The sequence below is a fragment of the Paramisgurnus dabryanus genome, chromosome 4 (genome assembly GCF_030506205.2).
Source record: "Paramisgurnus dabryanus chromosome 4, PD_genome_1.1, whole genome shotgun sequence".
In the NCBI taxonomy this organism is placed as follows: domain Eukaryota; kingdom Metazoa; phylum Chordata; class Actinopteri; order Cypriniformes; family Cobitidae; genus Paramisgurnus; species Paramisgurnus dabryanus.
This window is the reverse complement of record NC_133340.1, coordinates 33,349,119-33,476,792: the sequence shown is the minus strand read 5'-3', so window position 1 is coordinate 33,476,792 and position 127,674 is coordinate 33,349,119. Positions and strand designations below refer to the sequence as shown.

Here is a 127,674-nt window from a genome sequence, read left to right as displayed (position 1 = left end):
TTGACCTTTCATTGAAAATCTATGTATGGTATACTGTCCATGTCCAGAAAAGTAATAAAAAAATCATCAAAGTAATCCATGTGACATCAGTGGGTCAGTTAGAATGTGTTGAAGCATTGAAAATAAATTTTGGTCCAAAAATAACAAAAATTACGACTTTATTCAGCATTGTCTTTCTTCCACGTCTGTTGTGAAGCGCATGTGCAAAACTAAAGTCACGTGACTGCAGTGACACGGCTGACGTGTTATCCTCAGTAGGGATGTCCCAATCCGATATGCTGGATTGGATCGAGGGCCGACAACATGACCGATCCAATTCCGATATGTTCGTTAGCCGTAGTTGTTACTGACAAGCTATTAAAAGGACAACGTATTATAAAATCACCTTAAACGTTTTATGCACTATACTCAAAGTCTTTTAATACACTCAATAGCTTCATGTGAAGGAACAAACGCACATTTAAAGATATTTTAGTTCACAGAAACATTAACTTACTCGCAAACTGGGTTTATCCACTGGTGAAGCGGACAGATGAAACGCATCATTAACACACGCACACACAATTTAACTGTATGCTTTATTAAAGATCTGATTTTATAAAGTCTCAGTTAGCCGTTAGATGGATGCAATTCACTATGTGCTGAGCTTGTAAATCATTTTAAACTATTGATTTTAACATTAAAAATAATACTAGATGTAGAAGAAAGCACTTTACACATGTAAGTACAGTAGTATCGGACAGATATCGGTATCGGCTGATATATGGATTTCTGGTATCAGAATCGAAACGGAAATGAAAAAGTGAGATCGGGACATCCCTAATCCTCAGACATGTTTGCAAAGTTTTTTTTTTCAATTTCATGTGTCTCCCTCAGACTGTAAACGAAGTTCACAAAAAAAACAGCTCGGGCGCACCATATAACACGTCAGCCGTGTGTACGTCATCTGCATCACTGCAGTCACGTGACTTTAGTCTCGCGCATGCGCTTCACAACAGATGCGGAAGAGAAGACAATGCTGAATAAAGTCGTACATTTTGGACCAAAATGTATTTTCGATGCTTCAACACATTCTAACTGACCCACTTTGATCATGTTTTTATTACATTTCTTGACATAGACAGTATACCGTTCATAGATTTTCAATGAAAGGTCAACAAGCTCTCGGACTAAATCTAAAACATCTTAAACTGTGTGCCGAAGATGAACGGAGGTCTTACGGGTTTGGGACGACATGAGGGTGAGTTATTGATGACATTATTTTCATTTTTGGGTGAACTAATATTCATAATGCCCAGACTTTTAATTGAATGGGATCTCTGTATAGCTGAAGCTGTCAGCCACGACCTCTCGCAAAAATAGAAATCATTTCTAAAATAAAAATGGCACGGCATCGCCTCACAGGTCCTACTGTAGGTCTGGGAACCATGGCAGCTTTGAATGGGCAAGGACCACCCAAGAGGCCATATGACTGACACAAAAGCAACCAATCATGTTTCACTTTGTGTTTTGGAGCTTGGAGATGTTGCCACAATAACAGACCGATGTGCAGCCATCATTCACGAACGTATCTAAAGTTTATAACAACAGTAGCAAACACGTTACAATACCTTGCATAACAGAGGACGACTTCGAAATCTGCTGAAGTGTTTTCAAATAAGTGTTTTATATGCATCAAACGTTCACCCAACGGTCTGTGGGTGAGAATATTCTTGTGTTTATATATATAGAGTACTGAAATATACATACTATAAAGTGAGTCCTAGAGTTTTACTATTTTGGAGTTTTTGGATCAAAAAAGCTACTAACAAATCGAGGGACTTCCTATATCTCTTTGCAATCCATGTATTCTGTTGCAAAGGCTCTTGATGTAGTGATTCATGGTGTAAAGATCAAGGAACGGACCTTATTATTGAATTTTTAGTTTTCGACAAAAAATGTTGACGTTAAGCAGTTGATTATTGGCTTTAGCTGTCAGATACATTTACGTTGTTAGGCAGATTATCAATGCACAGTCTTTTCATTGACAGTGTATTGCACGCTAAACTAGAAAGCACTTTCTCAAACTGGCAAGTTGTAATCTAATCTGAGTTTTCACAACATCAGGAAGTTTAAAAAAAAAACAAAGTCCACAGACACAATGTGGTAAGAAGATACTGTAGCTGGTTGATGCAATGAGTTTGAAAACAGTTGAAATAATTACTGGATTTGCCAATGTTTTTTAGGTAAACATCAAGTCTTTGAGATGTATTTTTAGTTTTTTTTTAAGGCACATGTACTTTCCTAGCACATTGTAGTTGTTCCTAGCTACTGTAGTTGGTACAGCATGGCACCGTCAATGATAAGATTATGGGTTCAATTCCTAGGTAGCACACTATGTGCTTGTACAATCTGAACAATCTTAAATCACCCAAACGATACGTAAAAACAAAATGAATTGTGTCTTTTCCTGTGCACACGCACGGCATGGACTACATCATTTCCCATTCAGCCGAATGTTAGGCTACATGAGTTGAGTGGAAGGAATTTGTCTGGCAAACAATTAGGAGCAATGGTTTCAAGATGTAGATTTATAAGTAGGCACGTGGAAGTGAAAACCCTGACCTGTGAATTGCTTGTACCATAAGTTCAGCTACAGGAACTTCTAAAGGATCCCCAAGGGGGAAGTGTAGTCAAATTTTAAAAATGGTATGGTATGTCACAATACTGTTGTACAAAGCAAAAGGCGGTAACATTGTTTGTGGTCGAAAATAAATGTATTGATATTTTGGGACCTCCTTTATCTTTTGGATAAGTATATTGATTCAATTTCATTGTTTTTCAAAAAACTAAAAGTCTAAACTAAACTTTTTTGTCACTAAAAAAGTCTAAACTAAGGAGTCATTTTCCTCAGTTTCACACACTAGTGAGTTATGGTCTTTTGACTTTGTTGGGCAAAATAAATGCAAAATGAAACCACACTAGAATACGTTTGTCATAATGTGTTTATTGATTTTTTTTTATATTATCACAGCTTTAAGTTTGTATGCAAAGTCAAAATGGAGACTTGAGTAAATGTGGGTGTGATTTAAGAACTACACTGCAAAAAAAAAGACTTTCTTAGTTAGTATTTTTGTCTTGTTTCAGTAGAAATATCTAACAGTTCTTAAATTAAGATGCTTTTTCTTAATGGGCAAAATGACGAAAATAATTCTAGTTTTTAGACAAAAAATATACAATTTAAGTGAATTTGTGCTTAAAACAAGCAAAAATAACTGCCAATGGGGTGAAAAAAAATTGAAATAAGATTTCTTTATTTCTTAAACACTTAACTCAAGCTAAATTTTCTCACCCCATTGGCAGATATTTTTTCTTGTTTTAAGCACAAATTCCCTTAAATTGTCTTTTTTAAATAGATTTACTTTCTTAGGTCATTTTGAGAATTTTTAGATATTTATAATCTAAGTTAAAATAATTTTTTGCAGTGTTAACAATACCATAAACCAAATATAAATCCAAAATTTTCTATTACAAAATGTATTTTAACTAAAGCTACACATAAAATGTAGGGATGCTTAACGATTAATTGTGATTAATCTATAGCAGAATAAAAATAACATGCATGTATAATTGTAAGATTTTTTTTATATTAAGTATTTACATTTATATATAATATAAATTATACATAAATATACACATGTAAACATTTCTTAAATATATACATGAATGTGTGTGCATTTATTTATACAAAGTTATTATACACAGTTCACACACATATATGATGTAAACAAAAACTTTTATTCTGCTATAGATTAATCGCGATTAATCGTTAAGCATCCCTAAAATGTATAAGGTTCCCAGCATTTTATTTCTGTAGCTTCTTATCCTTACAAAAAGTAATATCACAAGCATTTACATTTATGCATATGGTAGGCGCTTTTAATCCAAAGTAACCCACAGTTTAATTTACGGAAAACATTTTATCGTGTGCGCCCTGTTGTTGAAACGATCACCTTTGCGTTGCTAATGCAATGCATAACCAATTGATTTACTCAGAGAAACCATATACATGCATATATTTTGGACATCTCCCAAATCAAACACACTGGGTTATTAAAGTAATTAAAACTTTATAGAGTACTCAAAGACCTGAAATGGGTGTCAACAGCTTAATATTGCATTCGTCTACTTAATTGTTCTTATAGGGCAACCTTCCTAATACTTTACATTTACATCAGACAGATGCTTTTATCTACAGCAATATGTTTTATCATGTGTGTGAGAATCGAAACCCATGACCTTTGCGCTGCTAACACAATTCTCTACCAACTAATCTACATTGCTCTAATCTGCTATTAGTAAAGGAGTTCAAAACTATGCGAAAAAGGCAGATAAGGGATCTTTGTTATCTTAAAGGAATACTTCACCCGAAAATGGAAATTCTGTCACTATTTACTCACTCATGTTGTTACCTGTATAAATTTCTTTGTTCTGATAAACACGAAGATATTTTGAGAAATGTTTATAACCAAAACAATCAGAAGCCCCATTGACTTCCATAGTATTCTTTTTTCTTTCTATGGAAGTCAATGGGGCTTCTGATCGAATTGGTTACATAAAAGTGACCACAAGGGTCCATATCTGAACCCTAAACAACACCTAAAAATGCATTTTATTGCATACAAACAAAAATTCAAACCAAGCAGCACCTGTAAAGAAGGTTATTTTGATTTATCTTCACTTTTTTGAGCCATCTGTTGTTGCCTTTAACCAGCCGTTTGCAGGGCAATTTTTAGTAGATGTATGACATCTCAAATTCAAACAGGTGTCTGAGCTGACAAAGCACAGATATAGTTTATAAGATTCATGTTTTACTTGGGGTTAAATTATATTTGTATTGTATTGTTTCTTATCTGTATATAACTGATAACTTCATTTTTTGCATAAAGTATGATTTGCTAAATAAGCAATAAGTTGGTTTGTGCCCATTTTAAAATTTTGTAGTAATAGCGTCTGGCCTTTAACAGTATTATTCATCTTTCTTTCTCATCCAGTGTGCTGTTTCGTGGTCCACAAACGCTGCCATGAGTTTGTTACGTTCTCCTGCCCAGGAGCTGACAAAGGCCCTGCATCAGATGTAAGTAAACAATGCGAACTCGCCAGGAAGCAAGCAAACATCTGCCCCACCTTCTGCATTCTTGCGCCATCTTTTCCGATAGTGAAATACCCTTTCTTGTGAGTTGACATCTGACATCACAATTTGTGCATAGAGAGCAGTTTAAATATTTATTTTGTGGTAACTGATTAAGTAGTGTTAAATCGCGTGTGTAGGCATAAGTTCACATCCACCCAACATACAGGCACGAATAGGGAGGGACATCGAATTTCTTCTCTCTTAACTCTATTTTAATAAGCACGCTTCCTCCTAATATGTGTAAATCAGACAGACACATGCACTTCCTGTGTGGCACATTATCTTTGCAATGCAGCCGAGTAAATGACTTTCATCACCAGTGGGGTTGCATTAGGTCATATTAACCTTGAAAATATGAAAATACAACTTGTTGTAAAACCAATAAACAAACTCCAACAATAATTTTGCATTGTTCGCGTACGACAATGCTGATGGTGTTAGCAGGTTCAGCTCAAAGCATGATGAAAAATAATTTGACGACTGGCAGTTTTTTACTTGCTGACATTTGTTGGATGAAAACAATAAGGGAAGTAAGCAATGGGAAAGCAATGACTCCTGACAGAGCTATATTTCATTTTTGCTGCACTTTAGCCTGTTGCTTTCTCTCTACTGGTGCGCCCCCTAGTGTCAGAATTGAATATTATGTTCCTGGTAGTGATGTGCAATATTTACAGCATACTTTTTTGTCATTTTATTTTACTCTGAATTAGCCTTTTTAGTAAGTGGAGATAAACTTGGTTAGGGTTTAGCTCCAAAAATTAGTCTATCAAATAGCCCACATGAAAAACTAATGTAGTATACTTTAGTATTTACACACACTGAAAAGGCTAATTCATAGTTTTAAAAAATTACAAAAAGGTTGCTGTAAATATTGCACAGTATTAACCCAGGCTTTCTCAATTTACAAAAAAATGACAAAGTCTATCAACATTAAAAAATACTGTAGTGTACTTTAGTATTTACTGTAGACTAAAATTATTGTTTTTGACCCTTACCATAGTAAATATTAAAGTATACTACAGTGTTTACTAAAGCTTATAAGTTTTTTATAGTCTCTACTACAGCCCACTACAGCTGTCTATCTTATAGCCCACATTAAAAAATACTGTAGTATACTTTAGAATCTAGTGTGCACTAAAATTACTGTTTTTGATCCTTACCATCATAAATATGAAAGTATACTACAGTGTTTGCTACAGCTTATCAGTTCTTTATAGTCAATACTACAAAATAATATAGGTAAACTGAGAAAGCCTGGGTTAGGGTTTAGCTCCAAAAATTAAACAAAATCTATCAAACACCCCACATGAAAAATACTTTAGTATACTTTAGTATCTAGTGTGCACTAAAATTTGTTGTTTGGACCTTTACCATAGTAAATATTGAAGTATACTCCACTGTTTACTACAGCTTATCAGTTCTTTATAGTCAATACTACAGTAAACTATAGGGAAACCGAGAAAGCTTTGTTAGGGTTTAGCTCCGAAATTAGACTAAGTCTATCAAACAGCCCACATGAAAAATACTGTAGTATACTTTAGTGTCCAGTGTGCACTAAAATTAGTGTTTTTGATCCTTACCATCATAAATATTAAAGTATACTACAGTGTTTACTACAGCTTATGAGTTCTTTATAGTCAATACTACAAAATAATATAGGTAAACTGAGAAAGCCTGGGTTAGGGTTTAGCTCCAAAAATTAAACAAAGTCTATCAAACACCCCACATGAAAAATACTTTAGTATACTTTAGTATCTAGTGTGCACTAAAATTTGTGTTTTGGACCTTTACCATAGTAAATATTGAAATATACTCCACTGTTTACTACAGCTTATCAGTTCTTTATAGTCAATACTACAGTAAACTATAGGGAAACCGAGAAAGCTTTGTTAGGGTTTAGCTCCGAAATTAAACAAAGTCTATCAAACAGCCCACATGAAAAATACTGCAGTATACTTTAGTATCCAGTGTGCACTAAAATTTGTGTTTTTGACCCTTACCATAGTAAATATTAAGGTATACTGCAGTGTTTAGTACAGCTTATCAGTTCTTTATAATCAATACTTCAAAATACTATAGGTAAACCCAAGAAAGCCTGGGTTAGGGTTTAGCTCCAAAAATGTGACAAAGTTTATCATACAGCCGACTTGAAAAAAAAACTGCATTATACTTTAGTATTTACTGTACATTAAAATTTGTGTTTTGACCCTTATTATAAGTAAGGAATAATTGACGACAGGCCATTGAATTATAAGAAATAATGCACACCCAAGGTGCAATCACGGAGTGCCATTACACAGCGGGTGTGCATTATTTTCAAATAATTCAAAGGACCGGAGTCAACTATTCCTCTTATACCACGGTTATCACAAACATTGCTCTGGTTTTTATTTTTAAGACATTTGACAAGTTAGGTGTGCGGTTATCAGAAATTAATGCATACCCACGGAACATTTCTCAGCCAATCAGAATATAGCATTCAACAGACCCGTGGTATAATAAATATTAACGTATACTACAGTGTTTACTACAACTTGTCAGTTCTTTATAGTCAGTGGCAGTGCTACAAAATACTATTGGTAAACCAAGAAAGCCTGGGTTAGGGTATAGCGTCAAAAATTAGACAAAGTCTATCTTACAGCCAACAAGAAAAAAATACTGTAGTATACTTTAGTATCTAATGTATACTAAAATTTGTGTTTTTGACCCTTACCATAGTAAATATTAAAGTATACTACAGTGTTTACTACAGCTTATCAGTTTTTTATAATCAATACTTCAGAATACTATAGAATACATGAACTAAGTGTATCTTTTGTGTCACTTAAGTCGCTATAAACTTCAAAGCAGTGCATCCCCACCGTTTTCCTGGAGAAACTCCAGCGTTTCATATTTTGGATGTCTTCCTAAGTTAATGCAAATAAACTCATTAGCTCAATACGTGAAATGGGTGTGACAGATAAGAGAGACCTACATTTTAGCTATTGTTTGCTACCTGCAGTATAACTACATACAGTAGGCTTCTGCTTTATTGTATTTAAGGCAATTTTAGTAATATGTTTAAAATGTTAGCTTTAGTAATAATTATTGTGTGTTTTGTGTCACAGGACCCTCGTAGTAAACATAGGTTTAAGGTACACACGTACTCCAGCCCCACGTTCTGTGACCACTGTGGATCTCTGCTGTACGGACTCCTACATCAAGGGATGAAATGTGACAGTGAGTACATAAGCACTTATTTTGACCCACCGAATTCCCATAGGGCAGGGATTTTCAAACTTTATAATGCCAAGGACCCCCAAATATGATTTACCTTTTGTGAGGGACCCCCAACCTAAAATGATATATCATTTAATATATTTTTATGAATTGGCTATACTTAGAGTAATGCTGAATGTATAAACATGAAAACATATATGTTTTTATTTAGATTTATTTGTACTACAGATGCTTTAATAATAATTTTTAGCAGCTTACTTTCTTACAAACCCCAGCGTGTGATATGAGACACAATTTAATTAAAAAAGCACACTAGAAAGACACAAAGCAAATACAGTATACATTTTTTTTTAGGCATAAAGCAAGAAACCTAACAAATAAAAGCACGTAATGAATACAAACTTCCTTGGAATGTTTTGGGGACTCCCTAGAACCTCATGGACCCCCTAGAACTGCCCTAGAGTCCATACTGTTTATTGCACAACATTAATAATAGCCCGGTTGGATGTAGACTCTGCTGCACAACGGCCTTCCAGTAGCGACACCCCTGATATAGTCTATTCTTAACCCTGTTCACCAAAGTAAAGTATTGCATTGTTTTTGCACACTTGGCTTTTGCATCTTTAACTATAAGGACATCCCATGATACCGGTTTTGTCAGATTAAGATACTTTATGTGAACTTTTTTGGCACCAAAGTTAAGTGTAGGCAATAAATACTAACACAGAGACAAAAGTGTCACCGCATAATGAAAGCCCCCCCGAGCGGTTCCCTCTACTGGATATATGGATGTATTATATTACTGCATGTACTCTTATCTAAAAAAAAAATTGTCATTTATAAATCATGTAATTACTGCAAAATCATTACGAATCGAATTATGAAACTATTGTTTAAACATGCTTATTTTTTCTATTAACCAAATCATGTTCATACAGATCAATATGTGACACTTCCTGTGAAAACCCAGCTAAAGTCATTTTTTTTTTGTAATTTGCTGTTTTCTACATAAAATTGTGCAAAATATTGTAAAGTACATTCTGTGAAAAATAACTTTGATATTTTTAATATTGACCCAGTAAGGTCATGACTCATGTCAAAGATTGAAATCAATGAAGTGAAACTTTGAGTCACATATATTAAAATGAATGTCAGTTTGATTTGTGCATATTTAAAAATGTGTTGCTATTGAATCAGTTGTTTAGTGTGTGTGTGTGTGTGTGTGTGTGTGTGTGTGTGTGTGTGTGTGTGTGTGTGTGTGTGTGTGTGTGTGTGTGTGTGTGTGTGTGTGTGTGTTGCATACAGCTGCTTTAAATGGAGCTATTTATTAGTTAACCTGATAAGGAACACTGTGCCGTACACGGCACACCCCCTCCCTTGCACGTGAGGCTGCATTACGTCATTGTAACTTTGAAGCATTAAACCTTCAAAATATACGGTCATGCGGCACATCGTTGTAAAGCTTAGACTTTCGGTATTCCATTAAGCGCACACACAAAGCATAATATGATTTTTAGCAGTCATAAAACTGTAATCTATTTGTTAGTTACCTGAACCGGGCGGCGCCGATTTAGGATATTTATTTACCTTCAAAATCTTCCCATTATCCACTTCGGTGAAATTGTCCAAAACAAATTGTTCATAAATCCCCAAAAGTCCAATGAAATGGAATATCCAAGCCTTTTAATCCAAAGCGATTTGTTCATCTCACAATCTTGACATTTCTGACCGAATTACGATATAAATAGTGTATACAATTAGTTCAATAACGGACATTCGTTCGAATCTCACTTTCCAGTCACGATTTATAATGAATATATTCAGATGTCACGTTTATTGTGCAACGTCTGAGGAACAAATACGCCCCCTTGTGGAATTTCTGCCGTTCCATAAGGGGCTACGGTGTACTTTAGATGGCGTGGGTGTGATCATCTGTGTTTATATGTGACTGTGTGTGGTTTTTTCGTGTGTGGGCTTGTCCTAGTATGTCGCTAAAGAGCGTGAAGCCAACGCTGCATGTGTGATGCTGTCAATCTAACTTTGTGTGTTTTTCATGCAGACTGCATGATAAATGTTCATAAGCGATGTGTGGAGAACGTCCCCAGTCTGTGTGGAACAGACCATACGGAGAGAAGAGGACGTCTGAATCTCAGTGCTCATATCAAAGATCAAGTGCTTACAGTGAGCGGTGAGTTCACACACAGATTAACATTTACTTTATATAATCCTCCCATTAATTGCTGTTATTCCCATTTAAAGGAATAGTTCACCCAATATGAAAATGTACTTATTCCAGATGTGTATATCTTGAACACAAATTAAAATACCATCATGTTACCTTCTTATATGGGGGTCAACCTGGCGAAACTCCAAGAAGCACATCCATCATTAAAATAATGAGAGACAATGATATTAATAAGAGCTTATTTAGTGACTGTTATGTCAAAGTTATGACTAGTTGTCGTATGTGTGTTTGTCATGAGTAAGATTTAAAGTGGACATTTCGCAAGACTTTTTTTAAAATGTAAAATAAATCTTTGTTGTCCCCAGAGTACAATATGAAGTTTTAGCTCAAAATACCCCACAGATAATTTATTATAGCATGTTAAAATTGCCACTTACGTGTGCGTGTGAGCAAAAATGTGCCGTTTTGCAAATGCAAATGAGCTGATCTTTGCACTAAATGGCAATGCCATGGTTGGGTAGTGCAGAATAAGGTGCAGTATTATCATTATAAGATCCCCTTCTGACATCACAAGGGGAGCCAAATTTCAATGACCTATTTTTTCACATGCTTGTAAAGAATGGTTTACCAAAGTTACTGGGTTGTTCTTTTTCACAATTTCTAGGTTAATAGAAGTATTGGGGACCAAATTATAGCACTTAAACATGGAAAAGTCATATATGTCCCCTTTGAAGGTATTGACTTATTTAAATGTAACATGCTAATCTGAATGTTTCCTTGAAAACGTCACATATTGAATTTGAGCTAAATAAGCTCAAAATAAGATATTATTACTTGATCTGATACTTTAAATAGCTGTCACTGGTGTTATCCAATTCAGGTGACTTAAAGGGCACCTATTATGCAAAATTTGGACATAATGGGCCCTATTTTAACGATCTAAGCGCATTGTCTAAAGCGCACAGCGCAACGTCTAAATGGGAGTGTCCAAATCCACTTTTGCTAATTTAACGACGGGAAAAATGGTTTGTGCGCCGAGCGTATGGTCGAAAAGGGTTGATCCTATTTTTTTAATGATTAATGGGAGTATTTTGGGCGTAACTTGCAATAAACCAATGAGAGTCTCAGCTCTCATCCCCTTTAAAAAGCCAGTTGCGCTGCCGCTATGTCTAATCCCTATTTAGATGACGGACTTTATAAACTGAAAAACTAAGCGGAGGAAGAAGATCCCCAGTTTAAGATTAATGTTAAATAATTGTGTTGTTTTTCACTTGCATTGAAATTGTTATTTCTTCATTAAAACCTTTAAAACTCGTTTTCTTTTAGTCATAGAAGTAAAAAAGCAGGCTTTTAATTGCTTTAAATGTACGGCTATCCAATATCATCAAAAAATAATTTACAAGTATGTAAGAAAAGGTTTGTACTCTAAAAATACTTTATTTGTTACAAACAGGAGATAAAGAATTTACAAACGTCTCTCCGCAAGGTTTAGCACTTAGACAGCGTCAGTTTTTTTAAGCATTACTTAAAAATGTTTCTCATCTCACCATATCCACAGGTACAGAGTTATCATATACAATAAATCCGTGAGTTAGCATAAAAAAAACATTTAAAAACAGATGCATTTATTTAAAGCAAAGCATTTATTTACTTACCAGGCTACAGGTGATGCAGCTCTTTGTGTCTTCTAACGTCTCATAATTATTCCTCATTTATGTCCAAGAGACTCAATAATAATCTTTTACATTCAATCCTTTAATCTTTCATATTTAAAAGCGTTTTTGTGCTGCTGCGCATTCATGTATCTGTTAAGCAAACCCACATTGTCGTCCCGTTTAGGCGCATATTACTAATGCGGTCTTTAAATAACAATAAAACATATTGTTGGTCAATGGCGTAGTCTATTTTAGTTGCCTCAAAATAGCAACGCGCCAACAATGCGCCTGACACACCTCGTTTTCAGACCAGAACGCCCATGGGCACAAAAGGGGGCGCAAATGCATTTGCTATTCAAACAACGTGGCGCTAAACGTGAAAATTATAATTGCGCAGGGTGGAAACTAGCAAAAGACACTTGCGTCGCGCATTGCGCTGCATTCATCGGGTGTAAGATAGAGCCCAATGTGTGTTGGCAGTGTGTGAACACAACCACCCTACAATGGAAAAAATCCACCCGCTCCTTGTTTTTTAATCCCCGTTAAACCAAAGCAGTCTCATTAGACATGCCGTTTTGATTCTCTTATCAATGTGAGGTCACATGATTAAGCCCCGCCCACTCACAGTCCTGCATTACCATAGTTTCCACCCTTAGCGAGTTGTACTCTGTTTACTAAATACTGTTATTGTCTCAGACCTATTTTAACTATATTAATCAGATTTATTTTAATTAAAAAGTGCTCACTGTCTGTTTGTCAGGAAGTGAGGAGCTGTAGCTCATTTGCATTTAAAGGTACAGACCTTAAAACAGCGTTGTTTTGCTCACACCCAAATAGGAGCATTTTGAACATGCTATTATAAATATCTGTGGTGTATTTTGAGCTGAAACTTCACAGACACATTCTGGGCACACCTGAGACTTATATATTACATCTTGTAAAAAAGCTATCATAGGTGCCCTTTAACACTAGAGACACCCTTATATCAGCCAATAATCTGCATTGGTCGATAAAAGCAATTTTTCATGCTATTGGCCCATAGTTTAAAAACAGCTGATAGTCAGGGCCGATATATCCTGTCAATCAAAAGGGAACAGATCAATGCAATAGATAATTGACCATAAAAAATAAAGTAAACCAACCAACCAACCAATTAAATGAATAACATTCAGAAAATGTCATCTTCAGAATTTAGTTATTGCAAGTTAATATAACCACCAAACTATCGGTATTGGCCCGATATCAGTCCGAAAAATCGGTTAACAGTATCAGTGGAAATATTTAATATACGTGCATCTCTACCTGACAAGTACATTTGAACACATTTTTGCAAAATGCTATTTTAATTTAATTAATGTTTTTACAAATACAAATCAGAGGAATAGCTGTGGTCATCTTTGAACAACATAAACCTGTAAACTTTGTTGTGTTGGTTTTAAATAAATAATGCTACAAGCAAACATTATTGTTCACTGTTTGCACTTTTGCATTTGGCAGGCACTTTTATCCAAAGCGACTTACCATACATTCAGTTTATACATTTTATCAATATGTGTTTTCCCTTGAAATCGAACCCGTGACCTTTCCGCTGCCAACACAATGATCTAACACATTTGTCAGCTACAGTTAATCTTCAGGTCTGGATATGCGATAGCTGTGGGTTTAGGTTGTAGGCTTTCAGCCAAGCATGCAAATCAGTGAAACCAAAGTAATGAATGGAAGCGTAATAATGTTGTACGTGCTTTTGGTTGTTTAGGTAAGTTTGTTGGCAACACAACTGAAAGGCTTTAAGGAATGCTAAGCTCAGGGTGTGATAGTAAAAATGTAAAACCTAAATGCACTGTAAGTCACTTTGGATAAAAATGCAAATGAAGTTAAATCGTCTTCATGAGAAAACCTTAGAAATCCGGTTATTATTAGCGTGGTAACAAACAAACCACTCAAAATGAGTCTGTTTTTCTCAGTTCTGTTTGCTTCGGGCAGAAACAGCATCCTCTGGAATCATGAGATCAATCCACCAACGATCGCCCCACATCCCGCTCTCACACACCCACAGACACATTCGCCCATCAATCAGCTGTCTAGAGCTGCGTTAAGAGGCGCTTTGTGTAATGATAGTGGAAATGTTGTACACGTTACAGTTCATTTATTACATGACAGACTCTTTAGTGTGATAATGTGCACTGTTGATAAGAAGCACCACTTAGATTATTGCTCAAGCCTTAGCATATAACACAGTGTTTCTCATCCAAGGGGCTGGGGTGCACAGGTGGGCCTCAACAGATTTTCAAGGGGGCCATAAGATAACTTAATATTAGCATTAAAGATAGATAAAACAACCAAAAATACATGCATTTCTTATTGTTTGGTTATTTTGTAATTAATATACATTGTGAAAAAGGTTGAGAACCTCTAATATAACCCAATCTGCACCATTTGTGCAATAGATAATACATCTGTATGGGGTGGCATTTTGATATTGTAAGTGATTGTACTTAATCATAAAACTTACCATACTGATAAAAAGTATAGCTTTGAATGCATTTTCGCTTTGGATAAAAACGTCTGCCAAATGCATAAATGTAAAATTATTATAATGAAGGAGAGACCCATGTCTGTGAAAAAGGAGGTGGGCACCTAATGCTAACCTAAAAAACACCAGCAACCAACCCAGTTACCTTAAGCCGCCTTTCCACACAACATTCAGAAACGACTGTCAGGAGTTTGCCCGCTAGAGGCAGCCGTAATGAAATTTCAGTTTCAGCATCGTAAATCCATGCCAACATGGAAGAAGAGCAAAAGCCTTCATTCTAATATTCACCATAGTGAAATAAATAAAAATGCAAATTAATGAAAAAATAAACAGCTATGCATGTATGACAAAGACCGTCAATATTATTTGGAGAGAACAGTTGGGGACAAGATAAAAAAAGTATGCATATTAAATAAAATTATCAGGATTAATTTGTTTTAAAGGATTCAAGTGTTACTGGTAAAGTTAAGCGAAAAAGATGACTAATTTCACCTCGCCTTTCCACTTCACACAACATTCAGACACAACTGTCGGAGTTCGCCCCCTAGTGGCAGTCGTAATGAAATTTCAATTTAATCGTAAATTCAGAGATGTTCAAAAGCCTTCATTCTAGTATTCACCATATTGAAATAAATAAAAGAATGCAAATGAATAAAACAATAAACAGGTATGCATATATGATAAAGAACCCAATATTTTTTGGAGAGAACATACAGTACTGTGCAAAAGCCGTAGGCCACCATGCCAGGATCAAATTTGTTGTTTTTGCAATGTTATAGTGATCATATATAATTGTTTCTTAGTCTCTTTAGTAGAATACATACAGAAAATACAGAAAATGTGTATGTAGTATAAAAACTGTATAAAATGTAAACTGATGTGTCAAGTTTTTAGTGTAAACTCACCTTCCACTTGAGCAATAGCAGGAAACTGCAGGATCTCTTAAACCTAAATAAAATTTAATCCTAATTTCTAATTTTAAAGAAATTCGTTTTTTTACTTCATTCTGCTGCAAAACGCTCAAGATGTGTTTAGTGCCAAGAGAGGTCACACCAAACACAGATGATGCCTAAAGAAGAATTAAGTCCTGAAAATAATTTTTTTGTACATATTTTCTGTTTGTATCTTAATAAAATGTATTGAAAAATAAATATGGATGGACATTAATACTTCTAAAACAACAAGTCTGGTGGTGGTGGCCTAAGATTTTTGCACAGTACTGTGTGTATACAAGATTAAAAATAATTACATAAAAATATTAAATTAATAATTCCGAAAATGTAAATAAAGTTTCAGATTAATTCTTGATATTTTAGTGTCCGTAATTTGTGGTGTGCTTGTGATTCTATTTTACAGTCCAAGATGCTCGTAACTTGGTACCGATGGATCCCAATGGCCTTTCAGATCCATACGTGAAGCTCAAGTTAATTCCAGACCCAAAGAATGAGAGTAAACAAAAGACCAAGACCATCAAGTGCTCCCTAAATCCCGCCTGGAACGAGACCTTTACTTTGTGAGTGAATAATGCGTTACCTCATTCATTCATATGGTGTTGTGTGTATGTGTAATGAGTGCATCCGTTGCATGTGTGGTGTTACCATAGTAACCTCAAAGAGACAGACGTAGACAGGCGTCTGTCAGTGGAAATCTGGGATTGGGATTTGACCAGCAGAAATGACTTCATGGGTTCGATGTCCTTCGGCATCTCTGAGCTGCATAAACAAGGTGTCAGTGGATGGTAAGATATAACGTTATAGACTTAATACTGCATATGAGACCATCATCTGGATTATAAACTGCACGGGTTTGGATTGTAGGTTTAAATTGCTGGGCCAAGAGGAAGGGGAATATTTTAATGTTCCAGTTCCACCAGAGGGAGAAGAAGGCAATGAGGAACTAAGGCAGAAGTTTGAGGTAAAATCGTACTTGTTGTACCTATCTACATATTATGAATCTGCCTCGTCATTTTAATTCTGGTAAAAAAAAATCTGTCACCTCAGAGAGCCAAAATTGGACCGGGCACTAAGAACATAGATGGATCATCAAAGAACGACATCTCCAAATATGATGCCAACGGCAACCAGGACCGCATGAAACTCTCTGACTTCAACTTCATTATGGTACTCGGCAAAGGCAGTTTTGGCAAGGTAGCGCACGGCATACCTTCGTGTACACTTTCTTGTAAAAATTAACATAATCATATGTTTGCACTTGAGGTGATTTTGGATGGCTTAATAGCATGGTATGAGCTTTTAATGCCTTTGGCTTTATTTATAAAAATTCTTTTAAAAATTATTATTTAAATCCAGAACAACGAGGTGCATTATGAGAAAAAGATTAACACAAGCTATACTACAGCTAAATATTTTTTATAAATTGAAAAAAATTGTTTAGGCTTGTTAAGTGCAGATTTAGTGAAATAATGTCTTGATTAAATTCAAAATTAGCCAGTATTTGTTAGGGCTCCCACAGGTCCTTGAAATCCTTGAAAGTTTGTAAATCTGGGGAAAAAATTCAAGTTTTTAAAAATATACATACATAGATACAGGTCATTGAAAGTACTTGAATCTATTTAATGCAAGAAGTTTTCTGGGGGAAAAAACATATTATTTTCTGTGTAGTGTAGGATAATATCATAAAAATTCTCGACTTTTTAAGCACACATGCTAAACTGTTCACTTTAAATGCTTATATCTTCTGTAAGCGAATGTTGATTAATACCAAAATGCTTTTTTGCATAGTTGTGTTTGACACATAAAAACTGTTGTTCCCTTAGAAGGGAACGAGACGCTGCGTCTCCCTTGCCATACTTCCTGCATCCCTTTAAGGCCATCTTTGGCAATATTTTAGATAGCGATATACTTCCTGGCTCCCACGTCACCCTGTCTTTGTCGTTAAGCCTCACGATTGGTTTAATTTGATATACACATTCAGACGCACTTAACCTTGGAGGCGTCCCCAAAGTGTCACCGCAGTGACGCAGCGCGAGTTCCCTCGAAAGGGAACTGCAACAATGTATCTTAAAAGGTGTTACAATGTAACCTTGCTCTCACTTGAAATGTGTTCCCACATTTAGTCCTTGAATTTGAGGGTATTGGACCTGGAAAGCCCTTGAAAGGTCCTTGAATTTGAAGTTAACTAAGGTGTGGGAACCCTGCTTAATAAAATTTAAAATCGGCCAGTATTTGTGCACATGTAAATTTACAAAAATAAATCAAAACAGAAAGCTATGCATATTAATATAGGGCATTTTCAGTAATATATTAGTTGATAGATTGAAAAGAATGAATCATTATTTAGGCTAAATTAAGTCGGAAAGATCCTTTTTAGTCATTTAGATTTTTAAAATGCTTGTAAGCTTAAAAACTTCACATTATATCCTGTGTGTTCCTTGGTCGAAAATATGTAGAAATACATGCGAAAATAAAAACTTTTTGACGCTCGGTTTTCCCCTTTTGCATCATTTTTTGACGTGCAAGATACTGTGGCGAGGACGCTGGTTGCTCTTGATAATAATGTGTTAATGTTCTGTGGAAGTAATGTTATTAACAAGTAATATTAATAACTGCACTTTGACACTTTTTGGGGGAAGGGGCCCGGGAGGGGGCAATGTAGGGTTAGAGTGGAAGTAAAACAATGAAAGAGAGAAAAGAAGTGTTTTGGGTTTTTACTGCTGGTGGTAACATATTGTTTTATTGTGCGTTTTGGTTTTTGTTTGCACGCATGAGAGTTTTAATACCTCCTTATACTCGTGTTAATCTTGACAAATACAGACAATAAACCGACAATTCAGTTTGGGTTTTGTGTGAAAGCTATCCTGCTCGTTCTTCTGGGAAAAAAACGCCGCCACATTGGTCTCAAAAGTGGGATCTTCCCAGAAGATAATGGAGAAAAATCCAGTAAGATCGCTCCTGTTGTGCAATGAGATGTTAGAGCGAGAGTCCTCACCACATTACTTTTAGTTGTTTGGCTTATGTGTCAAATAAAGATGCATTTTAATGAATTGCATGTGTACAAGTAGAAATCATTTTAATACAGCTGCCGAAAAAACCCATAACCTAACCCTAACCTAACGTTGTAATACAGGATTGTGGTTAACGCGACAGCCCTAGTTTGTACTATGATAAATTTGGATTTACTTTGTCTTTCTTCAGGTCATGCTCGCCGAGCGCAAAGGCTCAGATGAGCTGTACGCCGTAAAGATCTTAAAGAAGGATGTGGTTATCCAAGATGATGATGTTGAGTGCACTATGGTGGAGAAGAGAGTTTTGGCTCTTTCCGGCAAGCCGCCCTTCCTTACACATCTACACTCCTGCTTTCAAACCATGGTACGAATCACTTCCCAGATAGCATGCAAACCATTGAAACAATGTTAAAAACAGTTGATTTGTCAATGTTAACGGCATTGAATGAATATCAGGTTTGCACCCTTCTTTAATATTGAAAAAATATAGAGATTTCAGCAAATCACCATTATTGTGATCAGTGTTTGCTTTAGTTGGGTCCTTGCCTCTTGTTATTCCCTAAGTTAAATCTTTCTTTTCTTTTTTAGTGTTTGTATGTGTTTATGTAGAAACGCATGTGCATTGGAAAAGAAAGATGTGTTTCAAAGTTAAGTTGAAACTGATTGCTTTTTGTGAAGATATCAAGATTATATCAAATTAAGCTGCTTTACATGATTATGTTGATCCATTTTTGACATTTATAATTGTTTTGGTTTGTAAATACACTGTGACAAGACAAACAGAAAAACTGCTGACACATTCAGACATCATTACTCATCCTACAAATCTCAACAATGGTGACAATCATCAAACAAATTCAGATAAAATGATCAACTACAATGCATGCTGGGAGTTATAAATTAGTTTAGTACTACGATGATACCCAGCATGCTTTCCGGCATGAAGCTTTCTTTTGTTGATCGTCACCATTGATGAGATTCATAGACCGATTCATGATGTCAGAGATAGATTCAGTAGTTTAAACTTCTAAGTGTTTTTATAATCCTCAGACCTGACACTGTCTCCAACTAGTACTGTAATGTCCAGTTCTTACACATCTTTAACTGTATTTCACTAATATTATTTAGGTATATCTACAATAATTAAACTGCTTGAGAACATTACATCTTTGTTTTCTTTGCAATAGCAGATGTATTTTAAAACACTGCTTCAACAGGCAAAGAAAACTTAAGATTAAAACACAAGAGTAAAGGGCCCAACTAAAGCAAACATTGATCACGGTAATGGTGATTTGTTGAAATGTAAATATTTTTTCAATATTAATGGAGGGTGCAAACGTGATATTGATTCAATGGTATTAACCTTGACAAAACAACGATTTTTAACATTGTTTCAATGGTTGCATGCTATCTGGGTTTCACAATCTGAAAACTAGAGATGCGCTGATTTGAAATTTTTCTACAATAGCTGATTATATAGACTAATTTCTGGCTAAAGTTTGGTGGTTATTAACTAAATTCTGAAGATTACATTTTCTTAATGTTATTCTTTTATATAATGACCATTAATATTGAACATTAAACTGGTGATGTTAAATTTTCTATACACAACGCTGAAATTTATTGCATTTTCCTGTTCTCTTTTAATTGACAGATATGACTATCGGCTGTTTTTAAACAATATTGGGAAAAGTTTCTTTTATTGACCGATGCCGATTATTGGCCAATATCGGTGCATCTCTACTCAAAACTATTAGCTGTCATGTTATGATAATCGATTATGGTGTTTGTGTTTTATAGGATCGTCTTTACTTCGTCATGGAGTATATCAGTGGCGGAGATTTGATGTATCAGATACAACAAGTTGGAAAATTCAAAGAGCCCCATGCAGTGTATGTAAAGACTCACTTTTAAACAAACTATACACACAGACCAACATTATGACAGCAAGTTACTAAATTAAGTCTATAAACAGGAAAGTTAGATGACGGTGTTGTAAATGGCCAATATGTTGCACCTTTGACAACACATTTTGAATTCAAATAATCTTAAAGGCGGGGTGCATGATCTCTGAAAGCCAATGTTGACATTTGAAATCCCCTTAACGAACACGCCTCTACCCCAATACAATCTGGACCTTCCTTGATAGACCCGCCCCAAACACATACGCAACCCAGGCATTGATGTCGGTTACTAGACACGCCCCTTACTTATGATTGGCTATAAGTGTGTTTTGGTACTCGGCCCGAAAGTTTTTTTTTTAAATCATGCACCCCGCCTTTAAGTAAATCCATGCAGTCTATACATGCAGTCATATATTTGGTGTATTGTTATGTCAAGATTTTAAATACTAATGTGAATAATAAAGTTACTGACTGGGGTTTTAACTCTTGTGTACATCATCAGGTTTTATGCAGCTGAGATCGCCATCGGTCTCTTCTTCCTCCATTCAAAAGGGATTGTTTACAGGTAAGATGTTTATATTGTATCTTGTATACATTAGGTGCATTGTGTATTTTTTTTTATTTCAGTATAATATACATAACTATATTATCAGTTGTGTATAAAGACCTTACATAATCAACTGTATTGTGTTTATTACCTGAGAATGAGCCGTTTTTATCCACATACACCGCGGGTCCACTTACATAAAAGTCTGCATTATGTTTCTACAGTAGCTCTAAATGGACAACCTGTTTTATAGAGCGTGTTTCGTCATAATGTTGTCTCAGACGACAGCATGTTTGTCTTGTGCCGGCTACTGTAGCTTCTCTATGTGAGAGGCAGGGATGAGCTGTGGACTGAGCCGTTGGTTGCAATTCACAATCTCACCACTAGATGCCGCTAAAAATCTACACAGTGGAACCTGTGCTTATGTTACACAAAATATGCAACATGTTTACATACCTGGCTGCATGGAAATGTATTGAATATCTCTAAGTACATGTGTAAATATCTTTAAGTAAATGTGCATCTCTAAGTACATGTTTTCTTTTATCACACCTTTATGGATTACGGAAACAAACCGGTATTTCTGAATGGCCTGAGGCTGGGATTAAGCAGATTTGAAGCAAAAGTATTTGAAGCACGTATAATATGTGCCGAGAGCATTGTGTTAATATCATTATTTTTGATGGAGATGGCATTTAGTGGTTTTTACATTACAAGCTCTTTAATTATTCATTGCTCATTCAAAACATTCTTGAGGCCATTAATGTAAAAGCCTGGGTTGTTGTTTATTAGTTGAGATTGATTGACAGTGAAAATAAATGTCACTTATATATGTGACACTGTCTATGAAATCCAGGCTAAAGTTTCAAAATAGGGATGCACCGATAGGCTTTTTTTGGGCCGATACCGATTTAAACAGACAACTTCTGGCCGATACCGATACCGATATTAAACACTTGTATACAATACTATACAGTTGGTCTATTAGCTAGTTTATTTCTGCATCAAATTATTTTTACTGAACATGGATTTGATCTAATTAACATTCAACTGACCAACATAATAAGAGAGGCACAAATTAAGCTAAAACAAATATAATAAGACAGCATGACAACCTTCAAAGGTGGTTTTTGCTATTCAGCATTTCTTTTATTAACAACATTAACTCATTTTTTACATATAATGGATTTCTTTATGCAGTTAATTAATAAACAATCGGTATCGGCTTTTCTCGTGCTATTGCCGATATGCTGATGGTTTCAAATTCATCAAAAATCGGCCAATAAATATTGGCGGCCGATACATCGGTGCATCACTATTTCAAAATCTAATGAAATAAGAAGTTTCAAAGTTTGATTTTAATCTTTGACATGACCTTAGCCAATATTAAAAAATATCAAGGTTATATTTTAACATCACCAGAAATGACTTTAGCTGGGTCTTCACAGACTGGGTCACGTATATTTTCTTGAAATAATTTACAAATATAACCTTTTTCCAACATGTTAATTGTTTGCATTTTTGCAGAGATCTAAAGCTAGACAATGTGATGTTGGACTCTGAAGGCCACATTAAGATAGCAGATTTTGGCATGTGTAAGGAGAACATGTTTGATGGTGCCACGACCAAAACCTTCTGTGGTACTCCAGATTATATCGCCCCTGAGGTTTGTTGGAGTTTTTACTGTAGAGATGTATACTATGGGTGTACGTTACTTAATATCTGTCCTCTGTTACAGATCATCGCTTATCAGCCCTATGGGAGGTCTGTTGACTGGTGGGCCTATGGAGTTCTCCTGTATGAAATGCTTGCTGGACAGGTAAGCTGGTGCTATCTTATGATGAAACAGTATTATAAAAAAAGGCACAAAAATTACACTTATGACTAGTGATGCACCGATGTATCGGCCACCGATATTTATTGGTTGATTTTTGATGAATTTGAAACCATCGGCATATCGGCAATAGCACGAGAAAGGCCGATACAGATTGTTTATTAATTAACTGCATAAAGAAATCCATTATATGTAAAAAAAAAAAAACAGTTAATGTTGTTAATAAAATAAATGCTGAATAGCAAAAACCACCTTTGAAGGTTGTCATGCTGTCTTATTATATTTGTTTTAGCTTAATTTGTGCCTCTCTTATTATGTTGGTCAGTTGAATGTTAATTAGATCAAATCCATGTTCAGTAAAAATAATTTGATGCAGAAATAAACTAGCAAATAGACCAACTGTATAGTATTGTATACAAGTGTTTAATATCGGTATCGGACAGAAGTTGTCTGTTTAAATGGGTATCGGTATCGGCCCAAAAAAATCCTATCAGTGCATCCCTACTTATGACCATGCTCAATTTGAATATTAAATCTGTAAAGAACATTAACTATGTACTGTTAGTTTCCATATCAATGGAAGATAGCGTTTTCAGATTTTCGTTTTATTATAAATGTGCGAGCCTTTCAAATTCGACTAAATTTTCATAGGCGGTCTGTGTTTTTTTGTTGTTGTTGTTTGTCAGCTGGATAAAAGTACACTCCTAAAGTAATAACAACAAAATAGTTTTTCTTTGTAGTTGTGATGTGAACTGTGTTTTTATAGTTAAACATTACCGTCCTTAGGCTAATAAACTCTACTATTTGGCAAAAAGAATTCATACATATTGTTTTGTAAATAAATAATGAATATTGTTTTTTTTAGTAAATGTTGCAGAAAATATATTGTAAAATTATATATTTATATATAAACTTATATATTTTAAGCAATTTTACAATACATATATTTCTGAGATATATATATCAATAATTATTTTATTTATTTATTTATTATTTTATTTTGCGATAACAACCGGCCTTACATTATCATGCTTATAACTCGGCAATATATCTCATGAGTAAGGTAAGGACCATTATATATTGATTTGAAATATATAATTTGGTAATTTTTAACAAATGCAGACCTTCCTCGAAGAAAACCCGCTTACTTTCGATTTTAAAACAAGAAATTCAAATGTCACGAACACCCTATTTGGTTTAAATATTATTAAATAATAATTTGTTAATATAATGTTGTTAAAAGACATATGTATATTTAATTTTATATTTAATATGTAATAATAAACTCTACCTTCAAATTGATTTGCAGCATCAGGGTTACTGTGTGTTATTCATTTTGAGCGGTTTTATCTGGAAATAACAAACCTGCAAATGCTGCGACTGGCCAATCAGAATCAAGCATTCCAATGAGCCGTGTAATAATAACGATTAACGAACACAATTGTTATACAATAGCTTATGTATTCATCTAGCTTTGTGTCATGCGTATTTGCTAGGGCTGCACAATATATCGTTTTGAAATGTGCGCATCTGCAATAGTTACATTTGCAGTAGTAAATCATTCATTTGTAAGTCACTTTGAATAAATGCATCTGCTAAACGACTAAAAGTAAATGTAGTAAATTTACATATAAGATGGTGCAATTTCATGTGACAAATTTAGGTCTGTAGTAGTGTCAACACATTTTTTCCTTTATCTTTAGCCTCCTTTTGATGGCGAGGATGAAGATGAGCTTTTCCAGTCCATCATGGAGCATCATGTGTCTTACCCCAAATCTATGTCCAAAGAAGCAGTGGCCATATGCAAGGGGGTAGGTACACAAGTCTGACATGACCATACTCAATATAGAAGTGATTTTTAAAATGTTCTCCAATGCTTTTATACCCTAACCGGCCCTATTATTCATTAATATAGCTGATGACCAAACATCCAGGGAAACGCCTTGGCTGCGGACCAGAAGGAGAGAGAGATATTAAGGAGCATGCGTTCTTCCGCTACATGGATTGGGAAAAATTACAAAACAAGGAAGTTCAGCCCCCCTTCAAACCCAAATCTGTAAGTGAAAGCAAAAATGTTGTTGTATGTGTATTACAGATGCCATTGAAAGTATGACAGCTTTCTCCTGGGACGCTGTGTTTTGAATTGCCAATACTGAGAGCTGCATTACTCGTGTGTTGAATGAGCTCGTGAGTGGAGCATTAAGGCCAAATCTTCATTTATTTAAGAGCCTTGTGATGATTTTCCGAAAACTTGGTTTTATTTTGTGCATGTGGTCAAGTTTGAGGCTCTTGCATGGCCTACACAGGAAGTGATGCGTCTCTTTTAGTTTCTGCTGTCAAGCCGCATGTGGAAAAAATGTGAAGCTAGGTGGGGAGGGCTTGGTTTCAGACGTGCTACGGTGGTATGAATACAGAACCGAGGTGGAGAAATTTAAGCACTTTTTTTGTGCAGATTGTGCATATTGCTGATGCTGGGTGTGAATGGACATGAATATAGATATATATGTCTCTTACACAGGGTTACTGAACCGCCACATAAACATGACACACTTGTTAAGGAAGATTGTTTACATTTTAAAGAAGTGATTTGTTTCCACGTACTTGTTGAAACCTAATTATTAAATTATTATTTAAAGTGAAAAAGTGAGGACGTTTCTAGAAAGTTTAGTTCAGAAGCTTTTAAAAGTTCATACGCTTTTAAGAGATAGCTTTTGCGTATTGTTTTGTATTAAAACAACCTTTAATCTTAAAAATTAGCCTGTACTGTAAAAAATTGCAGCATTTTTGTCAAATCAATATATATTTTTATGCTACTTTAACCTAAAAATTGATTTAAACAACTTTAACTAGTTTTTATAAGTTTTTATATGTCAACTATTCACAGGTCAAAACTTAAAATAGTATGTTGAATTGACTTGCAAAACCAAGTTTTTTTAACTATATTGTTTTTACGGTGTAGGTTACTTGAGTTAAAAAAAATTGCATTAAAAATGTTTGTATTTACACAAGAACATAGTGCAGGAATCTTTACAGCTAAAGTAAAATTAGCATGATGTGGTTTTATGCACAATATAAAGATATAACAATGCTATGCAAGTCAGGTTAAAGTTTTTATGAAACAGAAGTAGGGATTGTCTTATTTTCCCCGTTGTCACATATATCCTATTGATGGGTCTCTGAAATGAGAAAAAAGGTAGGGTGGGACTTGATTTTACCAATTGTGAACTGATTGGATTGTTGGAAGTTGGGTCATTTTGCTAATTGCCAATCGCTGCAATCTTTTTCCCCGGTCTGCCCTCGCACCATTCCTCATGACGGGAAGTTAAGAGATGTCGTTTTGAGGAGAGGAGGAGATTAACATTGTTGATTAAAGATTATGAGACATGAATTTAAAAATATATATATAATGAAGAACAGATAAGTCATTTGTAAAAAAAAAAAAAAAAATATTCCATACACTGAAAAAATTATTCATTCATTCAGATAAATTGATTGCAACCACTTACCTTAAAAAAAAAATGAGTAAATTGAATGAATCTTTTTTTTTTCAGTGTAAAAATTTAAAGTTTTTAATTTTACTTCTTATGGCGACTTTAAGGTTTAAGGTCAGATAGATAGAAAAACAGACAGATTCAGATTCCAGATGTTGGAAATGGGTTCTCATTGAAAAGAGAAAGCGTGCTGTACAGTGAAATGTGGCCTTATTGGTCAGTGTAAGTAAGCCCCGCCCCTAGTATTGTGTTGACGACATACTTTGAGCTAAAATTATGATTTTTCCCATTCACGGGTAAGTTGTTTGGGTGTATATAGATCCCTCTTTTTTTCTCCAGTTTTTCCACTTCACCATCACATTTCTGTTCGAATACTTTGAATTATCCGGTTCCTCGGATCACACATTTCTCAATGCTGCATTTTTATGGCCTGACATTCAAATACTTCCCTAACATTTTATTTACATGTTTGAATGTAAAAACTTATATTGCAGAATCAAAGGCAAGTTTGCAACATTGACATGAAATGCATCACTTTTCACTAAAAAATGAAAAATCTGTCATTATTTACTCACCTTCAAGTTGTTACAAACCTGTTTAAATTTATTTGTTCTGCTGAACACAAAAAAAAGACATTTTGAGGAATGTTTGTAATCAAACCGATCAGAGGCCGACTTCCATAGTTAAAAAATATAAATACTATGGAAGTCAATGGTAGGGCTGGGCAAAAAAATCGATTTTTCGATTAATCGTTTTTAAAAACGTGGTCGATTCAAAATCGATTCTCAAAGAGCAGAATCGATTTTTTTTTTTTTCATATTTATTTCAGCAAACATTGAACGTAAGATTAACGTTAATCTAATTACTAGTCTTCTTCACTAGATGTCACCATCAAATCATAGGTATGGAAGCATTTTAGATTTCGCAAGCAAGACGACGACGACAATGTTGTGGCTTTTAATTTCTTTTTATTAATTACCCACTTGTAAACTGCTGTTCACAGTTCTTTTTTATTAATATAGTATTAAATCTATATTCATTGAGTTGAATCGAGAATAAAAAAACAGACCCGAGAACACGAATCGAAAATTGAATCGAGAATCGAAATCGAATCGATTTTAAGCTAGTGAATCGAAATTGAATCAATCTGGAACATCTGAATCGATACCCAGCCCTAGTCAATGGTGCCTCTGATCAGTTTGGTTACAAACATTCGTCAAAATATCTTTTTTAGGGTTTATAAAGAAATTTATACAGGTTTGTAACAACAAAATTTTCATTTTTGGGTGAACTATCCCTTTAAACATTTTACAGAAAAATATCTCTGAAAATTTGATTGCCAACATTCATATATTCTAGACTATGAAATGTAGATTTGTGTTTGACTTATTTTCTGTCATTGCACAATCATGATGTTCAGTTACTGTACAGCAACTGTATTCAATTACGTTACTGTAAAGAAGTAGAAAGTTGTTTCAATTCGATTAGAGATCTGTATTAAAAAATTAAAGGAAGTTTCAGGTTCAATGTTAAGCTTCATCAGCAAATTATTTTATATTATTAAATTATTTTATAGCAATGCACATATAGTTGACGTCTATAAAGCAAGGCTTTTGACAAAAAGGTTATAATATGTTAACGCTATTTTTGACTAATAAGTTAAAATTTCATTACTATAAATGCATACTTTGTTACTGTGGTATAGACTTTATTTATTTACTTTTTAAAATGATTTTAACATGTAACTCATTGGGGTCATTCACACATTAAAAACGCAAATATTATTTTATAAGCAAATTTCTTATTCCGCCAAATCAAAACCAGTTTGACAGATATCATTGCACTGAATCTGAAACATTTCTTTAATTTCTTAAAGATTATCCTTTATAATTTTTCCACATTTAAGGTTATCCTCACATTTGTCATTTTGCCTCATTTGTTTGCTCATTTCACACCATCATTTTCCCATCCCACATCTCTCTTCTCTCGTCTTCTCCACAGTGCGGTCGAGAAGCAGAGAACTTTGATCGTTTTTTCACCCGTCATCCTCCTGTCCTGACCCCGCCTGACCAGGAAGTGATTCAAAACCTGGACCAAGAAGAATTTCGGGGCTTCTCGTACATTAATCTTCGTTTTTCATCTGTAAGATCCAAGTAGCCCATTTTAGCCAAGCACGTTGTAGGGACCAATCATATGACAGATACACGGTTCGAACGAGCCGATGAGGGACAAGCGGTTTAGTGGAACGGAGGTAATTTCGGTACACATTGTTCCTTCCTGTTTATTCTTTCATTCATGTTGCTTAAGCCTCTTATTTCGGGAAGGATCGAGGAAAACGATAAACTAACTTTTTAAACGAGCTTATTAAAGAGCGAGTAAGTGAGATTTTCCTATTCTCTGTGCTTGCATTTCATTATGTACAGTGATGTTACGCGACTTAAAAAAAAAAACTTAATAGTATTTAGGTGAATTTCACGAAACTTGGCCGGAACATGTCCAGGTCACATTTTACACCAAAAGTTAAAGAAATATATTGAAAATTATTTCCCAAATACATGTAATGGGACGAACAGTATTAGTGTAGTATTTGTAGTATTGTGTTGCCCTAAATACAACTATTGTATTACATTTTAACTTTATAACATTGAAATAAAAAAAATAACTTAATAGAATAATGAAAAGTACGAAATACTCAAAAAAGAGAAAGCCGTAATGCAAAAGAAAATGATAATCCTCAAAACAAGCTATGAATTTGTTGTTTTTCGGATGTGACATATGAAATGAACACGTTCTTCACAGGTTTTGTGATCTTCACCCATTCACTTTTGATTCAATCATATCTTTATCAAATATAGCTGCCAAATCTTTCCTTTTCCCCTAACACATACACATGACCCATGTGGCTCGGCTGAACCATTTAGCTCTCATTGATCAGGCCGTTTTACTGGGTCACCCCATTTTCAGTGATTTTTCGGTTCGGTGTTGTACGTGTGTTTGTGTAAAACTGTGCCAAGTCAGAGATTAAAGATTAGAAGATGATTATACGGTACATCATGTAGTTATCCAACAAGTGCTGCTTGGATACTCATAACTACATCCTTCTTAGATTAGCCAACTGGAAATGATAGTTATGTATCTGCAACAATTAAGCATCTGCGACTTATTCCAGACATATTAATGTTGTAACTACTTACTAAAGTTAACATATCTTTTTGTCATTATTCTGCCAAATCTGTGATGTATGATCTTTTTTGACTTGTTACCTGTGCCTGGCAGTGTTTGGATCAAATTACTGTAAAACTGTGGACAGACTGTTTCTAGAGGAAAATATATGAATATGTATTTGGAATATATGAATGATTTCTGTTTGTTCTGTATATTTTCATCCATTGTGTTTTATTCATGCACACACAATAATATATATTATCATTTAAACATTTGATCATTGACCACAAAACCAGTCGGATATATTTGTAGCAATTTTATGGGTCAACATTTTTTATTTTTATTTTATGTAAAGTTCATGTTCCATTACAATATCTTGTAAATTTACTATTGTAAATATATCAAAACTTTTATTTTTGTGAGTGAATGCAGTTGCTAAGGACATTTTAGGCAATTTTCTTAATAGTTTTTTGCACCCTCACATTCCAAATGTTGTCCAATCCTTACAAACTATGCATCAAAGGAAAGCTTATTTATTCATCTTTTAGATTGTGTATACATCTTAAACTGTAATGATGTAAAAATATTAACCCTTACTGGTTTTGTGGTTCAGAGTCTATATATATATATATATATATATTAATGTTAATTGCCATGGATGTTACAGGCCATAACAATACAATATATTTTTTGTCTTATATAGCTAAAAATCATGATGTAGTGTTGTTCAATTTAGTGTCAATTCTGTTACTGTCAAACTCTGAAATCAAGGTACACTTAAAAAAAATATTTTTTGGTGCAACTAAAAAAAAGGAAGTTATCTGGTTGCCTTAAATTTCTGAGTTAATTCAACTTAAAAAATATTAGTTGACAAACATTTTTTACTAGGGCTGACAAAAGATGAATAATAATTGTGATTTATCGCATACAAAATAAAAGTTTGTGTTTGCATAATATATTTGCGTGTGTATTGTGTTTAATTATTATGTATATATAAACACACACAAATATTTAAGAAACATGTTATTAATGTATATATTTTTTTATTTATATATAAAATAAAATATAAAAATATATATGTTAATGTTTATTAAATACATACATACATGTATGTGTGTATATTTATATATACAAGATAATTACAAACAGTGTACACACATATATTATGCAAAAAAAAAACTTTAATTTTGTATGCAATTAATCACGATTAATCTTTTGACAGCCCTAACTTTTTAAAGTTGAATTAATAAAAAAAATTTAAGTGACAATGTATAGGTATTTTATTTTCAAAATCAATGTCCTCATTGGTGTCAAATTACATCTGCCGATGATCTGACTTTTCTTTGTAAGCTTAGAATTTCTTCTCTTTATTTACATTGAATGGGTAAGTCCAAGGAGGCTTCCATGTCATTTCACCATATTGAAAAACTATAATAGCAGAGATGGACAAAAAGCGTAACGCGTTTCCGCAACGCGTTTTCATTCAGAACACGTGAACCAGCTGAAACGGACAAGGAGATCAGTACATAACGGCTACCGTAGTTGCAACACGCATTTGAAAAAGCGAGGCGCTAGAGAGCACTATTCATTTGAATGCAAAATACAATTTCACCACTAGATGGGGGTAAATCCTACTTATTGCCTCTTTAAGGCAATCGGGTAACTTGTTAAGTTGAACTAGCAATGTTGACAGAATGTAACAGAACTCTCTCTCTCTCTCTCTCTCTCTCTCTCTCTCTCTCTCTCTCTCTCTCTCTCTCTCTCTCTCTCTCTCTCTCTCTCTCTCTCTCTCTCTCTCTCTCTCGCTCTCTCGCTCTCTCTCTCTCGCTCGCTCTACTTTGGTAACAGAGTTTGACAGTAACAGAATTAACACTGCCAGTGACATTTGCATGACAGAAAATCATGACACTTCAGCTATAAAGTATAAGACACTGTGCTTTTTACAGAAAATACTATATTGTTATGGCCTGTAACATCTTGTGATCATTTAAACGAGTAATACAAATTATTAAAATAACTAAAAATATACCCAGAAAAATAATGACTAGGATGTTAATTATAGGCAATTATATAATCATCACCAATATAACAGAAAGCAAGATATGCTGAGCAAAGCACCTCTGATGCAGTACTGAGACTATATCACAGATCCTTTGCCTTCTTGTAAGCCGTATTATATTTGTAGATTAAAGTATTTTCGTCTACACAGCTGGATAGCCTGCATACAGTTTTATAATGCATTCAACTTTTTTATAATAAAACATAAAATAAGTCTTTATAATCTAATCCAGTGTTTCCCAATCCTGGTCCTCGAGGCCCCCCTCCCAGAAAGTTTTAGATGTCTCCTTATTTAACACACCTGATTTAACTCATCAGCTTGTTAGGGAGACATGTTTACCATTTTGGAAGGAGGCTTTAGTTGAATCAGGTGTGTTAAATAAGGAGACATCTAAAACTTTCTGGGAGGGGGGCCTCGAGGACCAGGATTGGGAAACAATGATCTAATCAATTGTGTTGAAAAGTCATGTGCATGTAGCCTTAAAGATATTGTATATTTAGAAACAGTGCAAATCTAGAAATGACTTTTTAAGGTAACTTTATAAACAAGTTGTCAATACATTAAATACATTTCAATACATAACCTAATTAATTAAAACAAAATTACCAATCTGTAAAAGAGGACCCATACCTAAACCTCAGGAACGTTTTGTGTGTATGCACATAAATTGTGTATGGACTTCTGGGTCTGGTGGGGATGTGATGATGCAGTTGTTGAGTATGTACAGGGACCAGGCCCTCGAGTGCTACTTCTCTCCAAGAGCTCTTAGAAAGCCGGGCTGGGTCCCCGGCAGAAGGTGAGAACTTGTCTTGATTGTCCTCTGAAGGGCATTTGGAAGCCATTTGTCTCTCTCTGTGTGTGCCTGGTTTTTGTGTTTTTCAGAACTTTGAACTGTTTGTCTATGTTGTTTAGATTTGAATCTCCAAATGTTTGTCTAATGGCTGTTCTTCGGATGAGTTTATGGTCCATCTTCTGTCCTTCAATTCTTAATTCTGATGTTTCTTCTGACTGTGGGTCTTCGTTTATTTCCTCCTGCTCTTCTATGTGATGTGTCTGACTTAAAGTATCTGTGTTTGTTTGGAAACTCTCTGATTATTCTCTACGACATTGTGGTTTTAACGTCTTAATATGTAAATTAAGTTTAAAGTCAACATGAAATCAAATCGAGACATTCGTGGTCTTATTGTGTCCAATTTACTCATTACATGCTATTTATGGAAAACTAAGAAACATGTTTGTCTTCGCAATGTTGCATAAAAAGTATAAAATAATTACGTGTGGATAAAACAAAATTGGCTCCATCCTGTACTGTACATTTTTCCAATTAACTAATTCGCCGCCAGCCTTCTTTTTTTTTTTAAGTTGCCCGTCAGCATTTCTTGGGATGTTTACAAAAGTTTCACAAAATGCATTCCAGAAATATTTTCTTCTAAAAATATATCAAATATATCAAATAAAAGAACAGACCCTCTACTTTCAAACAAACAATTAACAAACAAAACTGGAAAAAAACTTTCATCATATCTACATTTTTTTTTCTGCTTATAAACTCTTTAAAAAAATCTATAAAAATACTTTTTTTAGCAAAAAGCTAATATAATTGCATTTTTGTGAATTAATTTTGTAAGAGAACAGATTCAGAATGATTATCAAAACATACACGGAGTTTAAAATTAGTAAAAAAAATTTGCTTCAGTTTTTTTATAAATTGGTAAGTGTGCCATCTAGTGGATAATCAATCACGGTATTATAGATTAACATAAAACCTCATGAAGAACACTTTTATGCAAATGTTTTTATTTTAATTGACAATTAAGATACAACATTTGCATAATTTTTTTTTGCTGATGAACGAGATAACTTGCCAATGGCAGGGAAAAAGTGAATGTTATAAAATTACCATTTCTTTGCGTCAAGCCCATCGTACATTTTGTTTTCTTGGCTAAATAGTCTTAAGAGGTAGTTCACCCCAAAAATTGTACTCATTGACTTTTTATAGTAATAAAAATAACCATGGTCAAGTCAATAATAATTTTTCTCTGCATTGTGTAATTTCATGTTGACTTTGAAACCATACATTGTTGCTTTAACTTGTGGTGTGTTCTTATTAAATGTACATCTATTTAAAAAAAAAAAAAGCAAAACCTTTGATTTGTTAAAGAGGTTAGATTTAGTTAAAACAACTTGGTTTTGCATGTCAATTCAACCTACTATATTAAGTTTTGACTTTTTTTTATAAGTTATGTCAACTTAACACGTTTAAATTGTTTGACTTAATTTGTTAAGAATATCCTATTAATTTAATCTCTGATAAAGTTTATCAATTTATTTGATAAGGATGTTGAAATGGATCTAAAGTACAGTAAACTTCGGCATCCAGGATAGTTGTGACTGAATTTGATCCTGATATTCGCTTAATTTTCACAAATGAAATCGTAACTCTATTTTTCTCTCCTTATAGAAAAATCGCCAAGACACTGGAAATTTCGACAAGGAATTTACCAAGATGGCAGTCGAGCTAACGCCGACAGATAAACTCTTTATAATGAATTTGGACCAGAATGAATTCCAAGGCTTCTCCTACACCAACCCAGAGTTTGTCATACAAGTTTAACCCCAACCGCTCAGATTGTTTGAAAGGAGGAAAGCTACCCAGAATGCATTATTTTGTCCTTGTGCATCTTGATTGTCCTCTCTTCTCACTTAAAAAAAAGTCCAGACCCTGTATGATCATATACAGACCAAACCAGCACTACTCAGTCTAAACAAAGATCTCAGAAACTCTGCATCGAACGATAAAAGAGCGTATTCATAGTCTCCATGAGAATGCCACGTGTTTTCATCTCCATGAGAATTATCCTACCTCTTTTCTTTATACATGTCTCCATATATTTAGTCTGCTTTCCAGCTATCCCAAAAAAAGTGCAAGCACAGCTAATCTGAAATTCCTTAGAGAGATCTAATGGCATAAAGTCTCAGACGAGCCTTGACAACATTTTAGTATGAATTCAAAGCCCAAATGAAAGAAAAGCAAATGCCCATTAACTTGAACCACACGCACGTTTATGAGTTTTGCGTGTAATCTTCTTGTTGCTAGATTCCGGTGATTCCGGTTTGCTGGCAGTAGCTTGCATTACCACATCATCAAAGCAATCAAATAATGGCATAGTGGCTTTAGTTTGCCACGCGCATGATGACTCTTGTTCATGAGACGATCCTAAAGTTGAAATATTTATGTATAATTCTTAATATCTTAAGGGAACAACATGGGCTTTCTTATGTTGCATTAATGAAGCTTTTAGAAAGTCAATTTGTAAAAGAAGCCAAACCGGATAGTTTTAATAGTGTTGAAGGCCTGTTGCTTATTTGTCATCTTTAAACCTAGCAATTTCAACAGTTTAAACCAAGGTATGGGTCAATGACATGATTGATAATGCATATTTTTGTGTCCATGAGTATTATTTACTATAAAAATAACTGATACATTTATGACGTGTCACTTTATTTTACAAAACCTATAGTGAAGTGAGTATTTGCCAATGTATGGTAAGCCATACTTGGAATGTGACCTCTGCATTCAACCCATCCAGTGAATAGTGAACACACGGACTGCAAGTCGTGAACACACAAACACCCGGAGCAGTGGGCAGTATCCCTGCAGTTCCCGGGGAGCAATTCCCTAATTGAAGAACCGGCAATGCTCGGGTTACAAGCCCGGCACTCTTACCACTAGGCTACAACTGCCCACTTGTACTGTAATACAAGTACAGTATTTTTTAATAATGGCTACTAATTTTTGTTTGTTATCTCAAAATTGTAAAATGGCGGGCGGTGCAACTGTCCATATAAATGAGCAGTTTAAGACAACTCAAAATATTTTTTCATTATTTTATGTTCTAAATCTTTTCTATAATTTTACGAATATCAATAGTTGTTGGGATAATTTAAAAATAAAATGTCAGTGTATTACAACCGCAATGGGCCTTTAATTAATTAAGCATAAATATTAAACATGATGTCACATCATCCGCTAAACACCAGGTGCTCTTTATGGGATAAGTTTGTAGATTTCTGTAAAAAACTGAAAAAATTGCCACTTTAATGTAATGGGTAGGCTGGTACACATTCTGTGTCAGGTGGTACAACCAATGTAAAGCTAGAAAAAAAGCTATTTTATCCAACTCATATTAATTATATTTATGAATTTAATATCACATGCAAAACCTTATACCAGCATTAAAGTTGAAGTCTTTTAATTGTAAATTTATTGCGGAGGTCAGGTGGTGCAACCCAAAAGTCAAAGTAAGCAGCTGCTATGAATTCCCCTAAGAAATACAAAACATTAAGCTAAATAATTTTACTAAGCTAATAATTTACATAATAATTTTAGTTTTAATAACTGCAAGCTAAAGATTGTCTATATTTAGGGGTCAAGCCCCAAAGGGGCGAAGACCCCTATTGTATTTATTTGTATTGTTGTTCTTAAATTTTTATTAATTATAAACAAAAACTCAGCATGACACAGGAAGCACATTAAAACGTATCTGGCAAATAGACAATGATTGGTAAATATTGTGAAAAAATCATTAAAATTAAATGTTTTCTTATTTACAAAACTTTAAACGCATTGTTCCTAACTCAAAAATATGCATTACATACTTTTTTTTAACTGTGTCAGGTGGTACAACCAATGTAAAGCTAGAAAAAAAGCTATTTTATCCAACTCATATTAATTATATTTATGAATTTAATATCACATGCAAAACCTTATACCAGCATCCAAGTTGAAGTCTTTTAATTGTAAATTTATTGCGGAGGTCAGGTGGTGCAACCCAAAAGTCAAAGTAAGCAGCTGCTATGAATTCCCCTAAGAAATAAAAAACATTAAGCTAAATAATTTTACTTATTTACATAATAATTTTAGTTTTAATAACTGCAAGCTAAAAATTTTTATAATTATTAATTATAAACAAAAAATCAGCATGACACAGGAAGCACATTAAAACGTATCTGGCAAATAGACAATGATTGGTAAATATTGTGAAAAAAATTAAAATGAAATGTTTTCTGATTTACAAAACTTTAAACGCATTGTTCCTAACTCAAAAATATGCATTACATACATTTTTTTTGTTTGTTTCAGGAGCTTCTTGTCATTGACCTGTATGTCGATCATTAAAGCACATATATTAATAGTCGTACATAAGTCATAATAAACAAATGTATGCTATTTTCCCGTGTCATTTCACATTATTACACATAACTTAATTTCTGAGCTTGTTTTGGTTTCTTTGTACATATGGATTATTTGCGTTGTTCCCAACATTCATGTCAATAGCACCTTTGGAAATATAGTAGTCAACATTTGAAGTGGATCAAAAACTTTCATCCAAGTTGTCCTAAGACAAGAATGGATATTGGGTATTGGTTTTAAGGCAACTTTTAGGAAAGGTTTTGATCCACTTCAAATGTTGACTAGTGTATATTTACTGAGAAAATGGTTCAATACTTATTTTCACATACACACACACACACATTATGACAAACAAAATTATATAAATTGATGTTTTCTATAAATGAAATATTATAGTGCACAGAATCAGCATTAGGCCTACTGTATTATAATTCAGATTTATGGTATTCTAAATTATTAAACTTATATATAGATATATCTTACATTATTGCATAGACAATACATTTATAATATAACTGAAGAAAAAATGCACATTCTGCCTTCATTGCGTTTTTAAAGTATAGTATGCTTTTTGACCCATATACAGTGGTGTGAAAAAAAGTGTTGTGTTGGCCTCCCTCCAGACATCTTATGTTTTTGCATTTTTGTCCCACTTTAATGTTTCAGATCACCAAACAAATTCAAATATAAGTTAAAGATAACACAAGTGAACACAACATGCAGTTTTTAAATGAAGGTTTGCATTATTAACGGATTCATATAAGCCCAACAAAACTAAGTCTTGCCTGAAACCCGTATGTGCCATATCTGTGTATGGGGGTTTAGGCCGTTTTCGGGGGACTCGTTATGTGTCGTGTCTGTGTTCGGCAGACTCCACAAGGAGTTATAGTCTACCCTATGCATGCCTGGTAGAGCCCTTGCTCTTTAACTCTGTGTTTACATATTAACCAAACGTGTCAGTAATGGTTGGATCTGTAGTAGTATAGATCCTTTATAAAAGAGTTTATGGTATGTGAACATTTCTGTTTCTGTTTTCTTTTGTATTTAGATATATGAATTAGAAATATAAGTATTCTAGTCTTCCAAATGAAAATGCATTGTGTGATTATGTAAACAGTGATTATATAAGGATAGCCTGCTTTTCTTGGTGTTGTGACCGGGAAAGAGGATAACAGATATTGTATATATTATTTATTGTATAGAATAAATGGATGGATGTTTGTGAAAGAAGACAAACAGTGATTTGGCCTGAATTAAAAAGAATTGGATGTAAGGGTAGAAAAGTTTTGTTTTGTTAGTAAAGCATCAAAAGGTATCCCAATGCAGATCACAACGGACACCCTTACTTTCGTTTTTTTTCCTGAACTATTAAAACTCTTCAGCATGTGCATAAGTGTAAATGAATAATCTGGATTAGTTACACCTAAAATGAAATGCACACATTATCCCGTGGCCCTTTTTTTTGGTATGGAGCTAATATTTGAGTTTTTCTATCATGTTTTAATGATGAAAGCTTCAAAGGGCTTCCTGTACAAGAATCAACCTCCCCAAACCAGATTTTATACTATGCAAGACAGGTGTATGTCAATACTAACACACTGACATTACAGACAGCAGTGGTTATTGGCTATACAGGAGAATGTTATTGCTGGAGATTGAAGAGATGTTTTGCATGTTATTAACTCATGTTATGTGGCCATTAAAACTGAAGTGTTCAAATGGCAACTTGTGTCTGTACTGTGTGTCCGTCTACAGTAGAGTTATTCGGCTAGTTTCAAGAAATGGTGCTAAATTGTGCATAAAAATATTATATGAGGATATCATGGTTTTGTATTATTTTAAAATTAAAGTATTTAGTTATAGAGGTATTAAAATCAATATTTAGGGATTTTAATGTAGGTGGGATGAATTGGAAGATTTATCATGTTTTTGCTTTAAACACTAAACATAATAAAAAAGCAACTATAAAATATAAAACATAACACTTTCCATGGTAAATTTATATTATTTTTTATTTTAATAAAATGGTGCTAAATACGGTAAAATACGTTTTTAATAATAAAGAACACCTTTTTTACAAATAAATAATCCTAATGCATTCCATCACTGTTGAGAGCGAGTAAAATACATGATGTTGTGCAGTCACGTGTACTCGGATGTCTCACTCAGTTAATTGTCTATGATAGCCATTTAATCCGAACTTTTGAGGGAATTGGATTTCGATGACGTTGTGGAAGAGTTTTCCAGAAGGAAATCAGGAAAGATAGCCATCAGCTAAGGTAAAAATCAACGTTTTATAAGATATATTCCTGTCAGCACCTTAAAACGCGCTGTTATTGCTGTCAGACGAGATTCTGTGAAACTATATGTTAAACTTTAAATGTTGTGTTCATAACTCTTAAGCAACTAAAATAAGTTGTTGTGAAATTAATTGGTGTCCCAATTCAGAGAAACGCAAACGCTCTTCTGCAGTGTGCGCGCTTTGTGCTGAGGGAGTTCTGCTAAAGGCGGGAGGCGCGTGCTGTTTTTATTTCCCATGTAAAGGGCAGCTAGTGTATTGTATTTCATCTATTTTTCAATGTTGGGACTTGAAGCGTTTTTAACAAGTTAACTTAAATAAAAAAGTAAATATTGTGTACATTATACATGTTTTAGCGCAGTTGTAAATCCTATATGATACAACACCATTGTCAAAAATACGTGGGGGGCTTTGAGACGTCCATCAAAATAATAATAATTCTGTTTCCATATGAATACTATAAGATTAATAATGTATAGCTCTTAATACATATTTACATTCAAAAAGTTTACCAAATAAAGATTTTACAGTCAGTTAAACATGCGCAAAATAAATGCTCCTGCTATGGCATATTTTTACGCATCTTACGCAAAGGCTTGCTCCTAAAATGTCTAGGTTTTTAACGACAAAATGCCAAATGATTATTTTTGCTTATCATATATGCATTTTTTAATTGTACAGCTACTTTGTTGCACGTGCGTAACGTGGTAACCTGGACATTCTGTGCCCTTCCTATGTTACTATCGAGCGCAAAATGAGAGGCGGTGCTACAGCAACAATTGATAGAGCTCTAAAAGAGATTCAAGCAAAAACGACATGAGCATGTGTCATGGAGTGCACAGAGAGCAGTTATGGACCAACTGGTTTTATTTGAAAACTTATGGAGGGGACCTTTCATCGCCGCAATGACTTTTTAAGGAAGGTTGTTTACGGATAGACAAATATTGATGTGGCAGGTAGTTTTTGAAGAGCTTTTGAAGAGTAGTTTTTGACGTTTGTATACATGGAAATAAACCCTATCTATCCATCTTTTGGAACTCGTTCAGATTGCGCGTAAAAGTCTGGAGCGCACGACACGACGAACCCGTGCCAAACCCAACATGAAAAACTTTTACGATCTTGTGGTCGCTGTCACGTGGGGGTTGAAAAACACTAATGAATATCCACGTGGATGAGCTGCTGTTGTCCCTTACATGCCTACAGTAATTTGGAGACACCTTGCTCCCGGGCGCAGGATGAAGGTGTGTAACCGTGGAGCGCAGATGCTCGTGACCACGGCGGGGGCTTTTGCGGCCTTCAGTCTGATGACCATCGCCGTCGGGACGGATTATTGGTTATACTCGCGTGGGGTGTGCAGGTCCAAAAGCGCGAATGATAACGACACGAACCGGAAAAATGAAGAGGTGCTCACGCATTCAGGACTTTGGAGACAGTGCTGCATGGAAGGTATGATTATGTAGTAAAATATCTACATTTAAAAAAATAAATTGATTTATCTATTTTAGGGTGCTGTAGTTTCGACCCATCTCGCACTCTCTGACCTAATATCAGTTCAACGTCGATACTTTTAATGGAAAGTGTATTGAAGCGCGCGGGCTGTTAAAAGGGCATCAAATCGTGAATGTGAAAGAACCAAAATGTTTATTACGATGAGAAAACAAACGTAAGTAAATAATGTGCTTCTGTAGGTCATTGTGTAAACTCGCAAAATATCATACAGTAAAATAGCACTTAAAGTGGTTCTTGGCACTTAACCATTTGAAGTACCTGTGTAGCACCGGTGTAGGACCATATTGTGCTATGTAGAACCTATGTGGTGCTACAGTGGTGCTATATGACCCCCGTATGGTTCTTCATAGGTGCTTTATAGAACTAAAAATGGTTCCTCTCTGATTACGAGCCAAGAACCACTTTTAGTGCTTTTTAGCACCGTTTGTTTTCAGAGTAGTTTCGATTCCATGGATTACACATACTGATAAAATGTTGGCTATAATTAAATGTGTAAAATTTAAGATGGTTGGAACAGACGAAACATACACTTTCTTTATATTTATATACACACTGAGGGAGATACATCCACAGATATACAGACTTTGATAAGAAAGGTTTTTCAATACAGACACGTGCACATGGACCAACTTTAATTTACCTTGACATCTGCCCAACATTGGGTATTGACCTGAAAATCCAACGTTGGCCTGATGTCAAAATCCAACGTTGGTCCGACGTCAAATCAGACATTGATCCAATTTCAAGACCTAACATTGGCCTGACGTCAAGACCGAACTTTGGCCTGACGTCAAAATCCAACATCAGTATCCAACGTTGGATTCTGACGTCGGATCAACGTCTGATTTTGACGTCGGGCCAATGTTGGATTTTGACATCAGGATCCAACGTTGTTCCGACGCCAGGAAACAACGTTGGATTTTGACGTCAAACCAATGTTGGATTTTGCATTTATTATAAAATATTAGCTTACAACCTAAAGGGTTTCTGCAGATATTAAAAATTTTAATTCACCTTGACATTTGCTTAAAATTGGATATTGACATCACAATACAACATTGCCCTGACATCAAAATCCAACATTGGCCTGACGTCAAGACCAATGTTGGCCTGGCTTGTCAAACTGCTAAAGGCAGTTCAACATTGCAAACATGGATTCAAACAGTTTGTCACACTTTTATTCTTGTTATTAAGTATATTATAATCACTTGTCTTAGTTGCTAATCTATAATAATAATAATATTTTATTAAAACCATATTAATAGTACCACCCCCCTTACTGCCTCTTTTTTTGGTTTGGGCCAGTGCCCATCAAAATGTCTGTGCACAGCCTTGTTTTTACACACATATGCATCATGTAATCTATATCATAATGGAAAGAAAAAAAATCAGCTTTTGTGTAATGCTTTACTGGCGTGTTCCTGTAGCTCAGTTGTTACAGCCTTATGTTAGCAACGCAAAGGTTGAGGGTTCAATGCCCTGCAAGTCGCTTAATGATTTGATTGCATTAGTCAAACCATTTGGAAAACGGCATTGGTTACTAACTGTGTGTGCGTGCGTGCGTGTGTGTGCGTGTTTACAGGCATATTTAAAGGGGTCTGTAAGAACATTGATCATTTCCCAGAGGATGCAGATTATGAACAAGATGCTGCAGAATATCTATTGCGTAAGTATCTACAAACAAACACACAGACATTCATATCCACATATTGACATCTGCACAGATATCAAAGACAAATTTCAATATAGGTGTAATAATATTTGGGGGGAAAATGACATATACATGGTTCATATTACAGTTGTATGGTAAAGAATGTATTTTGACCTTCAATCAAATGATAAAGTTCCAAAATTAGGATTCCGAAGAAACTTACCTATTTAATCGATAACCACTAGAGTATATACGTATGTATTGGTGGATGTTATCTAAAACCTAATGGAATAAGACCCAAACACACTACATAAAGAAAATGTGTAATGGTTTTAATGGTGCACTGTTGATGGCTCACTGAATCATCTTTATTGCCACTGTGCAAGGAATGTATCTTGATGTGCTGGTGCATAACAATGACAATAAAAAGTACAATACATTAAACAAGAAAACATTAAGAATTGTAACAATTTTATTTTACGTAATTTAATTTAATGTGATTCGTGATATAATGCTATGCAAACATAATATTTTGTCTGTGTGTGTTATAGGTGCTGTGCGCGCCTCTAGTCTTTTCCCTATACTGAGCGTGGGACTGCTGTTCATTGGTGGAGTTTGTGTAGCTGCTAGTGAGTTCTACAAGAGCCGACACAATGTTATCCTGTGCGCAGGCATCTTTTTTGTCTCGGCTGGTATGTCTGCATGTCTTAAAGGGATAGTTCACCCAAAAAGAAAATTCTGTCATCATTTACACACTCTTAAAATGCTGGGAAATGCTGTTTTAAATGTTGGAAAGAACACACCTTTAGGGTTAAATTATCCAATGTTGGGTTGTTATAACCCATGGTTGGGTAACAACAACCCAGCATTGGGTCATTTTAACCAATGTCTACTAGTGGTCCACCAATATGGGTTATTTAATGGCAGATGCCGATACCAATATTAAGAAAGCTGTATGGCCGATATGAGGCAGATATAACACAAATGTTATTACAGTAAATAACAGCCAAAGAAAAAATTGGTGAAACTAAAAAAAAACATTAGTTATCCATAACCTTTATAAATATATGACACTGAGTGTCATTTTTATAAGATAAAAGTAATAGAGAAACTTGCTGGCCGATTGAAAATATTTATAATATGATAATAAAGTCATTAATACAATTTTTGAGCAAAATAAATTTTTTAACTAATTCAGAAATTTTAAAAAATACCCAATGCACACATTTTCTTATATGTGGATTTAATGTGGAATTTTATCGGCAGATGCTGATAAAAAAATCCAAATATTGGCAAATATATCGCCCTCTGAAATATATTGTCCTATCACTAATATATACCCAGCATGGGTTAAACAGTACAGCATTTGTTTTAAATGCAGGATTAAAAACAAGAAGCTACATATAAAGCTCCATTATAAATAAAAAAAGATAAAAAGTAGAATTGCAAAAAAGAGGGGATCAACACGAAGAAAAAAACCGCACTGTACAAAAAAATTCATGCTTTTTTGATTTTATGGTAACATTACAGTTATTATCATAATTATACAAATATTTGCTGTGTTTGTGGGGTCATGTTTTCAGGGGGCTAAGCCCCCTCCCATCTGACCCTAGCAACCCCCCTCCTTTAAAATTATCTAATGTAGCCTAATTTTATAGCTGCAGGGGTCAGCCTATTGAAACTATAGTAAGATTCAGAATCACTATTTCACTATAGTAAATGTTATAGTTTACATAATATTTTTCTTTTTTAATCATTTCATTTTTAATAAAGAACTTGAACATTTCTGGATAGATACATTTTCACTATACTTGTGTAAACTTTAGCAATGACCAGTAGGTGGCATTCTAACCAAATGTGCAATCCTTATGCCAATGATATATGGGCGAAGTTTTGCAGATACTTAAGCCAAAACATTTACAGTTCACGAAGCTACACATTTTTCAAGTATGTGTTCTGTGGGAATCTAACCAAGAACCTCTTACACTCTAAAAACAAACGGTGCTATATAGCACCAAAAGTGGTTCTTTGCTCGTAATCATATGCCATATAGCACCGGTGAAGCACCTGTGTAGAACCATATAGTGCTATGTAGACCCAAATGTGGTGCTATATGGCCCCTATATGGTTCTACACAGGCGCTTCACCGGTTCTTCACCGGTGCTATATGGCACTAAAAACGGTTCTTCTATGGTTACGATTCAAATCAACAGTTTTGGTGCTATATAGCACCGTTTGTTTTTTTAGAGTGTACGTTGCTAACACGATGGATGCTCAACCAATTCAATTGAGTCAATTCTTGTCAATGTTTTTATAATAAACCACTGATGGGATCAAACTTTTCTTTTTTGTATTAAAAACTACGTCAATTTCAGCCGGGATTTAACATGTTTTTGTTTTCAGGTTTAAGTAACATAATTGGGATTATCGTGTACATTTCGTCCAACGCCGGTGACCCAAACCAGAGCGAGTCGAAGCGCAGTCACTGGTACGGCTGGAGCTTCTACTGCGGCGCGCTTTCCTTCATCGTAGCGGAGACGGTGGGCGTCCTCACCGTGCACCTGTTCATCGACACGCACCGCGTGCTCAGAGCGCGTTCACATCGCACGCTCCAACTCAGCACTAATTCCCTGCAGCAACGGCGATCTACCAGCTACCGTTCCCGTTATCGCTGGAGGCAGGGGCAAAATCGTTCATCTGACTCCCGGTCGCGCGAGCCTTCACCTGCTCGACACGGGAACGACCTCGGGTTGTACGCGCTGGGACACGCGTCTCCGACGACTGCAACCCACAACTCCCTTAATACAAGCCGTGGATTTGCGCATTTCCACAACTCTGTCATTGCCAACAATACCTTTGCGAATCCCCATATTTTCTCCACGCAGAACTCTGTGAAATCAGAAAAAGGGATTCACATACAAAACAGTTGGGGGTCAGAAAAGGGGGTTGGGTTTCCAAATGCACATGGTCAAAATTCAATCAAGTCTGAAAACGGAGTCATGCTGTCACCAAACTTTAAACAGAACTCGGCGAATCCCGGTAAAAGCCCGGTGCATGCACAGAATTCAGTGATAGACATTGCGCGCGCGCGATGCGCAGTAAAGGAGCACTCGTATGTTTCTCAATGTGGAACTGCAACAAGAAGAACAACTCCTGTATGAACAGCATAATACGTTCTGCTGCTACAGACAGTATATGACTATGCAACATGATGCTGTATAAAATGTTATAGTTTACTTTACCGTATATTATTAATGGACTAAATTAAATAGGACAAAGTGCAACTTTCATCGATACGACTTCATGTCGAGAAGCCATATAAAATAGGAAAATAAAGTCATTAATTAATTTTTTGAGCAAAATCTATTTTTATCTAATTCAGAAATGTTTGAACTTTGGGGTTGACAGTGCCAAAACCTGATGCAATGATGTGATTTTAAGTTGAAGAATCATGTAGTCTCATGTACTGCCATTATTTTTTGTAACAACCGAAATAAGTTACTTTAATCTAATGTGCACTCACTTGGCTAAGTGGTTTATTTGTTTATATTTCCTTTTGTTTTTAACCTACCATCTATTAGACAATTTTCACACACTGCCACTGAGTACATTCATTGATAAAACTGATACCCAAAAGCCACCCTGGGGTTAAGTGGATTGATTTTGGACACAATGAGGACAGAACATTAGTGACTCTCTAGTGTCTGGGTCACTATTTCCTATAGCTGATTGTAAACCTTTGTGTTAGCAATGAAGTGATGCATAGTTTTTTTTGCATACCATAACATTTCTTTTTGCCTGACAGATAACACAGAAACGTATCCTGAGAAATCATATGAGAGACTAAACACTGGTATGCATCTCTATATGTCTGTCAGTCAGGTTGTGTGTTCAGGGTTTCTGAAATCTGGTTTGCTAACATTTCTAGAAGTCTGGTTTTAAAAAGTGAGTGTCATTAAAGTAATAGAGGAAGGTTGAATTTGTGTCTTGAGCCCTGTAAATTAGCAAAGCACCTGAAATTGCGTATAGCACCTTCTGTAACTGTAGGCTTGTTTGACTTCAATCAGCGCCGCAAGAACTGATAGGCGGCGTAAACATTCCACGACAGCGATCTGAAAGTAGACTCTGTATAATTTCTTGAATCGCTCTCGCGGTACTTTGACGTCATCCACGATCAGTTCTTGCGGCACCGGATGAAGTCGAACAAACCTAATTTCATGACAGTGCATTGTGGTTCACCATTGGTTTAAAGGAAAACACCACAGTTTTTCAATATTTTACTGTGTTCTTACCTCAGCTTAGACGAATTAATAAATCCATATCTCTTTTCAATGCGTGCACTTGATCTTTGCACAGGGCGTTGTGAATGTTCCTTAGGATCCAAACAGGGATGAATTTAGAAGCCACCAAACACTTCCATGTTTTCCTAAAGACTGTTACATGAGTAGTTACACGAGTAAGTATAGTGGCACAAAATAAAACGTGACAATTTTTAAGCTGATAAAAAATGAGAACTATATTGAATGGTGGAAAGCACTTAGTTTGCAGCACTTCGACCTCTGGCGCAGTAATATCATCATTCCTGTGAACTTGCCCCTCTCGCTCAAACTCGGTGAGAGGAGGAGTGATGATGTTAGTGCACACCGTGTCGAAGTGCTGCAAACTAAGTGCTCTTCCGCCATACAAAATAGTTCTAATTTTTTATCCGCTTAAAAATTGTCACGTTTTATTTTGTTCCACTATACTTACTCGTGTAACTACTCATGTAACAGTCTTTAATCTGGGAAAACATGGAAGTGTTTGGTGGCTTCTAAATTCATCCCTGTTTGGATCCTAAGGAATGAATGGGTCTAGGCTAAATGCTAACACATTCACGACACGCTGTACAAAGATTAAGTGCACGTATTGAAAAAAGATAGGTATGCATGAATTCGTCTAAGTTGAGGTAAGAACATAAAATATTGAAAAACGGTGGTGTTTTCCTTTAAGGATGGAAAATAAAGTGTAATCTCACATAGGGCAGTTTCCAAGGGTTTTGATTAATTCAGGAATAGGCTTTAGTTAAATTAGGACATTTATATCGTTTTTACAAACATACCTTAAAAAAAAACAATACTGCTGTGCATCATGGGACAAAACAACCCATATGAGAAAAAAATAATTTCTTTGTTTTAAATATATGCTAAATACATTTTGTAGAAAGTAAAGCTTAATTTAATGTATTTTTGAATTTGAAAATATATTTAGTTTTAACCTTCATATATTAACATATATTTCAAAATGTACATATTTCAGGGGCAACAAATACATTTCGAATTTTATAACCCATATGGCAAAATAATTTCTTGGACAAAATAAATATATAAAATGTATAAGTATGTATAACATGTAAAATTATAGTTATACAATTGCAGTTGAAAATATATTAAATTTTAACCTGTTATTTACAGGCTTGTAACAGGTTTTTTTTCTTGCAACTGGAATTTCAAAATATACAAAAAAATGGCCAAAATAAAAATTGGTGAAAAACACACTTTTGTAAACATGTTTAAAAATATATTTCAGTACATATATTTTTTGGCCATTTTTTTATTTAGAAATATATTTAAAATTATTTTTCGCCATATGGGAATAGCACTGATATATGTGTGCAAGATGTTTTTTAAATTAAAGCAGCCCAAACATGCATTTTAGTCTGGGACTAGGATAAGCCATGTCTAGGAAACCGCCCTATAGAGGTTTCATTTTTATCTGGCGACATTATTCACAAGTAAATTATTTTAAACCCAAGGGTCATGTACTTTTTTGCCCTACAGCTGCCCAAGATGTCATTTTGTTGTTGTGTATGTGTCTGTGGGGTCTTACCATCAACCTGAAGAATAAAAATACAGTTATTATTGACGTTATATCAGCTCAAACCAAGAATTCTCCATGAGCATGTACAACATTGTTTAAATACATTTACTAGAGGATCCTGAGAGCAAATGCCAATAAAAGTATTTTTGAGTAGATGAGATTTATTTTGGTTTCAGTATGCTATATCCGTCCCAAACATGAGATAAGTTTTTTTTGGGCCATTTTTTCCTTTGTTTGATAGACAGGATGTACAGTACGGAGAGGAAAGGAAAGTACAGGGTGGAGAGAGGGGTATGGGATCGTCAAAAGTGCGTTTGCACCATATGCTCCGACAAACATGATGATTGACAAGACTGTCCATTAGGCTGTCCAGCTCTTCTCCAAATCTACCAGCTCCATGCCTTCACAGTAAGAGCGAGGGCGAGTTGCTTTCACCTATAAATAAACAACAGGTTTTTTTTAGCATAACTACATCAATATAGATGCACATGTGTTTGTTTATGACTTACTGATGCAGAATTTCTGTTGATCTGCTGTAATAATGGAAATGGTGTCCACTGAATCGGCTCGATCGGCCAGCTACAGACCGACAGGTCACTAGCTTTCCCAGAATCCACCACACCATCTGCTAAGCTGCAGTTGCTCATATCCCAGCCATACTGAGAACTGTATGACCAAACATACACAAAAAAATAAAAAACATCGACAAACACAATACACAACTAATCATTCCTTTTATATAAAAATAAAATGAAACTCTATAAAAAATTTAAGGAGCCAAAAAATCAAAATATTAAGAAAATCGATTTTAAATTACTAATGATAAATAAGTTTTTGATATATTTACTGTAGGAAATTTACAAAAATATCATAATATCCTAATGATTTTTGGCATAAGATTTCTATAATTTTGACCCTTATAATGTATTTTTGGCTATTGCTACAAATACACCTGTGCTACATACATTATGACTTGTTTTGTGGTCCAGGGTCACATGTATTAATCCTAGTTTGTTTATTTTAGCATTTACTTAGATTTTAACTATTAACATGCAATTAATTTATCCAGTAATATGCAGATATTAAGTACCTGTGAGGATATACAGTGTTTAGGTTTGTCCCACTACCATGGTATGTGGAGACAACAGAAAGCGTGTCATCGTGATAACAGCAAGTACGATCTAGGGCTCTTAGATGTAGTAATTCGTCTGAGCGAGTAAAGATCGGGTTATCCAAAGAGTCTTCCGACCCCGGCCAGGACCTTCCCCAAAACCGAGCCGAGAGCTCATCGAAGTGATTAAATCGCCGATAACTGAGTAGTTCACAAACACAAAAAAGACAATGGAGTATTAATATCATACTATAATAAAGTGTGTCTCTTTGAATAGCACTATTAAAACAATTTCCTGAACACAATTTCCAATAACAAAATCAGGGCCATGACCTCATAAATAATTGATGAAGTGTGTGTTTTTGTACGTGTGATACCTGCTGCGTGTTTGTTCCACTTTGGCCTGCATAAGCATGCTTTTATAACGCCGGACTGCAAGATAAGACAGGAGAGCCATTACTGCGGCTACCGCGGTGAGCACACCAAAGCAAACGCCCACCAAACGTGGTCGGGTCATGCGGAGGTCGCAGCGTTGACCCATAAACCAATAATCCTCTCCGACGGGACACCTTTAAAATTAAAGGTCTGGTAAAAAGTTCAAAGCAAAACGCGTGTACTGTATTATTGCATGTGGGTGTAATTTGAACTCACTGGCAGATTGGTTGTTGATCAGGGCGATGGACACAGATGCCCTGATTTTTACAGTAGTCAAAGTGGCACACTGATGTGCAGCTGGCGTTGGTCTTGGAAGAGACACACTGAAACCCAGCAGGGCATTCAAACAGCCATTCACAAATCTCAGTCTGCAAACCTAAGAAAAAGACAATAAAGTTTAATGCTATGAGATGGAGTATGATAGGGATAGTTCACCCAAAAATGAAAATAAGGTCATTAATGACTCACCGTCATGTCGTTCTAAACCTGTTAGACCTCCATTCATGTTCAGAACACAGTTTAAGATGTTTTAGATTTACTCCGCAAGCTTTCTGATCCTCCATTGGAAATCTATGTACGGTATACTGTCCATGTCCAGAAAGGTAATTAAAACATCATCAAAGTAGTCCATGTGACATCAGTGGGTCAGTTAGAATGTGTTGAAGCATAAAAAATACATTTTGGTCCAAAAATAACAAAAATTACGACTTTATTCAGCGTTGTCCTCTCTTGCGCGTCTGTTCTGAAGACTAAAGTCACAGGACTGCAGTGATGCAGATGAGGTACGAAGCGGCTGACTATGCTGAATAAAGTTGTAATTTTTGGATCAAAATGTATTTTCGATGGACTACTTTGATAATGTTTTTATGAACTTTCTGGACATGGACAGTATACCGTACATAGATTTTCAATGGAGGATCAGAACGCTCTCTGACTAAATCTAAAACATCTTAAACTGTGTTTCCAAAGATGAACGGAAATTTTCATTTTTGGGTGAACTATCCCTTTAAGATCCAAAATGCTAATAATAAGTTAAAGAAACATTCTGTAAAGTTTTAGTTTAAACTTAATATTTATGTACCACTTAAGTCATGCATCCACAAGGCCACGAGTCAAGCATTTATATCAAGTCTCTTTATATTCCTTTGTGGTGTCTTTGAATGATTTAAATAAAATATTACATTTAACTTTACACAGATAGGCTTTTAGTGAGATGGTTGCATACATGTTTATCTGCAGTCCATTTGCCGGCTAAGTTTCACTGTCATTGTGATTCCCTGTGTACTCATACGGACACATTAAAAATGAAAGTCTGATTCAACAGCATGGCACTAATGCGGTGTAAAAATATTAGTAGTAACCCAGATTACTCCTTTAACATTTCCATGTTTATCACTCACCTCCCACTATAATGTTTTTCACTCGAACTCCACCCAAAAATATTCCAGCCTTTGGCACTGGATTTAACCCCACCTCCTGTAACAGAGACTCCGCCCTTCCCAACCAGGAAAGGGCTCTCACTGTCTGAAACAGGACCACTGTTTGCAGAACTGGACCACTGAAATCATAGAAAAGTAATCAAAATTATATACCATCTATTACTTAGACATAATAATGGACCTGACGTTTCTTATTCACGTCAGCGCTCCTTTGCAAAGGTGGTTTGATTCCCAGGGAACAAAAATACTGATAAAAATGTATACCATATAATGAATAAAATCATCTTCAAATGCATAAAAATCTAAAGTTATCAACATTTTTGTATGCTGATGCCAAGACCTGAATCAGTCCATTAAAGCTCTTCCTAATATTTAAAGCTTGTAAAATAAATATTTACCTGTGCCAGGTAACATGTTGACTCTTGTACCCAGACACTCGCTGTAGAAATGGCTCCATCTGTAGGATTAAATGATTGCCAATACATTATTGCGGTGCTAAAAGACACAACTACAGACAAGTTTGAATGTATAAAGTCACATTCAGATGGTTTTACCTCATGCAGGCCCATGCCAGGGTCAAAGTTGTCTTCCAGGGTGATTTGTAAGAGTACTTGAAATGTATCCTCTGAAAAACAGCAGAAAGAAATTTTAGCTATAAATGAAACCAAATGTGATTCAATAAAAAGTGAAGTGTGGAAAACTGAAAAGTCTGACCTCAAGTTTATCATGTTCCCAGTAACATGAATAATGTTTTTCCGTATTGCACAGCTAAAACCAGTTTAAAACAACACATTTGCATTCTGTTCAAGGCCGGTTCGGTAATGGTCTGTTTGGTAAACTGTCATAGTTAAAGGAATAGTTCACACAAAAATGAAAATTCTGTCATCATTTACTAACTCTAATTTTGTTACAAACCTGTATAAATTTCTTTGTTCTGATGAACACAAAGGAAAATATTTTGAGAAATGTTTGTAACCAAACCATTCGTGGACCCTATTTACGTCCATAGTATTATTTTTCCTACTATGGAAATGAATGGGGTCCACAAACGGTTTGTTTACAAACATTTCTCAAATGTATACGGGTTTGTAACAACATGAGAGTAAGTAAATGATGACAGAATTTTCATTTTTGGGTGAACTATCCCTTTAAGCTTGTTGGCTAAGAAAGTTTGTTGGTGTTGTGTGTAGTTTTGAGCGACATCTAGCGGTGAGATTGTGAATTGCAACCAACTGCTAGTTCACAGCTCACTCCTCCCTTTCGAACAAGACAAACATGTCAGCGTCGGAGACAACGTAGGGACGAAACACGCTCTATAGAGCAGTTTGTAAGTTTAGGGCTACTGTAGAAACATTACGCCGACTTCCACGTAAAGAGACCCGCGGTGTAAATAGATAAAAATTTCTCATTCTAAAGCAGTTCATTTTACAAGGTCTTGTACACCACTGATAATATTGCATTTCTGTCAAGAGATCCTCCTAAAAGTTACACAATGCACCTTTAAAGGGATAATATAAAAAAAATAAAAAAAATAACCTATATTTTATAACCTATACCTATAACCTATATTTTACTCACCCTCAAGCCCCTTGGTGTATATGACTTTCTTCTTTCAGCCAAAACAGTTGGAGTTATATTAAATAATATCCTGGATTTTTCAGCTTTAGGGGTTGTGTACACCAAAACTTTTACGCCCGCGGCCAGCACATGTTTTCAATTGTTTCCAATGGAAGCTCGGCGTTTTTCAAATAAGCCAGCAGCTAGCAGGTTTTTTCCGCGCTGAAAACCGGCACTCTGCGGTTTTTCCGCACTCGGCGCTGAGCGTCGAGAGTTGAAAGAGATTCAACTTTGGGAGAAAAGCTCCGCTCGTCAATGTCAGTTCTCACACGGCCGCCCAATCACAGTGGAGGAGGGGCGGGACAATTATCACAGCAACCAACCGTCTCACAGCTGACGTTTCACAGCTACCAAAGCGCTTAGCTGAAGAAAGCTGGCACTCAGCTGAAAAACAGCTGGCATTCGGCGTTGTCCAGGCGTTTTCAGCCGCATTTAAAAGTTTTGGTGTACACAACCCCTTATAATGGCACTGGATAGTGCCCCATTTGAAAAGCTCCAAAACTGATGCTTTATACGGTTATGAAATTCCTTTGGATGAAATTCCAATTTTAGGGCTTATTTTCGTTGGTTGCATACGCGTTGCCGCGGTTACACATCTGGACAGAACTTAACTTCCTGTCTCCGTTTGTTTAATGGTCTGATTAATGGCTAAACTGAACTCTGGAACAAATACATATGTACAACTAATAAATGTTTTGGTTTCCTAAAGACGAGAGACGAGATCATGGATCACCGCTATGTGAAGCCAATCTGTAGTTAAAGGGACACTCCACTTTTTTGCTAATTTTCCAGCTCCCCTAGAGTTAAACATTTGATTTGTACAGTTTTGGAATCCATGCAGCTGATCTCCTGGTCTGGCGCTACCACTTTTAGCATAGTTAAGCATAATCCATTGAATCTGATTAGACAGTTAGCATCACGCTCAAAAATAACCAAAGTGTTTTGATTTTTATCCTATTTAAATCTTGACTCTTCTGTAGTTTCATTGTGTACTAAGACTGACGGAAAATTAAGAGTTGTGATTTTTTAAGCTGATATGGCTAGGAACTATACTCTCATTCTGGCGTAATAATAATCAAGGACTTCGCTTCCGTAACATGGCTGCAAGAGGTGCAATGATATTACGCAGCGCCTGAAAATAGTCCCCTTGGTAACTTTCAATAGCAGGGGACTATTTTCAAGCACTGCGTAATATCATTGCGCCTCCTGCAGCCATGTATGGCAGCAAAGTCCTAGATTATTACGCAGCTAAACGGAAGTTACGTTGCTTGTTTGTTCCACATAAGCCGTTTGTTTATGTTGTTAGTGCTGAAGCCATCCATAGGTAAAATAATTGGTAGGAACACAAGCATCCAAAATACAATTATGATGTCTGCGATCATGTTACTCACTTTTGATGATTGCTTGCTGGTCTTCCACTACGACAAAATGCCTCCCATGTGGCCACTTCTTGTCAGATTTGGATGCAGTCGACTGGATCTGAGATGTCTGCGTGACTTCTTGCGTAGATGCTGCGTGTTGATTCGTCCCAGTAAGACGGAAGCTTGTGGTCAAATATTCAGTAGGTCTGATTGTTCTGGACTCCACTACTTGAATATGCGTACGGACCGAAGGGTTTTCTGCGGACGTGGCGTGTGGGGTCATTTTAGACTGTTTGGTAGGTGGTCGGTATGCTGGTGAAGAGGTTATGCTAACAGGTGTGCTGGTCTGAACAGCAGGATTGCTAATAGTAAGTGTAGATGATGTGAGGTCAACAGATGAAGGGCTCAGTGTTAAACCTGGAAGGTGGCTGGTGATGCTATCCATACTTTCTATTGATTCAGTGTGAGCGTCTTTTAATGGAGATAAGCCATGGATAGTCTTGGTAATGGCTGTCAAACTCCTCCGAGTACTTACACCCGCAATGCTTGTTTGGGTAATAACAGAAAAGGTCTGTGGGTTTATAAAAGATGGAGATGTGGGGTTGTACAAAGGGGCTTTTGGTGTATTCGAAAGCATAGCTTGTGGAGAATTTGTGTACGCGCCAACGTTCTGGATCTGTGATGGGGAAATCTCAGGTTCCTTTAAATCCACGTGGCTCCTAAATGTCACTGTAGTGATGCTTGCGAGGTCTGAGGTCACGTTAGGATTTATCTCAGGACTGGAAGAACCTGATGGAGGAGTAGTGGTGAGGTTTTCCTGTCTTTCTTTATTTTGTCGTACTGTAGATGGTACATAAGAGGTGCATGTGAGACAATCACTTTCTGTGTCAGTGCCAGCAGAGGTCAGAGATGGAGGTGTGGTAGATGTAAAGATGGTAAAAGTGCTGGCTTCATTGTTGTGAGATGTTAACTCTGAGATTTCAGTAGATATTGAGCTGGTTTTATTGGGTTGACTTTTGATGATGTGTGTAGTTGATGCTTCAGATGTTAAATCCTGCGTGGCGTGTGTTCTAGGCGACTCCTTTGTTGAAAGTATGCTTGAGGTTGTTGGGTTATTCTCAGTTGTAGAAAGGATGGTAACGTTCATTGTAGGTTCACCTATAAAATCAAAAGACTTGGTGTGTCCGGAGTATGTGTTGCTATCAGAAAACTTCAGTGGGTTGCTTTGATTGACAGCTGGAAACTCAGGTGTGCTAGTAACAGTTATTGAATTATTGTAGATATTAACATTTGGATGAGTAGACATTGAAAGACGATCTGGTTTATCGGTCTCTGATCGATAGGTTGGAGTCTCTGTATGAAGCACATCCAGAACACTCGACTGCATCAAGGTGGCAACTTTGTGAGGACTGTCGGTGAAAAAATCTTTTTTACTAAACGGAGTTGTGTTTTTATCCGGTAAACTGACAGAAAGAAAGCTGTCTGTCGGATACACTGAACTCGGATCGCTTCGCTTAGCTCTAAGTGTGTTTGATATCATTTTAGTAAATGTGTTTGTATCTATGCGCTGGGAACTTTTGTGTGATTCAGTGTGTGTCACATCGCTCGTATGTGATAAAAGCGTGATTGTTTTTGCAGTAACGTCGCTTGTTGTGTGTTTGGGTGTAGTGTGCAAAGACAGCGATGGCGGGCGGATTGTAGTGGAAGAATAAGAATTTGTGCCAGAGAGGTCAGAGATCCATTCTCCAGTTGTTTCCTGTTCATTGTTCGTGTTTTCCTGCGGATAACGAGGTCTGCTGTTATCGGCCAGGTCAGACACGCCTTCGCCCCACTGTACACTCTCACCTCTGGGAGTGTGTGATTGTGATTCGAGGGCCGTGTTGCCTTTCCCTGGAATGTCTGGGGTATAGGTTACCCTGCTTGAGCCACTCGGAGAGGGAGAAACCGGGTCAGTGTCAGAGTGTGTGTAAGGAATCAAAGCAGGATCATGACTGGAATCTGACGTGTTCCATCCTGAAAAACACAAAGAGAGATGAATGGAAAGAGGAATTGCTAGATTATTCAGGACCAGAAATTCCAACACTGAAGGAAATACGCACAACACGTTGAGTGTCCTTCATATTTGGCATATAAATAGACATTCCTCTTACTTGAATGCATAAATGCATGCTTAATTAACAAATTAAAAGTGTCAATTAAAAGGTTCACATCCACAGATGTATAAAAGATGTATAAAATATAAAAGAAATGGTTCTTTTAACTAAAAGGTAGTTAAACATGATTCTTGTGTGGCATTTGGAGTGTACAAGATCACAAACAATAAAACTGGTCTTCTTTACCGTAGTAATAAGGTAAATTGTGAGTAGTTTTTGAAGTGACTGCAGTCAATAAACTTACTTAGATGTAATGTATCTGTACTTTTCGCAGTCCTCCATTTGATGATGGTTCTTCCAGTGCCCGAGAACAGTGCATTATCATCTTTTTTGTTGGTCCGTTCATCCTTGTTCCCAAATTGAATCCCAAAACTAGAATTATTACCAATGGAAATGACCTCTATCCAAACTGTCTGATTTTCATGTGAATCGATAATCCAAGTGCATGGGACATCCGTGCTGTTGTCCGTAATTTGGTTAAATATGGAGCGATCTGGATGTGAAGGGTACCGGATAAAGCCGCTCCTCTCACGAAAAATACTGATTTTACCTCCACAACCTCTGTTCTCTAACAGTGCATAACCTATAAAAAAAAATCAAAATCATAACATAAAGAGAAACAAAGCATCTAAATAGTCCATTATATAACCTTTTATAAAACTTTATACACCTGGATAGTCTCTCATAGTTACAAAAATGAAACAAAATAGCAATTAAAAAAAATGAATTACTTTACAAAAAATATTGAAACAAATATGACAGTACTATGCTTGGACCTGTACCATGGTGTAGTACCTCATAAATACCATGGTACCATAATATTCTATTAGGATTTTACAGTAATAACAATAATTACAGTATATTAAAGAAACACACTTGAAAAAATACTCTACTATAGTAAACTGTAATAAATTGTAGTATACTGAAGTATTATAGTACTTACTACACTTTTGCATTATAGTTATATCAATATAATTGTTAGTTTTAAAACACTATAGTAGCCTATCTAGAGATTGTACTATAGTAAACACTAAAGTATACTGCAGTATTTTTCATGTGGGAAAATTGTACCGTCCTTAAAATGTTTACGTGTACAATGTGTACAATTCAAGTACATGCTTTTATAATAAATACCCAGTTATTATTATTTACTTATACCCAGTTAAGTTAACTCCACAAATGTCTCGCATTTTAAAGATCTGCCGTGTGAAGAAAAACTCATCTTACCTGGAGCGAAAATAAATAGGAGAAGATACACAAAACGACGCATTTTGTAAGCTCAAACATCCCGTCTTCGCGGTTAATTCCATAAAGATTATTTAATAGGCCTAAAATAACATGTAGATTGATCTTTGGCTGGTCAAAAATTCAATTAACCGATTATTTTAGCAGTTTTAGAAGAAGCGTCAAGTTCATCCTTGTTGTCCACGAGCTGAGCGCAGCCTCAGTTAAATGAAACGCGCGTGAGTGTGTGCGCGCGCGCGCACTAGAGTGTAGAAAGCAGGGCAAACATATGAATGCGATTAGGCATCTTTAAAAGAGACAAAAAACGCGACGGAAACGGTTAATGGGACAGAGGGGGTTTTAGGAATAGGTTTATTACCCATGTTGGATGTGTGTGCGTGTGTGTGTGTATGTGCTTTATTTGGATACATAATAAGCTAAATTCCTTTGAGGGTGCGTTTAAAATATCGCGATATTATTTCTTCATTTGCTGATATAAATATTTCAATGTTATAGGGCATGGGTCTTTAACCTTTTTGTCAGCAAGGGCTACCACGATATTAAAAAAAAAAACAAAAAATCTGGAGAGCTATTTTTTTATATAGTCTACTCAAAAGTTTTTGTTTAACTTATTTATTTTATTTTATTTTATTTTACTTGTTGATTTTATCATTGTTTAAAATGTTAACATACATAAAAAAGCCAAGCTAATATGAAAATAATGTAATAAATATTAAAATTAAGACTATTAATAGAATATCTTTGGTGGGCAACCCACAGACTTTCCACGGGCACCATGTTGGAGACCACTGGTATAGATTTTAAAACACAGACTATACAATCTAATGAAAACAGTTGAAAAAATAAAACCATCACTAAATTTCTAATGGAGTTAATTGTTATAATGGGAATCATGGGAAATTATAATAGTCTTTGCGGGGTTCTACTTATGTGACGTTATCTGGCAGATGTGAGCCAGTATCACACCTTTAAATCCAACTGGAATAAAGCCTAAACACAAAAGGAATTTTGTAATGGTTTTAATGGTTTTTAACAACGTTTAATGGCATTTATAATGGAAACCACCAGAATTTACCTCGAATACATTTGTTTGTGTTTGTTTGTTTGTTTAAATGGACTAATAGATTAACATGCACATGGACATCCAGGAACCATTGTCAACAACACTGTAGAATTGTCTTTAAACCAAGTAAGCTACCTACATAGACTGCAGTTTTTGGGTTTATGCACACTCGTAATGCTCAGTATATAGAGAGGTTTAAATATAATGAGGGTATTTACATGTTCCTATGTACATAAATGCACCGACACTTACAGACAGAAGAGGAAATGCCTGAAGCGTCCCGCCCTGGCTACTCATCATCACAGTGAGAGGTACGTTCACAGACATCCACTGACATACTAACACACATAAACACAGAGGAAGGGAGAGTGATTTATGACACCTGAAAAGGAAACCCAGACTTACTTAAGATCACAAGAGAAAGCTAATATCTGCCTGTTTACACATTTCACTAGTTGAACTTAAACCTGTCTGATTTTAATGCAATGCCACATAATTTAAACTCTTCTCCTTGTGAAGCCAAATAATTTAATAATACAACAACTTTGCTGTATACTTTTATAAATTACCTTCTATATCTTTGGATCTTTTGTAATAGTATTACTAAAATCTGAAGAACCTTTCTGTTTTACAAAAAGTTTGATATAGGTCTCAAGTATCAATGGTTCAAATGTTCAGCTATTTAGGTGTCTTTGAATTTGTATTATTCACATTTATCTTGCCAGGCTGTCTGCTTTAGATATTTCTCCATTACCTGAAGTATTAAATGATTTATTTTATATTCTTCATCTTGTCTACTATGTTGAGCGTTCTAAAGGAAATACAAAGACTGAGATTAATAATTAAACTTTCATGCTTAGGAACAAATGTTGAAATACTAAAATGTGTTTTAGCATTGAATAAGTAGGAATGTAAAAGTATCATTAACATCAGCCACATGACATTAGTTACTAACCATAATTGTTGATTGAGTTGTGGTGGGGGGGCTTTAAAAGCTTTATAAAGGTTTTAACTTCAGGGGGTTAAGATTAACTACTGGATAAAAATGTTTCCCTAAATAAATTGTTCTGGCACCAACTCTGGAAAAAGCTCAGATGAAATATTGGCAAGCATTACCAGTAGGTGGTGCTATAACACAGTACCAAATACAGCCTGTGTTAGATTACACCGTAGTGAGTATCGTCTCATCTCTTTGGGCTTAAAATCACAACATATCGCTGGTGTTTGTAAATAACATACGAGACCTCATTATTATTGTCACTATAAAAATGTATTAAAGTCTAAAAACTTATCGATACAGCATTCTCTATCAACCTTTTCAGGGTCAGGATATACTGATTTTTTAGATGTTAACAGGGATGGTTGTGTTGTACATCATAGAGACAATGTTAGCATCCGTTTATTTTAACAGTAGGATAAAAGTAGGTAAATTTGATATTTTTGCACTATTTTCTTTTTCCAGATACATTGTTGTGACGTAGCGATGTGCAGAAGGCTACATATTAGGCGTGTTCGACTTCATGCGCCGCGCAAGAACAGACAGTCGGATGACGTCAAAGTTCCGCGAGAGAGATTTCAAAGCAAACTCCTCTGTATGATTTCGCAAATAGCTCTCGCGATACTTTGACGTCATCCGACACACAAGCCTATTATTTTATAATTATTCATGAGACTGGGTGTTCTTATCCAATGAGGAGACGTTTAGCTGGTGTGTTCAGTCGCTCCGTGTTTTAATGAAATATTATATTAATTTTAATAATTTCTGTTATACCGCTACACTTAGTAAATCTTAATATTTGTTACACTAGATAGCCTTTTATATCATTTGCCCCCTCCACCTCGCCGTTCATCTCACACGCCGATTTAAGTAGATTTTTTTAAATGATAGTGAGGTAGACTAGAGCTGAAACAAGGGGGTTTATTAAAAAATTAAATTAAATTGAAATAGACATGATATAAAAAATTGAATCCTATGTCAGTAGACTGAATGCATCCAATTTCAAAATATACATAATACAAAGTGACGTATTTGAAAACATGATGGTATAGATTTACAAAAGTTCATGCATGAAGTTCATCGCCTCAACTTCACATATATGTCATTTATCACACTGACAACAAACTTCTAAACCAAACTTCTATTTGTGAAGCATTTTGAATGAAAATGTGCTATCCACCTTGACAATAATGCATTTCAAGTGTGTCCAGATGCATTGTGGGTACCGAAGACAGAAATAAATGAGATCCTTTAAAAGATATTTGAACTGTTTATTATTGTAGGTTTCATATGAAGTATTCACATCATTTGCACACTCTTATTGTATGAATGAAGGGCTTGTGCGTGTATCTAGAAGAGAACCAGTCAGAAAAGCACAAGCAGCCAAAAACAAAATTACAACGAAAGATTTAAATGTTGATCTAAATACAAAAAAGCGGTTTGTGTCAAAACATTCATGACATTTGCAGGTTTCTTATTTCCTTGATGGAAAAACAATGGTCACCTTAAAAGCATTAGGTGAAACAAAGAGGAACATATGTTGTTTTTGGGTTTTAACCATTTTAATTGTCACTAAACTTACAGTGAATATTTATTCATAGACATCTTTCTTATCTGCGATGTACTGAACAATCTCTTGAGGTGTCATCAACTTCTCTGCTTCTGCATCAGGAATCTCAAAACCTGCACACATGGGATCAATTGGATAAATTGGTCACCTAGTAATCATTTTGCACTCTTATGTCGGCACAGTTTTTACTGAGCGACACACGTGCACTTTATATGTGGCTAGCTTCAAAATTGACTTTAGATGTTTTATGTAGTTTGGTGTCATAGATATGTACACTAGATGTCGCCTTGGCTACGGCAGTTCATTGGACCGAATGCGTCAAATAGAGCCGCCATCTTGAAACAGGGGAGCCCTGCATCAGCTTCATTGTAGGCAATGATTTAACGGAAATAAAATCACCATAAATGCGATTTTCTTGGTTTTCTTTTTTTTTCATTTCGACAGTCAGTATTGTATTGTATTTAGCATTGAGTCCAGAAAAAAATTAAAGTTTTGATATTATGAAAATCTACTTTTTCTAACTATAATGTGCTAGTACGCCTTACATCCATAAGCAGCACAAAAATCCGGTATCGTCCATGAATACGAAGTATAGGCGGAGAAAGCAGCTTTACCTAGATACTTCCAATGAAAAGACCGCTGTTCCAGGATAGCGGCGGTTTTGACGCATGCTTAGAACCCCAAGGCGACATCTAGTGTATACTGTATATCTACGGTTTAGTGTCTGCGTCATGGTCCTAAACACTGCTATACGCCTTATTTAGTCCGCAGCCATGTTGATTCTAAACCGAGGCCATCAAAACACAGAAAATACATAGTTTTACAATTTTCCACAAGACAAAGAACCTCAGAAATTGTGGATTGTAAAAATTGTTGACATTTGACCTAATTTGAAATGGGAATAGTGCATGGTGTGCATAATATCTTCCTGAATAGCCTGTTGGCTAATTGCTAATTTCTTATGTTGTAAGCATGTTTACTTTTCTTTAAAACATTAATATAGTGCAACAATACAATATTTTATTACAACAACGAAGTATACATCCCCAGAACATCCCATGTGTTTTCTCGGTTATGTTTTTTCAAGACATGAACATTGACTTAATAACGTGTGATTGACTTGATACCAAGCTTTTTACATCATAGTTTGTTGTGCAAGTATTGTTAAAGGGTAAAACCCCATATGAACCCCCAAAGTTGTGTACAAATGTTATTTAGTTAGAAATTTGGTTGATTCTGGTAAACGTGCTTAAAAAAAAAAACTTACCAGAGAAAGGTTTTAATGTATTCATGCCTTGTACAAATTGTAAATATGTACTTAGTTATAGAACTGTCTTAGTGTTTTAAAGAAAAGTAAGCATACTTACAACATTAGAAATTAATGATTAGCCAACAGGCTAATAACAAAACAGAAGTTATGTACAAATTGTGCTGCTCTTTTCTCAAAATTAAGTCATATTCGCAATCTCATTTTAACAATCCATGATTTCTGAGGTTCACTGTCCTATAGGAATTTGTAAAATGATGTATTTTCTGTGTTTTAATGGCTGAATGACCAGCATCCTGGTACAAAACAATAGCCTCAGCCTCGTTTTGGAATCAACATGGCGGCGGACTGAATAACCCGCATATGGTTGAAATGACAATAAAGCTTCTTGACTTAACTTAAGTAACCTTCTGCACATAAATATCTCAACTGGTAGAGTATTGTGATAGCAGTGTCAAGGTCATGAGTTCGATCCAAGTGAACACATATCTAAATGTATAGTCTGAATGCACTGTAAGTCACTTTGAATCAAAGCATCTGCATAAAAGCAAAGGCATACACGTAAAATATTACCATTTGAATTTAGTGACTAATACACTCTCTTGGTCAAGCATCTACGGGCTACGTGTGTGTGTGAAATTAAAAGCATTATGATTATTATTATTATTATTATTAAGAATCAAGTATTAATAAGTATTATCATTAAGTTTATTTTAGTATATTAAAAAGCTACAAACCAAATTCATCTTCCATGGCCATGATAATTTCCACCTGGTCTAAACTGTCCAATCCCAAATCCTTCATGAAGTGAGATGTAACCTGAAGCTTTAAAACAGAATAAAAACAAAGCTCATCAAACATTGTACAAAAGACAAAACATTACAAATACTGCACACTTCATAACGGAATGGATGGAATATCTACCTTCTCAGGGTTGATCTTGTCATAAAGCTTCAGGACGTAGAGGACACGTTCATGAATAGTTTCTAGGGTTAATGGAGGCAAGTCACCGTAGTGTCTCCACTGAGAGACCTGAAACACACTGCCAGGGATCTACAAAAACAATGACAATATCAAGATTACAAATATATGTTAATAATTATAAGTGCATAAATACATTTACATTTGCACACTAAGAGTTATATAGAAACAAAAATAAGTTTAACTATTTGACATGCCACATAAAGACAACAGCATCAAATATCATCAGCTGTGTTTACCGACCATTACAAAGGGTAAAAGGCCTCATTTCTGTAAAGTCTTAATGGTGTTCTATTGGTTCCCATCCGCCAGATTGTGAAACCCAACAAATTAACAGTGGAAACCATTATGATCTATTATAACTAATACGACTCCCATTACAATACAATACAATTTCCTTGATGTTTTTTTTCTTTCACCCGGGTAACTTGGAGACATATTATCATTGCTGTACATGTAGGTAATTTAGTTAAAACATAAATTAAAATAAAGTTAAACTTGTGAAATGAGATTGTCTGGCCGTCAGTAAATTCATGAGTAAAGACACGGGTAGGTCATGGATGTCATTAGCCATAAACTATCACACACCTGCGCCAGTGAAGATTTGTGTCCGTCAGTCAGATGTGAAAACGCTCGTCCGTGAGTAAACGGTGCTGCTCTTAACGTAGCGAGACTTTTGACACGGTTAACATTAACATGCAATGAACTACGGTTTAGTGATCGGACACACCGGGCAATGACGCGCGCCGCCATGTTTCGCACTCCACTCCCACAATGCACGAGACTCAACACTGCGCATGCGCTAAGCGATCGTTCAAAATAAGAGGTTTCTAAGTAAGAAATCGCGTAGTTTTATTACTATTTGCAGTGGTTCCCAAACTTTTTAGCATGCGTCCTCCCTTGTGTAGAGTCCCCCCAAAAAACATTAATGACAGAAAACAATCTTAAACTTACATTTTAATTAAACAAAAACATAAGATTGCACACATAAAAGTTAGAGCTTTTGGTTTGGTAGCCTTATTTTGGCACAAAATTTAAGTTAAATGAATATGTTTTAATATCTTATACAAATTTAATATAAAAATGTCCCCAAACACTTGGGGCCCGTCACCATAGATATGTATATAAAGGCTAGATGGCTCGTCCGCGCTGCTGGCCAATTGAGTGCAACGTCCGCATTTAGGCGGCCATCTTAGGACAGGGCGCTCGCTCACTCGTAGCATTGAGTTTTAATGATGCAGGTACTTTTAAATGACCATAACTTGCTTAATTTTTTACCGATTTTCAAACGGTTTGGTTTGTTATAAACGTAAAAAGATGTACCTATGACACTGCATACCTATACTAAAAATAAAAAATAAATTCATGAAACATGTTAAAGCATCCAGAATTATAGCCACGTTAATAACGTTTGTAAAAACCCAAACCGTTTGAAAATCGGTAGAAAATTGAGCAAGTTATGGTCATTTAAAAGTACCTGCACCATTAAACTCAATGCTACGAGTGAGCGAGCGCCCTGTCGTAAGATGGCCGCCAGGTGATGACGTTAGGGACTCCGCCTTGAGCCATCTAGCCTTTATATACATATCTATGCCCGTCACCAACAGGTAGCCCCCCAGGGGTCGCTGTCCCCCTGCTATATAATATGCCAACAGCAAAAGCAATATGTGTGTGAAAAAAACTCTGATACTTTATACCATAGTATACTTGAGTATTTACTATAGTAAACTGTAGTATATTATAGTAATTTTAACATATTGTTAATGTATACTGCATTATGTACTATTTACTATTGTTCAATATTTACTATGGTAAGGCTAAAAAACAAAAAGGTCAAAGAATCTTACTAGTTTACTACACTAAATACTACAGTACACTACAATTATTTTTCATATGGGAAGATCTTTCATTATGCAATGGATAGAAATTTTTCTATCCACAGAAGTTGAGGAGTCACCAAATTCAATAATATAAGAATACCAGAAAACGGATATAGGTACCAAAAATGTACTAGTGTAGACTAGTGATGGGAGAAACGAGTGATGGGAGAAACGAAGCTTTTCGAAGCTTCGAATCAATTGAACCAATTGCTTCGAAAATTGATTCAGTTTTTCGAAGCAGTTCGAAACCCACACACGCTGGCGACCCCTGCTGGTCAAAACAGTGTAAAAGCAGATCTGTCCACACATTTTACACTTTTTTACAAAATAATAGCAAGATTTTTATTAAAATGTGTTTAAAAAATTATTTAACTTATTTAAGACATAGTTAAAAGTGTTTTATGTGTTTTTAGTTTTATTTAGGGCAAACAAATGAATAAAAATAACTAACTTTTTAATTATGCACATTTTTGTCATTAAATCTGTCTATAAACAAAAAGTAGACAACATGGCAGTGTTATTAGTCAGAAGGATAAATGTTTTATGAACTTTCATTATAAAACTGACCCGAGTTCACCTAAACTTATTAGACACTGGTCATGTGATCAACTCCCCCTAGTGGTGAACCATCGGATTTTTTTTTTTTTTGTGGTGAACCATCGGATTTTCGAAACGTTTCGAAACAGTTATGACGTAACGAAGCCTCGTTTGCTAAAATCACGTGACTTTGGCCAGTTTGAAACAAGCTCCGAACCACTGATTCGAAACAAAAGATTCGTAAATGTTTCGAAGCCTCATGAAGCAGTGCTTCGAAAACGACCATCACTAGTGTAGACAAGTATACTTGATTAACAACAAAATTATTTTAGCTGTTGTCATCAGCATGTGAAAAGTGATTGAATTTACAGGTCACATGACAGTTAAAAAAATTGAGAATGTAGTGTGTCTAGAATTTGTGTATACGCATACTCTTTATATTACATATATTTTTAAAAATAAAATAAAAATAAAAAACAACTGTTTAGATTTTATTGTCTCATCTTACAATCATATTAAATTTAAACAACAAAGAGTGTGAGGGATTTAGGTATAAGAAATGCAATGTTATGCACTATATACTGTAATCAAAGTTTCAAAAATAACATTTTCCAATGGTTTAATGGCTAACAATGTTATAATTGAACAATTACATTTAATAATTTAACAAAGAATACAAATGACTGACAATCATTTGGTCAAATTGGGAACCCTATAAGTTTGTTAATAATGCACATTTACATAGTATACAAGTAGCTTATTATAACAAAGTTATTTACAAAGTTTTGTACTGAAACACGCTAACATCCCCGTTCAGATACCCAGTCAGTAGTGTGTCAGGCCCTGCCCACCGCGCTAGTCGACACAACTCATCTAGCACACCAACAACTTTAGCCACCCTGCTTTTGAGATTCCAAACAGCAACATGACCAGACTGGAAAACACCAACAAGCTCAGAGCCCAAGACATCACCATCTATCAACCTAAAGAGACGAGACATTTATTCAGTTACCTTTACTAACATCACAACATTTATCAATTTACATTCAATGTGACGTCTTACTGTTGTATGTGTTGAGAGGGGTTGCTGAAAGACGTCAATGTGATGTGTTTGCCAGTCAGGGGATTTGTAGCAATTACAGCAAAAAGGGTTGTTTCACTTCTTTCATCACACACATTCCCAGTATTCTGAAGTAATATACAAAGCACTCCCTATAAGAAAGAAAACAAAAGAGGTATACATTAACACACAATTCAGACAAACATACACTTTCTCACCGAAAAGCAATACTCAAACTTACTCTGTAAGAATATCCCTTCATGCAGTTTGTCATTGTTAAAGTGTTTTCCAGGAGAATAGTCTGAAGCAAATGGCCTGACTTCATATTCCTAAAATTCCAAAGTGTGACAAAAGGTGGGGATTTATATAAATAAACAAAACAAATATTTAATTATACTTCATAAAAAATATCTGATTTAAATAACTCCGGTTATGGAAAGGCACGGTCATTCAGGTACTGTGAGTCATCTTGACGGGTGCAGTTTAAAGGGGACATATCACAAAAAGACTTTAAAGCAACACAAAAGACTTATTGCTCTTTGCTGCCCCTACAGGTTAGAAGCGTAATTGTTCATTACCACTGTCGTAAATACTGCAGCATAGCTGGCTCTGATTGGATTGTAGGTCTGCCGTAAAGCAAGTTTTTGTAGTTTTCACTCGAACTACAGGACTAGGGGTGGGCGATAAACCGGTAGACAAAATTAACCGGTAGAAATTTGTCAACCGGTAGAGATTTTGGACTATCGTTTCTATCGAGGTTACGTGCCCACGTCACGCTCCTGTGCGTGTGGTCGCGAAAACGTAACGTTTGTACACGTATTTAAGCACTGCAGTTTTAAAACAAGTTATTTTAAGCCATTGAAACACAGACAACAGATCTGTATGCGTGCGTTCTTTCTGTGTGTCAGGAGCGGACAAGTCGCGCAACCGCTGCTCTTTCTGTCTGTGAGGAGCGCGCAAGTCGCGCGACCTCTGCTTATTAAGCTCGTGAGCATTTTTCCCGCTTTATTGGCCTTAAATACACATATGCGTCAAAATTCCCGTCTTTGCAAGCATCATCATAAACACGACCAGTAAGGTCTTAAGAGAAAGTAAACAGCTAAAAGAGAAAGCGCATGTGTAACAGTGTATTGGATCCGGACTTTGGTCTTAAAGGGGAAGTTACCTAATTTTGCTCCTGTCTGTCACTCGTGTTAATCAAACAGCATTGAGAAAAAAATCTCTCGCTCCTGATTAAATCACTTTTCTACCTTAAATAAAAATATATATAGGCCTATACATACATGCATAATTATTTATTATCATTCTTATTGACTGTGTATCTTCAGAGAGCTTGAGTTTTGTTTGTTTTTATCTTCTTTCTATGCTTGTATATGTTTTTTGTGAGAATTATGAACATTTCTATGGTATTAAAGATTTAAACCTTATTAAAACATAAAAAACTCTACCGTGATACATATCGTTATCATGATATAAAAATAATCCTATCGTGATAGAAGATTTTGGTCATATCGCCCACCCCTATACAGGACCACTACCCGACGGTTGGAAACTTCTTTAGTGCGGTTTTGGCCGATAGAGGGCTGCAAAGCGAATGTGAAAGTGCCATTCACCCTGTTTTGAGTGGATGAACCACTGAAACTTTTTTGGAAACGTTATTTTAAGGTAAAAAAAACTCTTTGGTGTTGCTTTAAGTGCTATATTTGGTTCCTCAGTGCTTTTATCAACCTAGACAATGTGTAAAAGAACAACCAAGTAACTTAGTTTTGGTAAACTATTCTCTGCAAGCATGTGAAAAAGTAGGCCATTGAAATCTGTCTCCCCTTGTGATGTCAGAAGGGGATAATACCACCCCTTAAACTTCACTATCCAACCACGGCACTGCCATTAAAAGCAGAGATCAGCTCATTTGCATTTAAAAGGACACACCCAAAAACAGCACATTTTTGCTCACACCTACAAAAAAAAATCACCTTGTGCCGAAGTTAAATATGAATTAGTAAGAAAAGGATGGATAGGCAAATACCTCACTAAATTTGTTCCTCACCATATAAGAAGGGTTTTACATTCCGTCCAACCAATCAGAGCATCTTTCTCCCCTTCTACGGCTGCCAGTGTCCGAATGTTCTGCTTTACTGAGCCCATGGAAAGAGTGCTCACCACCCTGAAATGAATGTGACAATAAGAACTGTGACGATATATACATGTTTATCTATAGACAGACAAACAAAACACATTTGTTACCTTCCTTCCTTATTGAACGTTATCACAGTGACTTTCTGCTGATCTCCAGAGGCGGAGCAACACACAAGTCGACAGTCAGACACGCCCACAACTGCTTGTAAAGCATCTTTGCATACTAAAGTCTGTGTGAACGGTCCGTCCATACTTGGACAGGCAAGAAGTCTGCACCAATAAACACACAGGGTCAAAAATGTGCTCGTCATGTGATATTTTATGGTGTTTTTATATTTTCTTACCTTGCTTCTGTGATTTCCAAGTGACCCAGAGTCACACAAACCAAACCTGAAGAATCAGGAATCGCTTGCAAGGACATGACAGACTACAAATATAAACAAAGAACGGTCAAATTAAAGCGTGCACTGTTAATCTTTTCTGTTAATTTGCCATGGGAATATTTAAACAATTGCATATACGATGCCACTAAACAAGTCATTTGGTTCACCTGTGCAAATGTCCATGTGTGTAAAAGACCCCACGGTTGAACTCCCTTCTTGTAATTCCAAAGGCAAACGCTCCATTCTCCCGCCACACATATGCACCAGTCCTCCGTCGACCATCGCACCAAACACAAATCCAACACACATCCACCATCCAGGGCCTTACAAACAAAATATTTTAATTATGATAGTAAAATATTGCATACATCATTATCAGTGGCAGCCGGTGACTTTTTTCGTGGGTGCTCGATGCAAAGTTCGTCACAACATGTATGTAGCCCGTCGTGTGTGGTTCCTTTTTTTCAAATATGCGTTCTGCACGTCGAGTGAACCTGTTTGCATCACGTGTCTTGTCAAAATAAGTGCCTGCTGCAGAGGCGTCTAAAGGGTTTATGATAAAAGAGACGCTAGCGTTTGCCAGATACTCGCATAATTTCATGCATAATCACAGTTTACTGTTAAGGGAGTGTCTTGCGTATTTTGTGAACGTGAGCGTCTCTTTTATCATAAACAGTTTTGACGCATGTGCAGCAGGTACTTATTTTGACAAAACACGTAATGCACATGGTTCACATGACGCAACAAACGCATATTTTAAAAACAAGAGCAACACACGACACTCCGAACACTTAATTTGAATTCGCGGCCCTCGGATAAGCAGTCACGAGCCGCCACTGATCAATATTATAGTCAAATGAAATGCTGTCTTTTTAGGCACCTTAAAAGTGTGCATCTCCTGCAGCATGGATGAACAATGGCCTCCATCAGGAAAGGTTGTGGAAGATAAGGGATTTTCATTTAATAGTGTTTTAGTATTGGATAAATCAGTGCCGTTTTCCATTGCTTCATCCACATTAGTGATGCAAACTGTCTTTTCTTCAGTTTTCTGATTGGTGGAGGCCTCATTGGAAGTTTGACCGGCACAACCAGATTCATCTCCACACCGAGACCGATTCATATCCATATAACGTTGGGATTCAGCCCTAAGCTCATAGGTTTCACCTTTAGTTTCAAGATTGTTCTGGATATCAGGGTTAAGTTGAGCTTCAATTTCAGGAGTGCAATTTATTTTATGTTTACAATCTGTATCAAAACTGCATTCATGTTTTTCTTCATTTTCCGAAATGCATAAAACTTGCAATTCGGTTTCTGGTGTGATAAAGTTCTCATGTCCCGTTACAGTGTTGTTTTGCGTTGGTTCTGCATCAGTTTGAGTTTCCATCATAATTTCTTGACTGGCATTAGTTGGATTCTTTTCCCCAGTATCTTCTACTTCGGTTGAACCTAAACTTTTCTTAAAGGTATCTGCCTTGACATTCCCAAATTGTTTAGATAAGATCGAATCTGGAGACACAGAACCTGTAGTTATCTTTGAAGAGGGAGACCTAAAGCAATTAGCAGGAGAAAGGAGATGTGTTTGAGGCTCTGTGGGTGAACCTGGGCTTACAAAATATGGAGTCATTCCTAAAGTTGGTAGGGGAGGGTCTTGACCCCTCTGAGTGTGTGAGGTCAATGATGGACTCAGATCTAGTAAAGCTGGGCACAAAGAGTGGTTTTCCGAGAGGGTATCTGTTCGCATATGTGATTCATCCTGAGAGTTTATGTCAAGCATATTAACATTTTTGGTTTCCGTCTCTGTTTGCATTTGATCGATGCTGGCAGTGTGTTTCTCTGTTAAAATAACTGCTTTCTGTTCAGTCTTATCTGTTTTGGCTATTGTCAGAGTTTGTTCCTTTACACTTTCTGTCAGATCGTAGGAAATGACGCTTGGTTTGTTTACAGGGTGCTTGTCTGATTGGTTAGTGTTTTGTTTCTCAGTCTGTGATTGGTCAATGGGGTCTGACTGACAAAGAGGCAAACTGTCTTCGAGGGCAGAGGTAGTTGGGACTTCTGTAGCAAAATGTTCTCCGCAGAGAACATCACAGTTACTCTTTTTTCCTCTCATTGTCTGGCACCTGTTGCTCCGGCGTGTGTTGTATATACGCTGGACGTAAGGTTCCACAAGTGACGTGGACAACTGCAGTCTCTCCAACTTCAGCTGGCCAAAATCCTCATCTGGTAGGTGGAAATCCTGGACGTCATTTTTCGTGTCTTGGTCTTGAAGAGCTTGAATAAGTGAAGCTAATGATGGCAAAAGAGGTGATTGATCTGAAAATGCAGAACACATACAGATATGTATTAGCAAAACTACAAAGCAATCTCCAGGGGTACAGATTATTTGTCTGATGATATGACTCCACTATGACAACTTACTAATTTAGTCAAATTCATATCTTAAAAGGGACATTTCAAAAAAATGCTTTTTTAAAGAGCACCTATTTCATTGTTAAAAACAACGTTATTTTGTGTATTTGGTATAATACAATGTGTTCGTGTGGTTTATGGTTAAAAAGCACATTATTTTCCACATACCGTGCATTTTCATAGCTCCAGATTTCACTCTCTTCCTGAAACGCACGGATTTGAAAAGCTCTGTGTCCCTGATTGGCCAGCTAATCTGTATGTTGTGATTGGCCTGAATACCTGCGACGTCAGCCGGAAATGTGACGCTCCTTACCATGTTTGAAAGATTCGCTCACAATGCAATGCTAACTGGAGTTAACTTACAGGCTGTGACAGGGAGGAATTATAATAATGTCGGTCTTTACTACATCACCAATCCCAGGAAGTAAACTGTTGCCTACAATCCGTGTGTTTGTTGTAGTCCAAGAAAAAAGATTTACGTTGGAGACGATAACTCGATTTGTACCTTTTGCATATTGTTAGCATGTACTAATACATACTTACACACCAAAGGAAATTTAAAAACGTGAATCGGACAATAGGTGCTCTTTAAGATGTAAAACAAATCGTTGATGTTCCCAGAGTATGTATGTGAAGTTTAGCTCAAAATTCCATATAGATAATTTATTATAGCATGTTAAAATTCCCACTTTGTAGGTCTGTCCTTTTAAATGCAAATGAGCTGATAAAATGCAAACAATGATCACTATAATTGAGGTTTGTTGAAATTGAACTCAAATTCTCAAAAAACTCAAATTTTTACTAAAGGTGGGTCATAAATGTAATTATGGATATGTGAATATTAATTGCACATAAATGACATTCAAATCTCTAATCCTACTTGTATGAACAGCAACAGCATGCTTAATATGTTTAGCAAGTATCACTAATGAAAATAAAAAGTGATGTGCTCTTACATAAAATAAATCAATAAAAAATAAATAATAAAAATAAAAATCTTACCATTTTTACTTATACTTGTCTGGGACGAAGATAAGTGATTTCCAGTTTGCCCATGTCCCCTTCTGAAAATAGGATAAAAGTTAGAATCCGGGAGGAGTTTGGACTCGAAGTAAAGCTGAGAATCTGGTAGGTGCTTAAAATCTTGGGTAACTCGTTCTTTACTGGGCGTCAAATTAATAGCAGACCCGGACGACGGGATTGGCTCACACTCCGTTTGTGGCCTTCCCTCCATTTCTGATTGACAGGAAGATTCAGTCTGAGGTGTGGATATTGTAAGGGGTTCTATAGATGCTTGCGAATCACTTACAGGATTTGACATTATACAATCTTGAGCATCTTTGGTCCTAACTGTAGTTGCTCTACGGCGCCCTCTCCTCCTCCTCTGACCATTTCCTCTACGTCCGGCCTGGTCATTGGACCTGCATACCGATTCTGAAAGTTCTGAGGTCGTGTGACCTCTACCACGCGCTTGTGATTGGCCGAGCCTGCGTCTTCCCCGCCCCCGAGTGAGCTGGCTGTGAATAACAGCCTCTAGGTTGACAGGACTGTGAGATGCAGCCATACGACGTGTTGTTCGGATATAATACTCCACGGGAAATGGTAAGCCTTCAACCAGCGTACAAGAGTCCAGAGCTCCAGACATAATTAAAGAGTTTTTATTATCTGTGCTGTCATTATTCCCTTTATATGCATTTATTTCTGCAAGGTTCGCTTCTGATTTAACTGTTAAATTATGGACTGACTCACATGACGGGAGAGAAGAAGACGTTTGTGAGAAGTCCTTAGATGCAGCTGTTTTTGACTGTAACATCTCTACCGAATGACTTAAAGGAGGCAGACGTTCCTGGCATATATTAATCTGACTCTGAAAGGGTAAATGTTTCTTTTTACCTAAAACCAGTGGCTTGTTTTCACAGTTCACAACCTTTAGCTCCTGTGGTTCTTCAGCAATTGTATCGTTGTCCTGGTTTTTCTCCACCTTGGCTGGCAATATTCCCATATTTCTTTCTTTTCTCATTTCACTCTTTTCTTCGGCGCTTCCATTAATTCCTTGTTTGAGACTTTCTTTCTCTTGGCTGTTGTCAGTATCCGACTCTCGCTCTTTGTTCTGCAGGCGCAGCCGGCTGCGCTTAGAACGCAGACGGTGGGCGGGGCTTCGCATGCATGCAGGAGATGACAAATGAGGAGCAAGAGCAATCTCAGCAAGTTGAAACTGGAGGGCTGGGTTGGGAAAAAACAGAGCTGTTTCTTTTTGCAACACAGTACAAAAATAAGTAAAAGAATCCAGAAATATACAAAAGAGTCATGTGTCACTCACCGGTTTGTAAGTGCTGAGTCTTTTGGTTGTCAGAAAGTTCAGAAGCTGCCAAATGGGAAGATGTAAAACACGCTGATGTTTCATTGATCTCGTGAGAGACGTTGCTCTGCCTGCGAATAGCATCCCGGCGTTCTGCTCTCTAAATGAAAACCACAAACATTCACAAACTGCTTTGTACACTGTTCCTATAGCTCAGTTGGTACAGGATTGCATTAGGAGTTCAAAAGTCTTGGGTTCAAACCCCAGGGGACCTGTATCAATGTGAAACTTGAATGCACGGTAATGATATATCACCATTTGTTGTGTTTTAGTGTATGGTGCTCATACAGCATGTTTACCTGTAATCTCACTGCTGTCCTCTCATACTCCTGCTTCAGTAGCTCCAGTCTTCTCCTCAACTTTAAAACATGTAAAGACTAATAATTCAGACAATGTCTGTGGTACTTCCAAGAACAGTATCATGTCAGTAAAGTTTTTTTTGTGGTAACTTAGTAGTAGTACATGATGTTTTGATGGCTTTCGTTGAGCTATACATCTACAAATACTAAATACCTAATATTAGAAATAAAGAAATAACTTACTGCCTCTTGGTCGTCGTTAGGGTGAATATCTTCCTCCATTCCGTCGTGATGTGATCAAAAGTTCGTCATCGATACAGTTGTTAATACTGTAACTAACTTACAAAAGTATCATCAACCGTAAACAACTGCACAAACATCTGTTAAAATTAGCGTATATCCAAATAAACTAACACTTGTTCGTTCACGTTAAATGCAACATTCACATTTTCCAAAAGAAAAAGTACTCCTGCAAAAGTGTATTTTGAGTTTTGTTTATGGACTCACGACCACAGCCATAGAGCACGCTCTCTCCCGCGACTTCTGACTGCAGACGGTACCAATCGATCAACTGATACCAAATCATTTGATCCTATGACCTAAATCTGATGGTATTACAGTTAAATCGTCAGGTTTTATGTGGAAAATTATAAAAATATACATATTTAATATCATTTAAATAAATACAATTACGTTCATAATATGCAGACAAAGCACTCGTGAGCAACGCATTGGTACTCGTTTAGTAATGTCTTGCACATCCTGGCTACGTTGATGTGCTGTGAAAAAGAGTAACTGTAATCAATATTGAGTAAATGTGAGTAAATCTTTACAAAAATATAAAACTATAATTTGATTGAAATTGTTGTAAGTTACTTAAACTATTTTTGGCATATTTTGTTTGTTTTATAGTTGATTTATTTGTTGAATTGTCAATATTAATTTTTTTATACAATAATTTAACAAAAATCAGCCAAGTAAACAGACTAGTGTGAAAACAGCTGCTGTAATGAAATAAAAATAATAATAAAAATTGCAGTATCTTGATACAGCTCTGTAAGCTATAGTATGCGGGTAAAAAAAGATTGAATGACTCCTACTTGCTGATATGTACAAACAACATAATGTTTGTGGTATTTTTAAATACATTAAATGACATTTTATTATTTTTTAATTGAATTGAATTGAATTTTTTAATTTATTTTTTATTATAATTTACACCACCTACATTATATGTCATATTGTGTATAAAAAACAATACAGTGGAGACTTTCAAGTGCTGCATGGCAAAATAAATAGTTTTGATAGTTGTGTTAAATAATAATTCACAAATTTTATATAAGCATGTCTAATTATTTATGATCATGATGATGGACTGTGTGACATTTCTGTGTGGGTTGTAGGAGGTCAGTGGATCCCCTGTGCCATGTTTCCAAAGAGGTTATAGTGTTATTATGGTGTGTCAGCTTGTGCAGTGAATGGGGATGTCACTCTAATACGATAATCCTGGAGATTACACATAAAAGGTCAACTCCTCTGCTCTACTGACATTTCTTGTCTGATGACAAAACATGAGTCACACGTATTTAAGACTTGCACTGCAATGGCATTAACAGGTAAAGGCTAATATACTCATATGTGAACATGCCAATAATAATAATAATTTCTGAATAAAAATATATATATATATGCTGAAAAGAAAGATCTGAAAATCAAACTAATCTTCTTGATTGATGGATGGATTAAAAATATAAAAAAACAGAGTTAGCCTTCAGGATGATGTTCATGTGGAAAATACTGGGTGCCCTGGGGTTACTGTGCATATTGCCATGTCTACCATCTATCTGATCTGTTTTAATATTCATCTAACGGAAAACACAACTCTGACATGATGAGCTTGTAAAACAGTTGCTTGAAGTACATTTGACCTCATGATGGGGATTCTGACCAGAAATGGGGCCAAAGAGCCGATGCGATCAGAGTTACATTAGTAATGTGTTACCACAAAACAAGGAAAAATAAATGGGTTGCACATTTCTTGCTTTTGGCTGGACATGTGTTCCTTGTCTTGTACTGCACTTGTAAAATAGGTCAGTGTTAGAAAGGTTAGATGATGTTTTTCTCAATTTGTGTCAGGTCAGTGAGCAACGGTGTAATTAAAAATCATAGAACGTCATTGAAAGGTCATTAAATCTCAGCTCTGTTTGTATGGCCTACTTTTACGCTATTTATGCAGAATATAGTATGGCAGCAATTTAACATTTCAACGCTTAAGTAAGTTTAACTTATAAAGCATATTTAAATGTAGCTTATACTGACCAAAGTGATGTACAAAACACATAATAAAATTATATTATTCATGTATTAAAAAATATAGGTGTCCAGATATTATATAATATATAGCCTAAGTAAAGAAAAAAAAATGATTAGATGTTTTGTTGTTATTATAAATTATTAATTCTTCATACAGGTAATGAAATGTCAACTTTAATGCATTGCCTCTTGGTATAAAAGATGCTGCACATTTTGGAAGAAAACCTGCATACTGTGCACACTTTACACTGAAGACGTAGCAAAATTGGGACCTTTATGCTATTTTTTGAGTAAAGCCTAGATGTTATTAGTAATTACCAATATATTATGCATACTGCGTAGTATGAATTACACCTGAAGTACACTTTTCCGTTCTGAAAATAGCAGTTGTCTTGCCCACGCGTCCCACGGCTTTTTATTGGCTACAAGCTGAGTAGTACGTAGGCACTCAACTAATATAATAGACACGCGACCTGTCTGTCTCCCGTCAGTGTTAGTAGTACTATTATCTGGTGTCGATAAAGCACGTGCGCTCATAGAGAGTATTAGGTTTATAAAATTATAAAGCATGCTTTTTGAAATACACAAAACTTAAAAGGTGTCTTTTTTCTCCGCCTTTAAAGGAAGAATAAACGAGTTTTCTCAGAGATACCTAGGATGTCTCTGTCAGTGCGTGAGAGTCGGACCGTGCGCTTTGTGTTTTTGGGCGCTGCCGGGGTCGGGAAAACTGCGCTGATCACCCGTTTCTTGCACGATCGCTTCGACACCAAATACACTCGCACCGTGGAGGAGCTGCACGCGCTTGAGTACGACACGGACGGCGCCAAGGTGCGCATAGAGATCTTGGATACAAGCGGCAGTTACGCCTTTCCAGCCATGCGCGCCCTGTGCATCCGCACCGGAGACGCGTTTGCGCTGGTTTACGCCGCCGACGAACCCGACTCCCTGGAGGAGGTGCAGCGACTCCGCGAGGAGATTCTTGAGATGAAAGGGGAGAAGTTCACGGGTATTACGGTCATCGAGAACAAGGCGGACGGGGACTGCCGGAGTCGACAGGCTACTGCCGAAGTTATGCGCACGGTGGAAGAGGACTGGAACGCGGGCTTCGTAAAAACATCCGCGCGCACTGGAGAGAATGTCGCGGCGGTATTTCGGGACTTGCTGCAACAAGTGCAGCTGCCGAGTCGCATCAGCCCTGCACTACGCAGACGGACACAGACCATGGCGATAGAAGCTGCAGGGGCACGCAAAAAGCCCCCCATGAAGAGAAACAGCAGCTGTATTCTGTCTTAATGGACATGTTAAGTCACATGTTAAGACGTTATACGCATCATACTGATGCTTGACGGAAATAGACAAAAGTCTGTGTTAACTCACCTTTGCAGCGCAAAGGTCATAGGTTCGATCAGGAACACATATAATTATACATTGTATAGCTTGAATAGACTGCAAGTGTGTGAAAGTGTCTGTCAAATGCGTAAATGTAAAGCAGGCCTACTGTGTGAATGACATTTTAACTGTTCTTTTTGCTCTAATAAGAGCAAGACAAAGTATTTGATGAATCATCTGCATTATACTGCTGAAATGTTAACTTTTTTAAGACTGAATAAATGCAAATAATGTTTAACAACCAGTAGTAGTATTCTTCTATGATCATTTGCTTGCTCCATAAATTGTAAGGTACAGGTAACATACAAAACATTTAAAGGATTAAAGTTACTTTAAAAAACTGCACATAAATATGACTTTGTGGTTTGACAGGTTTCATACTAGTATTCAGTATAACATTATACACCTACTAGGTGTGTGGACATACAATAGGCTATAAATTATATAAATACACCTGTACAACATACAATAGACAGTAAACAAAGAAAGATAAACAATACACTGCACGTGATGGGGTGTCCTGACCTTGCATATCTCCTTAATATCTTAATATTTATATATACTTTATATTTAACTTTAAGACTTTCAAAAATAAGTTACTGGGACTGTACCCTTTAAAAATGTCCTAATATTATAAACTGTTTTGTATCTTTTGAGATATAACAATATTATGTACCCTTGAGGTACTTAAATGTACCTTTTAGGTACAAATGTGTATTTTTTTAAAGGGTACTGCCCCAATGGCAGCTTTTGCACCTTTTTTTTCTGAGAATGTACCATTATCTTAGAAACATTTAACAATCATGTTTCATCAGCAAGCAACAAAATAACTTCCTAAAAACTGTAAAACAGATTACTGTGTCACACCTGTTTGAAACACCCAGAAATGTAAAAGCAATATAAAAGCAAAATGTAAAAACTAAGACCTAACAGTAAGTCTGTGCCATTTATGGATTGAGTTCCTGTCTAAATCCTCTCTCGGTCTACACATTGATATTATATACTGTTTGTGTTAACATCAACAGTCCACTAAACTTGTGTGGGTTGATGCTTTATTTTGACACAGTTTTAATACATGCATAATGTATTCAGCTTTCAAGAAGGCATTACATGTTTTATGCATAAAATAAGTACTTCCTTTTTCACTGAGACCAATCAGCCGATGTATGCTAAAATTATCTAACTGCCATGACAACCTATTATTAGGACAATTGTGGTGATTTATTCAGAAAATGGTGGGTAGGTGCATTTGTGAATGGACTAGAAAGACGAAAATCGTGACCACAAGACTGAGAAAGCTATTAACAAAATCGGTAAACAACCTTACTATGAAGCACTTCACATAATTCACAAAGCCACAGACACATGCATACATGAAAACACATGCACAGCTACTACACAAAGATCTTTACAAATGCATTTGTACATTTCTAATATTTTAGTGTTTGTTTGATCTGAAAACAGCTTAAATGTTTAATGTGTTTTGTTTGTTACTACCCACTGTCCTTGTAACATTGTTTTGGTTTTGGAAACAAGGGCAGCTTTTTTGTTTATCTCACTTTTCCCATTTTAACTTATACCCACACAAACATGAAAACAAGTTTAAAGATAGGCAATGTTGTACATACTATTTTTTCATGCCACAACTAAAAACACTCACATACTCATAGAAACGCATGGCATAAGGAAACAAATAGCAAACTTGAGTATGACACAGAAATTCGTATTTACTTTTCAAGATTAGATACTAAACAGACTAAGCACACACCAATGATTAAATGTGGGTATGCATGTACCTAATAAAAGCACACGTGGCTTACTTAATTGAATACGATAATGTATAAAAGTAAATGGAACATCAATCAATGAATTAGTGCATCCAAAGGGTTAATGCAATTCCAAATGATGACTTTGATTAAATTATGTGATGGTTACTGTCATGCAATGTAGGAAAACATGTGATTAAAGTTAGGGTTGACTTTATAAAGAATATATAAAGTCACAATAAAACTGAATTAGCAATTGTTTTATTTTTCCCATTGTGACGTATATCCAAGTGAAACGACTTCTGAAATGAGTAAAAGGTAGGGCGGGACTTAAATTCGTCCATCGAGAATTGATTGGATCGTTAGAAGTTGGGTCATGTTGCTATTTGCTAATCATTGTGATCTTTTCCCGGACCCCGACGACCTCCCGCCATTTCTTGTGACCCGAAGTAAACAGAGATTATTTCGAGGAGGAGATCTGCTTTTTGATTAAAGGGGCCATTCCACATGGCTTTTATAAGATGTCAAATAAATATTTGGTGTCCCCAGAGCAGGTATGTGAAGTTATAGCTCAAACTATCATTTAGATAATTTATTATAGCACGTTAAAATTGCCACTTTGTAGGTGTGAGCAAAAATGTTTTGGGGTGTGTCCTTTTAAATGCAAATGAGCTGATATCTGCACTAAATGGCAGTATTATTGAAATAAGATCCCCTTCTGACATCAGAAGGGGAGCCAAATTTCAATGACATTTTTTCAGTATTTTTTTTCACATGCTTGCAGAAAATGGTTTACCAAAACTAAGTTACTGGGTTGGCCTTTTTCACATTTTCTAGGTTGATAGAAACTCTGGGGACCCAATTATAGCACTTAAACATGGAAAAATCATATTTTCATGACATGTCCCCTGTAAGATAATTAGGGCACATTAAAAAAATAATGAAGCTCACAGATATGTCATTTGTAAAAGAAAACCCACAATATGAAAAAGTTTAATGTAGTTCAATGTACAGTATGTATTCAGAATTATTTTAATATCAACACCAGATATTGTCACAAGTTTTACATTGTGATTCTGATAACATTACATTAATTTTTGCAATTCAATTGTAATTTGTGAAAGGTTCCCACTTTGGCAGTTTACCCTGTATTGTGACAACATGCCCTACTATTATGCATGACCTTATTACGCATGGACCAATAATAAAGGACATTTTCAAAACATTTAATAATATAATAAACCTACCATGGTAAATATTCATTGGATTCAGTTGTGTTTAAAGATTTTCTCACTGAGTAAAAATAAACAGCTCTGCAATAACAGTCAGTGTTAAAGCTTTCTTGTGTTATTGCTTAGATAAAAAAAGCTTATTCTTTTGTATAAAAGAAGGTTTATTATGTAAAACCAATAGTAATACGATTCATATCTTAACAGCGTTCATGCAATCAATATATTATTAATACTATTTTTTTAAATAATAATCCATGTTACATTGTTTGTTGTATTAATACGTAGTGCATTTACAAAAAACTACGTTTAATAAATCGTGTAAAATGTTAAAAAAATAAAAACATTGTCAATTGTTTTTAACTCAATGTACACATAAAGTTTTTCGAAGTCCCCTGATGCTTTGCTGTGTTTGGTCAGAATTTAAATCCCGGCAGCCAATCAGAAGCGGCTGTAACGAACCGAGCACAATTCAAAACGTAGCAACAATTCATACCACTCACATCGTAGGAGCGAGCAAGCGTACTCCCTTTACGCCCGTATAATTTCCGTCTTATCAGCGAAATACGACCGATGCGTTATTCAGGAAAGAGAATTTAAAGCTTTTAGATAAGATACCAAGTACATTGTGTTTTTTTATGTGTTAAGTGTTATTATTTGAATGTAGTTTTCATAGATTCTCGGCGTATTTAGATGCGGATGGTTGGTGAGTTGCGTGGACTTTCAGGATAGGGCAACAGTGGTCGTTTAAACTTCTCCTCGTTTATTGTAAAACTTTAGAGTGACTTTGTAGTTAACGTTAAATTGTCTGTAAATTTAGCAAAGATGAGCGCTGGAATCGCAAAGGCGGCGAAGCCATCGACTCATGTCGATCCTAAATCTGCTCCTCTTAAAGAGATTCCCGATATCTTAGTGGATCCCAGAACCATGAAACGATACATGAGGGGTCGCTTTCTGGGAAAGGGAGGATTTGCAAAATGCTACGAAATTACGGACATGAACACAAAGGAGGTTTTCGCAGGGAAAGTGGTCCCGAAGTCGATGCTACTGAAGCCGCACCAGAAAGAGAAGATGAGCACAGAAATCGCCATTCACAAAAGTCTCGATAACCCACACGTCGTGGGGTTTCACGGCTTTTTCGAGGACGACGATTTCGTTTATGTGGTGTTGGAGATCTGTCGAAGACGGGTAAGTTAAGAGGAATAATTCAGAGACAGGTTTGGAAACAGACCGTCAACGGTCGGTGTTTCTCTTATTGGCTATTGCTAATAGCGTTGTTTGACGATTATTTCATTGCTTAAGTTGCGACAAGATATAAATGTACAGTATACACGCTATGCATTTTCATAGCTTTGTTTACTCGTTTAACACATTTGTAATATTAACCGGTTAACTTGTGTATTTTACCACTTGACGCCGCAAGTGGATTTTAAATGGGAGGAAGTGACGTCAGTCGACCCAGTAGCAAGCAGCATTTTTCAAAGTTTTTTTTTTAAACCTTCATTTTTGTTAAATGTTTTATTGCTTTGACTCTAATGCTGGTTACTATTTTCTTAAAAAAATTGAAAAATGTACACTGTGAATTTAAAGTGTTATTATTCAGCAAATATAATTCTTAAGCTCTCCTTTTTCCTAACGTTGATGGGTTTTACACTTTTAAATCTTTTTTTTTTTTATGAACTGGTCTTATTGTGCATTTGACTTATAACTTAATGTAACACAATTTAAAGGTGCTTCACAATCTCCATTTTATTCTGCCTGAGAACATCACATTAACCCTTTGGATGCACTACAGTTCTTAGAGAGAAATTTCAGTTCATACATATTAGATCCTTGTAAAAATGGGTCCTAACTTGCTTTTTATGTTAATTCCTTGTGCTCTTTTTTTTCCAAGTCTCTCCTCGAGTTGCACAAGCGAAGAAAGGCCGTAACGGAGCCTGAGGCAAGATACTTCATGCGCCAGACTATCCAGGGTTGTCAGTACTTGCACAACAACCGAGTCATCCATCGTGATCTTAAACTGGGGAATCTGTTTATCAATGACGATATGGATGTAAAGATTGGTAAGCAAATTATGAACATTCCTGCATATCAGTACAAAAAAATGCATGGATGTTGGTTAGTAACTCTTTTCCTTATTTCCCTCTAGGTGATTTTGGTTTGGCTACAAAAATCGAGTTTGATGGGGAGCGAAAAAAGACCTTGTGTGGCACTCCAAACTACATTGCACCGGAGGTGCTTTGTAAGAAGGGCCACAGCTTTGAGGTGGATGTGTGGTCGCTGGGATGCATTCTGTAAGTCAGTTGTTTGATTATTGAACCCATGATTAATAAATAGATAAACTGATGATAATTGGATGCTTATGCTTGTCTTTTATCAGATACACACTTTTGGTTGGAAAGCCTCCATTTGAGACGTCCTGTCTGAAAGAGACCTACATCAGGATTAAGAAAAATGAATACACTGTTCCTAGAGTAAGTAACATACAAGATGAAATTGCATTGTTAATGGATTTTGTTAAAGGGATAGTTCACCCAAAAATTAAAATTGTGTCTTATTTACCCACCCTCATTTTGTTACAAACCTGTATACATTTCTTTGTTCTGATAAACACAGGAAGATATTTTGAGAGGTTTGAAACCAAACCAATCACAGGCCCCATTAACTTCCATAGTAGGAAAATGAATACTATAAAAGTGACCCATGATTGGTTTGGTTACAAACATTTCTCAAAATATCTTCTGCTGTGTTTGTCAAAACAAAAATGTATACAGGTTTGTATTGTAACAACATGAGGGTGAGTAAATGATGACACAATTTTAACTTTGGGTGAACTGTCACTTTAATGCACTATTGATGCTTTAGGCGACTTATAGCTTTAAGTCTTAAGAATTATGAATTGACACATCACTAGTTTTGTGCCATAAACAGCATGCTAAGGGTCAGCTGTTATTTCTAAATTACTTGCTTTTAGGAGATGTATCATACATGTTGGGCTGCTTTGATTTAGGCCTATAGGTTACCATTAAAACATAAGCAACCATATAACAATGCAATGGCAACCATCCACAACACTTTCAAAGCCAACGTATGTCAGGTTTTGTAGAGGGATGTCTTGTCTGTGAAGTCTTTATTCGTTTTCTCATTTTTTTATGAGTCTTTGCTCTCAAAATGTACTCATTGTGGTTTTTGCATTTATTTAGCACATTAATCCAGTCGCAGCTGCTCTGATTCGTCGGATGCTCCATGCTGACCCCAACCTCAGACCTTCTGTTTCCGAGTTGTTGGCCGATGAGTTTTTTACTTCCGGTTATGCTCCCATTCGTCTGCCCACATCCTGTCTCACTGTACCTCCCAGATTCTCCATCGCCCCTTCCAGCCTGGACCCTGCTCTCCTCCGCAAACCCCTCTCATCACTTAATAAAGGTAAACATGGGGAAACCAGATTCGAAAGATTGGGTAACACCTTCTATGAATTAAGGTTGACTGTTTAAATGCGTGTTCCTGCTTGATCTGATCTATAAAATGTTGCATGATAGTAAAGTTAGTTGCAAAAACTTTATAACTGTTTTTGTGTTGTACAGGAACTGACAGTCCAATTGAGAAAATGGGCAAGGTGGAGCAGCCACAACAAGACATCCAGCAAAGGTCAGTGTGATGCTTACTTTATAAGCAACTATGACTTTTTTTACAGTCAAAGCCATTGTTTTTAATATGAAAGTGGTATGTGTCCATTTTAAAATGGGTTTGTCTGTATACATGAGGTTTAGGCAACAAATTGGTGTCTGATGGTTATACTGTAACTGGTGAATCGCTGGCATGTGGTATTAGATCTACATTGTGCTTTGTGCAGGGATGGACCTGAACAGCCGGATAGCCATCTGACCGATATGTTGCAACAGCTGACAACCCTTAACACCGCAAGGCCATCTGAAAGAGACTTTGTTAGACAAGGTAAACAAGCGCTGTACATTTAAAGTATAGTGCTTTGATTTTTGGCACAAATGCTGCAAGCAACCTATTAAACGCTGCTTTTCTCCGTAATACAGAGGAAGCTGAGGATCCTGCTTGTATTCCCATCTTCTGGATTAGCAAATGGGTTGACTACTCTGACAAATATGGCCTTGGTAAGACATTTGCATACATGAAATTAGTTTTGTTGGAAAATGTTGTTGTTTTTTTGCTATTTTGAAAGGATGCTTTTAATGCATGATTCAGCATCTTTTGAATGTCCAGATCAAGGCAGAAGATTTCAATATTTTTCCTTTGCAGGTTATCAATTGTGCGATAACAGCGTTGGAGTTCTGTTCAACGATTCCACACGATTGATCATGTACGCAGATGGCGACAGCCTGCAGTACATAGACCGTAACACTGCAGAATCCTACCTCAGCGTGCGCTCCTACCCCACGGCGCTCTCCAAAAAAGTGAGTTTTTCATTCGGATCTGTGTGTTTGATGCAATAAATTAATTGTTCCCCAAGTAATATAACTGCCGTTTTGTCGTCATATGCGCTATAGTAGCTTTTGCTTCCTTGGTTTCTTCTTAAAGATTGCTTATCTCTTATTCAATCTTTTTAGATAACCCTCCTCAAGTATTTTAGGAATTACATGAGCGAGCATTTGCTAAAGGCGGGGGCGAACATCACACCCCGTGATGGCGATGAGCTCACCCGACTACCTTACCTCCGTCACTGGTTTCGTACAAAGAGCGCCATCGTGCTTCACCTCAGCAACGGCACCGTGCAGATCAACTTCTTCCAGGTGAGGAAACATAAGTGTTATGAATGTGTTATTGCATAACGGGGCATTATAGAATAGTTTGGTTGGAAACTAAGTCTTGTCTGTAAAACCTCAGGTTAAAGCTAGTCCTAGACTAAAGCACATGTTTGAGCTGTCTTGATTGAAAATAACTTGCACTGACAGATCTTAAAATGTTTATCAAAGAAGCTTAAATCTTAATTTAAGGCCTAGTCCTGGCTTTAGCGAAGACATCAGTGAAACCAGGCCTATATGTATTGTAAAACTTCAAACTATGCATGCCATTAGGTTTGTTGTATACTTCCCCAAAAATATAAACTACTTGTAAATTTAAATGTACACACTTGTTTAAAACTTATTTTAGCATTTCTCTTTCTTGACTAGTCTCAGAAATCATCCTTTTTATTTAGGCTTAACTTTTCTTTTCTCTGTACCGTGCAGGACCACACTAAGCTCATTTTGTGCCCTCTGATGGGAGCGGTGACCTACATCAATGAGAAACGAGAGTTCTGCACCTATAAAATGAGCCTGATCGAAGAGTTCGGCTGCTGTAAAGAGCTGGCCAGTCGCATACGTTACGCTCGCAACATGGTAGAAAAGCTCATGGCCTGCAAAAACACGCCTACACCTATGGCCGCTACCTCAGCCCGCTGACGCAATAACACGACTGAACGCAAAAACGTGAGGTCACAATCAACTCCTCGCTTGACTTTGGGGGCTTTTAAATGTTCCAGCAGCAAAACGTGTACAGTTTTGTGGGTTCTACACTATAAATCTTCCTTCAGATCTGTTGTTTACCCCTTTGTGTTTCTGGGTTGGAACGTTTGTGACCTTGCAAGCTGTCTGTATCATGTGAATGCTCTTTGTACATGTTTTAATATTTTTAAAACTTGTCTGTTTACTTTTGACTGTTCTTTGTATAAAAACTTTGGAAATTAATCTTTAAGTGTATTGAGTATATTTGAAATGCCTTATTCCAGATTAATAAAGATCTGTTTTTAGAGATATTGATTTAGATGTACTGTTAATAGTAAATACAAGATGCATTAAATTGTCCATTTTTAAAATCCTCCATTGGTTTTCACTTTAACTAGCTTACTCTTAGTCAACATACCCAGACAGCAGACTACAGAGAAATCTGGGATATGAAGACCTCACAGGCAAAAGCCGGTCACATCCATCAAAAATGCAATGGTATTGACCAAATGCCGCTTTATCAGAATCCACTAAAAGTCACGTTGAAATGAATGATGATGTGCAAAACAACTGCGGATCACCTTCAAACTTATGTCCCCTGTTAGTTTCATTGGCATTAAAGGGACATTCCACTTTTTTTGAAAATATGCTCATTTTCCAGCTCCCCTAGAGTTAAACATTTGATTCTAAACCCAATACAGACCCAAAATTAAACAACTTAAATACTGTATTAAAGAAATGCACACACAGATTGTTTTTAACATTTTTATTTATTTGTTTTATTTACTTCTGCATTTGTATTGTGCATTGATGCGTATTATAAAACGTTAAATACCAGTTAAAATGGGGAAAAGAATGCAAAATTGTATTCAAATATAATTGAATGTTTGCTTACAATGCTTTATAACGTCATTGAATACATTGCGTTTTAGTTTACATTACTTTAGTGACAAGTATAACCCAGTATATTTCCAGAATATTTTCTTGAAATGTAATATTATCTTTTCATCAGTGCTAAAATTGGACAAGTATGCACTCATAAAAGTCTCTGTGCTAAAGCTTGCACCAGGAACAAATACTCTGTTGCACCAAAGGTCATACAAAGGTGTCCTCTTGCGTAGAAGTGCACTTTATCATTACAATGACACAGAGTAAGCAAACATATCGTAGTCTGGGGTTGTCATGTCACTTACCAAGACCAAATAGTATATACTAATTCAGAAATGTCTACGTAAACCCATCATTATTTAAACAAATGTAACATTTAACTTTAAACAATAAACAAAACTTGTACATGTAAATTATGCTTGCCTTGACATTACATAGCACGTTTGTTCAACTTCATGTGGCGCTGCGCAGGCCGATGACAAGAAATTACTGTGAAAGTGATTAGAATGCAATGCATGTATTTTTATTTGGTAGAAAAACAAAGGCACTTCTCTTCCCAATCTTGTTTTTTCAAACGTCCGCAACACTTAATTTATAAAAAGATACAAATTTTAAAAACTTGCAGTATAAAATTACTGAGTGATGGTAAAGGCTTAAAATGTGCAATATGTGCTTATGTAACAAGCATTTTCTTTGTGTACAGCAGGCTTGAAATACTTGGGAAATTAAACTGAATAAGTATGTATAACACCATATCTCTGTTTACAAGCTGTTAAACTCAAGGATGAAAATGAGGGACGTGTGATATCGTGTAGTAATGTAGCATAAACCCACGAAGGTGTACAATAAACCAGAAAATAAAATCTTTGTTTTTAAATTAATAATCATCAGTGATTTTAGTAAAGCAAAATATCAATGAATGATACCCTGACTTAACCTTAATTTTTCATTACCTGAATATAAAAATACTTAAAGTACCATATATATACAGTAGATATCTACCTATTAAGAATACAGGTAGCCTGCGTGGTGACAATAAAATGTCCCTTTTGGTGTTCCATATAAGATTGGAACATTTAGGGTGAGGGAAATTTTGGGTAAACTAACACACTCAGTAACCACAAATAATTTTGTTAATATGACCTGTGATTTGCACTTTAGACATAACTATTCATCATCATCTATTTTCCAGTGGGGTACCTTGTTGAAAAGATTTTTTGAAGAACCAAAAATTGTCAGTAGTGTTCTGCAAACGAAAGCATTCACAGCTCTAAAATCCAGATGTATAGATCAAACAGTGCTTTGCATTTTCCTCAAAGTCCTTATCTCTTCTCTTCGAACCCCTAAAATATCAAACAAGCATCAGTCTGTGGAGATGTTTAGTGGTGGTAGTACGGATGAAAGAGTCTCTCTGGGGCACAGATGCTAAGAGCTGAATGCGTATGAAGCAGTAACCGGGGGAAACGGGATGTGAAATACACCACGAATCCATCGGGGACTTCACCGAGGGCTGTTTGTACCTCAGGTGGCAGTTCGTGATAATGATGTTTCTGTTGGAAAACAAGTAGGAGAACAAAGGTCAGGTGTTTTATGGTCTGTGGATTCTTGCAACCTACGCTTTTATCCCATTATTATTTTATAACCTAAAACTAAATGTTTATCTAGCACTGCTTAGAATAGCAACAGCACACCTCTGCTCCGCTAGCAGCGCAAAGGTCATGGGTCCGAAGAAAAATTACCTTGAAAGCAAGTCATTTAGAATAAAAGCGTTTTTAAATTTTAAAATATGTATATAAAAATAAACATCCTAGACAGCAGACGACTCCGTGCCAGATCTGCTCCGGAGCTGCCTACTTCGGCGCGGATTCGGCCCGGAGTCGTCTGCTGTCTGGGATGTCTGTAGCACAAGCAATTACTTAATAAATAAATAAAAAAATTAGGGGGAGGTTAGTGGTTTAAAAAATGACATTAATGGCAATGGTTGAACTTCACATACTTACTTTATTTCTCATTGCTCTAAGTAGATCTCTCACAGAATTTCCTTTATATGTGCGAAATTTTCTAAGATCTATCAGAAAGGAAAACTTAAGATTATATATTCAGAGTCATAATTTTTTATAAACAGCTGTATAAATTGGTATTTTTAATGGTAAATAACAGTTCATACCAGCCTGAAGCGGCGCTGATATGTGCATCCTCCAGTTGGTTCTCACTACAGATCTGCTCGAGTTCTCCAGACGGGCCACTATGGTGCTTTCCGACGGCTCTTTTTCTATTCTGTCACTGACATCCTACAAACAAAAAACAGACGTCACACCACATTCAATTTCAAGCGTTGCAGACTGCGTACGTGCACACAGACACACCTGAAAGAACTGCAGCTGTTTTTCTGGACTCCAGAAGAAGGGATGTTTAAGAACACATGCTGCAGAGGGACGCGTCTCTGGTTCGGCACTGATCATCCGCTCGATGAGGTCACGCCCGATCACGTCCTCTAAAACACAAACAGAAATTTACTTCACTTTCTTTATCTGTATTTCTGTCTTGTTTGTTTTATCATCCAAACATGCCTAAAAAGATGTTAACATTAGGAAATGCATTCGCTTACATGAACTAACGATGAACAGTATTTTTTTTCCGGCATTTAATCATCTTTGTTATTGTTAGTTAATGTCAATAGAGTTGTTTATGTTATTTTGTGCGTTAACTAATATATACACATACAATTATATTAACTATATTGACTTAATGTATTAGTAAGTGATAAACTTAACATGAACTAAGATTAATAAAGGCTTGTGTATAGTTCATTGTAGCTAATGCATTAAAGGCGGGGTGCATGATTTTTGATGATAATGTTGAGCTCTGCTCTGATTGGCTGTTTCACAGAGCAGCTCCTTCAGTAGCTCTGTGTGTGTGTGTGTGTGTGTGTGTGTGTAAACAGACCTTATGTTTGAGCCTGTATCAGAATAAGATACAGATTTTGAGGAATAATCAACTGTTTGGAGATTGTTAATGGGCGTATTTTTCAGTTTGGACCTTCAAAATGTAACTGTAATGTCAATAACAGAACTTCAGCCTAAACGTTAGCATATAGCATTAACTAGCATACAGTGCTAACTCAGCAGTCACACCTTAGTTTTTAGCATTGTAACAACATTGTACATAATGTAATGTGTAATTTAATGTTGGGGCGTACATCCTGAGTGTAACGTCACAGTCGGTGTTATGTTGAGATTGGCCTGTTTTACAGCTGTCTTTTGCGTGCACAAGGTTTACATAAGGAGAAGGAAACAATCGCGTTTGAGGTTCGATGTGTCATTACCGTGTTCTCTTATTATTCATCTATGCCTAGGTAAATACAGTTTTACATGCTACGGCACCTTTAAAGGGATAGTTTATCCAAAAATGTATTTACTAACCCTTAAGTTGTTTCAAACCTGTATAAATTCCTTTATTCTGCTGAACACAAAAGGGAGATTTTTTAAAGAGAGTGTTTGTAACCAAATAGATCAAGGGCAGAATTCACTTGCATAGTATTATTAAAGGAATATTCCATTTTCCTAAAAGAAAAAAAATCCAGATAATTTACTCACCACCATGTCATCCAAAATGTTGATGTCTTTCTTTGTTCAGTCGAGAAAAAATTATGTTTTTTGAGGAAAACATTGCAGGATTTTTCTCATTTTAATGGACTTTAATAGAGCCCAACATTTAATACTTAACTCAACACTTAACAGTTTTTTTCAACGGAGTTTCAAAGGACTCTAAACGATCCCAAACCAGGCATAAGGGTCTTATCTAGTGAAACGATTGTCATTTTTGAGAAGAAAAATAAAAAATATGCACTTTTAAACCACAACTTCTCGTCTAGATCCGGTCGTGATGCGCCAGCGTGATTCCACGCAATACGTCAAGAGGTCACAGAGGACGAACGCGAAACTCCGCCCCAGTGTTTACAAGTGTTGAGAACGAGGACCGTTCCTACATTGTTGTATGTCAACTGATACTAATTAATGTCTTCGTGGCAGTTTATTGTTTAAAATGGTCCGCAAATGTACGTTTTATATATGTAACACGTGACCTCCCTATGTCACTACGCATTTACGTTAGGTCGCGCTGGACCGGACCTAGACGAAAAGTTGTGGTTTAAAAGTGCATATTTTTTATTTTTCTTGTCAAAAATGACAATCGTTTCGCTAGATAAGACCCTTATGCCTCGTTTGAGATCGTTTAGAGTCCTTTGAAACTCCGTTAAGTGTTGAGTTAAGTATTAAATGTTGGGCTCTATTAAAGTCCATTAAAATGAGAAAAATCCTGAAATGTTTTCCTCAAAAAACATAATTTCTTCTCGACTGAACAAAGAAAGACATCAACATTTTGGATGACATGGTGGTGAGTAAATTATTCCTTTAACCCTACAATGGAAGTCAATGGTGCCCCAGATCTGCTTTGTTACAAACATTCTTCAAAATATCTTCCTTTGTATTTAGCCGAATAAAGTAATTTATACAAGGTTGAAACAACTCAAGGGTGAATAAATGATAGCAGAATTTAAATTTTTGGGTGAACTATCCCTTTAAGAAAAAAAATTAAATTCAGGTAGATCGCGATTGAAATGACAGAAACTGTCCTTATGTACCTGAACTCACCCTACATGTAATATTGTAATAAATACAAAAATCTCGTTCTCACTTACAATAGTTTTTTTTTTTTTTTTTTTTGAAATGTGATGCTTAAACTTTATCAAAGAAACAACCTATTTGCCATTGTGGTCAAATTTGTTTAACAAAAGTGGACTCTGAAACACATTCACTCCCACACACATACCGTGTATATCCTCCATAAAGTGGTCGAGATTATAGACCCCGGACAGGATATTGGCTTGTCGTCGTAATGTATCACTAAATGGATGCTGTCCTTTGGACGTCACATAATAAAACACACATCCTGCCGAGAATATATCCACAGCACTGGTCTACAACAAAAAAAGCAGAAATTGAATTAAAGTATAAGTTAATAATGTGTTTGTATATCTGCATCCACGTGTTTTGGCAGTCTTACAGGATTTCCTTTCGAATCATTTGTAAGTAACTCCGGGGCAATCCAGCCTTCGGTTCCTGGTATCCCAGAGCGCAGGCTAAAACTATGGCGACCATCTGGGAGCTTCTTACACAAGCCGAAATCTGAGATCACTGCCCGGACTCGACCCAATACACCCGGGAGAGAGAGCAAAATATTGCGTGGCTTTAAATCCCTGTGAACTGAATGAGAGATGATCGTGTAATTAGTTTTAACAATCCATCGTCTGCTTGCATGACAATATGAGGGCAGCCTCCAATTACTCCTCAATGGCATGAATGAACATAAATGTAATGCAATATGAGCATGTGCGACTGTGAGGTGTTTTGGGACTTACCGATATTGAGGGAGTGCAGGTGATTGAGGCCACACATGGTCTGCTCCAGCAGCGACACCGGGTTCAGGCTTGAGTAAGGGCAGCTTGGGTCCTCCACGTACTGCATGCAAAAAACAAAGGAATGTAAATAACATTTGTGATTATACACTTTATGATGAAAAGCATTTGTTGAAAAGTCTAGCATCACTTAGTAATATTATGACACACACCTGTTGGAGCGTAACGGCACACAGTTCAATGGCGATGTACGTGAACTGTCTGTCCCGTTCTGTGCAGAAGTAACGGATGACATTGGGATGCTCGTCTGATTCCCGGAGGAGCTGAACTTCTCGCTCCGCAAATTCCACGCATTCGGGAAGGATTCGCTTTACTGCCACACGCCTGCCGTCGAAATGTCCCCTGCACACATGGTATTGTTGTTAGTATACAAGTATAATGAACATGACTGCTCCATTAAAGGCACACAAGGCAAGTCTGAGTATTATTTCTCTACTAGCTCCCCCTAGTGTCTGGGAGTAAATGCGTTCTATATCTAAGACTATACGAGACTGAAGGACACCGGGTCGGATACAGCGAACTTGCAAGTGGGGTATTCTTCCTACAGACGGTAGGGGCGGGCGAGAGAGTCTTCATTCATCATGTAATGAGTCATTTAACCATATACCGACCTACGAAGATGATTTATTAACATAAAAATACTGCCTTGTGTCCCTTTAAAATCCCTCAGAAATAAATGTCAATTCATTTTAATTTAAAGGTCCAGTGTGTAGATTGTTAGCGGCATCTAGCGGTGTGACTGTGAATTGCAACCAACGGCTCAGTCAACATATCACTCGAAATGCATAGTGAAGCAACGGTAGCTGCCATAGGACAAACATGTCGTCATCTAAGACAAAATAGTTACGAAAGTTCATAAAGGGATTGACATGGTCAGAAACAATGCTCAGGTAGGCCGTGGGATTTAAACAATGCCCAATTGGCACTAAGGGCCCTAAAGTGTGCCAAGAAAACATCCCTCACACCATTACACTACCACCAGCAGCCTGCACAGTGGTAACAAGGAATGATGGATCCATGTTCTCATTCTGTTTACGCCAAATTCTGACTCTACCATCTGAATGTCTCAACAGAAATTGAGACTCATCAGACCAGGCAACATTTGTCCAGTCTTCAACTGTCTAATTTTGGTGAGCTTGTGCAAATTTTAGCCTCTTTTTCCTATTGTTAGTGGAGATGAGTGGTACCCGGTGGGGTCTTCTGCTGTTGTAGTCCATCCGCCTCAAGGTTGTGCGTGTTGTGGCTTCACAAATGCTTTGCTGCATACCTCGGTTGTAACGAGTGGTTATTTCAGTCAAAGTTGCTCTTCTATCAGCTTGAATCAGTCGGCCCATTCTCCTCTGACCTCTAGCATCAACAAGGCTGAATGTTTTTCCCTTTTCACACCATTCTTTGTAAACCCTAGAAATGGTTGTGCGTGAAAAATTTAGTAACTGAGCAGATTGTGAAATACTCAGACCGGCCCGTCTGGCACCAACAACCATGCCATGCTCAAAATTGCTTAAATCACCTTTCTTTCCAATTCTGACATTCAGTTTGGAGTTCACAAAATTGTCTTGATCAGGACCACACCCCTAAATGCATTGAAGCAACTGTCATGTGATTGGTTGATTAGATAATTGCATTAATGAGAAACTGAACAGGTCTTTCTAATAATCCTTTAGGTGAGTGTATATTATACTGCATTTCTGTCAAGAGATCCTTTTAAAATGCACAGAACTACACTACACACTGCACCTTTAGATATAAAGAATAGCAACAGAGATGCTTGCATTAGTTAACAGCACTAAAATATAAACTCTATTCACAACATTAGACTAGAAAATAATTTTTGAGCAAAATCCTTTCTCAGTTTATAAAAAACACACCGGAAAACAAAGGTTCCCGCCGTTCCATGTCCCAGCACCTCAGCAGGACTAAAGGAGATTTTTCCAACCTCCACAACTTCAGGCTGTTCATCTGAAACATGCACAAAACACCAGTTACATGAGTATTAAGCTGATTCACACAACACATCTCTCCCAAAATTGAAGAAAAGATGTTTAAAACTGGTTTGCAAAATCTTAAATTATAAAAGGTGTAGATTCAGAACGGTCTACGCACTTTGCGATTGGCTGACTGCTGCCCCTGAGGCGGAGTCTTTGCTTGAGAACGGCTGGGTTTGATAAGATGCAACAGAACTAGTCTTCTCTGAATGGTTGTTATTGCTGTAGGATGATGATGAGGATGGAGCGCTGGGTTCTGTTGAAGGATTCTGATTGGTCAGTGTGGTCAGAGAGTTGAAGTCCATTGGCTCATCAGATTTCTGGGACTTGACAGGCTGAAAACAAATGAATTAGGTCTCTAAGGAATGTGTTTTTTTGCTTCGAGTATTTCAAAGTATTTTAAACTAATTTATTACCAAAGAAGCTTTCATAACCGTTTTAAATAAGCGCTAATGGCCCGCTCATGCCAAGAATGAGAACTATAAAGTGCCAACTATAACAATACAGAGGAATTATATTCTGGGGATCAATAATATACATATACATTATCAGGAGTTAAATAATGACGTAAATACCTCAAAATCGACAATCTTAAGCCCGGATTATAGTTTGTTTTTACGTAAGGTGAACGTACACTCGAGTGCCACTAATAATAGTAGTCTGGGGTACGTTTCGTGTGGACTTCGGTATGGTTCAGGTGGCACTAACATCAAGTTAGCTTTGCGTGCACACACCATCTCTTACCCTATTGTGTTTTAGCAGGAAAGCAATCCATGCTCCCAAAAGCAGTGTCACCACCAACACGGTCATGGGGTCAGAGGTCAAGGAATCGGGCAACATGGGCGAGGAAATTTGTTGTGTTACTGGTGGCAACTATGAAAAAAACATGACAATAATGTAAACAAGTTTGTGATTGGTCCTCCCGTAACTGATTATGTACATTATGTCACAACCGAATTGGATTATGAACAGTACTGTATCAATCAAAAAATCTGTGTTTCACAGAAGAACAAAAAAATATTATAAATATATTTATATAATATAAATTATATTTGGGTGTACCGGCCCTTTAAGAGTGTGCACTGAAGTACGCATTGGACTCACTGGGTGAGAGACAGGACGGAAAGAAGAACCAGAACCTTGAGGTGGGATCACATCACCGGAGCGCCGTAGGTTCTCTGGGAAATCTCTTAACATGGTGGTGTGAGCCAAAGGAGGAATCTCATGGTGACCTATACAAATAACACACACAACAAACATATATGTCAAAACATAATACTGGTCCTAAATGACATACCTACCTAGGCAGTCGTGGCCTAATAGTTAGAGAGTCACAAGAGTTGCCGGTTCGAGTCTCACGGCACCTTTGTACCCAAAAAATTCATGTTAGTACCCCAAAGGTACATATTGGTACCAAGTGTACACATTGATGATAAATATTATGACCTTTTAAAAGGTACTGCCCCAGTGAGAGCATATGTTGACATTTTTTTCTATTTTGGCATGTCTGTTAATACAGTAAATTTCAGTGCATGTGTGTGAATGGATCGTACCGATCAGCAGCCAGTTATTTTGCAGAGAGCTGGTGCTTCCTGGTGGATACTTCACATCGGTGCTGGGTGTGATCTCGCATTCGGCCCGCCCATTTCCCATTGTGACGCCGGCTGTGATCGGCCCCTCGATTCGTGCAAGAGTAATACCTTGCGGCTGCCAAGCAACAGGATAAGGTTAATACAAGGGATGTGGAACTCAATACCGGTGGTTTTAATAGACGGGCTGGAAAACTTACAACTATTGCCACTCCCTTGTGCACAAGAGATGAAGAGGCATACAGATGAGAGTCCATCTTGCCAACATAAAGGGTGGGACTATCAAGAGATGCACACACACAAGTAAATTTATTAACAATATGGTAACAGTTAAGTAATTATTTTGATTTAATATGTTAAATTAAATATTCAAAAGATTTTTTTGTTGCTTAACTGCGATGAAACATACATACTGATACAATGTATAGCTTGAAAGAAAAAAAAACTAAAAAACTCCACAAAAAAAAGCTCCCGTCTCTCTCAACTTTCAAATAACACTACAACCTGAATGGATGCTCGTAATTGTGTTGGGGCGGGGCCGCCAAACAAAAAGAGGCGTTTCCCAATTTTTTGGGCGTCTTCAAACTGAAATAGGTGTTAAAAAATAACTAAAAATCAGGAAACGCCCCTTTTTTTGTTCCGCAGAGACCTATACTTTACCGTTTTAGCCCTCCACAAATAATTAGTAGATACATTTAGCAAATTCAAAGTTCTTGTGACTGTTTTACTATTATAAATTATGTTTTAGTGATGTAAATTAATATTATAGCTGCAATATTGCACATGTTGCATTTTGTATATTTTTAAGGTTGGTACATTTTATATACTGTTGGGTAGTTTAATCTGCATCAATTTGTCATATTTTCTAAAATTAAAAAAATCTGGCTCAATATTTATTTTTAAAAGTCTAATAGGTCTCAGCTGACAAGCGTGGTGGGTGGGAACAGCAAGTGACGCAATTCCCACATAGGCTAGACCTTCTCATTTCAGTTCACTTTGTGGATAAAAAATAACTGAAAATCAAGCACATTAAATACCTCTTTCCAAAAACCGGATTACCTAATCTTGATTCATAATGGTAAGTTTATAATAACGTTTTATAATTTGAGATGTGAGGCAAATTTTTTATGTCAATCCGCTGTGCCGCTATTATCCACCAGGTGGCGCACTTCCGCAATTTATAAAAGACGGAAGTATCGCCCTAGGACAAACAGCTGTTATGTCCGATCGCCTTGCATCTGAAAAAATGTAATGGACTGGAATTATCTCAGCTTTTTAACTTAAAAATTTGTGCTTTTGTAGACCTATATTTGAGAGGTGATAAAAGAAAACTGATGAAGATTTTGTTTGAAAGCAGAGGCTCTGTTCTTTCATTTAATATATTGTAGGTTTATAGATTTAAAGAAGAACATTTTCTAGGAGGCATTAAACTTTTGGGAAAATGCTGGCGGGGAAAAACAGTGAGATAAATACATAAAGTAACCTGCAGTTTTATGTTTCAAACAGAGATGGCGATAGAGAGGCAAATGTTATGAGTGCCTTTTTTAAAAAGGAGATTAGGAAAACATCATTTATCGGATTAGCCGACTGTTTCTGTATATATCTTACACTAGCTGAGTCTTGGTGCTATGCTTCTCCTTTGTAAACTGGTAGGTCCACTTCATGGTTTGGGACTGTGTGTTTTCAGCAGTAAAGGTTAAGTAACGGAGGGTCTCTGTGGCGACTGTCAGGTGTGGAGCTCGCCGCAGGCTGTCCTGACTCCAGAGGTAAAACCCGGCCACTGGGGAATCGAACTTCTGCATCCACAAGACCTCGCCGGAGTCCCGATCCACTGTGACCACCAGACCGTCTCCACTGGATGCAAAGTGAGACATCTCTGCATGAAACACAAAACATCCCTTTATTGTATTTTTCCATATTTATTTACCTTACATATGCATTAAACTTTGACCCAAAGAGTGCATTCATTTGATCAATTTATGGGTTCCATGCATGGGTATCAAAGCCATTTAAACTGCTAATGCTAAGCTCTACCCGTTGAGCTCAACGAACACCTATATGTGACCCTGCTTGTGAAAACCAAACTAAAGTCATTTTTTGTGATTTATAGTTTTCTACATAAAATCATCCTACATAACTTAAAGTACATTCTGTGGTATAACCTCAATATCGACTGAGTAATGTCATATCAAAGATTAAACTGAATGGTTGAAATCAAACTTGAATGCTCCATAATTACAAAATAAGACTTTAGCTTGGTTTTCGCAGGATCACATACAACAAATTGAATATACAGGCTTGCACAATCTTGTGAATGCAACATGCATAACTTACTGTATTCATAATCTTTGTCATCATACAGAGGGGCGGAGTAGTCATTGTAGGTAGCATTCCACCGTAGCTCCTGAGTCTTTGTATCATACATTGTGATCATATATTCTACACATGAAAACAGATTATGGACAATAAATTATGTGACATACTGTAATGGGATTGTGTGTGTGTGTGTGTGTGTGTGTGTGTGTGTGTGTGTGTTCTACCTGTGCGACCAATGTACAAGAGAGGAGCTGATGGGCATATAGAGTCCGAGGACGCGGTGCTTAGACTCGTCTGCTTTTCACCTGTCTGTGGATCCACCACAAACCAAGTGTCCTGCTTTTTTCCTGAGAATATACACAACACAAAACATAAACATCTATTTATGAACACATTGGCAAGGCTTCCACACCTGACCAATTAAATTTCACAATTAATTCTTCAAGTAATTCATGATCACTGGATAAAAATAATTTCCGTCATCCGGGGACACGAGCGACGGTGACCGGATGGGTGTGCCCAGTCGCGTGACAAAGTTGATAACAACTCTCTGCAAATGATGAGCGACTTTCTGGAGCGACTACCAATGAGAACGAAGCAGTGGAGTTTACGTCATCCATCTCTCGTCAGTGGAGTGGATGTTACTTATTTGTTTATGACAACCAGCTTTAGACACGCCTCCTAACAGCCGCTTTGAAAAAGATGAGCGATGTACCTTTACCAACAGCTTTAGGTTAAAAATAGATCTGATTCCTGTGAATACAGCCTGAGACAAAAGTATATTTATCCGCATTAGCCCTACTATGTGCTAACAAACAAATATAGAAAAGTTTTTGGGTAAAATTAACCAGTCAGTCAGTGGCTGTGGGAGGGGCTTTATCAGTGTGACATCACATTAACGAGAATCAAAACAGCATGTCTAATGAGACTGCTTTGGTTTAATGGGGATTAAAAAATAAAAAAGAGAGTATATATTTTTCATTATTACACGGCTCTCTGGAATGCTTGATTCTGATTAGTCAGTTGAGACATTTGCAGGTTCGTTCTTTTCAAATAATAACCGCTCCAAAATAATAACGCATAGCCGGACTACTTGCACGAGTAAAATCGCTCCGCGCCAATAAAGATCAATAAAGATTACTGTCTGTTTGGCGCCATCTTGTGACAAACACTCGACAGCCACGACAAGACACAGACAGCTTACTGAGACTGAACTTGACAAAATAGAGCATGACAGCTACGAAGCCAACACACAAAAAAAATACAGAATGGGCATTAAAACTTCTCAAAGACTGGTTAAAGAGAAAAAAATGGAGACAGACAAGTATGAAGCAGAGGATCTTAATAAGGTATTACGATCATTTTATGCATCTGTGCAAAGTTTCGCGGAAGGATAAAAATGTTCATTTAAAACAAATATGCCAATAAAATGTTTCAAATTCATATTCATGTCCAGTTTTTTTCTTATGTGGCAAGTAGCCGTGTAATAAGCGGGATAATGTAGAGGCAGCCGGTAGTTATTGGGAAATAAGCCCCTTCAGTGTGATACAAGACCCTCCGCTTCGCGTCGGGTCCTGATCACACTGTCGGGGCTTATTTCCCAATAACTACCGGCTGCCTCTACATTATCCCTTACTTGTAGGCTTGTTGTGTTCACACACTGTCTACACACATAAACACCTTGTAATAGTGGATTTGCATAATATGTGACCTTTAAAAGGCAAAAAATGCATGAAAGACACATGCTGTTTAAAGGCAGGGTGTGTGATTTTTGAACACTTTGGAAAAGGGAGTCAGGCTGACTACCAAAACACACGTGTAGCCAATCATCAGTAAGAGGCGTGTCTACTAACCAACATCATTGCCTGGGTTGTGTATGTGTGGGGCGGGTCTATCAAAAGAAGGTCCAGATTCTATTGGGGTAGGGGTGTGTTTGTTTAGGTCAGGGGTGGGGAACCCTGGTCCTGGAGGGCCACTGTCCTGCAGAGTTTAGTTCCAACCCTAATTAAACACACTCGAAAAATCAAATTAAAGACTTCAGGATTACTTGGAAATGAAATTCAGGTGTGTTTGATTAGGGTTGGAACTAAACTCTGCAGGACAGTGGCCCTCCAGGACCCAGGGTTTCCCACTCCTGGTTTAGGTGATTCAAATGTCAACATTGGCTTTCAAAATCATGCACCCTGCCTTTAAAGACTTAGGACTTTTTAATAATAAACAAAATACTAAGATCAAAAAAGGCTTTCAGTACATCTTTCATTTTTCAAATGTGTTTCATGTTACCCGTGTATAGCACTCCATCTGAACTCCTGCACGGAGATGACTGCACCAATTCTGGAATAGTAAATGGGAGTTTCTGTACAGAAGAGGAGTCACATAAATTACACAAATTCCCACTCATCCCAGACAAAAACATTCAGGCCTTTCCATGACACTCACCATAAGACCCTCTTTGCGTTTGCCGCCTAATACATACAGACTGCCATCATTCGGATCAGGTAAAAAGCCTGGCCTGCAAATGGAAACGGGCAACTTAAAGCATTACTCCACTTTCATAAAAAAAAAAAAATCCTCATAAAAATTACTCATGCCCATGTCATCCAAGATGTTTATGTCTTTCTTTGTTCAGTCGAAAAATAATTGTTTTTTTTTTTGTTGAGGAAAACATTACAGGATTTTTCTCCATATAGTGGAATTTATTAGACCTCAACCATTTCAATGCAACTTCAATGGGTTCTAAATAATTCCAACCGAGGCATAAGGGTTTATTTAGCCAAACAACTGTCAAAAATAAAACAATTACTTTCATACCACAACTTCTCGTCTTGCATTAGCCCTATGACGTCCCAGCGCGGCCGTATTACATAAAAGTATCAATTAGCATCATAGCACATATAGCAACGTCAGAACGGTCCTCTTCTCCTCACTTGCTAACACTGTAGTTTTGCATACGTGACCTTTTGACGTGATTACGTAATACATAAGGACACGCTGGCTCATTACAATGCTAGTGCAAGACGAGAAGTTGTGGTTAAAAAGTACTTTTTTCAGCCGCATTGAAATTGTAAACTGTTGAGGTCCACTAAAGTGCATTTTATGGGGGAAAATCCTGAAATGTTTTCTTCTTGACTGAACAAAGAAAAACATAAACATCTTAAATGATGGGGGTGATTTTAGAAGGTAATTTTTTTATGAAAGTGTAAACACAAAAGTCATGGTATCAATGCATATCTTTATCAAGTATATTGATATACTTTCTTTTAAATACTTACTCTTGGAAATAGACAGGAACCTGTATGATGGGATCTAGAAATAAGATGGAAATATTACAAATACACACGTAACTTCATAACAATAACTAGAATGGAATAAGCTGGGGGACATTAATTTTCAATGAATAATTTTTCAATCATGACCTTACTCAGTCAGTATTAAAGATGTTGATGTTATATTTTTAGGGCTGTCAAAAGATTAATAGCAATTAATCGCACACAAAATAAAAGTTTGTTTTTGCATTATATATGTGTGTGCACTGCGTGTAATTATTTTGCATATCTAAATAGAAACACAAGCATGTATGTACTTAAAGGAATAGTCTACTCATTTTCAATATTAAAATATGTTATTACCTTAACTAAGAAGAGTTGATACATCCCTCTATCATCTTAGTGCGTGCACGTAAGTGCTGGGGCGCGCTGCGACACTCGATAGCATTTAGCTTAGCCCCATTCATTCAATGGTACCACTCAGAGATAAAGTTAGAAGTGACCAAACACATCAACGTTTTTCCTATTTAAGACGAGTAGTTATACGAGCAATTTTTGTGGTACAAAATAAAACGTAGCGCTTTTCTAAGCGGATTTAAAAGAGGAACTATATTGTATGGCGGAACAGCACCTTTGGGAGTACTTCGACTCGGCGCAGTAACACCCTCCCTCTCCCATTATGAGAGGGAGGAGGGGAGCGGATTTTTCAGGCGAGTTGAAGTACTCCCAAAAGTGCTGTTCCGCCATACAATATAGTTCCTCTTTTATATACATTTATATTATATATACATTTTAAAAATAAAAAAATCTTACATTTATACATGTATGCCTGTATTTATATATACATAATAATTACACACAATAAACACACAAATATATTACGCAAACACAAACTTTTATTTTGTATGCGATTAATCGCGATTCATTTTTTGACAGCCCTAATATTTTTGCAGAACTTATATGTTTTTCTTTTCATTATGTATTTGTTTTATAGTAAATCAGAAATGACTTTAGCTGGGTTTCAGAGACTGGGTGACATATATTTATGCATTTATACCTTCCTTCAGTGTCCATTTGATGTCTCCTGTTTGTTTACTAACAGCGTGTAAACTTCCATCCAGTGTGGAGACAAAGAGTAGAGATTCTGGTAGAGAAACTGAACTTCCACCTTCACACTAAGAAATAGACAGTAATCACATCAGATGTTTGTTCAATCACTATGACAAGTTAATTTATGGCAACAAGTATAAAACACACTAACACACATACCACACTGTAGTGATACGACTATTTATAAATAATTGATACTTGATATATAGCGACAGAGAGAGCATGAGAGAGAGAGAGAGAGTGAGAGAGAGAGAGAGAGAGAGAGAGAGAGAGAGAGAGAGAGAGAGAGAGAGAGAGAGAGAGAGAGAGAGAGAGAGAGAGAGAGAGAGAGAGAGAGAGAGTGAGAGAGAGAGAGAGAGAGCGAGAGAGCGAGAGAGAGAGAGAGAGAGAGAGAGAGAGAGAGAGAGAGAGAGAGAGAGAGAGAGAGAGAGAGAGAGAGAGAGAGAGAGAGAGAGAGAGAGAGAGGTGAATGTGTTCAGTTAACAGAAAATGTCTAATAACCAGGATGTCCTGCTTTAACACCCCACCTATATTTACCAAAACTGCCTGACATTATTCAACATTCGTTGAACAAAAGTTAAGTAAACTCTGGTTAAGTCAATATCACAAATGTTTACCATGCAACATTTTTAAACTTAGTTTCATATTTCTGTTGGCCCAGGCTGTGGGAAACCTTTCTCATAACTTCCCTGTTTCATCTTTGTCAATTTCTTGGTCAAAATGTGTTTTCTTATTAGTTTATCATTACACCTATTAGTTGGACTTATTATATTATAGAATAATATCTATTAATGACGAGCCTATATAGTATAATTATTTAGAATTTGTTATTAAAAAGACAGTTCACCCAAAAATGAAAATTATGTCATAATTTACTTCCCTCATGTTATATGTGTATGTATGAATATTACAGTGGCGGCCGGTGACTTATTTTTTCGATGCGAAGTTTGTCACAACATGTATGTAGCCCGTCATGTGTGGTTTGTAATTTCAAAATATGTGTCGGCGTCGAGTGATCCTATGTGCATCACGTGTCTTGTCAAAATAAGTGCCTGCTGCAGATGCATCTAAGGGGTTTATGATAAAAGAGACGCTCGCGTTTGCCAGATACTCGCATAATATCATGCGTTGTTTACTGTTTAGGGAGTGTCTTGTGTTTATTTTGTGAACGTGAGCGTCTCTTTTATCATAAACAGTTTTGACGCGTGTGCAGCAGGCACTTATTTTGACAAAACACATGATGCACATAGGATCTCTCGACGCGTAGAACACATATTTTAAAAAAAAGGAACCACACACGACACTCCGAACACTTATTTTGAATTAGGGCCCCTCGGATGAGCAGTCACGAGCCGCCACTTGAATATTATGAACAAACACCGCATCTTTTCATTACATTAGGATGTTTATCTAACAAACACACTCTGAACTATTGGGAAAGGCATTTTGTTCCACCTATCGTCAAATAAAAACATTTAAAAAATTTCACAATATTTATCCAGTTTCCATTTTTCGTCATAAGCTTTTTGTGATTTTTCTTATAAATCTCATCTAGAACATTTATTTTTTACATGTTCAATTTCAAACCAGGCTTGGAGTGATGCCAGAAACTGGCTTACCTTAAAAATGTCAAACATCCCTGTATTTAGCATTTACCATATTCTGTTTTATGTTAATGGTTTAAATAATCCAACATCAGACGTTGTGAATATTGTTTTCTTACTTGCCAAAATATCATATTCATTATTGTAAGTGGAGAAATTCTCACCCATGCTTTTAACACTTTATGAGTAAATTCAAACTATTTGTCGTGCTATGAAAATATCATCAGACATCTGATTATTATTGACTTTATTGAAGTCAATTATTGAGAGTTTATACTATGCTGTTACCTCTATGAGTTCTTGTATTCTATGTTCAATGTACAATAAAAATAAAAAAGGAACGTTGGTTGCCAAATAAAAAAAATAAAAAAATTTAACCCACTGAGTGCGTATCAGATGACAATGTATAACTTGCGGAAACATTGCATAATTTCCTTCTTTCACTGAAATATAACAGAACAAAATTCATCACATTTCCTTTGCCGACCATGTTATGAAGCATCTTAGTCCAAAGACGAAAAACTGTCTCAAAATGTTCAATCATACTAGAATATGCAAAAAATATATTAAGAACCTTCTGGAGAATTGTACATTTTTCTTTATCTTTGCATTATTTATTTTGAAGGTCTCTGGACAAACGGTAATACAGATTTGCAAACTACAATACTGTGCAAGACTTTTTCTATACATTGAGTTTATTTTTCTTTGGAGTTTTAGTATAGAATATTTTGCCATTTCAAATTATGTTAGAGATTTCCATAACATCTCATTAGAAAATAGGTTTTATCCTAGAGAGCACACTGATAAACTGATAAAATTTGTACTGTAAGTCACTTTGGATTAACACATCTGGTATCTGGCAAACGCATTAAATGTAATAAACTCTGAAGGTCCGCCAGGGAAGCTATGGGATCCGGGACGCTCCTTTGGCAAACATTCAGATGCACTCTTATTTCTGATTCCTGCTTGCAGTTTCCTATGCCACTCTTGTCCCAAAATATAACTGTCAAAATTTAAGGGTAAGAAAGAAAAATATGGCATAACCCAAAAGAAAGGAAAATCACATGGGATCTTTATCATATCTCAATTATTTCTGCTAGACATCAATGAGATTAAATTGAGAACAAGTATCTTGTGTCACAAATATTTCCCATGGGAAAAGACCCAGAAAAAGTTTTAGAGATCTTAACAATGTTCACTTGATTTGCCAAGTCTGTTATTAATAACTATAACTAACACTGACCACCCTTTTTCTCATATCATCAATGCAACTCTTTTTATAACACACATGCAAGGTTAAATGCCTTTGCATGTGTTGCAAAGAAGAAAGTCATGCAGGTTTTGAACAACATGAGGATGAAAAATAATTACTTATTTTTGGATGAACTATCCCTTTAAGATTGCTCTGAATATTTTGGTTATTTAATAATAGTTATTTTTATAAAAGTGAATTTTAATCTAATATGTCTATTTTTTGGTATTTAGGTGGGGAAGAAATTGCATAAACGTTATTTTGTTTTATTTTTTTTTTTTTGTGTTTTTATTTGGCTATTTATTCGTGGGCTTCTTTAAATCTGTTGTTTTATTATCTGCATCCCTCTCTGTCATGTAACGTTATATACACAATAAATGTTCGTTTAAAAAACGAAAGAAACTCACTTTCTCTCTCTCCAACACACACACTGTCATTTCGTGCACCCCAGGTCACCCCGCCTCTGGGGAGCCAAAAATAGCCCTGTCTTCATGAATCCCCTATGATGACCAGCAACAAGTAAACATTAAGATCCAGTGCCCCGATTTTACCTTTGCAACGTTCCCAAAGAGGCAAAACAAAGCCAGTAACAGGTGTCTCCAGTCCACGAGGCTCTCCATGATCCTAACAGATCTGTCAGATGTTAAATGTGCGATTTGTTCTTGGTGCGCGTCAGTAAATACAAGCTAAGGTCGAACGGATTGTAAACTCCTTCATGATCACGAACAGTCTGGAAAACTTCACGACGACATGCTCACATGTAAACAGCACTGCTACAGTTTAGTAGATGTGTGTTTAACGACAGGCAACCAATCTGATAATATAATAACAAATATTGCACATTTCCGCGTTGGGACGGAACTGGTGATGTCACACAAATCAAAGAGCCTACGGTACAAACCGAGAAGGCTCGGCCATGTCTGTTTGATTGACAGCTCGTCTGACCAATAGCGTCTCGCGGCGTTAGCTAAAAGGCGGAGATTTCGAGAAAACTGTATGTCATTTAAAACACGTGGAGCAATAACAAAGCGACTGACAATTGACATGTTTTCCGCTTTTTTAACGAAGCCCTTCTAAATTCAACACAGAATGTTCTCTCTGCTTATTAGATGGGCAATAAAAGCGACTTATTTTTTGCACTGTTTATTAATGACACGAAAGATAAGTAACATTGGTTAATAAACAATAAATTGTCAAAACACTATATATGACGTTTTTGTTCCGTAATTTTCTCAGTATTGTCCTTTTAAAATGTAAGGAAACAATAGACATTCATTACATCGAGAAAATTTTAGTCAACAAATATTGTCAACCCATCTAAAACTAACGTTAATGCTTCACAGTTTGTTTTATCCTAATGAAAACATTTTTGTTTAATAACACAAATAAATTATTTATAGTGTGTACAAGTGATGCAGATGTATTTGTCTACCAAAATAAAACATTCTGTAGTAGTATTAACTTTAGTAAACTTTAGTTAATCGTAGTATATTTTAGTAATTATACTATAGTACAGTGTTATTACTGTAGTATACTGTACAAATTTGTGGTATAAACTAAAGTAAATTAATAAATTGTAGTGTAATGTAGTTTACTTTAATATTTACTATTGTAAGGTTCAAAAACACTATAATATCTATGTATTTTATTTTCTATAGTATTTTTCTTGTGAGCACCCATTAGGAAAATAGATTTCGCCGTGGTTTATGGTTTAATTGTTTAAACAAAGAACAAATGCACGATTGGTGCGTGTACTTATGACATACACTTTGCTGTCATCTAGTGGGGACAAGCTATTATAGCAATATTAGAACACAGCTTTCAACCAAAATAGATTTTAGAGTAATTTTTGGTAACTTGATGTAGTTTTGAATAGAATTTTTGAAAAAGTTATTTTTGGTAACTTTACGTAATTTTTGAAAACCGCAAAAATTTGGATTCGCTTCACGATTATGCGTGTCATCCTTGCTTCAGGGGCCATGCTAATCTTCTCTGTATCGATCCAATTTTATTATATGTGCTATCTGTGACAGCACAAACTCAAAGTAACATCGACTATATTAAATAGTCCAAATTCTTCTCTATCATTGACCACGATGGTAATCAACAAATCTACAAAAAAAAAACCCTCGTATATATAATAATAGCGCTGAATTGATTACACATTAAGTGCGTTAAAAAAAAAATGTAATGTAAATTTGTTCAGTTTTTTCTTCGTATGTTTGCGCTGTGTGTAGATCTGCAGGAATATGCAAATTACAGCCCCGTAATAAATATTAATATTGCACAGGTGCAAATATGATTGGTCGCCGTCATTCTGCAAATTCATTAGGTGTGTCCCTTACTTGCAAACGTAATGGTAACGTATTTCCAGATTAATCTTAGATTGTAATTTTATATTTTAAAAACGAAAACAAGCGTACAGTTATTATTCTTCAGTAAACGTATAAAATTATACAGAATGTAATAATGTTTTAAATTAACGTATTTAATTAAGATAAAAATTTAAGAGCCTTCAATTGAGGGACTTTTATCAAGCGGATGAAAGTCTTTAAAGGAACCGGAAGTACACTTACATACACAAAAAATTTTGCGCGAAACTTTCTTGTGCACGTTCCGTCATTTCTTTATTTATATGCCAAAATAACTCAAACCTTTGACAATAAACAGAAAAGTAACCGCAAACATGGACGAATACGACGAAATGTACGGCATTGAAGATGATTTTGAGCAGCAGTTTGCGGACGAATTAGAAGTGATGGCTGAAATGGATCGTAAGTTAAACAGATTTGTTTAAGTACATTGGTTGATAATGTAATGACCTTTAATCTAAAAGTGTGTTTAGCTAGTTAAGAGTGCTTTTTATTATTTTAAATGCTAGTACCACAGTATTATTAAAGAGCATTGCAGTCCACTGCAAAGTACTTTCTTTGGTAATTATTCAATGACATCACATGACATATACTATTGTATTACCATCAGTTATTATTGTAAAGATGGTACTTCGAAGAAATAAAGAAATCAAAAATATATCTTGGCTAGTGACAGAATATGATTTATTCGAGTTTTTTTTTAGACTAAATAAATGTGCAATTTTTAAGTCTCATTTTTTTATACTAATTATATTGATAGATCTGTTTGTTTTATTTGCAATTGACAATATTTAAACTTCAAATCAAGGATTGTGATTAGTTTTTATCCAACTGTCCAAACTATCCATAAAGGAATTAGTTATAGACTGTACATTACACTAAATTATGATGATTTTGTAATCATTATCTAGTGGAGCCTCCATCAATTGGGAAAGTGTCGGAGTTCCGGAATAAGAAGCTGCAGTCACAGACGTTTGAAGAGGCCATTGCATCAGGTGACATCGTATCAAGTAAAACCACAAATAATAAACATCCCATAGACGCCACATCAGACACCTCACCCCCAGTATGTGTGGAGGAGGAATCCTTAAGTGAGTCCATTACATTATAATTTATATTCTGACACAAAGAACAGTATGTATTATGTTGCTCAGTTGCCTATAATGCTTTTGTGAAGCGGGTGAAAGTATATTAATAATATACTTACTTTTGTGTTTCCTAACAGCCCCCAAACCGAAGAAACGAAGACAAGATGTGGCAAAAAAGCTCCAGTTTGGTGTTGACGATGATGATGACATCACACCTCCCTCCTCGCCAGAGGTTTATGATGGACCAGCGAGAAATGGGTAAAAGTTTATACTCATAACAGAGGATTGAAAGTCACATTTTATCTCAGTTTTTAGTGTTTTTGGCTATGACAACCCTAGTAGGCACTGTTACTGTTAATAATTTATACTTGTTACAGGCCTGAAATTTCATTGTCACTAAGTCCCGACAGACCAGCGGTCACCAAGATTACAACTAATGTGTTGGATATTAGTGGACTGGTAGCATTCCAGGATTCACCAAAGCGACTGACAGCATCAAGACGCTACGCTCAGAAACGCCCTCCAGCCATCGGCGATTACATCACGGTCACAGACTCCTCAGGCAATAGAGTTTACCTCAACAGAAAGGAGGAAGAGAATAAGGTTTCAGTCCTTTTAGGACGTTTCTTTATTTTGTAGGATCTCATAGCGCGTTGTATTTATTTATTGACGTTTCTTATCCATCTCCTCAGGCTCCGGACCCCAGAGCCTTCCGTAACTCACAGAACGGACTCGGACTGCTTGCGGTTCCTATTGAAGTCATGAAAGAACAAATTACAGAGCAAGTAAGAATGCATGACCTTACATACACAAGCAAACCTGAAAAAAACATAATATATAGGAGGGGAATCTGTCTGAATCGTTTGCCTTTTTACCCCAGCGTCATCGACAGGTAGTCGAAGAATCCCAAAGACTGACAGAACTTTTGAACAGGTGCGTGTTTGTTTTGTGCAGTATTGAATTTGAACCAATTTTACTATTGCTTATTTTTGTAAATAAGAAGTGTACCCATGTAAACTCTTAATTACTTTGCAGTGGTATAGATCCAGACCTTCTGGGAGAAGAGCAGGTAGACTCTGGTGTGGATGGTGATTGCGGAGAAGATGAAGGCTCATCTTCTCGACTGTGGGTGGATCAGTTCTCACCACGACATTATACTGAACTTCTAAGCGATGATGTGAGTTTATAACAGGATTTTTGTTCCCATATTGACTCTTCAAGGCCTTCCAGTGTGCTTGATTGTTTGTTAAAGGGACACTCCACTATTTTTAAAAATACATTTTTAAAAATGTATGGTTATGGAATCCATTCAGCTGATCTCCGGGTCTGACGCTAGCACTTTTAGCATAGCTTAGCATAATCCATTGAATCTGATTAGACCATTAGCATTGCGCTCAAAAATGACCAAAGAGTTAAGATATTTTTCCTATTGAAACTTGACTCTTCTGTAGTTACATCGTGTACTAAGACTGACAAAAAATTAAAAGTTGCGATTTTCTAGGCTAATATGGTTAGGAACTATACTCTCATTTTGGCTTAATAATCAAGGACTTTTCTGCCATACCATGGCTGCAGCAGGCGCAATAATAATACACAGTGCCCCAAAAATTACCAAGGGGACTATTTTCAGGGACTGCGTAATATCATTGCGCCTGCTGTGAATCCTTATCGCAAATTTTCTGTCAGTTTTAGTAAACAATGTAAGTACAGAAGAGACAAGTTTTAAATAGGAAAAATATCATAAACACTTTGACAATCTTTGAGCGCGATGCTAATGGTTTAAGCAGATTTAATGGATTATGCTAAAAGTGGTATCGCAAGACCTGTAGATTGGCTGAATGGATTTCAAAAAGGTAAAATTCTGTTGTTTAACTCTAGGGGAGCTGGAAAAATGTCCCTCAACTAAGCATTTGCTTAGTAATTAATTTACATAGTATGTCTATCTCCACAGTTCACTAATCGCTGTCTGCTCAAGTGGCTAAAGCTATGGGATACCGTGGTCTTTGGTCGAGAAAGGAAACCCCGTCCGGCCCACCCGGAAGTCAGGTCAAATGTTACGAATGCCCAGAATCAAAATCAGTCTCAGCGGTTTAAAACCAAGAGTCAGATCACAGAAGAGATACTGGAGGCTGAACTGGACCAGTATAAAAGACCTAAATTTAAGGTGACAAACTGTTTTTACGTGTAAATTTAACACCGACATCTATTTCAATTCAGTAAAAATATATTAGAAAAAAACTTTATTAAAATACCAACATCATATTTTTTCAAATAAAGGTACCCAGGAAAATATGTTAATTTTTTTACTAAGAATATTGCTGTTTTTTTTACAAATTAATTATGTAACGTTATGCAGATTAAGTTCATGGTGGCCTGGATTTTACATTGTGCTTTGTTAAATGCATTTTTAAGGGTTGTGCACACCAAAACTTTTAAACTCTTCTTATTGTTATTGGAAACAATTAAAAACATGCACCGGCCGCGGGCGTAAAAGGTTTGGTGTGCACGCCGCTTTACTCTATTAAAGGGGACAAATTATACGATTTTAAAGAAGTAAGTCTTTGGCATCCCTAGAGTGTGTATGTAAAGTTTTAGCTCAAAATAAATTATTATTATAAGCTCATTTGCTATAGCATGTTAAAATTGCCACTTGGTAGGTGCGAGCAAAAATGTGCCGTTTTGGGGTGTGTCCTTTAAAATGCAAATAAGCTGATGAAATGCAAACACTGATCGCCATAATGGTGGTTTGTTGAAATTGAAACTCAGTTGTGCTGTTGATTTATTATTTTTTCTCTCTGCACTAAATGGCAGTGCCATGGTTGGATATTACAATAATACCGCCCCTTAATCTGCACTAAGACTCACTACATGTCACAAAAGAGGCAAAATCTAAATCACCTATTTTTTCACATGCTTGCAATGACTGGTTTACCAAAACAAACTAACTGGGTTGTTCTTATTCACGTTTTCTAGGTTAATAGAAGCACTGGGGACCCAATTATAGCACTTGAACATAGAAAAAGCCAGATTTAAAATGCTTGTTGTTTAACTGTGTGTCTTATATTACATAGGCCGCACTCTTATCCGGACCTCCTGGATTAGGAAAGACAACGCTAGCTCACATTATTGCCAAGCACGCTGGATACAACGTGGTAGAAATCAATGCTAGGTAAAGCAAAGCAAGCTACTGATGTCATACAAACGTTTTCCATTTGTAAATAAAACTATGCACACAAATGCATACACGCAAACTTATAGTGTTGATCTTTTCTCAGCGACGATCGCAGCGCAGAGCTCTTTCAGAAACGGATCGATACCGCGACACAGATGAAGTCAGTCCTGGGAGCCAATGAAAAGCCCAACTGTCTCATTATAGATGAAATTGATGGAGCTCCTGCAGTAAGAGCTAATATCAATCTCTCTATCTTATTGGTAATTAGAATCAAGCAGCCATCTCTAATTCTGTTTCTGATTGGATCAGGCTGCCATCAACATCCTGTTGGCCACCCTGAACAGAAAGGACAGCAAAGAAGGAGAAGAGTCGGGAGTTAATGCGTTAAAAAAGAAAAAGAAGAAACAGACGGTGCTGCTTCGCCCAATCATTTGCATCTGCAATGACCTGTAAGCCACACATCTATTCCATTGTTTGATCAAAGTTCAGTGGCCGGTTGCATAAAACTTTAAGGCTAGTCTTAAAAGTTAGTCATGAATTTTTTTCTTCAAGACTGATCATAACTGTTTTAAGTATGTTACATAGAAAGGTAGATTGGTCTTATTTAAATACAAATAATAAGAATTTATCTTACGAATATATTATAAAGTTTTACTCAAAAAATTTGAACCCACTGTCGCCCCTCCCAGTTATGTTCCAGCTTTGAGACCGCTGAGACAGCAAGCATTTCTTTTGACCTTTCCACAGACGCTGCCCTCCCGGTTGGCTCAAAGACTAACAGAGGTTAAGCACCTATATTATATGCATGCAACAAATAAATGTATTAAGAAAAAGCCTTAACATGTATTGTATGTGTAGATCACACGTCGACAGGGTATGAAGGCAGACACGGGCACACTGATGGCCTTGTGTGAGAAAACAGACAATGACATCCGTTCATGCATCAACACATTACAGGTGAGATAAATCGATGTCACTCATCCAGATTGACCTTAATGCTCATCTGTTACTTGTAATAGCCTGCTTTCACTGTTTATGTGTAGTTTTTACACAGTCGTGGTCAGAAGCACCTGGATCAGCGCAGCGTTAGTTCCATGTGTGTTGGATTGAAAGACCAAAACAAGGGACTTTTCTCAGTTTGGCAGGAAATCTTCCAGCTTCCCAGACTGAAACGGTACATTAAATCACATACTCTTAAAGCAGATCAAATATGCACTGGCCATTTGTCCTTTATGTAAAGTGTTTTATTGTTTACTACTTTATCAATTGTAAAATCTCTGTTATTTGGTTGTTGGTGTTGCCATTTAGGAAGAGGATTGGCGGAGATCCTTTTGCAGGGTTTGATGAGTCGGGACCTAAAGATGGTGCACAAAGATTTCAAAACATCTTACATCTGGTCTCTTCTAATGGAGAGCATGAAAAACTTACTCAGGTAAGTCTCTACATATTGCTTTGTTTCAATGGATTATACATTTTTTATCAGTTTGTTTGTCCCTCAGGTCTTCTTTTATTGTTTCTCCCACTGTCTCCCAAGTTATACATCTTTTTGCTTTTATAACTTCCCTCTTTAGATAAGTTTTAGATTTGTTTTATTGCTGGTGCACCCCAAACCTGCTATAACAACTTCTTTGCAAAGTTTCAGTGACATAGTGACCATTTCGCAAAACGGTAAAATGTGCATATGGTTAAATAAATAGTAATAATTGTTTTTTTGAATGAGTGTGTGACCGACACAATGCTTATTCTCCCTTTCTTTCTTTCAGGGTCTATATGATAATTTTCTCAGCATGAAGCTGAAGGATCCTGGGATGTTGGGTGTGTGCTCGGGGCTGGACTGGTTGTGTTTCTCAGATGTACTGAATGAGTTTATCTTACACGGACAAAACTATTCACTCATGCGCTACTTACCTTTCCTGCCTGTCGCGTTCCACTACCTGTACGCCGCAAACTCCGTCCCCCGAATCAACTATCCAAACAGTCACTATGAGGTGAGAAAGAGAGTACATGTCGTGATCCATAATATCCTTTCTTTTCCCTTCTATGGATACCGTCTGAGCCTGCATACTCACACTGTCACATGCTATATAATACATTTGAAGCTTTCGGTAGCTTTTTTTTTCGGTAGACTTTTTTGGTCGAGCACCCACTTTAAAGGTCACCTAATATGAGAAATTCACTTTTATATGCAGTTTAAACATAGTTGTGTCGTCTGTGTGTAAGCACAACAACCCTGTAATGATAAAAATCTGACCACTTCTATTTTTAAATACCAGTCTTATGGGACAATCTGTTGGCCTTTTCTGAACAAACTGACATCACTTTGCGCAAGCCCCGCCCACAACCGTCCAAAGACCACAGTTAGGACATAATTTTAATTTAAAATCTTCTTTACGTCATTTATTACCGCTTGTTCACTATGAACAATGAAGTGAAATGATTGTCTTATTAAAATGAAAAATGTTAATAACCAAGAAGATCTGGGGCACCATTCACTTCCATAGTATTATTCTTTCCTACAATGGAAGTGAATGGTGCCCCAGATCTGCTTTGTTACAAACATTTTTCTAAATATCTTCCTTGTATTCAGCAGAACAAATAAATGTATACAGGTTTGAAATAGGGATGCATAACAATTAATTGCGAAATGTTAATTTACAAATGTTATTAATTTAAGAAATGTTAACGTGTGTATATACATTTGTATATTTATGTTTAATTTATATTATCTATAAATATAAATATTAAATATATAAATATTTATTCTTTCTTATAATTATACATGCATGTTTGTGTATTTATATATACGTAATTATTATTCACAGTTCACACACACATATATGATGTAAACAAAAACTTTTATTCTGCTATAGATTAATAACGATTAATCGTTATGCATCCCTATATTGAGGATGAGAAAATGATGACAGAATTTCATCTGTCGATGTGCGTTCATTTGTTTTGTTTTCTCTTATTTTAGTTTTTCAGCCATGACAACAGTTTGAATCAAATAAGTTTTTCATTTATTTCTAGGCTTTAACTAAAACCCAGCACACAAAGAACGCACTGCTGGCCATGTTGAATGATATCCCTCCAGCAATACAGACCCGCGTTTGCTTAAACAGTCTCTGCTTGGACGTCATCACCCTTTTGCTGGAGCTCATCTCTCCTAAACTGCGGCCAGTAAGTGTTTGTGTCAAAGCATAAAAAGTATTCTTTACTGCAAAGCATTGTGCTCGCAACACCATGGTAATGGGTTTGATTCCCATGAAATGCACGTGAGAAATTAAGTTTTGGTTTGTGTTTGTGTCAGGTCAACCCTCAACTTTACAGCACTAGAGAAAAGCAGCAGCTCTGTGATTTGATTGACAACATGATCAACTACAACCTGACCTACAGACAGGACCGTACGCCTGAAGGACAGTACATTTATGTGTTAGAGCCGTGAGTACATACAAATCCTGAACAACATGAACCTGTCCCATTAGTCTACCACAGTTTGGGCTGGGTGATACTATGATTAATAAAGATATAATAATATATTACATATTTTTAACTCATTCCCCGCCAGCATTTTTTGTGATTTTCACAAAAGTTTCAATTCAAAAAAATGTCAAGGAAACGTTTCTTCTAGAAATATATAAACATACAAATATATCAAATGAAAGAACAGATCCTTTGCTTTCAATCAAACAAACAAAACGGGGAAAAACTTTTTATCCTATATATATATTTTCTCTGCTTATAACTCTTAAATATGGGTCTTTTTCCTTTAAAAATAATTTTTAGCAAAAGAGCTGAAATAATTGCATTTTTGTGAAGGAATTTTGCTAGAGATCATATTCAGAACGATTATCAAAACATACATAAGGGCAGTTTCCCGGACATGGATTATCTTAAGCCTTACTAAAAACATTACTTGTGTGTAGGGATGCTAAACAATTAAAGGTGCTCTAAGCGAATTGAAGCGTTTTAGACCATAAAACATTTTTTGTTACATACCGGAAACATCTCCTCACTATCTGCTTGCTGCCTGTCCGCTGATCAAACTGTAAAAAAACGCGATCTCTGTAGACAGCCGAGGCTTCACAAACGGCAATATCAACAAATGGCCAAACCTAGCATCACAAAACTAAACAAAGTATTCCAGCCAATAAACGACAAGAAGGATTTGGGGGTGGGGGTTGGGCGCGTTCATGAAAGCACGGAAGGGAGGGGGAGGAGTTAGCTACGCTCTGTCTGTTTGAAAACAGTTCAAACATCAACAGGAAGTGACGTCGCACATTATTCGCTTAGAGCGCCTTTAATCGCGATTAATCGTTAGCAGAATAAAAGTTTTTGTTTACATCACATATGTGTGTAAACTGTGTATAATAAATATGTATATATATATATAAATATGAACACATTCATGTATAATTTTAAGAATTTTTTTTATATATTAAGTATTTATATTTATATATAATATAAATTGTACATAATTATACAAATGTTTATACACATGTAAACATTTCTAAAACATATACATGCATGTGTGTACATTTATTTAAACAAAGTTATTATACACAGTTCACACACACATATATGATGTAAACAAAAAATTTTATTCTGCTAACGATTATTCGCGATTAATCGCGATTAATCGTTAAGCATTCCTACTTGTGTGCATTTTGAGTCAAAACAAAGGGCACTGATGTATTTTAAGATATGTCACTGCAAGTTGTTTCCAGTTTTGACTGCTCTTACATTTATTTTAGTCTAGTACTAGTATAATCCCTGTCTGGAAAACCACCCCTTAGAGTTTAAAATTAGTAAATAACGTTTTGGCTTCATTTTTGTTTTCATAAATTGGGTAATTGCGGTATTGCAGATCAACATAAAAATTCTTTAGAAACACGTTTTTTTTTAATGCAAATGTTTTCTTTTTTTCTTTTAATTGTCAATGGCGGGGAAAGAGTTAAGAACAGCGTTTTGCCTTTTAAATAAGATGGATTATTAAGTTTACCTCCCTATACTTTTTAAAACATCACATCTCCATCACATCTTTTCATTAGAATCCATTTTTTACATTCTCATTTATTTATCAAAAAAGTTATAGAAAAGGCTTATGGTGTTTATTATCCTCTTTTCAAAGTTTTGTGACATTGCGTGCTTATTTTCATAGCAACATAGAAGATGCGGTCCGGTTTCCGGGTTTGCCTCCGCGGAGACAGTTGACCTATCAGGTGAAGCAGCTGATCGCCAGGGAGACGGAGTTAGAAAAGATGAGAAGGATGGAGAGGGCCCAGCAAAAACGAAACCCACAAAACGTAAGATCCATTTAAACAGACTTTAAACTTATGGACTGATACTGTATAATCAGTGCTTCTGTACCTCAATAGATAGGGAGTCCATAGGGAAGACAGGGCTTTTAGTTGTATTTGTTACTTGGGTATAATGGTATGAATTCAAAAACAAATATATTTATTGTCGCATCCAGTCAGTGATCTGATTTTGACCATCACTGTATACTGCTATACAATGTATTTTGATATGAACAACAAATAACTTTAAAGTCACAATGAAACGGAATAAGCGATTAGTCTTATTTGCCCTGCAATCTTACCCTCCCGTGCGTTTTTTATAAAAAATTAGAAGAGCACATGAATTTTTAAAAAGCTTACAGATAAGTAATTTGTAAAAAAAACAACACCACAATATTCTACAAAAAAATGCGTTTTTCATTTCAATTTCATTGTGACTTTGACTGGAGTCATTTTATGTTGTCTTTAGACTGAGATGGTGAATAAGGATCAAGAAAAGAAAAAAGTGGAGGTGAAGAAACCGACAAACAGAAATCATCAGCAGAGGCTGGAGAACATTGTGAAACAGACAACGGTGGAAAGCAGGGTAAAACATCTACATCCATCGTCCACCTCAAATCCTTTCTCTCTTATTTGACTTGTCTTAAATTACCTCAGCAGTACCGTTAATCCTATATGTATTGCCACAAAACCATTTGACATGTTTTTGGTGTTTCAGAATCAATGCATTGTATCTCTAACAATTTTGTTAAAACATTTACAACATACCTTTACTTCTATACCTTCATAAGGCCCCATGTGTGATTTAGCCAGCTGGTGTACTGTATGCACAAAATTTTGACCAGTAAATGGGCAATTTCCGTCCCAAAACAAATCGAGGCTTATGACTTTTGACACAGAAGTACACACTTAAAAAATAAACCTTTACATTTTTACTTAATCTGTAACCTTACGTGTCTATGTTTGATAGCCAGTGATAACAAGGCATGCCAGTTCTAGGTAAATTCAGAGCTTTAACTTTTATTGTGTAACTTTTAAAAGGATCTCTTGACAGAAATGCAATATAATATACAACTATATTATCAGTGATGTATAAGACCTTACAAAATTATCTGTATTATTACCTTAGAATGAGGCATTTTTAATCTACATACACTGCAAGTCCCCTTACATGGAAGTTGCCATTTCGCCACCGTGTTTCTACAGTAGCCCTAAACGGACAAACTGCTCTATTGAGCGTGTTTCGTCACTGCATTGTCTCAGACAACATGTTAGTGCCATAGTTTCTCAAAGTTTCGAAAGGGAGGGGTGAGCTGTGGACTGAGCCATTGGTTGCAATTTGCAGTCTCACCACTAGATGCCGCTAAAATCTACACACAGCACCTTTAAACGTTTATCCATTATAATGCTTTCTTTACATTATTTTTGCAGTGATCCTACGGCAACATGTTATGATCACCTCCATTAATACCACCGTGTTTCTCTCTACATATAGTTAACTTATGTCAGACAGCAATCCAAGATTAATTTGGGTGAAATGTTTTTTTTTTATGTTAACAGCCTGAATTGGATTTCTTTGGACGAGCCATTGTACCTAAAGAGAAGCCTGTGGTCACCATTACAGGTTTGTTTTTTACCTTTAATGTAAAATGCTCCCTCGCAATTGACATTCACAGTACATTCACACGGGGCAAAAGCGTTAACGCTTGGCGGAAGGCTTGTCTGAAGCGTGGCCAACAGCCAATCACGGTGGCCGCAACACATGCTCTCCGGTCTTGCATAAACGTAATTGGCTGGTTCGCACTAGGTTAAGGCAATTTGATTGGCTGACACACGCGTTGGCGCTTGAAAAGTTAAAAAAATGTTCAACTTCTGCCGCGAGCAACGGCAGTGACGCGACGTTGACAGATCCACAATTCAGTTCGGCAAAGCATGATGTCAACCATTAAAAGTAAATGAGAAGCGTTAAAGGAATATTCCATTTTCTTAAAAGAAAAATCCAGATATTTACTCGCCACCATGTCATCCAAAATGTTGATGTCATTCTTTGTTCAGTCGAGAAGAAATTATGTTTTTTGAGGAAAACATTGCAGGATTTTTCTAATTTTAATGGACTTTAATAGAGCCCAACATTTAATACTCAACTCAACACTTAACAGTTTTTTTCAACGGAGTTTCAAAGGACTCTAAACGATCCCAAACGAGGCATAAGGGTCTTATCTACCAAAACGATTGTCATTTTTGACAAGAAAAATAAAAAATATGCTCTTTTAAACAACAACTTTTCGTCTAGATCCGGTTGTGATGCGTCAGCGTGACCCCACGCAATACGTCATGATGTCAAGCGTTCACAGAGGACGAACGCGAAACTCCGCCCCAGTGTTTACAAGTGTTGAGAACGAGGACCGTTCCTACGTTGTTGTATGTCAACTGATACTAATTAATGTATTTGTGTCAGTTTATTGTTTACAATGGTCCGCAAATGTGCGTTTTATATATGTAACACGTGACCTCTCTACGTCACTACGCATTTACGTTAGGTCACGCTGCTGGACCGGACCTAGACGAAAAGTTGTGGTTTAAAAGAGCATATTTTTATTTTTCTTGTCAAAAATGACAATCGTTTCACTAGATAAGACCCTTATGTCTCGTTTGGGATCGTTTAGAGTCCTTTGAAACTCCGTTGAAAAAAACTGTTAAGTGTTAAGTATTAAATGTTGGGCTCTATTAAAGTCCATTAAAATGAGAAAAATCCTGCAATGTTTTCCTCAAAAAAAAAACATAATTTCTTCTCGACTGAACAAAGAAAGACGTCAACATTTTAGATGACATGGTGGTGAGTAAATTATCTGGATTTATCTTTTAAGAACGCTTTCGCCCATGTGAATGTACCGTCATTGTCATTTTGTTGCACTGACCCTAATCTGTAAACGGCCACACCTCTGCCCTTTTCTTAAATATTCGACAAAACGTGGTCAATTATAAGGCATCTGCATGCTTGTTCATTAATAAAAAACGGTAAAACACGTCAGTTGATATCACTCTCGACTTCTCTCTCTCTCCAGGTGAAGATGGCAAAGTGGGTGTAGCCATGCAGATCGGTAAAGCTGTGGGTAACAGTGACGTTTGGTTCCGCTTCAACGAGGGCGTGTCCAACGCAGTGCGCCGAAACGTTCACATTAGAGAGTTGTTGTAAATCGACAAGTAAGAGAACGACCCCGATCGAGTTCTTAACTACTTTATTAAATGCACAAAAAAATAAAATGTTCTGAATCTAGTTCTGTATGATAACATAAGCTTAATCATTTCTTGTAAAAATTTACAGTTCCTTCACGTGTCTTTTTATTGTATTGTAAAGTTGTTTACACTTTTATAAATACATGTTTTCACTGATTAACAGCAGTTTTTCTGTTTCTTTGCCTGGTTAAAGTAAACAAGCCAGATTAACTAACAACCAATTCATTTGCAAGTTTATCCATCCTAGTCAAAGTGCAACCTTAGCAGTGGGTGGAGTCATGGCGATAATCGAAGGTTGTGGCGCTAAAGCACCACGCATTTGCCTGTCTCCACCCATGGGTTCTCTTTCAGTATGTCAGGATTCAGAAATGGATCTTCGGCCATTTTCTCCTCAATCCATTTACCCAGCCTAAAAATAAATAAGAGGATGAGAAAGATGCTTTTTATTTATAATCACTCCCCTTGTAGTTTTATTTAGGAATCCCAATAATTTAATACAATCAATGTTTAATGATCTGAATCTAGAAGATGATGTGGATGCATTTCAGACTCACTCTGGAATAGAGACGGATGTTTTCTCTCTATTATACCCCAGCTGTTGTTTCAAACTTTCCACATGGGCGTTCAGCTGAGTCTCATCCAGCTCATCCATCTAAAACAACATGTTGCTTTCAATCTGGTGCATTTTAAACATTCAACTAATCTGAGATCATCATCAGCATTGTAATGCTAATTTTGTGAATATCATAAAGCTTATCAAAATCTGAGATTTTTGCCACTTTAGGAAACAAAGTACCAGTCAGTCAAAAAGTTTGAGTTTATGCAAATAATTATTTTTCTTTTATGTGTCAAAATTTGGCTTTTTCCTATTATACTAACTACTGAGAAGTCTTTCAATAAAATAAAATTCATCTTACTATGACGTTGGTTTAGCTGAAGCACAATCCCGGTTAAGAATCCTTTGTTTCACGTCCACTTCTGTAGTCAGTTTTGATTTCTTTAGCAATGGCGTGTGCGCAGAGATTCACACACCTGGCACTGAGGTTTAGGCACATTCAAAGTAGTTTGTTACTCAAATTCCCCCTCTGCACCCTGAGTAATGTTGAGCTCATTGGCTTTGGTGAAATCTATGTAAAACACATGCAAAGTTGATCACGCCCTCCTTGGCTTTACTCATTGTCAGGGAAAATATATGTTAGAAGCACAATCATTTGAAGTCTTCTTATAGCAATCATTTGAGAGCATCTATAGATATAATTGAATGTTATTAGATGATTGTTTGTAATATGCCATCAATTGATTAGTGTATTAGTCTTATTTGTTTAAAAAGCTGTCTGTTAATAGGATCAGGATGTGTACTATAAGTGTACAATGTTGTTTGTTTGTCTGATCTACACAGCTGAATACATCTGAGAGTCGTGTGCTTTTGCGATGAAGATTCAGAGCTTGCAATGGTATAATGAAACAGATCATTCAAATCTGTTTGTCGTGATAGTTTAAAATGTATAAAATGGACAAAGGACAAAGACTTTTAAGTCAATATATATATGTCTTAAAAGTATAACTCATTGCATCATATTTAAATACTCAGTCATTCCTTAAGGTGGCGTTAAAGGAGAGTTTAATTTTCCTATGTGTTCGCATTACATTTACACATTTACCCTTACTTACAGTGCAATATAATGTGGGCAATCCCATGCTCATGTCAACCTTATTATAAGAGTAAAGTTTTTAACTATATTGAAAACTCAGGTGCTTTTTAAACCACCAAATTTTAACATCTATTACCTTGCTAAAGCAAAGTTATTTGGTGTAATACAACGTGTTTGCATGGTTTATGGTTAAAAAACACATTTTTCCCATACCGTACATTATTATAGCTCTCCCTAAAATATATTGATTTAATCAAAACAAAAATTCTCATTTAAGAAAAATATCTAGTAGAAATTATTTGCTTTGTCACACAGATCACACTAAACACAACAGTCATGGGTTCATGATCATTAACCCTTGTGCATCCTTGAGGACATTTTTGTCCTTTTCAGTTTTTTTTTTTGTCCTTTTGTCCTTTGCCTGCGTTAATGCTAACTGCATAAAATTTGCCACAGGTGTGCATTTTTATTGGAATTTTAATATTTCACCTTCATTTCCTTTAAAAAATTTATTTTCTACTAGGTACACAAAATACTTCCTCTCAGGACCTTTTGGACAAAAATGTCCCCATTGAAACCCATTTAAACTGCAATTTTTAATCCCGGTGCCATTCAACTATAAAATGATGCAATCTTTGTTAACAGGCTATCATTCTGTTGGCAAGGCTTCAAAATTAAAATTTTTACTATTTTTTTACCAGATGGTGCCATTTTTTTAGGTTTGCCATATAAAGCAAATTATCGCTTTATTGTTGTTTTCTGCTTATTATAGAGCCAATTAGATATATTATGAAGCTATTATTGTGTGGGTGTGTTGGTATGGATGTCAGAGTGTGGTTTGTATGTGTGTACTGAAAATTTTATGTGTGTGTGTGTACCTGGTAATTATCACGTTGTGGTGACAAAGATAGGAATACCAGTATTTTTGTGATCTTGTGAGGACATTTTGAGGTCCCCATGAGAAAACAAGCTTATAAATCAAACAGAATGATGTTTCTTGAAAATGTGAAGTAGTAGAAGGGTTTCTGTGATGGTTGAGGTTAGAGAATGGGGCAGGTAAGGGGAATAGAATATACAGTTTGTACAGTATAAAATGCATTACGTCTATGAAATGTCCCCACAAAACATGGAAACCAGAATGTGCGTGCGTGTGTGTGTGTGTGTGTGCGTGTGTGAACAGTTTGAATGAAAAAAAATATATTGTACTGGAAATCACAAGACTACAACCGCAGCAAAGGAGGTGTCGTTTTTTTTTCATAAAAAACAACAGTGGAATTGTGTAAACATACCAGCATTTGAAGGGTAAAAATTCTGAAAATTAATGAATGTTTGGTCATTGTGATTAGAGCTGATGCTGGTTAAAAAAAATGGCATCAGTGAAAGTGGAAAACACTATAAATCTATAATATTTTTATGACACTTTTTTGGACAGGGGACAAAATTGTCCATGTGAACCTAACTTTTTTTTATTGATGCACAAGGGTACCACCCCCAACAAATGTTTAAATAGGATCAAAATGGGTTTAGTCAGCAATAAACCTTTCTCATTGAATCTACTAAAATGCCACTGGAATAATGATAAACCAATCTTCCAGGCCAACACGTTGGATAATATTTGATATCCACATAAGCATAAACATGGTGCCCACTACTTGGCTGATTAAAGTGAATTATAATTGCTGTAAATCAGGTTCAAAACCTACCAGCAGCCTTGTCAATGCATTTATCATTTTCAAGCATATTGCTTACAACAGTACTACGCACCCTGCTCCTAATCAATAATGGTATTGACATCAGGCTTTTCATCTGTAACAGTAGATAGTCTTCTTGTTCATTTTGTCCTCTCTACCCAGTTCTGTAACTCCTTCTGTGTTCTCCACCCCCTCCAGCCATTCAGAACATTTCAGCAGTACGTTCTGGTCCACACCTGGTTCATCTTCTTCTTCATATTCCACATCATCATATCGGTGACGGTCATTCAGAAGGGAGATCTTTACCAGAGGGATGTTGGATCGAGAACCTGACTTGGCGGAGGGGTCTTTCCGGTGGTGAGCCGTAACCTTTCCAGTGCCACCGCGGATGGTATGGAGCTGCTTCCCGTGGCTCCGCTTCTGCAGGAGTAAGGTGGCCTCTGGAGTCAGATTGATTGATAGGTTCACAGCTTCTCCATTGTTTTGTCCACGGCCTGATCCTGAGCATCTTGAGAAGGACTGTAATCTACATTTGTCTGTGGTGATGGAGCTGTTTGTCGCTGACACACCGAGTTTTTTTCTGTAGGATTTTGTTGCATCTTTAGAGACATTAATGCCAGAACTACATTTAGGGGATGAAGCAACCGAGGTGCATGAAAGATCAGTCTTGGAGACGTAAAAGGCGGCGTTCTTACCTTCCCACCAGTCGAGCCGCCGCTGGGTTAAGATTGGAAGTTTGCTTTTGTGTGGAGTGGCTTTCTTGCTCAACTTCTTTAGCCGGTCCTTCACAAAACTCTTCTCCTCCACTGTGTTGACCGATGAGGGACCCAATGGTTTCTCTTTCCCAGAGCTGGGAAGGCCCTGTCGCTGAGTAACAGGTGGGAAAGGCATCTTCACCAGGTAAAGCAGCACATAGGTCAGAAAGTCCGTCTTTGAGCTGTATTGTGAGAGAAAAGGGATGCGATTCGACTGGGTTTTCGCATGATTTGTTGCTTCCTGAGGCTTCAACATCCACTTCGCAGACAGACACCGTGGACAACACCAGACAGGAATAGTTTGGCTATATATAGTCAAAGTACGATGTGGGAATCCTCTGAAGGCTAACCTGTGCAGCTTAGAGAGCTTCAGTTACATAACACATTAAGACAAGCATTTGTGTTGTGATGGTTTTACTCTCACTAAAGAGACAGTGTGTATATGAGGGTGGTGATGCATACACACTTTGGGTTTATTAAAGGTATACACTAGGGTTAAGGTTCGTAACATTGAGTCATGAGTCATTTCTGGGTGCTGTAGTTTAAAATGTGTTTGCTAAAATTAATGTAGAAAAAGTTATGCCTAGCTATAGCCATATAAATCATCCATTTTAAAAACAATATTTTAGACGTGGCTTAGTGTGAAGGAGAAAGTTTAGCAAACATTTATTTTTCTGGTATGAACTCATCAGGTGTTGCATTTGTGAAAGAGTTTTACTCATTAAAGGATTGCAGAGTTAATCTCCTTAAGAGGTCACCTGACCTTCACACACTGTCTACTTACTACAATGTAGGCTACTCAAATTTTATTTCTAATTACTAAATAGTTGCATGCACAATATTGTTTTGTAGAGAATAAAAACAAAAATGTAATAATTATTTTAGGCCGTGAGCATATGCTGGTTTCCTGTATTTCCTAGCTGTACAAATGAAATTAAAACTCTTATATCATACAAATTGAGTCTTGTTGAAACATTTTAATAAAGCCCTTTACATGTTTTAGCAATAAGGTGCAAGGTTGTGAAATTATTGTAAAAGATCTTTAGATCTTAAAAATCTTCTACGACATTAAATCTTTATTGTATCTGTATTGTAATGTTATATTATCTAGACCCATGCTTGCTTTTAAACGGCGCTGCGCAGACCTATCGACTTATGACATCAAAGTACCGCGAGAAGGATTCAAGAGCGACCTACTTTGTATATTTTTAATCGCTCTCGCGGTATTTCAATGCCATACGAACATGTAATTATCGTACCGTATGTTACAGCCGTATAAGCGTTTACAGCTCGTGGACTTGGTGTTGTACCCATAGATATGTATAAAGGCTAGATGGCTCGCCCGCCCTGCTGGCCAATTGAGTGGAACGTCTGCATTTTGGCGGCCATCTTAGGACAGGGCGCTCGCTCACTCCTAGCATTGAGTTTTAATGATGCAGGTACTTTTAAATGACCATAACTTGCTTAATTTTTTACCGATTTTCAAACGGTTTGGTTTATTATAAACGTCAAAGATGTAACTATGACACTGCATACCTATACTAAAAATATATAAAAAAAATCATGAAACATGTCAAAGCATCCAGTATTATAGCCACGTTAATAACGTTTGTAAAAAACCAAACCGTTTGAAAATCGGTAGAAAATTGAGCAAGTTATGGTCATTTAAAAGTACCTTCACCATTAAACTCAATGCTACGAGTGAGCGAGCGTCCTGTCCTAAGATGGCCGCCAGGTGATGCCATTAGGGACTCAGCGGTAAGCCATCTAGCCTTTATACATATCTATGGTTGTACCACGAGACGGCAGCAATCTAATTTGGAAGCATGATAGCGGGCGGCAGTTGGTTCTGGCTAGAAGAGATACAGCTACGGCCAAATCTCGCGAGATGTTGGCTTTAAGGTTTGGATAAAAACAGCGGTTCTGGCTAGATGGTATACAACTACAGCCTAAATCTTGTGAAATGTTGGGTTTAGGGTTGGTTTGTTTGGGGGGTAGGATTAGGACGAAAACAGTTTTCGTCCGCCGGCGAGATTTTGGCCGTAGCTGTATCCCCTCTAGCCACAACCGCGGCAGCTTTCCTGTGATTGGGCGTGTTTTCAGCGCTGACAGCGGACACGCCTCCAGCGTTTGAGAGCAGAGAAACTTGCTTATTTTTCACAGATTTTGATAACTTATTTTATTTACTTGGCGAATTTTTATCATTCACATTTGGCTGGGTGGTTTAATAC

At 36.3% G+C, this 127,674-nt stretch overlaps 11 protein-coding genes and 1 non-coding gene across 13 annotated transcripts in view; 5 read left to right on the top strand and 7 right to left on the bottom strand.

Moving 5' to 3' along the window:
- prkcba (protein kinase C, beta a) overlaps positions 1-29,890 on the top strand; it is a 46,201-nt gene extending 16,311 nt beyond the window's left edge. Inside the window, exons 3-17 of the mRNA XM_065254262.2 lie at positions 5,034-5,116; positions 8,281-8,392; positions 10,452-10,580; positions 16,122-16,278; positions 16,369-16,503; positions 16,583-16,679; positions 16,766-16,912; positions 18,920-19,093; positions 20,530-20,621; positions 21,136-21,198; positions 22,708-22,846; positions 22,919-22,999; positions 24,718-24,825; positions 24,930-25,070; positions 28,507-29,890. Coding sequence (XP_065110334.1) covers positions 5,034-5,116; positions 8,281-8,392; positions 10,452-10,580; positions 16,122-16,278; positions 16,369-16,503; positions 16,583-16,679; positions 16,766-16,912; positions 18,920-19,093; positions 20,530-20,621; positions 21,136-21,198; positions 22,708-22,846; positions 22,919-22,999; positions 24,718-24,825; positions 24,930-25,070; positions 28,507-28,662 — 1,814 coding nt within the window. The 3' untranslated portion in view covers positions 28,663-29,890. The remainder of the gene's footprint in view (positions 1-5,033; positions 5,117-8,280; positions 8,393-10,451; positions 10,581-16,121; positions 16,279-16,368; positions 16,504-16,582; positions 16,680-16,765; positions 16,913-18,919; positions 19,094-20,529; positions 20,622-21,135; positions 21,199-22,707; positions 22,847-22,918; positions 23,000-24,717; positions 24,826-24,929; positions 25,071-28,506) is intronic.
- A 10,407-nt stretch (positions 29,891-40,297) lies between these two features.
- Positions 40,298-46,797, top strand: cacng3a (calcium channel, voltage-dependent, gamma subunit 3a). Its single transcript, XM_065254263.2, has 4 exons — positions 40,298-40,668; positions 42,314-42,397; positions 42,934-43,074; positions 44,786-46,797. The coding sequence occupies exons 1-4, from the start codon at positions 40,416-40,418 to the stop codon at positions 45,541-45,543; spliced, it is 1,236 nt and encodes a 411-aa protein (XP_065110335.1). The 5' UTR covers positions 40,298-40,415; the 3' UTR covers positions 45,544-46,797.
- A 543-nt stretch (positions 46,798-47,340) lies between these two features.
- LOC135735743 (uncharacterized) lies at positions 47,341-57,836 on the bottom strand. Its single transcript, XM_065254261.2, has 11 exons — positions 57,582-57,836; positions 56,599-56,937; positions 54,232-56,214; positions 51,778-51,848; positions 51,622-51,680; positions 51,185-51,342; positions 50,001-50,160; positions 49,727-49,918; positions 49,329-49,550; positions 48,748-48,904; positions 47,341-48,673 (listed from the first exon to the last, which is right to left on the bottom strand). Exons 1-11 carry the CDS (start codon positions 57,622-57,624, stop codon positions 48,599-48,601), a joined length of 3,459 nt encoding a protein of 1,152 aa, XP_065110333.1. The 5' UTR covers positions 57,625-57,836; the 3' UTR covers positions 47,341-48,598.
- Positions 57,837-60,909: 3,073 nt separating this feature from the next.
- ndufab1a (NADH:ubiquinone oxidoreductase subunit AB1a) lies at positions 60,910-64,264 on the bottom strand. The gene is made up of 4 exons (XM_065254259.1): positions 64,066-64,264; positions 63,421-63,549; positions 63,234-63,321; positions 60,910-61,342 (listed from the first exon to the last, which is right to left on the bottom strand). Exons 1-4 carry the CDS (start codon positions 64,228-64,230, stop codon positions 61,251-61,253), a joined length of 474 nt encoding a protein of 157 aa, XP_065110331.1. The 5' UTR covers positions 64,231-64,264; the 3' UTR covers positions 60,910-61,250.
- A 2,120-nt stretch (positions 64,265-66,384) lies between these two features.
- Positions 66,385-75,079, bottom strand: palb2 (partner and localizer of BRCA2). Its single transcript, XM_065254258.1, has 12 exons — positions 74,781-75,079; positions 74,538-74,597; positions 74,200-74,338; positions 72,882-74,102; positions 70,354-71,783; positions 69,641-69,796; positions 69,435-69,517; positions 69,199-69,360; positions 69,002-69,118; positions 67,196-67,283; positions 66,958-67,106; positions 66,385-66,877 (listed from the first exon to the last, which is right to left on the bottom strand). The coding sequence occupies exons 1-12, from the start codon at positions 74,817-74,819 to the stop codon at positions 66,670-66,672; spliced, it is 3,852 nt and encodes a 1,283-aa protein (XP_065110330.1). The 5' UTR covers positions 74,820-75,079; the 3' UTR covers positions 66,385-66,669.
- A 2,279-nt stretch (positions 75,080-77,358) lies between these two features.
- rasd3 (RASD family member 3) lies at positions 77,359-78,499 on the top strand. The gene has a single exon (XM_065253908.1). The coding sequence runs from the start codon at positions 77,508-77,510 to the stop codon at positions 78,141-78,143; it is 636 nt and encodes a 211-aa protein (XP_065109980.1). The 5' UTR covers positions 77,359-77,507; the 3' UTR covers positions 78,144-78,499.
- A 3,210-nt stretch (positions 78,500-81,709) lies between these two features.
- plk1 (polo-like kinase 1 (Drosophila)) lies at positions 81,710-86,997 on the top strand. Its single transcript, XM_065254256.1, has 11 exons — positions 81,710-82,422; positions 83,129-83,297; positions 83,384-83,528; positions 83,615-83,708; positions 84,438-84,660; positions 84,819-84,882; positions 85,088-85,188; positions 85,284-85,361; positions 85,507-85,661; positions 85,815-85,997; positions 86,436-86,997. Exons 1-11 carry the CDS (start codon positions 82,060-82,062, stop codon positions 86,646-86,648), a joined length of 1,788 nt encoding a protein of 595 aa, XP_065110328.1. The 5' UTR covers positions 81,710-82,059; the 3' UTR covers positions 86,649-86,997.
- A 485-nt stretch (positions 86,998-87,482) lies between these two features.
- On the bottom strand, positions 87,483-107,071 carry ern2 (endoplasmic reticulum to nucleus signaling 2). Of its 2 annotated transcripts, none has more exons than XM_065254254.2 (22): positions 106,728-107,071; positions 103,268-103,385; positions 102,217-102,250; positions 101,384-101,456; positions 101,228-101,300; positions 99,169-99,291; positions 98,963-99,067; positions 98,237-98,504; positions 96,829-96,907; positions 96,593-96,746; positions 96,144-96,271; positions 95,784-95,912; positions 95,158-95,374; positions 94,923-95,013; positions 93,207-93,396; positions 92,998-93,097; positions 92,643-92,842; positions 92,409-92,556; positions 89,945-90,072; positions 89,746-89,869; positions 89,579-89,646; positions 87,483-89,128 (listed from the first exon to the last, which is right to left on the bottom strand). In XM_065254254.2, exons 1-22 carry the CDS (start codon positions 106,794-106,796, stop codon positions 88,958-88,960), a joined length of 2,790 nt encoding a protein of 929 aa, XP_065110326.1. In that variant the 5' UTR covers positions 106,797-107,071; the 3' UTR covers positions 87,483-88,957. The 2 variants fall into 2 exon arrangements, with proteins under 2 accessions (XP_065110326.1, XP_065110327.1); XM_065254255.2 differs by lacking the exon at positions 106,728-107,071 and adding an exon at positions 106,584-106,721.
- A 1,033-nt stretch (positions 107,072-108,104) lies between these two features.
- Positions 108,105-108,212, bottom strand: LOC135736160 (U6 spliceosomal RNA). Its single transcript, XR_010527814.1, has one exon. It is a non-coding gene; the product is annotated as a U6 spliceosomal RNA (small nuclear RNA).
- Positions 108,213-108,744: 532 nt separating this feature from the next.
- chtf18 (CTF18, chromosome transmission fidelity factor 18 homolog (S. cerevisiae)) lies at positions 108,745-121,307 on the top strand. Its single transcript, XM_065254253.2, has 22 exons — positions 108,745-108,950; positions 109,460-109,639; positions 109,774-109,894; positions 110,014-110,239; positions 110,329-110,421; positions 110,517-110,569; positions 110,672-110,813; positions 111,588-111,800; positions 112,708-112,805; positions 112,912-113,035; positions 113,118-113,257; positions 113,498-113,591; positions 113,667-113,765; positions 113,852-113,982; positions 114,117-114,240; positions 114,572-114,796; positions 115,839-115,988; positions 116,119-116,249; positions 117,970-118,114; positions 118,578-118,694; positions 119,669-119,732; positions 121,174-121,307. The coding sequence occupies exons 1-22, from the start codon at positions 108,863-108,865 to the stop codon at positions 121,302-121,304; spliced, it is 2,889 nt and encodes a 962-aa protein (XP_065110325.1). The 5' UTR covers positions 108,745-108,862; the 3' UTR covers positions 121,305-121,307.
- Positions 121,308-121,428: 121 nt separating this feature from the next.
- Positions 121,429-122,568, bottom strand: gng13a (guanine nucleotide binding protein (G protein), gamma 13a). The gene is made up of 3 exons (XM_065254257.1): positions 122,263-122,568; positions 121,900-121,997; positions 121,429-121,754 (listed from the first exon to the last, which is right to left on the bottom strand). Exons 2-3 carry the CDS (start codon positions 121,995-121,997, stop codon positions 121,649-121,651), a joined length of 204 nt encoding a protein of 67 aa, XP_065110329.1. The 5' UTR covers positions 122,263-122,568; the 3' UTR covers positions 121,429-121,648.
- Positions 122,569-124,797: 2,229 nt separating this feature from the next.
- LOC135735485 (uncharacterized) lies at positions 124,798-126,113 on the bottom strand. The gene has a single exon (XM_065253907.1). It carries the CDS (start codon positions 125,697-125,699, stop codon positions 124,800-124,802), a length of 900 nt encoding a protein of 299 aa, XP_065109979.1. The 5' UTR covers positions 125,700-126,113; the 3' UTR covers positions 124,798-124,799.
- Positions 126,114-127,674: the final 1,561 nt, after the last annotated feature.

Excerpts from the sequence above, each read along its gene's own strand:
- cacng3a (XM_065254263.2), top strand. The coding sequence starts at position 40,416 with ATGCCTACAGTAATTTGGAGACACCTTGCTCCCGGGCGCAGGATGAAG. Across the intron at positions 40,669-42,313 it reads GAGACAGTGCTGCATGGAAG|GCATATTTAAAGGGGTCTGT; the intron begins GTATGATTATGT and ends GCGTGTTTACAG. Across the intron at positions 43,075-44,785 it reads CATCTTTTTTGTCTCGGCTG|GTTTAAGTAACATAATTGGG; the intron begins GTATGTCTGCAT and ends TTTTGTTTTCAG.
- LOC135735743 (XM_065254261.2), bottom strand. The coding sequence starts at position 57,624 with ATGCGTCGTTTTGTGTATCTTCTCCTATTTATTTTCGCTCCAG. Across the intron at positions 51,681-51,777 it reads CTGGCATGGGCCTGCATGAG|ATGGAGCCATTTCTACAGCG; the intron begins GTAAAACCATCT and ends TTAATCCTACAG. Across the intron at positions 50,161-51,184 it reads GAAAAACATTATAGTGGGAG|GTTTGCAGACTGAGATTTGT; the intron begins GTGAGTGATAAA and ends TCTTTTTCTTAG.
- ndufab1a (XM_065254259.1), bottom strand. The coding sequence starts at position 64,230 with ATGGCGGCGCGCGTCATTGCCCGGTGTGTCCGATCACTAAACCGTAGT. Across the intron at positions 63,322-63,420 it reads ACAAGATCAACCCTGAGAAG|CTTCAGGTTACATCTCACTT; the intron begins GTAGATATTCCA and ends TCTGTTTTAAAG. Across the intron at positions 61,343-63,233 it reads GGCCATGGAAGATGAATTTG|GTTTTGAGATTCCTGATGCA; the intron begins GTTTGTAGCTTT and ends CCATGTGTGCAG.
- palb2 (XM_065254258.1), bottom strand. The coding sequence starts at position 74,819 with ATGGAGGAAGATATTCACCCTAACGACGACCAAGAGGCA. Across the intron at positions 69,797-70,353 it reads AGGAGATGCACACTTTTAAG|GCCCTGGATGGTGGATGTGT; the intron begins GTGCCTAAAAAG and ends TTTGTTTGTAAG. Across the intron at positions 66,878-66,957 it reads CCCTCTCAACACATACAACA|GTTGATAGATGGTGATGTCT; the intron begins GTAAGACGTCAC and ends TCGTCTCTTTAG.
- rasd3 (XM_065253908.1), top strand. The coding sequence starts at position 77,508 with ATGTCTCTGTCAGTGCGTGAGAGTCGGACCGTGCGCTTTGTGTTTTTG.
- plk1 (XM_065254256.1), top strand. The coding sequence starts at position 82,060 with ATGAGCGCTGGAATCGCAAAGGCGGCGAAGCCATCGACTCATGTCGAT. Across the intron at positions 83,298-83,383 it reads CGATATGGATGTAAAGATTG|GTGATTTTGGTTTGGCTACA; the intron begins GTAAGCAAATTA and ends ATTTCCCTCTAG. Across the intron at positions 83,529-83,614 it reads TGGTCGCTGGGATGCATTCT|ATACACACTTTTGGTTGGAA; the intron begins GTAAGTCAGTTG and ends GTCTTTTATCAG.
- ern2 (XM_065254254.2), bottom strand. The coding sequence starts at position 106,796 with ATGGAGAGCCTCGTGGACTGGAGACACCTGTTACTGGCTTTGTTTTGC. Across the intron at positions 103,386-106,727 it reads TCTTTGGGAACGTTGCAAAG|TGTGAAGGTGGAAGTTCAGT; the intron begins GTAAAATCGGGG and ends TCTATTTCTTAG. Across the intron at positions 89,647-89,745 it reads ATCAGCGCCGCTTCAGGCTG|ATCTTAGAAAATTTCGCACA; the intron begins GTATGAACTGTT and ends CCTTTCTGATAG.
- chtf18 (XM_065254253.2), top strand. The coding sequence starts at position 108,863 with ATGGACGAATACGACGAAATGTACGGCATTGAAGATGATTTTGAGCAG. Across the intron at positions 108,951-109,459 it reads AGTGATGGCTGAAATGGATC|TGGAGCCTCCATCAATTGGG; the intron begins GTAAGTTAAACA and ends ATCATTATCTAG. Across the intron at positions 116,250-117,969 it reads TACATTTATGTGTTAGAGCC|CAACATAGAAGATGCGGTCC; the intron begins GTGAGTACATAC and ends TTATTTTCATAG.
- gng13a (XM_065254257.1), bottom strand. The coding sequence starts at position 121,997 with ATGGATGAGCTGGATGAGACTCAGCTGAACGCCCATGTGGAAAGTTTG. Across the intron at positions 121,755-121,899 it reads ACATCCGTCTCTATTCCAGA|GCTGGGTAAATGGATTGAGG; the intron begins GTGAGTCTGAAA and ends ATTTATTTTTAG.
- LOC135735485 (XM_065253907.1), bottom strand. The coding sequence starts at position 125,699 with ATGTTGAAGCCTCAGGAAGCAACAAATCATGCGAAAACCCAGTCGAAT.